Source organism: Hypomesus transpacificus, chromosome 6, assembly GCF_021917145.1.
Source record: "Hypomesus transpacificus isolate Combined female chromosome 6, fHypTra1, whole genome shotgun sequence".
Taxonomy (NCBI): Eukaryota; Metazoa; Chordata; class Actinopteri; order Osmeriformes; family Osmeridae; genus Hypomesus; species Hypomesus transpacificus.
In genome coordinates this window covers 10,951-151,590 of record NC_061065.1, presented here as the reverse complement: position 1 = coordinate 151,590, position 140,640 = coordinate 10,951, and the positions used below count along the sequence as shown (strand labels likewise).

The 140,640-nt window shown below is 46.1% G+C and overlaps 8 protein-coding genes across 13 annotated transcripts in view; 3 read left to right on the top strand and 5 right to left on the bottom strand.

Annotated features, from left to right (window-relative positions):
* Positions 1–7,189, bottom strand: part of mep1a.2 (meprin A, alpha (PABA peptide hydrolase), tandem duplicate 2) — a 7,763-nt gene extending 574 nt beyond the window's left edge. Inside the window, exons 1-13 of the mRNA XM_047021432.1 lie at positions 7,069–7,189; positions 6,945–6,969; positions 6,764–6,802; positions 6,557–6,597; positions 6,396–6,471; positions 6,155–6,272; positions 5,625–5,800; positions 5,178–5,399; positions 4,476–4,622; positions 3,618–3,833; positions 2,882–3,328; positions 2,029–2,202; positions 127–352 (exon numbers count right to left, since the gene is read on the bottom strand). Coding sequence (XP_046877388.1) covers positions 127–352; positions 2,029–2,202; positions 2,882–3,328; positions 3,618–3,833; positions 4,476–4,622; positions 5,178–5,399; positions 5,625–5,800; positions 6,155–6,272; positions 6,396–6,471; positions 6,557–6,597; positions 6,764–6,802; positions 6,945–6,969; positions 7,069–7,122 — 1,961 coding nt within the window. The 5' untranslated portion in view covers positions 7,123–7,189. The remainder of the gene's footprint in view (positions 1–126; positions 353–2,028; positions 2,203–2,881; positions 3,329–3,617; positions 3,834–4,475; positions 4,623–5,177; positions 5,400–5,624; positions 5,801–6,154; positions 6,273–6,395; positions 6,472–6,556; positions 6,598–6,763; positions 6,803–6,944; positions 6,970–7,068) is intronic.
* A 770-nt stretch (positions 7,190–7,959) lies between these two features.
* mep1a.1 (meprin A, alpha (PABA peptide hydrolase), tandem duplicate 1) lies at positions 7,960–14,160 on the bottom strand. 2 transcript variants are annotated; one of them, XM_047021804.1, is made up of 13 exons: positions 14,088–14,160; positions 13,914–13,944; positions 13,757–13,801; positions 13,587–13,633; positions 13,403–13,478; positions 13,192–13,309; positions 12,728–12,903; positions 12,321–12,542; positions 11,794–11,940; positions 11,433–11,648; positions 10,807–11,271; positions 10,522–10,695; positions 7,960–8,370 (listed from the first exon to the last, which is right to left on the bottom strand). In XM_047021804.1, the coding sequence occupies exons 1-13, from the start codon at positions 14,148–14,150 to the stop codon at positions 8,333–8,335; spliced, it is 1,818 nt and encodes a 605-aa protein (XP_046877760.1). In that variant the 5' UTR covers positions 14,151–14,160; the 3' UTR covers positions 7,960–8,332. The 2 variants fall into 2 exon arrangements, with proteins under 2 accessions (XP_046877760.1, XP_046877761.1); XM_047021805.1 differs by having other exon boundaries at positions 13,587–13,627; positions 14,088–14,150.
* A 38,422-nt stretch (positions 14,161–52,582) lies between these two features.
* LOC124468910 (POU domain, class 3, transcription factor 2-like) lies at positions 52,583–55,454 on the top strand. The gene has a single exon (XM_047021947.1). The coding sequence runs from the start codon at positions 52,583–52,585 to the stop codon at positions 53,924–53,926; it is 1,344 nt and encodes a 447-aa protein (XP_046877903.1). The 3' UTR covers positions 53,927–55,454.
* An 8,478-nt stretch (positions 55,455–63,932) lies between these two features.
* Positions 63,933–70,133, bottom strand: faxca (failed axon connections homolog, metaxin like GST domain containing a). The gene is made up of 6 exons (XM_047022329.1): positions 68,434–70,133; positions 66,556–66,691; positions 65,936–66,132; positions 65,325–65,542; positions 64,742–64,858; positions 63,933–64,488 (listed from the first exon to the last, which is right to left on the bottom strand). The coding sequence occupies exons 1-6, from the start codon at positions 68,691–68,693 to the stop codon at positions 64,172–64,174; spliced, it is 1,245 nt and encodes a 414-aa protein (XP_046878285.1). The 5' UTR covers positions 68,694–70,133; the 3' UTR covers positions 63,933–64,171.
* A 170-nt stretch (positions 70,134–70,303) lies between these two features.
* On the bottom strand, positions 70,304–75,523 carry ccnc (cyclin C). Of its 3 annotated transcripts, none has more exons than XM_047021464.1 (12): positions 75,353–75,523; positions 74,774–74,880; positions 74,400–74,484; positions 74,235–74,304; positions 74,033–74,084; positions 73,426–73,481; positions 72,820–72,855; positions 72,572–72,663; positions 72,342–72,409; positions 71,995–72,074; positions 70,858–70,976; positions 70,304–70,545 (listed from the first exon to the last, which is right to left on the bottom strand). In XM_047021464.1, exons 1-12 carry the CDS (start codon positions 75,382–75,384, stop codon positions 70,491–70,493), a joined length of 852 nt encoding a protein of 283 aa, XP_046877420.1. In that variant the 5' UTR covers positions 75,385–75,523; the 3' UTR covers positions 70,304–70,490. The 3 variants fall into 3 exon arrangements, with proteins under 3 accessions (XP_046877420.1, XP_046877419.1, XP_046877421.1); XM_047021463.1 differs by lacking the exon at positions 70,304–70,545 and adding an exon at positions 71,270–71,775 and having other exon boundaries at positions 70,871–70,976; XM_047021465.1 differs by lacking the exons at positions 70,304–70,545; positions 70,858–70,976 and adding an exon at positions 71,646–71,756.
* A 792-nt stretch (positions 75,524–76,315) lies between these two features.
* ngs (notochord granular surface) lies at positions 76,316–80,666 on the top strand. Its single transcript, XM_047021393.1, has 11 exons — positions 76,316–76,518; positions 76,689–76,842; positions 77,542–77,691; positions 77,858–77,977; positions 78,079–78,174; positions 78,317–78,451; positions 78,602–78,712; positions 78,798–78,908; positions 79,035–79,159; positions 79,676–79,966; positions 80,270–80,666. The coding sequence occupies exons 1-11, from the start codon at positions 76,316–76,318 to the stop codon at positions 80,358–80,360; spliced, it is 1,587 nt and encodes a 528-aa protein (XP_046877349.1). The 3' UTR covers positions 80,361–80,666.
* On the bottom strand, positions 79,849–95,134 carry pgm3 (phosphoglucomutase 3). 3 transcript variants are annotated; one of them, XM_047021391.1, is made up of 14 exons: positions 93,375–93,409; positions 89,062–89,270; positions 87,491–87,675; positions 87,074–87,141; positions 86,852–86,985; positions 86,569–86,764; positions 85,926–86,083; positions 85,267–85,350; positions 84,951–85,049; positions 84,714–84,833; positions 83,110–83,232; positions 82,836–83,009; positions 81,114–81,239; positions 79,849–79,937 (listed from the first exon to the last, which is right to left on the bottom strand). In XM_047021391.1, exons 1-13 carry the CDS (start codon positions 93,397–93,399, stop codon positions 81,150–81,152), a joined length of 1,665 nt encoding a protein of 554 aa, XP_046877347.1. In that variant the 5' UTR covers positions 93,400–93,409; the 3' UTR covers positions 79,849–79,937; positions 81,114–81,149. The 3 variants fall into 3 exon arrangements, with proteins under 3 accessions (XP_046877347.1, XP_046877348.1, XP_046877346.1); XM_047021392.1 differs by lacking the exons at positions 79,849–79,937; positions 93,375–93,409 and adding an exon at positions 95,053–95,134 and having other exon boundaries at positions 80,678–81,239; XM_047021390.1 differs by lacking the exon at positions 79,849–79,937 and having other exon boundaries at positions 80,678–81,239; positions 93,375–93,413.
* A 709-nt stretch (positions 95,135–95,843) lies between these two features.
* Positions 95,844–132,364, top strand: LOC124468580 (clathrin coat assembly protein AP180-like). The gene is made up of 26 exons (XM_047021389.1): positions 95,844–96,558; positions 96,660–96,942; positions 99,730–99,872; positions 101,317–101,392; positions 102,844–102,946; positions 105,046–105,139; positions 107,741–107,852; positions 108,536–108,642; positions 108,740–108,781; positions 111,100–111,173; positions 112,533–112,545; positions 112,648–112,736; positions 113,544–113,620; positions 113,880–113,894; positions 114,235–114,375; positions 115,578–115,676; positions 116,551–116,760; positions 117,015–117,089; positions 120,786–120,995; positions 122,549–122,602; positions 127,426–127,551; positions 128,233–128,264; positions 129,352–129,411; positions 129,674–129,754; positions 130,011–130,108; positions 131,100–132,364. The coding sequence occupies exons 2-25, from the start codon at positions 96,813–96,815 to the stop codon at positions 130,095–130,097; spliced, it is 2,250 nt and encodes a 749-aa protein (XP_046877345.1). The 5' UTR covers positions 95,844–96,558; positions 96,660–96,812; the 3' UTR covers positions 130,098–130,108; positions 131,100–132,364.
* Positions 132,365–140,640: the final 8,276 nt, after the last annotated feature.

The window sequence follows — 140,640 nt, the reverse complement described above, 5'->3', positions numbered from 1 at the left end:
TGTAGGTGTTTTACAGAAGGATACTGAAGATGCAAGGAAAGGGAAACACAGATTTGTTTTCAAACTGGTGTCACAATCTAGACTAATTCAGCATTGTGTGAGTGTTACAGAGTGTACTGCATGTACCTGCAGGAAGTTTTCCCTTCATTCACCACACACACTCCACCGTTGAGGCAGTGGTTGGGAAGACATGGGCTGCTAGATCTCACAGCTCTTTGATTGGTCAGTTCAGAACTGGGCGCAGATCTCACAGCTCTATGATTGGTCAGTTCTGAACTCTGCTTCTCTAGAGTGTCATCACTGGGCACCACAGGCTTCACAGGAACCTCCGTCTTTATGAGGTGGGTCAAGTCTAACAACAGACATTTATTTTATTCATAATTGATATGTAATTATTCACGCTGAGGACACGTAGCCATGTGGGAAGTCATGATTATATTTTCACTAGGGCTGTCCCCGACTAAGGTTTTCTTTGGTTGACCAAGACTCGACTAAAACGTCTGAAAATCGACTAATCGAACGTTTTTTTTAAAACGTACAAACATTTTCGCGATCTGACTCAATGGCTGCTGGACATTGGAGATTCAGCCGCTAATAGCCTACTAATAATAAGACTCATATCACCAGTCCTGTTGTAACCAAATGCCGATGGTATTTAGTATCTTTTACAATGTACTACAAATAAAAAATATTGTTTGTTGAAAATCATGCAAATCATCAGAGCGCACTTATCACTGCCTGAATACTTGCAGCAGGTGAACTTACATTTACATTTAGTCATTTAGCAGACGCGCTTATCCACAGCGACTTACAGTACAGGGACATTCCCCCCGAGGCAAGTAGGGCGAAGTGCCTTGCCCAAGGACACAACATCATGTGGCACGGCGGGGAATCGATCCGGCAAACCTTCTGATTACTAGCCCGACTCCCTCATCGCTCAGCCATCTGATGAACTTACGATCCTCCAGGATCACAATGACTCTTATTGAGTGACTTGTTGCTCTTGTAGGTTGGTTACAACGAAGTAAAGTCTTGTACTCACTGTGAAATATTTTACTGTTGATTGTTCTTCTACAGGTACAGTCCTGCACTTTTTGTGGTTCATGTTGTTTTAATTTGTAACTTGTATAACTGCATAACTATTATGGGTCTTCCCTTTTGCCACTTGTTTTTTTTAGTTTGACAATGTAGCCTATGCTTCATGTTTTGGCTGCTTGCAATGTTTGGGACTACCACGTTGTTCTGATCCGTGACATATGCTCTTTTGTAAAGCTCTGTCTTGGAAGTCGATTTGGATAAAATCGTCTGCTAAATGCATAAATGTAAATGTACGTAGAAGTTAAGTGGGGAACGTTGCAACAGAGAAAGATTTTGTTGTCTTGGCCGGAGAAGATAATGTCATTCGATTTGGATGTGATTCTTATAATAGGCATATTCATTTTCCAACCCAGCGCGTTAGCATTAGCGAAGTAGGGCTAGACCAACTTAAGTTTTTCAGGTGGTAGGCTACATCACATTTGACGTTGAATTATGAAGAAAAAAACGTTGTTGGCAGAGTTTGCATTCAACGTTTTTCGAGTCACCCGGTACTTTGTAAATGTACTTTAATGAAATGCTGCCATACCACAGATTTCTTTGACTAATAACAGCGACAAAGTAGGCTATGGCAGAGTTTGTAGTTCTGCAGCCAATTGTGCTCGTGCTGTGTGCAAAATACCAAAACAAAACAAAGCACAGATTAACAATAGGGAAAACAGTGACACCTTTTCTTTTAAATTATATATTTTTAGAGTTGGTTTATTTGTGTTAAATAATATAATCTACAATTTCTGTTGAACATTTCGTTAATTCAGCAATGATGACACAAGCGGGAATCAGATCTCACATTGCCATATGGCAGCTCGACCAAAAAAGTCTTAGTCAACCAAAAGCATATCGACCAGAAAATCGAGTCGACTAAGTGGAGACAGCCCTAATTTTCACACTGAGGACACCTAGCCATGTGGGAAGTCATGATTATATACTCACCAACAAAGTCAGCCAAGATGATGAGGTCCTGGTTCTTTAGGAAGCTTCTTGTATTCAGCTGCTTGTGAGAGATGAAGGTTCCCCAGCCCAGCTCAGGCCCTCTGTAGCACCGGCAGCTCTCATCCCACTCTGATCCCGAGGAGGCTGTGGGCCTGTTCCAACTGGAGCTGGTATCTGGACCCAAAACAGAGTCAGTCATGTATGTTCCAACTGGAGCTGGTATCTGGACCCAAAACAGAGTCAGTCATGTATGTTCCAACTGGAGCTGGTATCTGGACCCAAAACAGAGTCAGTCATGTATGTTCCAACTGGGGCTGGTATCTTGACCCAAAACAGAGTCAGTCATGTATGTTCCAACTGGAGCTGGTATCTTGACCCAAAACAGAGTCAGTCATGTATGTTCCAACTGGGGCTGGTATCTTGACCCAAAACAGAGTCAGTCATGTATGTTCCAACTGGGGCTGGTATCTGGACCCAAAACAGAGTCAGTCATGTATGTTGACACACTTTCTACTGCTCCGGTATTGTAGGGCGTTGTGATGGTGTTTACACTGAGGAGGGTCAGGGTTAGGGCTATTAACATTTCAATTTGATTACGTCAGCAGCCGTTCTGTCCAAATCTAGGGGTCTGTCTACATTTCAGTTAAAATAAATGGTGTATTCTATGGAAGACAAAGAGCTCTACTGAAACATATGTTCCTTTTGTGCTTTTGACCAAATATGCAGGTGGTGGGGGGGTACTTGACCTGCAGTTAAAGGGTTAGGGTTACACTATCATACCCTGCGACTACTTGACCTGCAGTTAAAGGCTCTAAAGTAAAAGACTTCAGATCAATCTGGAGTCTCGACCCACCAGTGGTGAAGCTCCTGGAGGACGACATCCTCAGCTTGACGTCTGGGTCTTGATCCATGATCGTGACGGTCATCTGGCGGCTCGCCACAGGCCACTCCAAGACAGCGTCGTTTTCCCCACTGAAGAGGTGAAAGGTCACGCCCACATAGTCAGGACTGGAGCCATTCCTCCCGTTAGCATAAAGGTCAACACCATAACCATAACCCTCTGCATTGTAGAACCGGGGACTCCGGACACGTCCACCGAACGGCTCACTGGAGAGCAGGTGGGTAAAGTTCTGGATGGTCCAGGCGGCCCTGGGACAGGCGGTCTCTGTCAGGGTTATGTCGTCCAGGAGGATGGCGCCCGAAGAGACGGTGGAACCCCTGGAGCCGTGGAAGAAGTAGCGGAACTTCGTTGTGACCGTCAGGGTCACATGGGCAATGTTCCAGACGCCAACACCGTCTCCTGCAAGGGACAAAGGAGACGCTGGACACGACTGTTGCTGACCGGATGACAGACAGACAGACTGATCACATGTTTTCAGCATTGACAACTATACAGAAAGCTAGTCAAATGTAGAAGGGGAGTTGATGGGAAGTGGAAAAGCTCATTCACGTGTGCAAAATCCCAAATACATCTGGATCAGACAAACATGTGCACCGTTTGCAAACACAGTGCTTGGAAATGATGATGTATGCATTCAACACAGTTCCCTTTGTCTGGCCCCTGGTGTTCATCCCCATCCAGATACTACCTGTGATGGTGTGCAGCTTCCTGATACGTTGGACGTTGCCTGTCCCATCATCAGTTCTGAGCCAGACAGCTAGCTTATCCCCAGCATGTCCTGTCATCCTGTAGAAGAACTGTAGACACTGCTGGCTCCTGCGAGGATACAGGATCCTGGACTCCAGAATGGCACTGTTCCCAACCTCTCCCACCGACGTGTCAAACTTCATGAAATAGCCGACATCTACAGAGAGGGTCAAACAGAAAAAGAAGAGAGATTCTGCACCAACTTCTAGCATTGATACAGAATTGACACATCTTGGAAATTTAACATACCAAGAAAAAGAACCACTGGTGACAAAGGGCTGTTAATATTGTGTATGCTGTTATGATGTATATTATGTGTACATGTATACAGGGGGTCAGAGGGGGTCAGATGGCTGAGCGGTTAGGGAATCGGGCTATTAATCAGAAGGTTGCTGGTTTGATTCCCAGCTCTGACAAATGACATTGTGTTCTTGGGCAAGGCACTTCACCCTGCTTGCCTCGGGAGGAATGTCCCTGTACTTACTTGCTCTGGATAAGTCGCTCTGGATAAAAAATAACCTTAAATGTAAAATGTAAATGTATGTGATGTGTACATGTATAGAGGTGATGTATATGATGTGTACATGTATACAGGTGATGTATATGGATCCATAGCCTCATATTTTTTTAACTCCAATGTCACATTGTGAGTCTCTCTATTTGTCTTTGCATGGTGCTAGTTTGTCCTTATTTCTAGTGCTGCAACCTCTAAATGAACATGACGTGTACAAACCTAAACAATAAGGACACATGCATCCTGTTTCAGGTGTGCTGTATGGAATGTCTCCCAAGGCAGTACCTCTGCACCGTCCAGCCAGCGTGTGGTCTGTCTCCATCCCACTCCTCAGGGTCTGGACCCAGTCTGCGCTGTCCTCATTGTTCTGGATCATTCCACAAATATTGATCTGCTCAAAGGAGCACTGGTCCAGGAGAGTGTGTGTGGAAGCTGCAACACGGAGGCTTGTTGTTCCAATATGCTCATCATTACACTGATCACTGATTCTCAACATCACCATCTAACATTTATCTACAGATCCTAATGTTTAAGTAACCATTTTATGCAATGTATATATTAAGCAGTCATATGCTCTTCCACTGAGTTCTACCCAGTCCTAACCTGGAGCTAATTCCCATATATGTTGTTTCTCCCTTTACTTTCAGACTGGGCTGCGATTCCCCATGACGATGGATTGTAGCAACGATCAAACAAAAAACTAAACCAGCTATATTTATTAAGTGCGTTTCCCAAACATGCTCGTAAGGAGTAGGCTAATCTATGTACTTACAAGAACACATTTTCAAGAGACACTTTAGCCACGATGTCTTTGAGAACGGCCTGTAAAACTTTGATTCGTCGTAGGATGGATTCTACGATCAACTTAGGCTTACAACGCTTTCGGGAAACGTAGCCCTCGCCGTTTTGATCATAATATTATCAACAAATAAAGTATTACAGTCTATTCCCAACCCTAACAACCCAAAGGACTCTGGAGCTACGCACCGCAGTCATACAGTCGGTTCAGCCTGGTCAGGTCCACCGCACTGAAGTCCAGTCTCTGACCGATGATCTCATTGAAAGCTGGGATGGTAGTGGTGATGGTGGGGATGCTTTCATTCTTGTTAAAGGACAGCGGCCTGTAGTGCATGATGGATTCATAGTCATATGGTGTGTTCAGGTCGGTAATGGTGTTATCCTCGTACTTGTTGAAGTTGTGCTCCATTCCTGTTTTGAATAACCAGACACAGACATTTCATCCGACTGACAGATACACAGGACCTTACCTCAAGGACACAAAAAAAAGGTGGGTCAGCATTTCACACACAGGTCCTTCTGTGAGATCAGTAAGATAGCTGCCATAGTCAGTTCATGCATACAGCAAAACTGCCCCTGGTTCAGATTAGTCCGATATCTAACAATACTATCTAACAATATCTAACAAGATCCCACCTTCCTGTATCTGGTCCCACCAGATCTTGACGTAGTCGTCCCGGTCAGAGCGAGACTGCTCATGGTAGAAGCCAAGCGCGTGGAGGAGCTCATGCTCCACGATGGCCTTGGTGTCGCACCGTGCCCCGATGGACAGGTTCTGTCCGGTCCGGAAGTCTCCCACGAACGACCAACACCTGTCAGAAAACAGAGCATGCTAATGTTAGAAGGAGCGTCATTACCTTACATAGAGCATGCTAATGTTCTGGTTTCAAATAGGTTATGAGTCAGTTTGCTGATGAATAAAAATATTCTTGTATGAGTGTAAGATCCAACACTAATGAATTACATAACATTCCTGAAGCCTGGAGACACACTGCTTGAGATCTGTTTGGCCTGGACGGGAACACTGTGCCTGCAGAACTGTTTCTTAATGTATTGTTTCACACCAGAACTTAGATTTTATGTTTCGTCTGCATGTTTCCTAAAATTCAGCAATAGTTGAAGTGCAGTAATATGGTTTACCCTGACGGTGCAGTAATATAGTTTACCCTGACAGCTTGGTGAATGAAATGTAAGTGCTCTCTCCCTCATAGGGCTTAAAGTCCACGCAGGATTTCAGTCTGTAGGCCTCAAATGCCTGATGGATAACGCCTTTAGCATTCAGGTCTGGAAAGTGAGGAAGCAAGATTTAGGCAGTTTTGAAGAACAATATAGTTCTAATAGGAATAGTGTAGTTGAGAAGTGTAGCTTTGAATCCTGTGTGCTTGGTGTGAAAAGGCTGTTACACACCAAGAGAATCGGTAAGGATGTAGGGAATGGGAAACTTCCATCTCATGTTTTCATCCAGGATTGCATTTCTCCTCGACTGCAGAGACAAGAACAGGTCAGGTACTGCCTCACATACAGGTGCTGCTCTGTTACTCACCTGGGAAACAAATGTGTTCACTTACATCTCCAGCAATATCTCCTTCAAAAAGGTCCAAGTTTAATTCTGAAATAAGAGAATCAATACTTTTTAGACAATATTGTACATCTTCAGTTAATTATGAGTGATAATGTATGTGTACTTGCAGCATGCAAAGTATGTATTGTAAACATGTCATTGTGTAAATTAAGTGTAGGTAAAAGATGCATTGTAGACAGAAGAAACAACTTACTAGAGTTGATGTCAGGTATGTCTTCATCTACTTCACCAACTAACATCAGACAGAAGAACGCCGCCAGTGGAAACATACGATATTAGAACAAAATGCTGGATGTTCAAGCACACATAAAGTCAAATGTGAATGTATTCCTGTGACTTGCATGAGCCGAGCCCATTCAGGTATCAAAACTTACCGTGAGCTGGTGGAAAAGCATGCACCTGAAGAAGAAAAAAGATACAATTCACAGTAGCTCAAAAGCTAAGTGAAACATCTTTACAATGAACAAACTTGAATTCCTTTCGTATTCACCATCTCACCTTTAATATCACCACCACTGCTGTGAGAGCAGCGACTCTCCACTGAGCCAGCATGTTGGTTCTGACTAGTTCTACCTACCTCCACTCTACCTGTGTTCACACTGTGATCAGTGCCAAGTTAAGATAATGAAGACGCTTTCTGGAAGGAACTTTGATCTGTTAATCTGTTTGATCAGCAACTTGCCCCTCACACATGGCCTTGTTTCTCAATGTGAGATGGAACTGATTAGTCCATAAACCTGTTTATCTGATTCTGCACATGCCCTTTGTAAACAGTCTGACCTCTTAAGCTCTGTATGGTATCTGCTTTACAATCTTTTTTATATAATATATGACACCGACAGCAACAAAAATTGAAGAATTATGTCAAATGTATTCTTACTAGGGCTGGGCAATATATATAAACATTTGATATCTCGATATTGTCAAAATGTTTCGATATTTGATATATATTTCGATATGTGAAGTAATATTGGACGTCTGTCGCTTTCTTTGGGAAAGTATGCTTGAATTTTCAAAACAATTAATGTCTGTACTCTCTATAATGTCTTTGTATGATTTGTGCTTTGCTGTACCCCCTCTCTTTCTTGTGTGTGTTTGTATACTCAATAATTGATAAAAAGAAACAAGTATGCTTGGATTTGAAATATTTGCTATTCAGGACATTTTAAAAAGTTGTCAAAAATATTGTAATATTATATCTAATATTGGATATATCGCCCAGCCCTTATTCTTAAAATGTTTTATTGTGTATTTTCTTCTGTTATTGTCTGTCACAGTAGTCTAGGGTTGAGGGTTATTGGATTATTAGGGTTCTTTGATTTTCATAGTAAATTCTGTATTTGCAGTTGGGATAATAATAATAATACTGACTAAATTAAACACTCAAGCTCAAAAACATTTTTTTATTTTAAATGGGAAAATATTCAATCAGTCAAAAGCAGGGGCGTAGCCAGAAAAAAAAATATTTTCGGGTAGGCCTAGAAAAATATGGATAGGTACCTTTAATTTTTTTGTAGTTATTTACTCTGCAATGTGCACCCGGTGCATAATTTTTGGGAGATATTTTCGTTTTTGGGTAGGCCTTAGAACAAATTGGGTAAGCCTTTGCCTACCCAGGCCTACCCGTGGCTACGCCCCTGGTTAAAAGAGACCCGGGAAATTCTCCCTCCCAGCAGATCCAGCATGATGCTCCTGCGTTCTGGCCTCCTGCGTGCTGGCCTCCTGCGTGCTGGCCTCCTGCGTTCTGGCTTCACTCCACTGGTCAGACAGGAACCTCCGTCTTGATGAGGGATGTAATATCTGTAGACACATCAGCGTGACTATTAATAACTAGAGAGGGTACAATTTCTGGGGAAATTGTAGGGTGTGCTTGCTTGCATTGGTTGCAGGTGGGTCAGTTTTCTCTTCTAGTGATATGTTCAAGCATTTATAAATGCGATTGTCCAAGGGACCAAAAAATAACGTAACCAGCCGACCAAGGTACGACGTCACGGCAACGTTGTCCACGGGACCAACTGACAACATTCTCTTTATAACGTTGCTACGACGTTGCCACAACGTCATGTTAGCTGGGTAGCCTATTCATATAGCAAAATTCATTAAGAACACGCTTTAAAAAAAGCGAACCCCCTTGAGAACAAGCTACTGTAACAACGTTGTCACTGGCAGTATTTCAGATGGAATTGCGATTCAAATAGTACCGTCTATTAACTGAAAATATGCCCCCCAAAACGTAAATACGTTTGACATTAATTTAGGGGGACATGGCTAATATAAAAGAAGTTTAGTAGAGTGAAGCTAGTTGCTAGCCACACTTCACTGATTGTTTGAAAGCGCCCAAAATTAGAATGTTTCTTTTGACACACTGCCAGAGGGCAAGCCGAGTCTGTGACTCTGAGGCTAACGTCAAAACAAGACACTGTCTCACTCAAATTCCAAGTTTTAAACAAATCACAAAAATATGCTGACGTGTTGGCTGTCTTCACAATCGCCATATCTTTAAAACACTGCTCTCCATTTTGATGTCAAATTGACCCTGGTACGAAATTAAGAAAATACTCATCACATTTACATTTATTCATTTAGCAGACGCTTTTATCCAAAGCGACTTCCAAGAGAGAGCTTTACAAAGTGCATAGGTCACTGATAATAACAACAAGATAGCCCCAAAGCATTGCAGGTAGCCAAAAACAGAAGTACACATTGTGAACAACCAAAAATAAGTGCTACAGGGAAGAAACCATAAGAGCATGAAGTTAAGCAAATTACAATTACACAACATGAATCTCTAAGTGCAAGTGTACCTGTAGGAAAGCAATAAAAATAGGATTAAATATAATACAACAGTTTAAATCAGCTACCACTAACCAACAAGAGCTACAGTCTAAGCACGAGTCATTGTGATCCTTGAGGAAACTAGCGTTGGGTTCAACAAACCATTCCTAAGTACCGTTCTCTCCGTACTCCCGGAACAAGTGCGTCTTGAGCCTTCTCTTGAAGGTGGAGAGACAGTCTGTGTCTCTGATGGAGGTGGGGAGGTGATTCCACCACTGGGGGGCCAGGCAGGAGACGCAGATCATCAGACGCAGATCGACAACACTGTTGTCAACGAGTGACAACACTGTTGTTGCTGCCGCAATCGTCAATGGAGGCTGACGGGGCTCTCACGAGGCAAACAAATCAAAGTTTTTACAGCAACCTACATTAAAATCTCACCACCTGGCTGTCTTCACAATAGTCATATCGTCATAACATTTCCCTCTTTCTGTTTTTTAGTGTAAAATTGAACTATAAAATTACAAATATACTACTGTGACGCTTTCAAGCATGGCTGCCGCCTAAAAGACTAGGCGGTCTCACGGGCGACCCGCACTCGAAGACTTTCACGACCTAAATAAAAAATCTGAGATGGCAGTTCCTCTCGAAATCGCTTTCTCAACAAAGTCCAATTGTTGGAAATTTTGGGGGGTGGCATTCACTCATAATCCAAGCTCCAATTTGCGTGCTAGAACGTCTTTATCATGTTAAATCCATGCGTCGTTGCTAACGTGTGTTGACGTGGTGACGTAGCTAGCACAGAGTACCCTTCGTCGACTAAAGACACTTTTCGCCACAAAAACGTTGTAACCTCCTAAACTGTGCAACGGAACAATACAAGCAACTCAATCTCTACCAAGACCTTTGACACCGACGTTGTGTATATAGTACAAATATTGACTGAGGCTTAGGGGGGCAAAAATAAATCAAAATAATAATAAATAAATATATATGAGAGAGAACAATGGTTTGTGCTCGCCGAAGGCAGGCACACCCCAATTACTCTATAAAACTTGGTTGTTTACACACTGTAGATTATGTATCAATAACATATAATCAGTTGGGATCGTAACTTGCACTGTACTTGGTCAATGCAGACCACTCCACCAGAAGTGACATTCAGGTTTTGCTCACCCTCAAAGTCGACAAAGATGATGAGGTCGTCGTTCTTGAGGTAGCTGCGTCGCTGCAGGTCGAAGTGCTTGATGAAGTTACGCCAGCCCCAGGATTCTCCACGGTAGCAGCCACAGCTGGGGTCAAACGTACCCACCTTGGTGGGGTTGTCCCAGAAAAGGGTTCCCTCGGGGGCTGGGGGCACACACACGATGACACACACGATGACACACACACACACAATGACACCATTAAAGGGTTAGTTCACTGATTATAGAAACAAAAGATCCTTCACGGCCCACGTACTGGTCCTCATGTCTGTGGTCAGGCTACGTGCTGACGACATCCTGAGCAGGACGTCGGGGTCCTGGTCCATGACCACCAGCGTGGCCTGCCTATTGACGGCCGGCCACTGCAGCACACCGTCGTTCTCTCCGCTGGCCAGGTGGAAGTACAGGCCGGCGTAGCGGCCCGTGTAGTCGCTGTAGCCGGAGTCGGGCTTCAAGCGCAGGCCGTACCCGTAGCCCTCGGGGCTGTAGAAGCGAGGGCTGTCCATCGCCATGCTGCTGTTAGCCTCCACCAGGATCCTGGAGAAGTTGTGGATCGTCCACACGGCGTTGGGGCAGTGTGTCTCTGACAGGGTGATGTCGTCGAGGGAGATCCCCCCCGTGGAAGAGGTGGGGTCCCCTCGCACGCCCTGGAATGCGTAGCGGAACTTCTCTCCCACCTCCATGGGAACGTGGGCGATCTTCCAGGTGTGGTCAGAATCCCCTGAGAGGCACAGCAAGAAACACACACTGCAAGACACTTCATTCATACAGCAAGTCCAAAACAAGTGTCTGCTTACACCAGGCTCACACACACATTCACCAGGTGCACACTCACCAGCTCCACACACACACATCCACCAGGCCCACACACATACTCAATACCATTGAAGGTGTGTATCTTCTTCATCTTGCGGACGGTCCCCGTGCCATCGTCCATCCTGACCCAGACCACAAGCCTGTCCTGTGGGCTGCCCGTCATCCTGTAGAAAAGCTGCAGACACTGCTGCTGCCTGTGGGGGAACAGGATCCTGGACTCCAGCAGAGCTGACTCCTGAGCGCCGCCCCTCTGGCTGCTGAAGTGCATGAAATAGCCAGCATCTAAAATGTAGCACCCAGAGACAGGCTGCTCAGCTAACATGGATGATATTGAAGACGTGTGAACAGACCTTAACCCTAAATGTTCTTTCATAATTGATCATGTTAGCAGTAAGAGCAGCAGCCAGGTCTGAAGGTGACCTCTGACCTCTGCAGCGTCCCAGCAGGGTGTGGTCCTCTGAGCCCGCAGCGCCCAGCAGGTGTTCCCAGTCAGCCTCATCCGTCTGACTCTGGATCATCCCACAGATATTGATGTTCTCAAACGCACACTGGTCCAGCATAGTGAGAGGGCCAGCTAGTGGGGGGGAGGGGGAGAGAGGGCAAGGGGGGGAGGGAGAGAAAGGGCAAGAGGGGGAGGTAGAGAGAGGGCAAGAGGGGGAGGTAGAGAGAGGCAGAGAGAGGGAAAAAAAGATAAATACTTTATTTACGTAGGGGAAATTGCAGCGTTACAGCAGCATATCACAAACAGTTCTACACAAATTACTTGTAAAAGACAAGCTTAGTTTAAAAACATGACCAGGTACTGTTAATCATACTGTATTAGTTCTGTAATCATACCACGTTGCAGTATTGGAATACTGTACTGCAAGTACATTATAACACAAATTACATAATGTAATTTTATGCTGGTCCCTAAAAGTCTCTCAAACAAATATAGTGTTTCTCTGTTCTCACAGCAGTTGTACATCCTGTTGAGTCTGAGGGTGTCCAGTGTGCTGAGATCCAGGTACTGTCCGATGATGTTGTTGAAGGCGGGGATGTTGGTGGTGATGGTGGGCACGCTGTCATTCTTGTTGAAGGAGTACGGGCGGTAGTGCATCACCGACTCATAATCATACGGGGTGTTCTGGTCGGTGATGAAGTCGTCGTTGTATTTATTGAAATTATGTTCCAGCCCTGTCAAAACACAGTAAAACATAAACATTTGTAGGTCCAAAACATCTAATCTCATTTGATTAAAATAGTTTATCTGTTGAATTTGTTCAATAGTTAACCTATGGCAAACAGTTTACATGCTCATCCAATCACATATCAAAACCAGTCTCAGGTGAGTGCTGAAGGCTGTTAGCCCGCGGTCTGACCTGGAGTGACCTGGTCTAGCCAGATCTTGACGTAGTCGTCCCGGTCGGCGCGAGACTGCTCGTGGTAGAAGCCCAGCGCGTGGAGGAGCTCGTGCTCGATCACAGCCTTGTGGTCACAGCCGGTTCCCAGAGACAGGACCTGGCCAGCCTGCTGGTCGCCCACGCTGGAGAAACACCTGCAGAGAGAGACATGATCATCACAATGTATTTCATTATAAAAAAACAGCATGCAGGAGGGAGTTTGAACCTGTGAACTCTTGGTATGCAGTCAAATGCTCTGCCCCTGAGCTACACCCATCCCAATTTAGATGGATTGTAACATCCATCGACTTAATATTAGGTTATGAGAAGAGTCAAGGCTGTAATACAGGGCTTTCTTACTGTAATACAGTGCTGTCAAGTGGTTTGCTCCTGCTTGCAATTTGATTAAAAAAAAAACATATTTTAAAAGTTTTGTGTCTTACCCTCCCCGCTTCTCAAACTTGATGTAGGTCTTCTCTCCAGCGTAGGGCTTGAAGTCTACGCAGGACTTCAGGCGATACATCTCAAAAGCCTGGTGGACACAGCCTTTAGCGTTCAGATCTGGGGAGGGAGAGGGCATGTTTCAAACCCTGCTACTGTGGTGTTTCCCCAAAATAGAGCAAACACAGGGGCTCTTTATGGCAACACACTCACCCAAGTCATCAGACAGAATGTAGGGAATGGGAAATTTCCATCTGTACTTTGTGTCAATCAGAGCATTGCGTCCTTTCTGTTAAGGATGAACGGCATAAAAAAAGTTGTAGAAGTTCACAGTATAAATTCTGATTGAGAAGCTCTGATTAAAAACGGAACATTCACTCAATGTTATAAAACTCACTGGAACAAGGATGTCCCCTTCAATCAGGTCAGAGTCCCCCTCTGCATCTTGAAGCAGGGAAAAAGCTTTTAGTTTGCAGGAAATATATTAGACAAAGTACAAACGTGACATTGAATATTGCAAGTATAAGTTTTAAATGCACAAAAGCGTATTTGATTGTTTCAACTCACCCAAATTAAGCAGTGGATTTTCATCCTCACCATTTTCATAAACGTCTACATTGAAATAGAATAACATCATTGCTCAAATGAAGGACATTGCAGACACTTGTATTTAACAAGTGGTAAGATATAGTATGCTGATGTTGTATATATATGTTTAACCTACCATGCACCAGAGACTGTGGTGAGAGAGGTATCTGCACACAAATATACTTTCAGGATTTAGGACATCTCAACAATTCACACATAGCATAGTCATTATTCAATAAATACCATATGAAACAGCACACACATATACAATAACCCTCCTGATCATAAGACATGTATCCACCACACTTACATAGTACGAGCTGACCAGAGAGGCCAGTACCAACACGATCACCTGTTTCTGCAGCATGGACATATTTCAGAATGGTTCAGAACAGTTTTCTATCTCAGTTTAAACTATGCCATATGGAAACTAGCAACCTTTAGTCTCAGTAATAAAGTTTATGTCTGCTTTGTGGTAAACAGTAACTGAACAGGGCCTTGACAGGTAGGCTCTTGGCAGGTGTGCTTATGACTAGGCAGAGTGCGCATGCTGTTTGGGTGTTATCCTTAGTGTTAGGATGCAGAAATTTACCTATTTTACTATTAACGCAATTTAAAATGTCTCGGTTTTGTAACCGTAAAAGGCTCAGCTACACCAAATGTTTCTGTTCTCACTCAAAAAAGGAGAAATAATGAAGTTTTCTCCTGTTGCTGTCTTGAGCTGATAGTAAGTAACTACTTTCATATGGTATTGGATAAGGTACATAAATTATTGATTATTATTTATTTTGCAAATACAGGCTTTAAAGATCCCATGCCATGCTGTTTTTGGATGCTTTTATATTGGCCTTAGTGGTCCAGTACTACTGTACTGAAGTCTCTTTCCGGAAATTCAGCCTTAGTGCAGAATTACAGCCACTATGAGCAGTGCCACAGTAAGCTTTCCTCAGGATGTGCCATCTCTGTGTCTGTAGTTTTAAATGCTATGAGGAAGAAAGAGGCAGGACTAACTGCCATGCTTTGGTCGTTTGCAAGCCATGATGTCTCGAGGAAAAAACAATATCGCGCTTGCATGGTCGTAGCTCATTTTCTCATTGGTGGGCCAAGTCCTCTGTGAGGACAAAGCAGAGAAAGGGGAGGTAACCTTTCTCCTTATGATGACATAAGGAGAAGAATTTCTAAACCGAACGTTTGAGCTTTCATTTTCTCAAAGGCGGAGAAGAATACCCAGGGCTTGGTTTACGCCTTTCGAAATTTCTAGCCACTGGGGGACCAAAGGCAGGCTAGGGGTACTCATATTAATGTTAAATAACCTCCTAAAGTGAAATTTTCATGTAATGGGACCTTTAAAGTATAGAACGTATTAGTATTTCAGAGAGTTTATTGCTCAATCGTTAGTCAAATCTAAATGCTAATTCTAGCTTTCGCCCTGTTTTCAGAGTCCCTGTGTAACAGCTAAGGCGTCTAATGTAATAACGTATCCCAATTGGCCAGTTACATTTACTTTACATTTAGTCATTTAGCAGACGCTCTTATCCAGAGCGACTTACAGTGAGTACAGGGACATTCCTCCCGAGGCAAGTAGAGTGAACAACGGCATTTGGCACCCCCGGGAATCGAACCAACAACCTTCTGATTAATAGTCCGACTCCCTAACAGCTCAGCCATCTGATCCCCATCTGATTAATAACCAGAACAGGCTGTTAACCTGAAGCTATTGCTCTCTTCACCCCAATTATTTTTCATCGACCGATAACAGGTCGCCCTCACAGAGATCTCTCCTGTTTCCAGATCGTTGTTAAAAACTGAGAAAGATGTGTAACATTATCCATAGGGAACAGACCAATGATTTTTCTGGTAACATCAACAACAAGCAAGCACGCCGACAATCAGATAATTAAGTTCATTATAATGTAGCTCAGAGATTTAACTAGCTAGCCTAGCTAATGTTATTGCTCAAATCTGTTAGCTAGCTAGCTACTTAGTGATTGCTAGCTACTTTTACTGTGTGAGTTAGATAAACTTTACCTTTGTAATTGTTGATGTAGCTCGAAATGTTCAATTTGAACCTCTTTTCCCTCTTGCTTGAAGGGTAGCAACATACAATGCCATGTTGTTGGCATTTGGCGTTGCTGTTCTGTGTCTGTGTTTCTGACCCCTGCTGCACACTAATTTCAAGGATAAATAAGTGAAATCCTATGTACATCGGTGATTGAACAGTGAACGGGACTGCACCCGACTACATCAAGTCTCTCCTGCAACCTTACACCCGTCACCTACGGTCTTCCTCAGACAACCGCCTGGTGGTCCCACCGCTCAAGACTGCCCGGTCCCAACACAAGCTCTTCTCCTGCCTGGCCCCCCAATGGTGGAACCCAGCTCCCCACCTCCATCAGGGACACTGACTGTCTCCCCACCTTCAAGAAAAGGCTCAAGACGCACTTGTTCCGGTAGTACAACGGACCTGTTGTTAGTTTCCTCCAGGATCACAATGACTCCTATTGAGTGACTTGTTGCTCTTGTAGGTTAGTTATAACGAAGTTAAGTCTTGTACCCGCTGTGAAATATTTTACTATTGATTGTTCTTCTACAGGTACAGTCCCGCACTTTTTTTGTGGTTCATGTTGTTTTAATTTGTAACGTATAATTGCATGCTCTTATGGGTTTAATTTGTAACTTGTATAACTGCATGCTCTTATGGGTCTTCCCTTTTGGCACTTGTTTAGTTTTTTCACAATGTATGCTTCATGTTTTGGCTGCTTGCAATGTTTGGGACTACCTCGTTGTTATGAACAGTGACCTATGCTCTTTTGTAAAGCTCTCTCTTGGAAGTCGCTTTGGATAAAAGTGTCTGCTAAATGCATAAATGTAAATGTAAATGTGATTGTCATTTTGGGAAGACATTTTGTGTGGGAACTTGAGCAACTGCCAGCTACCGGAAGTTGTTGACCAGGCTTATGCAATATGTGGAAGTGATGCGTACATATAGTGAATTAGAACTGAAAATACCTAGTTCTTCAGGAGTATTCTCTTGTTCGGATGGTGGTTTATATTTTAGTTTATTGTTATTAATATTATTATTGTGTAGGGTAAATTCGGGTAATCTGTGATATTTTTTGCATGCGGTGTATATTTCGAAGTGGCTTATGGAACGTTTTTATAACAAAACAACAGTAGGAACACTTTTTTTGTGAATGCTATTCACTCTCACTATGGAACTGGCAGGAATCAAGCGCCTCTCCCCTGGAGTTCTTGGTCGAGCCTGCCACTTATCAGCCAATCAAAAAAAGAAAATGGTCTACTCTACACAATAGCCTATCAGAAAATAGCACCATTGTATCTGGGTAAAGGCCAATTTATACTTCTGCGTTTTTGCGGACACGCACACAGGGAACGCCCTCTCCGTCAAGGAACTCCCTCTCCGTGCCCTCTACGAGCCCCTCGCAGAGCTCTGCGTGCACCTCCTGATTTTCCTGACTATTCGTCCGTCCGTCATTTTACGGATACCCCTTGCCTGTGATTGGTCGGTATTAAGAACTGCTTGAGTCAGGGGTGCCGTGACCACAACAAGAAACAACAAGAAAACAGAATCCTTTGACCACCATTGTTGTAGGTTATTACAATTAATTTTTCAGCTAAACAGTACATGTAAATCAGCATCTGAATTAAAATATGACGAGAAATGGGCAGTGTAGTTGCTGATAATGTGCTTATTTTATAGATGAAACGGCTCATTTGTAAATTTGCTCCGACTTTTCGATAACCTAGCTAGCATCGCAGTGCAGCGCTGTCTACTGTTCTGGCGGTGAATTGCTTTCAGCACGCAGAGCCGTTGGAGTAGTATAAATTCAACCAATCCGTCCGACTCCGTGTGTGCGTGCGTCTGTCCGTAACGGAGTCGGAGAAGTATAAATCGGCCCTAAGATTTAATGCAACAACAAATGGAAAAAAAACATATCCTGTAATGTTTCGTGATTCTGCTACAACGTCTTCCGAAAGTTTTGTTCACCTACAAAGCAAACCACTGGAGCTCGAGCATCACTTTGAGCACAGTCATGATCTCCTGTTTTAATGTTACAACAAATTCACTTGTTTGACACAAACAATGACAACTTGACTGCTGTTAGAAAATGTTTCCCAGATAATTAGCATCAGTTTTTCATGTGTGTCTTAACCAACAGTTTTACAGCTTGTTCACTGACAACACCTGCTCAGAACAAGAGTTCATACATGTAGCCGGTGTGTGTAGGTGAAACTCACTCCTCATGTATGTAAGAGGCCACCCACATTGACAAATTGCTAGCTTTTCGTTGGCGTAGTTGGTAGCAATGGCGCTTGGGATGTCAGGGGTGGCCAGTTCGAAACCAGTGCGGGACTAACACAGGCCCGATACCTCCAACAGAGCTTGCAATACTTTATCTGTTACATATAATAGGCCTAGTCATATTATTTTTGTTATCACACGATGACCGACATATTGTCACATTATAAACATCTCTTTCCAAATAGGCGTCATCATTTTATTAGCACTAAATACATTTAAGTGTTTTTCATAGTCAATCTTATAGGTCACCTTTAAAATAATGTCATATTTTATCATTATATCCTCGCCATGGATGCATTAATCATTGCTGCCTTTCAAAGATGTCAGGTAAAAGGAATTTATTTATTTATTTTGACCCCCTGGGTGGGGTGGGTGGGGGGGGGGGGGGAGAGAGTTAATGTCACTCTTGCCTGTCTTCAAAACTTGAGAGCCCTGCATGTGTGATCGTTCGAACTCGGGTCTCAAAGCGTAACATCAGAGCCTGTTTAAGGAGAGCCTGCCCACTCCCTATTACAGTTTTTTACAATCGCTATGACAGTTTATTCAATACCTTTAACAAGTTTCCGAAACTCTTAATACAATTAGCACAACATCTGTCTGTGTTGGCTATACAATTAACACATTTCTTGTTGCTTTGACACAAAATGCATCGATTTTTACGGACCATTTTACCAATGCTTTAACACTGTATGTCAGAACAGATAACACTATGTTCAAAACCTAATTTATTGGCTAAAGTCAAAGTGAACAGCTGTTCATATTGTGAATTGAAAAACAAATATATCCCCTGTATTTTATTCCATTGCTACTGAGAAAAGCTGGTTGAAGTTATGCAAATACTATAAATCACAGTTGATTCCCAACTAGGAAACACTATGGTGTTGAGGTTCTTTCAATCGCATGACTATATGGTATATATACTGCAAAACTCTTTGTGCTGATCTTGTGTGAAGAAAGTAAGAATACAGTAATACCTGCACGAAGGAGAGGAAGACAAGTACCAGGATAAGGTAGAGGAGTGGGACAAGGGCAAGGGAGAGGGAGAGGAGTTAGAATGTGTGGTGGCGCTCAGAAAAGAGCCAGAGCTAGGGTAAAACTGTAAATGGCAGCTGTATTGCATATTTCTTTCAGTAATGTCCTGTTGCAAATGAAGCCTTTACTGCAGCAATTATGTTTCCGTCTTCTTTTTTTCAACACAGTAACCGTACATTCTATAAAGCTATTCTGACATCGGTCATGCATTTTGTTCAGAATTTCTGCAGCAAAAGAAACTAAATGCATGCACGGGTTTAGTTTACAATGTGTGATTTTGAGCATTAAATTAACTGTTTTGCCAATTGTGTGTGGTAGGTGTGTTGGTGCGTTAAGAGTTTAGAAAACTTGTTTAAGGTATTGAAAAAACTGTCATAGCGATTGTAAAAAACTGTAATTGTATCTTGTTTAACTACATGCTCTTATTTACATTTACATTTAGTCATTTGGCAGATGCTCTTATCCAGAGCGATTTACAGTAAGTACAGGGACATTCCCCAAGGACACAACGTCATTTGGCACGGCTGGTAATCGAACCAACAACCTTCTGATTAACAGTCCGACTAACCGCTCAGCCATCTGATCCCCTGACCGTCTTGTGGTTTTTCCCTTTAGGACTTATTTAGTTGTCACAATGTATGCTTCATGTTTTGGTTACCCGCAATGCAGGGGCGGTTCTACATTGGGGCCTACAGGGGCCAGTGCCCCTGTAAAAATGTCCCTTTTTTTTCTTCTTCTAGTAGTCATCATGAAACCACGAAGGGACATTGCAGCCTTTTTGGCCCCAGTAAATAAAAAAGTGAGAGAAACATATCAAGGTATTGAGAGAGCTGAGGAGCTGGAAGGGGGATAGCCAGAGCCGTTTGTATGATTTTGTTGTAAAGCAAATTAAAGTGTTTAATGTCAGATGGCTGAGCGGTGAGGGAGTCAGGCTAGTAATCAGAAGGTTGCCGGATTGATTCCCCGCCCTGCCAAATGACGTTGTGTCCTTGGGCAAGGCACTTCACTCTACTTGCCTTGGGGGGAATGTCCCGGTTCTTACTGTAAGTTGCTCTGGATAAGAGCATCTGCTAAATGTAAATGTAATGTTTAAATATCATCTGTTTCCGTTTGTTTATGTGCCCCTCTGATTAAACACTGGCCCCCCTCTTGGCCCCCCCAGTAAAATGTATCTAGAACCGCCACTGCCGCAATGTTTGGGGCTATCTTGTTGTTTATGATCAGTGACCTATGCACTTTTGTAAATCTCTCTTTTGGAAGTCACTTTGGATAAAAGCGTCTGCTAAATGCAGTAATGTAATGTTATTATTTTAAACTACTCATCTTAGTTACGCATTAGGATTTACTCTTGAGAAGCACACCTACAAAAGTAGTTTAATTCATTAATAATAATAATAATCAGACTTTATTTATATAGCACAGTTCATACAAGAATTGCAGCTCAAGTGCTTTACATGAAATCAATAAAACAATATTATAGGTAATAAAAGTTATAAAACCCTTCTGAAATCAGGCCGCAGTCTATGCGGTAATCCAGAACACACAAGCCACAGTCTTATAAATGAAAAAGTCTAAATATAATGTAACTAATTCATTAATTTATGGTTACCATTAAGTTTTATTTATTTGGTATTGTATTATTAGGTAACTCTAATTTCTGTTTTGAGTTAGCAGAGTGTCAGGGGGGATTAGCAGGACTAGCAGAGTTAGCAGAGTTAGCTGGGTTAGCAGGACTAGCAGAGTTAGCTGGGTTAGCAGGACTAGCAGAGTTAGCTGGGTTAGCAGTGTTAGCAGAGTTGGAGGGGGGATTAGCAGGACTAGCAGGGTTAGCAGAGTTAGCTGGGCTAGCAGGACTAGCAGAGTTGGAGGGGGGATTAGCAGGACTAGCAGGGTTAGCAGAGTTTGGGAGGCTAGCAGGGTTTTGTCTGTTAGCAGGGTTAGTGTTTGTATTCCTCTGTCTGCAGGATCTCTTGTTAATCTAGTCTGACTGTTCATTTCCACATATCCATGCTGTGCTATGTGGGTGAGTGTGTGTGTTGTCTGTGTGTGTGTGTGGTTTGTGTGTGTAAGCTGTATGTGTGTGTGCGTGTTCATGCCTTGCAGTGTGCTGCGTTGATTAGTCTTCCCTCTGTGTCCCAGCTCCCAGCTGTCCTTGTGGCCCGCCGTTGATTGAAACCAATCAGGCAGCCGATGGCCCCATGGCGATGACCCCTCACCCCTCCCACCCCCGCCCTAATCACCTGCTGATTGGCCCATGCCAGGCCCCCCTCCCCGCGGCACGGAAGGTTAATTTAGCCATCGGATGGAGACGTCTGAGGGGAATAGGAACGTGCGCTGGGCTGTATTGCATGGATGAGGCCCTCCTGTCAATCACCCTCCGACAGCAAGGAGGGGAGAGAGAGAGAGAGAGAGAGAGAGAGAGAGAGAGAGAGAGAGAGAGAGAGACCCAGCAAGGAGAGAGAGAGCAGAACCTCTGCTGCAACACTGTTCTGGCCCTAACCCTATGGACAGCTGTTTATATCACCCCTTGTTTTGCAGGATTTCTTGTCTTGGCCCAGCTGGTTTCAGTGTTGCTGGTGTAGGAGGGCTCAGATCCCTGGATGTGACGGGACTACACATGCCCTCTTTTTCCTCTTAGGGGAAATCTGTTTGTTGTTCTGATGATAAGATCTTCTCTCCCCTGCAGTAGCACACTATGACCACAGGGTTGCAGTGTTGTTCTGACTGGAGTACTTCTGACTCCTTGACAACAGTAATAGTAGCTGATATTGGAGTTCCACAGGTGAACCTTCCCAGGCCAATAGTCTGGGTTAAGTTCAGTGTTCTGGTGGTTTTGTTAACCTGAATGCAGGTTTTGGGTTGGGCCCTGTCATTTTATGATCTTTGTTTGGCATCTGTGCTACAGAAAAGTTAGTCTGTGAGCAGCGTTAGTCTGTTTGACTGTAGTATCTGTAAACATCTGGCCAGTGTGTCTGTCTGCATTCTCAACTTTACAGTTGTTGTACATGCAGTGCAGAGTGAGAGCTCAGGGGATGGGGGGGTGGGAGAGGGGTGGGAGAGGGGTGGGGGTGTGTACAATGTGGCAGTTCCTCTCCCTCTTCGTCTCTAGTGAGTAGAATAACGCTGCAAGATTACCATATCATTACCATATCATTACAATGTCATTACCATACTGCTGCCTGCAAAGCTGTGTGTGGACTCCATATCAGATCGTCAACTCTCTCTCGCCCCCTCTCTTTCACTCCCGTTCACTCCCTCTCTCTCTCTACCTCTCTCTTTGTCCCTCCCTCTCTCTCTCTCCTTCTCTCCTCTCCTCTCCCTCGATTAGACACACACACACTCATCCCTGACACACACTCTCCTTCCCGTTTCCCCCAATCTCTCCATCTCTGTCATTCCTATATTCACGTGAGCTTATCATAACAACTAATGCTCTGACACTGATAGTACCAGAATGCTAATTGAAATAACACCAATTAATTTTACCCTATTTGTGCAACAGCTTTCATAATGAGCCCCTGGTTTTGATTGACCGGTGGACATAGGGAGCTTGTGTTGTTCAGCAGGTGTGTATTCGGATTTAGATTTATTACACTTCTTTTCCAGATTCAGATCTCCATGCCGACCACTATCATGACACCTTCTTGTGCTTCCCTGCAGCCGTTCATTAGGATCTCAACAGCACTGCGTCCACACAATCGCTCCATTTCTAAATATACCCTGGCAGTTATTTTGGATCCATTACATGATCGAAACTATACTATAAAGCCATCCATTTTGGCTCTAGAACAGCTTGAGACTAGCCCATTTAGTGAGGGGACGTGTTTGGGGTCGTGCCCTTGTTTATATGAGGATCTGAAGCTGATGGTTTTAAAATGGCGTCCAGATGGTGACAGAGGCAAGAGTCCCGCCCACTCCTGCTGTCTGAGTCTTCTCCCTGCTCCCTCCATCCTCCCTCTGCTCTCTCTGCTCCCTCTATCCTCCCTCTCTTTATCTCCCTCTCTTCTAGGCGATGTCCTGCACCTTTGTACTCTTACAACCACTGTCTTTATGTGACCAATCGATGTTCTTTCTCTCCCTCTCTCTTCTTATCGCTTTCTCTCTTTATCGCTGTCTCTCCTTCCCTCTCCTCCCTCTCTCTCCTTCTCCCTCTCTCTCTCATTATCTGTGACTCTCTTTCTCCCTCTCTTTCTCCCTCTCTCTTTATCCATGTCTCTCCTCCCGTCTCCTCCCTCTCTTTCTCTCTGTCTTTCTTATTTATGTGCATACGCATTCCTAATTTCTTCATCCCTCCATCTCTCTCTACCTCTCTCGTTCTCTCTCTCCCCTTACTCTCTCTCTTCTACTCTTGCTTTCTTTCGGACTCACTCACTCTCTGTATTTTCCTCACACACAAACCAGCAGACACACACACAGACACGAGCAGACACACACACATGAGCAGATACACACAGACGAACACTCTCCTGTAGACTGAGGTGATGCCTGGTGGAGGAGTGTGTGTGTATGAGTGTGTGTGTATGAGTGTGTGTGTATGAGTGTGTGTGTATGAGTGTGTGTGTATGAGTGTGTACGTTGTCTCTGTGATGGATTGGACTACCCCACGGGTAAATTACAGTGTTGCCGCCACCCTCAAGCACAAGCTTAAATAAACACTTTATTGAGATGGAAAGAGAGAGAAAGAGGAAGAGAGAGGAGAGAAAGAAGGTTAGAAAGAAGGAGAGACAGGGGAGAGAAAGAGAGGGGCGAGCTACACATAAGCAAGGGAAAGAGCAGGACAGCCAGAGGGAGATGAGGTGGAGAGAAGGTGGTAAAGAGAGAGGGAGGGAGAACTAGAGAAATAAAGAGAGGATAGGGAGGGAGGCCTCAGAAAGATGGTGAGGGAGAGGGGATGGTGAGGGGGGAGGTGTATCCAGTAGTTAGTTTGTTGGATGTTCAGATTTGAGCTTCTCCCACAGTTCATCATCTCATCATGATGGTCTTATTAGTGGTGGAGACTGAGATAGAGATGGAGGGATCAATAGATTAAGAATGTGTATGCTTAAAATAAGGAGGAAGGGAGGAGGGAAGGATGAATGAAAGGTGGAAAACAAGGGAGAGGGGGTAAGGATAGAAGATGGGAGGGAAATAGGGGGAGAGGGAGGGAAGGAGAGAGGGGGGTAGAGGAAGGCAGGGAGGAAGAGAGGGGGTAGAGAAATAGAGGGAGGGAGAGGGGGGAGGGATAGAGGAAGGGAGGGAAGGAAAGAGAGAAGATGGGAGGGAGAGAGAGAAGGCGAGAGGGAGGGAGGGAGGGAGGGAGGGAGCGAGGGGGGGGCAGCAGATACAGATGTTGTGAAATTTGATCAGAGTTCCTTCTCATTAGAGAGCTGATCAGACTTGTGCCTGCCCCCCCTTACACACACAAACTGTCTATATCTCTAGTCTGGTGTGTGTATCTTATATCTGCTCTTGTGTGTGTGTGAGTGTGCACGCATGCACACATAAATGATCTGCATATAGAGAAAGAGAGCATCTGCTTGTGTGTCTGGCTGTGTGTTATGTGAGTGTGACCATGCGTGTGTGTGTGTCTCCATCTCTATGGAATGGCTGGTAAGTGATTCCACAGGCTGTTGGAGGAAAGCCAACTGAACACAGAGGAGAGAAGTGAAGGGACAGGAGAGCAAGAAGGAGAAGAGAGAAGAAGAGAGGAGAGGAGAAGAGACAGGTGAAAGGAGAGAGGAGAAGAGAGGAAGGAGAGGAGAAGGAGAAGGGAGGAAGGAAGGAGAGGAGAAAAGAGGAAGGAGAGGAGAGAAGGAGGGAGGAAGGAGAGGAGAGGAGAGGAAAAAGAGGAAGGAGGGGAGAGGAGAAGGGAGAGAGTCACAGACTGTTATTAGCAGATTTATGCTTCTCTTTACACGTAACATATTTTTGGTTAAAAAAATCAAATGCAACCCTTTCACCTGAACCTTTTATCCTGTTTGTGTTTGGAAGGTGTGTGCGTGTGAGTATGTGTGTGAGTAGCTGCTGTCCAGTGATTCAGGCATTCCAGACAAAAACCTTGATATATATAAAGAATGACAGGGTTTGGGTCAGGCTGCTCTCTGCTCTCTCTCATTCTTGCTCTCCAATTGTCAGTTTCTCTTTGTCCATCCCCTGCTGTTGTTCCCTCTCTCCCACACACACACACCTCGGTTTCCCAGCGGCTCCGCTGTGATGGTGGTCGACCCTGTCACTCAACCCTCGCCTGATCACCCTCCTCTCCTCCTCCTCTCTCTTCTTTCTCGTTCCTCCTCTTCTCTCTTCCTTCTGCTCCTCTCTCTCACTCCTCTCTTTCTCCTCTCTCTATCTTGAGAGACATGAACATGTGTGCGAGGGCAGACATTTGCAGAGAGAGGAAAGATAGAGGAGAGAGAAGAAGAGAGAGATGGAAGGAGGAGAGAGAAACAGTGAGGTGTGTGGTAGTCAAATGAGTGAGTGGGAGAACAGGAGAGAGATAAGGTAGACAGCTGAAGAGTTAGCATGAGAGGCGAAACTAACCCTAACCCTAACAGGCACTAGGGAAGAAAGACGCTGATACCCTTTCCCTCTCCTTGCCCTCCTCCCTCCTGCCCTCCTCCTTCCTGCGCTCCTCCCTACTGCCCTCCTGCCCTCCTCTCTACTGCCCTCCTGCCCTACTCCCTGCTGCCCTCCTCCCTGTGTAACCCTTCCTCCCTCTCTAACCCCTCCTCCCTCTCTAACCCCTCCTCCCCTCCTCCCTCTCTAACCCCTCCTCCCTCTCTAACCCCTCCTCCCTCTCTAACCCCTCCTACCTCTCTAACCTTTCCTCCCTCTCTAACCCCTCCTCCCTCTCTAACCCCTCCTCCCCTCCTCCCTTTCTAACCCCTCCTCCCTCTCTAACCCCTCCTCCCTCTCTAACCTCTCCTCCCTCTCCAACCCGTCCTCCCTCTCTAACCTCTCCTCCCTCTCTAACCCCTCCTCCCTCTCTAACCCCTCCTCCCTCTCTAACCCCTCCTCCCCTCCTCCCTCTCTAACCCTCCTCCCTCTCTAACCCCTCCTCCCCTCCTCCCTCTCTAACCCTTCCTCCCTCTCTAACCCCTCCTCCCTCTCTAACCCCTCCTCCCTCTCTAACCCCTCCTCCCCTCCTCCCTCTCTAACTTCTCCTCCCTCTCTAACCCCTCCTCCCTCTCTAACCCCTCCTCCCTCTCTAACCCCTCCTCCCCTCCTCCCTCTCTAACCCTTCCTCCCTCTCTAACCCCTCCTCCCCTCCTCCCTCTCTAACCCCTCCTCCTTCTCTAACCCCTCCTCCTTCTATAACCCCTCCTCCCTCTCTAACCCCTCCTCCCCTCCTCCCTCTCTAACCTCTCCTCCCTCTCTAACCCCTCCTCCCTCTCTAACCCCTCCTTCCTTTATAACCCCTCCTCCCTTCCTCCTCTCCTGCCCTCCTTCTCCGTGCCGGGTCTCTGGGTGTGTTTGTGTGTGAGGGTGAGTGGCAGGTCGTCACAGATCAGCTAGCAGCTAAAGCAGCCCTGGGCTGGGATCAGGACATCTAAGTGGGTTTATCGGAATGCTGTAGAGGCCTGCACACACACACACTCCCACACACTCACACACACACAGGGTACAACCCACATTCATAATTTGAAGTATTTTGCATACACACATGCAAACACAATCATAAAGACACACACACAATCACACGATCACACAGACTTCCTCTCAGCAGAACCTGAGAGTGTGAAAGCAGCTTCCTGCCTGCGAGCTGAGCTGAGATGTGACTGGATTCTCAAGCAGCTAGACAGAGAGACACTCCTGTACACACACACACACACACACTCTCATGAATACACACACTCATACACACACACACGCTCATACACATACATTCATAAACACACTCATACACACACTAACAGGCTCAGAGTTACAGGTGCAGGTGAAAGGTTTGTGTTTGATCTGCAGGCTGCATGGGTGTCTGTGAACCATCATACATTTCAACTGCTGTGTTAAATCCTTCCTTGAAGTGCTTGAGAATGATTACCATGTATATGATTTCAATATTAATGTGTGTATAGCTGTGTGTGTGTGTTAATGTTCTCAGGTGACAGTGCCTCTCTGAGAAGTGAAGGATGTGTCGATGTGTTGTCCTGGTACAGCCACAGCTAATTACATCATTACAGCAGTAATTAGCCGTGTGTGTAATTGGTGGTTTACACACGCGGCACACTGAAGGGTTGAAAACACTCGCTATGTCGAACACGCTGGCTAACACAGCCGTTCACACCCGCACACTCTGTGCTTTATCACACACCCAAATGCACAAACATACACACAAACACACACAAACGCACGTACACACACATTCGTGGAAAGATGACAGGATCCACAGGAAGTGTATGTATGTGTGACCTGACAGAGAACAGGGTTTCATTACTGTAAACTCATCACACTCAGATGCATAGACACACAGATACACACATAAACATAACTAATGAACGAACACACAGACACAAACAATTCTTATGCTATAATTAAATTGGCCATGACACACACACACACATACGAACAGACACAAGCACACACACACACTCAACCTACTGTGGTCAATGAAACCATGACAGTCAAGACCAGATATGACAGGATCAATTGCCCTTGCAATGAGGTGGTGTGTGTGGACTGAGGTGGTGTGTGTGTGTACGTGTAAATGACACACAGAACAAGACGAGGAGGAAAGAAAAGGGGAAAAGAGGAGGAGAGGAGGAGGAAAGAAAGGGAGAAAGGAGGAGGAGGAGAGGGTTTACAGAGTAGTCATCCAGGTTGTTTGTTGTTTGTTGAGAGGAAATGACACATGTGCTGGGGAGGAAATGATGTTGTTGGTCTGGCAGGGGGAGCAGAGGGAGAGCATAGCTCTCAGCTTCTTTCTCCTCTTTTCTGTCTCTCCTTCATCTTCTCTCTGCTCCATCCATCGTTCGTCTGTCACGCCGAGGGTGCAGCCAATCCATCACGGGTTGGGCCGGGCGTCAATGTGTTTGTGTGTGTGTGTGTGTGTGGGGGGGGCGGGGGAGGGGAAAGGGGGGTGGAGTGTGTGTGGGGTGTGAGACTGTGTGGGTGTGTTTGCATTTGTGTGTGTGTGTGTGTGTGTGTGTAAAACTGTGTATGTGTGCGCAAGTTTGTATGTGTGTTTACATTTCTGTGTGTTTGTATAAAAATGTGTTTATGAGCACCTGTGTGTGTATGAGCATATGCCTGTGTATGTAGGTACTGTGTGTGTGTATGTGTATTGTGAGTGTGTATGTGTTTTCCCACCTGTCTTGGGGGAGCAGTAATAACAGCTTTGACCATGTGACTCTCAGGAAGTAGATGCAGTAAAGATGAGCTCCATCCTGGTGGAGCAGAAAACAGAGGTGTGTGTGTGTGTGAGGAGGTGTGTGTGTGTGTGTGTGTGAGGAGGTGTGTGTGTGTGTGTGAGGAGGTGTGTGTGTGTGTGTGTGTGAGGAGGTGTGTGTGTGTGTGGGTGTGTGAGGAGGTGTGTGTGCAGACAGCAGTTCTGCCCTCTTCTTGACAAGCCAACATCCAGCCCTTCTCTCTTCATGCAGCATTCTGCAGTGTCAGGACATCTCAGCCTGCTCTCTAGCTTGATATTTCTTGTGTGAAATATTGAAGCTGAAGATTATCGGGAATCAGGTGGCTGAGCGGTTAGGGAACCGGACTAGTAATCTGAAGGTTGCCAGTTCGATTCCCGGCCGAGCCAAATAAATCTTTGGGCAAGGCACTTCACCCTACTTGCCTCTGGGGAATGTCCCTGTACTTACTGTAAATCGCTCTGGATAAGAGCGTCTGCTAAATGTAAATGATCTGTTCAACAACAATCAACTGTGTTTTAGCTTCTTACACATACACACACTCAAATACCAGACCAGAGATATATACGTGCACATGTGCTAACACACAAATGTTAGCACACACACAGTATCACAATCAAAACCTACAGGTCTCAAATATCCCCCGTCTCTTGTATTGAGTGTTGACAGAGCCCATCTACACAGAGCCTGTCCACTCCCTATTAAGCCCCATTGTACTAAATTTGGTTGCAGTTCCCCCAGAGTTCCATTGGGGGTGATCGCCGGCATGAGGCAATGAGTGCAAAATGAATGGAAGTCTATGGAGCTAGACGGCTAAATTTGTCTCTTTTGCCGGATTGTCGTTGAGAAATCTCAGATTTGATTGTAGTTTTTGTAAATTCAACATGGATTATAGGTCGACAGTTGAATTAACAAGTACTTATGTCCTTCCGATTTCTTACAGGGTGAGTCGTTGTTGCCCATAACACGCTAGCATTCTGCTAATGAATGCTGATTGTATGATGTCATTGATATCGGAAGAGGCTTTTAGAACAAAAAAGCACCTGTAACACCCAGCAGTGTGTATTTTCTTTGCCTCCTCTTTCGAATGCAACATTCAAATTACTAGACAAAAAGTTATATCCTGGGATAAGTGGATTTTGAGGGGTATAGCTCCATAGACCTCTATTCATTCTGCACTCACTGATGAACACCCTCATATGAAACCAGAGTGGAACTGCAACCAGTTGAGAACCCGGAAGTTTCCAGAGAGTGGCATTTCTCCCCATATTAGACATTCTCTGGTGTTGAGACCCACCCTGCATATGATAACTCTCTGATGGACGTTTATTTACATGATAACTCTCTGATGGACGATTTAATTACATGTAGTTATATGTGTGTGTGTTAGTGTGTATTATAGTGTGTGTATTATAGTGTGTGTGTGTGTGTACGTGTGTGTGTGCATAACTGCATCTTGAATGTGTTTTCTATGCATCATCTGTACAACTGACATGATTCCCATCCCAGATTCTATGAAATGTTAAATAATGCAGTGTGTATGTGTGTTCAGTACATCTATGTTTTTATAGACCCAATAGCAGGTGGTCAAATCATCTACACTGCCCCCCTCCCCATCTACATTCACCCCCTCCACCTCCTCCCTCCTTCTCTCTCGTTCAATCTCTCTCTCTACCCCCCTCCCCATATACATTCACCACCTCCCCTCTCCTTCCCATCTCTCGTTCAATCTCTCTCTCTCTCCCCCTCTCTGTCTCTGTCACCTCTCTCACTCTCTTTCTTGGATATTGAATTGAAGGATTTAGTTGGGATGACCCTGCCTGACATATACAAGCATCATTGATTTATATCGAAACAAGAAATCAATCCAGGAGTTAAATGTGAGTCTCTGTGTGTGATCATACCTCTCCTCTTTTTGTGTTTCTATGTCTACAATAAAAGATGTCTTAAATTTGGTTAATTACTCGTATCAACTCAGGGCCTCATGTACTAACGCTTTTGCGCCTATTTCAGGCGTATTTGTTTTGCAACGTGCGCGTAAAAGCATGGCGAGGTATGTACAAACATGCCGCACTGAGGTAAAAGCGCAGACTGCCTGTCGCGGGAACTGAAAATGGCAAATTGCACTTTTCCGTGTCTTGCGTATGAATTCACAGGAGGATCAAGGGGAAAGTGGGAGTTTCCCATAAAGAGATGGGAGGTCATGCGTAAAGTGCGTCTAATTATGTATTCCGGGGAATGTACAAATAACGCCGGTGAAAGCGTGGCTCTATTTTGCGGTGAAAATTCTGCAGCTCTTAAAAGCAGGTGTAAACCAGGATGCGGGTTTTCTCGCATATGTCTCCTGGTGAAATGGCAGCAGTAATCCGAGCAACGTTGCGAAACAAATACGCCTGAAATGGGAAGTACATGAGGCCGCTAGTCTCTTCCGTCAGCTTCTGCTTTTGAACTCAAAGACATCATATTATAGATATAGACCATATAGATATAGACCATGTACACCATATAGACCATATAGATAGGACCTTCCTGGCCATCCTGACTAGACCTTGATTTGTGGAAAGAGGTGATACACTGATTTATGGGTACAGAAAATACGTTTAACTCTTTTAAATGAATTTCAGATGTTTTGATTTATTCTGACCCCAAATATAGACCATGTAGATTTCTACATCAAAACCATCTAGTCACCCCACATGCTTCAGACATGACCCTGATTAGGGTTTGTCACTCCAGCAGCCAAACCTTGACCAGTACTATGACCACACACTGTTTGTCTTTAATGAGCCTTGCACGCTCACACACACACCCACACACACAAATGGACTGGGGCGCGTGCCATAAACACACAGCACTGATGAGGTCCAGAGGAGCAGGGGGATGGTGGTGCATACTGTTGCCCAGGAGGAGCCTCCCTGTTGGGCTGGAGAATGTGCCGGCTCACCCTGACTGTCTTGGGCGCTTTATTCTCTCGTTAACATCACACACCCCACACACACATGCTCACCTAGCCAGACATGTCCGAGTGTGTGTGCGTGTCATAGTAATGGTAGGGTTAGGGTGACACATGTACAGTGGAACACGTACAGTGTAAGAATTAAGATATTTAATCATTAGTGTGTGAGAGTGACAGAAAGAACGTGGAAAAAGAGAAAGAACAAGAGAAAGAAAGGGCGAGAGAAAGGGTGAGAGAGGGAGAGAGAGTTAGGGAGAAAGAGAGAGAGAAAGAGAGAGAGAGATACAAAGAGACAGAGAGAAAGGGGGGGTGAGAAAGACAGAGAGAGATGTGTGTGTGAATTAGATCACAGCAACAATCTATGTACAGCACAATATGTTAGTCCTAAAGAGCTTTATTTTTTATGATCTATACTGTCGTTTAGATTAATTGTTCACTTATGGACAAATATATTTGTTTTGTATATCAAACAGCTCTGAAGAAAATGTAGTTAAGTGAAAGTTATTCCAGCAAACACACTTCAGCTGGCCTGGTCTGTATATCAGCTGGCCTGGTCTGTATATCAGCTGGCCTGGTCTGTATATCAGCTGGCCTGGTCTGTAAATCAGCTGGACTGGTCTGTATATCAGCTGGCCTGGTCTGTATGTCAGCTGGCCTGGTCTGTATATCAGCTGGCCTGGTCTGTATATCAGCTGGCCTGGTCATGTGGAACCCACACACTACTATGAGAGAGTGAAATGAGATGAAAATGAGCTTCTCTCTGATCCTGGTAACAGCTCTGTCTTCAGCTCAACACATCTCCTCCCTCCCTCTCATACTTCCTCTCCCTCCATCCATCCCTCCCTCCCCTCTTCCATCCCCCACCAGCCCCTGGGTAATCAGTGTGCTCTCTCATTCCATGGCACACGGAGACACATTGATCCGGCTTGCTCAAACACGTTTACTCTTACACACACACGCTCACACTCACGCACACACTCAAACACACACACACACGCTCACCGACACTCACACACACACACCCATTGATCTGGCCCCCAGGTCAAATCTGGAGACAGAGGAGACAGCCTGCTATCTGGAGACAGCCTGCTATCTGGAGACAGCCTGCTATCTAGAGACAGCCTGCTATCTGGAGACAGAGACAGCCTGCTATCTGGAAACAGCCTGCCATCTAGAGACAGCCTGCTATCTGGAGACAGAGACAGCCTGCTATCTGGAGACAGCCTGCTATCTAGAGACAGCCTGCTATCTACAGACAGCCTGCTATCTAGAGACAGCCTGCTATCTAGAGACAGCCTGCTATCTAGAGACAGACTCCCCTATCTCTCTCTTTGCTATCTGGAGACACACTCCCCCCCTGCTATCTGGAGACACACTCCCCCCCCTGCTATCTGGAGACACACTCCCCCCTTGCTATCTGGAGACAGCCTGCTATCTAGAGACAGACTACCCTCTCTCTCTCTTTGCTATCTGGAGACAGCCTGCTATCTGGAGACAGCCTGCTATCTAGAGACAGCCTGCTATCTAGAGACAGACTCCCCTCTACCTCTCTCTCCCTCTCTGCCTCTCTACCTCTACCCCTCTACCTCTCTACCCCTATACCTCTCTCCCCCTCTAATTCTCCCCCTCTACCTCCCTCTCTTTCTTTCTCGCCCTCCACCTGTACCTCTCTCCCCCCTTTCCCCCCTCTAACTCTGTCTCTCTCTAACTCTCGTTCTCCTTTTATATACCTCTGCCTCTCTCCCTTCACACACAAACATGTGTGCCCAGCATTTGCCTCTGATCCCTCACACTCCAGATCAGATCAGCAGTTTTGTCTGCACTCTGAGACATGTAGCATCAACAATAGCTTTATTGTAACTAAATCTCAGTTTCAATACCATCCACAATGGTTCTGTAGTGTTTGTGTTCTTATTACGTAAATGTGTGTATTTGTCTCTGTTGTGTGTGTGTGTGTGTGTGTGTGTGTGTGTGTGTGTGTGTGTGTGTGTGTGTGTGTGTGTGTGTGTGTGTGTGTGTGTGTGTGTGTATTTGTGTTGGTAGGATGTGTATTGGGAGGGTGATCTGACAAGAAGTCTCATGTTTCCCTCCCTGTAATTTTACTGCGTTATGAATCTGGAGTAATTTATCCCACAGAGAGAGACAAAGCGAGAGAGAGAGAGAGAGAGAGAGAGAGAGAGAGAGAGAGAGAGAGAGAGAGAGAGAGAGAGAGAGAGAGAGAGAGAGAGAGAAATATAGAACGTTTGGGGTGGGGGGCAGAAATCTAGAATCTAGAGCCAAAGTGAATTTAATTTTGTTTGTTTTATGCAGCAAAGCAGCGTCTGTGTGTATTCCACTGGAGGCGGATTAGCACTAATGGGAGCTAGCGCACGCATGCTACAGAGCCGGGGCACTAACAGAATTAGCCTCATGAATATATTTAATACAGACCTGGGATATGCTACATAAATTAGCCTAGCCAAGCACCTCTCCTCCAAGCCTTGGAGATCAGAGAGCCAAATTAATTGGCTAGCCTGCCGCTGAGAGGAACTGGGTTGTTTTTTATGTTTTCCCCATCATCTGAAACATACTTGATATGCATGGAGACCATGGTTCCTATTGTGCCTTGACAAAAGCAATTTACATTGGTTCCTTCTTTCATTTATTGACGCTCTGCTATTTGTGTGTTGAGGCAAGAGGTGTGAGTGACTGGGATGTACAAGCCTAACCCAGACATGCCTACAGTCTGAGCTCCAACAATGTCCCTGTGCCATGTACACACACACAAGCTTTAATAATCTGTATGCATGGTCTGACGCCAGAGGGACTGTATAGAATCTCACCATGGTTCTAGACGGAGAATACCAGTTTGTGTGGTTTGGAAAAGAACTCTCTTTGGGTCCAAACAGCCCACAAGACTGGAACCTTCCAGAACCCTCTGGGACCTCAGGCTATCTCGGCTCTATTGTGTTTGCAGTTAGACAACAAGATGTGTGTGAGTGTGTGTATGTGTGTCTGTGTGTGAGTGTCAGTGTGTGCGCTTGTGTGTAAGATAGAGAGGCACAGTGAGAGTGAAAGAACAAGACAGAGATTTGTTTTATCGCCGTATTGAGAGCAGGCATGATTGTTCCCCTAGGTCTTGCCTCCACCCATTCCACTTCGATTTACAGAATCCATCTTGGCTCAGTTTCAGGATGGGATCTTTAAATGCAGTGGTGGTTCAGGCAACCCCCCCCCCCCACAGGTCCATTAGACAACAGTCACCAGGGCAGACATTTAGGAGAGAGGCCTAGATGAATCACAGGTGAGCCAAACATGAAAAGGACAAATTGCCACCACAGGAAGTTAACTTTAGAAAAGGTTAAGGACAGATTCACCATCAATGCAAATTGGTAGAAGTGGCTGAAAGTCGTGGGAGGGGCTGAGAGAGGTGGGAGGGGCTGAGAGAGGTGGGAGGGGCTAGTAGTACTCCAGGGAAATAGAGAGGATGGGTGGGACAGAGAGACAGACAGACAGACATTAACTTCAACTTTCAACTTTATTTAGCCTTCAAAAGGAAATGAGTGTGCAGCAGGGGTCAGAAACACATACACAAACACAGAACAGCATCGCCAAATGCCAACAACATCACACAACACAGGACAGACTACAGATACACCTTCACCCAAACCCAAAGACAGGGTCCAATTGGGACAGTAGCCTATAAACAGCAAAGTCATCAAAGTCGTGCACACCCTGAATGATTTCATCTTCCTCAAAAAGAAAAGTTTCTGTTGGGACTTTACAGACAGCCTCAGTATTAATCTCAAAACATAATTTGTTGTCGATGATGGTTCCTAAATATTTATATTCAGCTACTGTGTCAACATTCTTGTTATGAATAACAGTTTGCGGAACATTGTGCTGTGACTTACGGAAATGAAAGATCATATCCCTGGTCTTGGAAACATTGATAGACAAACAAAGGTTGTCACACCAAGCAATGAAATCATGATCTACAGGACCATGCCCCTCCTCCTCATTGTTCAAAAGGCTCACTATAACTGAGGTATCTGCAAACTTCACACATTACCTATTCTCAGACAGTCATTAGTATATAAAACAAAAAGAAATGTGAAAGGGGAGTCAGGTGGCTGAGCGGTTAGGGAATGGGGCTAGTGATCTGAAGGTCGCCAGTTCGATTCCTGGCCGAGCCAAATGACGTTGTGTCCTTGGGCAAGGCACTTCACCCTACTTGCCTCGGGGAAATTTCCCTGTAATTACTGTAAGTCGCTCTGGATAAGATTGTCTGCTAAATGACTAAATGTAATGTAAATGTAAAGGACACAGCCCTGAGGAGAGCCTGTGGAACAAAGGACTTTTGAGGATAAGGCACCATTAACCCTCACACACTGTGACCCACCTGACAGAAAATCCAGTAACCAGCCAATTAGGGTAAAATTCAAGTTAAAAAGAGCCTGGAGTTTCTCAGCCAACAAGTATGGCTGAATACTGTCGATTGCTGATCAGAAGGAGCCAAGCATGAGTTTTTGGGGCCTCCAGATGTTGATAGAGAGAATTTAACAATGCAAGTTTTGCATTCTCAACACCTCTGCTAGCCCTATATAACTGTTTCTCCACCTGCTCCAATAACACCTGCTAACCAACTTCTCAAAGGTTTTCATCTCCAATGAGGTAAGGGCTACAGGTCGAAAGTCATTCAAGATTTTGGGGTTGTTACACTTAGCCACAGGAATGATGAAAGCATGTTACACTTAGCCACAGGAATGATGATACCATGTTACACTTAGCCACAGGAATGATGATAGCATGTTACACTTAGCCACAGGAATGATGATAGAATGTTTCCAAATTCTTGGCGCTGTTTGCGTCTGGAAGGATTGAGTGAAAATCTCACTTAACTGACCAGCACAGGACTTAAGCACTCGACCACTGATATTGTCAGGGTCAGGACTTTTCCTAACCTTACATTAACTTTTAGTCATTTAGCAGACGCTCTCATCCAGAGCAACTTACAGTAAGTACAGGGACATTCTCCCCGAGGCAAGTAGGGTGAAGTGCCTTGCCCAAGGACCCCGACGTCATTTTGCACAACCAGGAATCAAACCAACAACCTTCTGATTAATAGCCCAACTCCCTAACCGCTCAGCCATCTGACCCCCCCGTATAATGGGCTAGTGGAGGAGGGAGGTCACTGTACTAACTGATAGAATCCAGATGACAGCCCGGGCAATGGGGTAGAGGGAAAGGAGAGAGCGTGCGTAGCGGGGGGAGTGCGTGGTGAGACGCACTCCCCGAGCATGCAGAGTTTGGTCTTGCCTTATTGAACTTGCGCTAATGCTGGGGACACACTATACAATTTTTTTAATCTTCTAAGATTTTCAAACTGTGAAAGATCACAAACATGAGGACAAAAAATCCTAGATTTAGCCGTTTTGCTCCTACAGTGTGTGGTCACTCTTAACACACCTCACACCAAGGGAATATCTCATAAAATCTGTGGAACCATCAAGATAATCGGGATATGTTACCTAGGATTGTCGGAAGGGACGAAATTGGCCCGATTATCCTGTGGTGTGTCCCCAGCATAAGCTTCATTTGTTGAGAGTGAGAAGTTTGAGAGTAAGAAGTTTGTGAGCATAACGACTGAGGCTGCATGTTTCTACCTCTATGTGCTTACCAGAATACTCTTCCCCCATTGTAGCCGATACAGACTACGGCTAGCTAGTTTGACACTAACCCTAGCTCTAACCCTGACACACTAGTCTAGATGTAAATTGACACAAACCTGACACACACTAGATGTAAATTATGTTCTGTGTACTTATATGTTATGTTATGCCAGGTGTTTGCGTTGTCTTGTCATAAGAATTTCAGTGCCCAGTCTAACCTTGTGTTGTTCTGTGTACCTGACAAATAAAAGACTTGAACTTGAACTAGTCAACACGCATTGTATGTTGCACTTCAAATAAGTTACTGAATGATACACATGCACACAAAGTACTCACATCATCACCTCTTAATTTTAAACTATTTTAAAGTCAGGGTAGGTAACGTTATTCAGAAGTAATTTTATTATACAGTGCATCCGGAAGGTATTTTTCCCTTCCCCAGATCTGTGTGTCTTCATGGCTTGGTTGGTGCTCTGACATGCACTGTCAACTGTGGGACATTATAGAGACAGGTGTGTGCATTTACAAATCATGTCCAATCAACTGAATTTACCACAGGTGGACTCATGCTGCAGAAACATCTCATGGATGATCAGTGGAAACAGGATGCACCTGAGATCAATATTGAAGGTCTCATTTACTAACATTGCGACAGCAGCTTAGGCCCTGTTTACAAGGAGGAAAAATGCATATATTTTCATGCGGTTTGGCCTTTCATTTACACCAAAACTGAGGTTTTATCACGGAAAACGATCATTTCTAAAAACTCCGGCCAAGTAGAGATTTCTGAAACTCAGTTTTTGTGTTTACGTGTGCAGTAGGTTAAACTGAGTTTTAGGTTCTCAAACGTCACAGTATGCGACTAAAAATGCATTACGTCATGTAAGCGTCATGTGTGTAGTAATGTAATGGGGTCATTTATTTGTTAATTGCGTTACATTTGTGAATCACGAAATACATTTGTGCATCGCGTTACATTTATTTGTGAATCATTCAAACAAATTAACCTCGCGCCTGAGAGGCAAAGGAAGTCCGTCCGTCCGTCATCTGCCGCTTGTCCAGGGATCAGGTCGCGCGGGCAGTGATCTAAGCAGGGAGGCCCAGACTTCCCTCCCCCCGGCCACTTCCACCAGCTCTTCCTGGGGGACCCCGAGGCGTTCCCAGGCCAGCCGAGAGACATAGTCCCTCCAGCGTGTCCTGGGTCTTCCCCGGGGCCTCTTCCCAGTGGGACGTGCCCGGAACACCTCACCAGGGAGGCGTCCAGGAGGCATCCTAATCAGATGCCCGAGCCACCTCAGCTGGCTCCTCTCGACGCGGAGGAGCAGCGGTTCTACTCTGAGCCCCTCCCAGATGACCGAGCTTCTCACCCTATCTCTAAGGGAGAGCCCGGACACCCTGCGGAGAAAGCTCATTTCGGTCGCTTGTATTCGCAATCTCGTTCTTTCGGTCACTACCCATAGTTCGTGACCATAGGTGAGGGTAGGAACGTAGATCGACTGGTAAATAGAGAGCTTTGCCTTTCGACTCAGCTCCTTCTTCACCACGACGGACCGATGCAGAGCCCGCATCACTGCGGACGCCGCACCGATCCGCCTGTCGACTTCGCGCTTCATTCTTCCCTCACTCGTGAACAAGACCCCGAGATACTTGAACTCCTCCGCTTGGTTCAGGATCTCCTCCCCGACCCGGAGATGGCACTCCACCCTTTTCCGGTCGATTACCATTGCCTCAGATTTGGAGGTGCTGATTCGCATCCCAGCCGCTTCACATTCGGTTGCGAACTGCTCCAGTGAGAGCTGAAGGTCACGGCCCGATGAGGCCAACAGGACCACATCATCCGCAAAAAGCAGCGACCCGTTCCTGAGGTCACCAAACCGGACCCCCTCAACACCCTGGCTGCGCCTAGAAATTCTGTCCATATAGGTAATGAACAGAATCGGTAACATAGGGCATCCCTGGGGGAGTCCAACTCTCACCGGAAACAAGTTCGACTTACTACCGGCAATGCGGACCAAACTCTGACACCGGTCGTACAGGGACCGGACACCCCCGATCAGGGAATACGGTACCCCGTACTCTCGGAGCACCCCCCACATGAGCCCCCGAGGGACACGGTCGAACGCCTTTTCCAAATCCACAAAACATGTGTAGACTGGTTGGGCGAACTCCCATGTACCCTCCAGGACTCCGCGGAGGGTATAAAGCTGGTCCACTGTTCCACGGCCAGGATGAAAACCACATTGCTCCTCCTGAATCCGAGGTTCGACAATCCGACGGACGCTCCTCTCCAGGACCCCTGAATAGACTTTCCCAGGGAGGCTGAGGAGTGTGATCCCCTAAAGTTGGAGCACACCCTCCGGTCCCCCTTTTTAAAGAGGGGAACCTCCACCCCGGTCTGCCAGTCCAGAGGCACTGTCCCCGATGTCCACGCGATGTTGCAGAGTCGTGTCAACCAAGACAGCCCTACAACATCCAGAGCCTTAAGGAACTCTAGGCGGACCTTATCCACCCCAGGGGCCCTGCCACCGCGGAGCTTTTCAACCACCTCGGCGACCTCAGCCCCAGAGATAGGAGGGCCCCCCCCGATGTCCCCAGCCTCCACGTCGGAAAGCGTGTTGGTGGAATTAAGGAGGTCTTCAAAGTATTCCTTCCACCGATCCAGGACGTCCCCCGTCGAGGTCAGCAGCGCACCATCCCCACCGTATACAGTGTTGACAGAGCACTGCTTCCCCCTCCTGAGCCGCCGGATGGTGGTCCAGAACCTTTTTGAAGCCGTTCAGAAGTCATTCTCCATGGCCTCGCCGAACTCCTCCCTTGCCCGGGTTTTTGCCTCTGCGACCGCCAAAGCCGCGTTCCGCTTAGCCTGCCCTTACACATCAGCTGCCTCTGGAGTCCTACCAGCCAATAAAGTCCGATAGGCCTCCTTCTTCAGCTTGACGGCATCCCTCACCTCCGGAGTCCACCACCGGGTCCGAGGGTTACCGCCGCGCCATGCACCGACCGCCTTGCGGCCGCAGCTCCGGTCAGCCGCTTCAACAATGGAGGCCCGGAACATGGCCCATTCGGACTCAATGTCCCTGGCCCCCCCCGAGACATGATCGAAGCTCTCCCGGAGGTGGGAGTTGAAGCTCCTTCTGACAGAAGGTTCCGCCAGCCGTTCCCAGGAGACCCTCACATTACGTTTGGGCCTGCCAGGCCTGACCGGCGTCCTCCCCCACCAACGAAGCCAACTCACCACCAGGTGGTGATCAGTTGACAGCTCCGCCCCTCTCCTCACCCGAGTGTCCAAGACATGCGGCCCCAAGTCCGATGACACGACTACAAAGTCGATCATCGAACTGAGACCTCGGGTGTCCTGGTGCCAGGTGCACATATGGACACCCTTATGCTTGAACATGGTGTTCGTTATGGACAAGCCGTGTCTAGCACAGAAGTCCAACAACAAAACACCACTCGGGTTCAGATCGGGGGGGCCGTTCCTCCCAATCACGCCCCTCCAGGTCTCACTGTCATTGCCCACATGAGCATTGAAGTCCCCCAGGAGGACGAGGGAATCCCCGGAAGGAGCGCTTTCCAGCACCCCCCCCAAAGGGTGGGTACTCTGAGCTGCCGTTTGGTGCATAAGCACAAACGACAGTGAGGACCCGTCCCCCCACCCGAAGGCGGAGGGAGGCTACCCTCTCGTCCACCGGGGTGAACCCCAATGTACAGGCGCCGAACCGAGGGGAAACCAGTATTCCCACCCCAGCTCGACGCCTCTCACCAAGGGCAACTCCAGAGTGGAAGAGAGTCCAGCCCCTCTCAAGGAGACTGGTTCTGGAGCCTATGCTGTGCGTCGAGGCGAGGCCGACTATATCTAGCCGGAAACTCTCTACCTCGCGCACCAGCTCAGGCTCCTTTCCCGCCAGCGAGGTGACGTTCCAGGTCTCTAAAGACAGCTTCTGCAGCCGAGGATCGGACCGCCAAGGCCCCCGCCTTTGGCCGCCGCCCGTCTCACACTGCACCCGACCCCCATGACCCCTCCTGCGGATGGTGAGCCCACTGCACCATCCCCACCGTATACAGTGTTGACAGAGCACTGCTTCCCCCTCCTGAGCCGCCGGATGGTGGTCCAGAACCTTTTTGAAGCCGTTCAGAAGTCATTCTCCATGGCCTCGCCGAACTCCTCCCTTGCCCGGGTTTTTGCCTCTGCGACCGCCAAAGCCGCGTTCCGCTTAGCCTGCCCTTACACATCAGCTGCCTCTGGAGTCCTACCAGCCAATAAAGTCCGATAGGCCTCCTTCTTCAGCTTGACGGCATCCCTCACCTCTGGAGTCCACCACCGGGTCCGAGGGTTACCGCCGCGACATGCACCGACCGCCTTGCGGCCGCAGCTCCGGTCAGCCGCTTCAACAATGGAGGCCCGGAACATGGCCCATTCGGACTCAATGTCCCTGGCCCCCCCCGAGACATGATCGAAGCTCTCCCGGAGGTGGGAGTTGAAGCTCCTTCTGACAGAGGGTTCCGCCAGCCGTTCCCAGGAGACCCTCACATTACGTTTGGGCCTGCCAGGCCTGACCGGCGTCCTCCCCCACCAACGAAGCCAACTCACCACCAGGTGGTGATCAGTTGACAGCTCCGCCCCTCTCCTCACCCGAGTGTCCAAGACATGCGGCCCCAAGTCCGATGACACGACTACAAAGTCGATCATCGAACTGAGACCTCGGGTGTCCTGGTGCCAGGTGCACATATGGACACCCTTATGCTTGAACATGGTGTTCGTTATGGACAAGCCGTGTCTAGCACAGAAGTCCAACAACAAAACACCACTCGGGTTCAGATCGGGGGGGCCGTTCCTCCCAATCACGCCCCTCCAGGTCTCACTGTCATTGCCCACATGAGCATTGAAGTCCCCCAGGAGGACGAGGGAATCCCCGGAAGGAGCGCTTTCCAGCACCCCCCCCAAAGGGTGGGTACTCTGAGCTGCCGTTTGGTGCATAAGCACAAACGACAGTGAGGACCCGTCCCCCCACCCGAAGGCGGAGGGAGGCTACCCTCTCGTCCACCGGGGTGAACCCCAATGTACAGGCGCCGAACCGAGGGGAAACCAGTATTCCCACCCCAGCTCGACGCCTCTCACCAAGGGCAACTCCAGAGTGGAAGAGAGTCCAGCCCCTCTCAAGGAGACTGGTTCTGGAGCCTATGCTGTGCGTCGAGGCGAGGCCGACTATATCTAGCCGGAAACTCTCTACCTCGCGCACCAGCTCAGGCTCCTTTCCCGCCAGCGAGGTGACGTTCCAGGTCTCTAAAGATAGCTTCTGCAGCCGAGGATCGGACCGCCAAGGCCCCCGCCTTCGGCCGCCGCCCGTCTCACACTGCACCCGACCCCCATGACCCCTCCTGCGGATGGTGAGCCCACTGCACCATCCCCACCGTATACAGTGTTGACAGAGCACTGCTTCCCCCTCCTGAGCCGCCGAATGGTGGTCCAGAACCTTTTTGAAGCCGTTCAGAAGTCATTCTCCATGGCCTCGCCGAACTCCTCCCTTGCCCGGGTTTTTGCCTCTGCGACCGCCAAAGCCGCGTTCCGCTTAGCCTGCCCTTACACATCAGCTGCCTCTGGAGTCCTACCAGCCAATAAAGTCCGATAGGCCTCCTTCTTCAGCTTGACGGCATCCCTCACCTCCGGAGTCCACCACCGGGTCCGAGGGTTACCGTCGCGACATGCACCGACCGCCTTGCGGCCGCAGCTCCGGTCAGCCGCTTCAACAATGGAGGCCCGGAACATGGCCCATTCGGACTCAATGTCCCTGGCCCCCCCCGAGACATGATCGAAGCGCTCCCGGAGGTGGGAGTTGAAGCTCCTTCTGACAGAGGGTTCCGCCAGCCGTTCCCAGGAGACCCTCACATTACGTTTGGGCCTGCCAGGCCTGACCGGCGTCCTCCCCCACCAACGAAGCCAACTCACCACCAGGTGGTGATCAGTTGACAGCTCCGCCCCTCTCCTCACCCGAGTGTCCAAGACATGCGGCCCCAAGTCCAATGACACGACTACAAAGTCGATCATCGAACTGAGACCTCGGGTGTCCTGGTGCCAGGTGCACATATGGACACCCTTATGCTTGAACATGGTGTTCGTTATGGACAAGCCGTGTCTAGCACAGAAGTCCAACAACAACGGTGACGTTCCAGGTCTCTAAAGATAGCTTCTGCAGCCGAGGATCGGACCGCCAAGGCCCCCGCCTTCGGCCGCCGCCCGTCTCACACTGCACCCGACCCCCATGACCCCTCCTGCGGATGGTGAGCCCACTGGAAGAGGGTCTCACGTTGTCTCTTCGGGCTGTGCCCGACCGGGCCCCATGGGAAAAGGCCTGGCCACCAGGCGCTCGCCATCGAGCCCCACCCCCGGGCCTGGCTCCAGGGGGGGGCCCCGGTGACCCGCTTCCGGGCAGGGGCAACTGAGAACCATTGTTGTGTTTCTTCATGGTTGTTTTTTTGAGCCACGCTTTGTCTGGTCTTTCACCTGGAAGCTGTTTGCCTTTGGTGACCCTACCAGGGGCATGAAGCCCCCGACAACATAGCTTCCAGGATCACTAGGACACGCAAACCCCTCCACCGCGGTAAGGTGGTGACTCAAGGAGGGGGGCAAAGGAAGTCGATCGTGTTGTTCGTAGTTGTTGTTGATTTTGAGAATTCTGATTGGTGTGCATGGATTTATCCTTCACATTACACTGCCGCCCACATGTTTGGCATAGTTATGATGGCGCTGGGGGCGTATTTATGCGGGTTCATGTAAACAGAAAAAGAAAAAAAAAACGATCTTGTGTGTACAACGTAATTTTTGAAAACGGAGGGGTAGAAATATTAGTTTCTGTAAATACCTGGTTTGTGTAAACATGGCCTTAATCTGCGCCTTTGTCCAACCGCTAATAGCGCACGGTAAATTTCCGCATTTTGCGTGGTATTTATGAAACCAGATCCTCGTGGGCAATCAACCTTGGGGTTACCATGGATGACGAGCTCTCTCTCACAGCCCACATTGCTGCAGTCTCCATGTTGTGTAGATTCACCCTCTACAACATCCGGAAGATCAGGAGATACCTGTCTGAGCACTCCACCCAGCTGCTAGTCCAAGCACTTGTCCTCTCCAAGTTGAACTACTGCAACTCGCTGCTCGCTCTACCCAGACGCTCCCACGTTACCCGCTCCGCTCCTCATCTCCCTCCACTGGCTACCCATCACGGACCGCATCAGATTCAAGACCCGGGTACGACCCTCCGAGCAGTGAATGGGAATGTATCCGACTACATCAACTCTCTCCTGCAGCCTTACACCCCCACCCGCCACCTACGGTCTTCTTCAGACAACCGCCTGGTGGTCACACTGCTCAAGACCTGCCCGGTCCCAACACAAGCTCTTCTCCTGTCTGGCCCCCCAGTGGTGGAATCAACTCCCCACCTCCATCAGAGACACTGGGCCCTATCTTGCACCAAGCGCAATTGACTTAGTCAACGACGCAAGTGTCATTCCTAGTTTGCTCTCGACGCAAAGCCGACTTTTCCCTCCACAGACGCACGTCGAAATGACTTTGCGCTCCCGTGGGCGGTTTAGCGAAAAAGGCGTGTTCTGGCGCAAACGTTCCCTGGTGCTATCTTGCAGTTTCCGAAAAACAATTCCGCTGACCAGGAAAAACGTAGTCTAAAGTCAATGGTGCGTTATTGAGATGCTATTTTAAGGGCGCAAGCTTGGTCCACGAGGCCAGGGTCTTCTATCTGCGAAGCTACGTTACATTGTTTTGATTTATGGCGTGTTACATTTCTTCAATGATTATGAAAAGATTTTCATAAGATTCATTCATTCTATGTATGTGAACTTGATTTGTAACAACTGTGGCAATTTCCTCCCATGACTGTTTAACTGAAGCTAATTTGGTTAGGTTTCTTCTCCCATGCCCATCAGAATCAGAATTTGGTTTATTCGCCATGTAGCCTATGTTACAAAAATACACAATTTACTGTGGCAGGAAGGTGCAAACAATAAACATATACGGTATAAATTAAGTACAAAAGTACATTAATTAAACAAATTCTAAGAACTAAACAGTTAAAAAATATAACAATCAAAAAAGATTAAAAGAATAATAGGCCTAATTTGAATGAGCAGCATGAGTGGGCAACTTAGTGCAATGAGAAAACTGCTCTGCCTTTCCCATATAATGTCACTTCTCTATCTTTTACGGCCCTGACGAGAATGTCGGTCTCCTCGGCTGTGAACCGCTGGCGTGCGCCTGGCATTTCCGCCATTATAATAGCAATTCGCTATGGAATAAGCGCTGCTCTTAAAGGGAATGTGAGATGACGCTCTGATTGGTTTATTGCACGTTACGCCCAAACCACACCCATTAGTAATGTAGCTACTTCAGACCAACCCTTTTTAGATTTGCGCCAGGCGCAAAGTCATTTATCCCGCCGGTATAATAGCAACAGCGGCGGAGTCACGCCCACAAAGTTACTTGCGCTTTGCGTTTTGATACTTGCGTTTCAGATCGTCAAAAAAGGGGGACTGACTGTGTCCCCACCTTCAAGAAAAGGCTAAAGACGCACTTGTTCCGGGAGTACAACAGTACTTAGGAATGGTTTGCTGGTCCCAATGTTAGTTTCCTCTGGGATCACTTGCTTAGAGACTTGTTGCTCTTGTTGGTTAGTGGTAACTGATTTAAATTGTTGTATTCGCTGTGAAACATTTTCTACTGTTGCTTGCTTTTCTACAGGTACACTTGCACTTATGGCGATTCATGTTGTTTAATTGTAACTTGTTTAACTACATGCTCTTATGGTTCTTCCCTTTGGCACTTATTTTGGTTGTTCACAATATGTGCTTCATGTTTTGGCTACCCGCAATGTTTTTGGGGCTATCTTCTTGTTATTATCAGTGACCTATGCACTTTGTAAAGCTCTCTCTTGGAAGTCTTTTTGGATAAAAGCATCTGCTAAATGAATACATGTAATGTAAATGTAAATCAGTGCCTTACTCCGCCCTTTAGTGTTAATTAGCGCAGTTAAATGACGGGAGAAATCGCATGTTACTGCCACCATGGGGGATTCGAGGAAAAGAAAAAGAAGGTTCAGCGAACAGGACATAGGAATTTTGGTTAAGTTACATTGGTTAAGTTACAGCTACATTTACATTTAGTCATTTAGCAGACGCTCTTATCCAGAGCAACTTACAGTAAGTACAGGGACATTCCCCCCGAGGCAAGTAGGGTGAAGTGCCTTGCCCAAGGACACAACGTCATTTGACACGGCGGGAAATCGATCCGGCAACCTTCTGATTCCTAGCCCGACTCCCTCACCGCTCAGCCATCTGACTCTCTTTACAGCTAACATTAACATGTTACAAGAAAGAAATACACCTCTCCTCCCATCTCTTTGCGGCACACGCCCACTTTCCCTTATACCCTCCCAGCAGCAGTTTTTACTCAAGTGCGCTGCCTTTGTAAATATGGTGTTATGTCTTTGCCCGCTATTTTATGCCTGAAATGGGTGCAATCCTGTCAGTAAATGAGGCCCTGATTGTCATAGGAAAGGCTGACCTATGTACTTGTGATGTCGTTTTTAATTTTTTATTATAAAAAAAACAGATTTTACAAAACAACGTTATCATTGGGTTATTGTGTGTTGTCAATTTTGGAATATGGCTGTACCATAACAACATGTGTAAAAAGTGAGTGTTGTGGTGGAGGCCCGGGGGGTGGGAGCCCCAGGGTGGTGGGGGGCCCAGGGGTGGGGGGCCCAGGGGTGGGGGGCCCGGGGGTGGGGGGTGGGGGTGTGTGTGTGCATGGTTGTGTTGGGTTCTGTGTCTGTGTTTGAGTAAGGGAAGTAGAGGGTTGAGGTATGTGTGTGTGAAGGGGGTAGAGGGCAGAGGGGGGGGCATGAATCAAAAGAGATGCAAGTAAGTGGTTCTCTGAATGAAACAAACCCTCATCCCTCCCCCACATTGAGAGAGAGTGGAGGGGAGGGGAGAAAGAGGGAGGGGAGAGAGCGAAGGGAGGGGTCAAAGGGAAGAGAGATGTTGGATAAACAAGGTTATCATAATAAAATATCTGCAAAATAATATTGACCCTTTATTTATAACAACACATTAAACAATGTTGAACCTCATTCCAATGTCCAATCAAAACACACTGAATGTTTTTTAGTTTTAATGCTCCTCAGAGTTGGAGATCGGTGGTGTTAGGGTTAGCTCCCTCTACCAGGACTGGTCACTGATAGCTGGACATGTGTGAGGCTAGCTGAAGGTGTATCTGTGACAGGGGCCCTAGTGTTACTAGCTGTATGGATCTGCCAAGATTTACTCCTGTTCTTAACCCAGGGCTGGGCCATCAGTATTGATTGGACTAGATTTAGCCCTGGTTTAATCCTGCTCTTGGCCCCCAACTATCGATCAGGGCAGGTGGGGGAGGGGGCCGGCTTTCAAGTAGGTTTAACGGCTCTCACACACACACATGCACACACACACACACATAAACACATGCACACACGCACACACTTACACATACATGCACAAACACACACACATACACACTCACCTCTGTTTCAAAGCTCCTCTATCCTAAAGTTGCTGCATGCAGGAGAGCATGAGTGGGTTTCAAGTGATTTACAAACGTGAGCAGAGGCAGATGGGGTGACAGTCCTGTCCACTCACGTAAACACACACATAGACACACACACATGAAAACACTCACTCAAACACATAAACACACACACATACACACACACATACACACACTCAAACCTCCAAGGGGGACAGCAGGATAGCAGGATAGTCTCCCTCCAGGGGGGTTCTGGACATGAAGACAAGGTAAAGACATGCTGACATGTGGAGGTGAGTTCTCCTGGTGTGTCACTAGTCTCCTGGTGTGTCACTAGTCTCCTGGTGTCACTAGAGTCTCCTGGTGTCACTAGTCTCCTGGTGTCACTAGTCTCCTGGTGTGTCACTAGTCTCCTGGTGTCACTAGTCTCCTGGTGTCACTAGTTTCCTGGTGTCACTAGAGTCTCCTGGTGTCACTAGTCTCCTGGTGTCACTAGTCTCCTGGTGTCACTAGTTTCCTGGTGTCACTAGAGTCTCCTGGTGTCACTAGAGTCTCCTGGTGTCACTAGTCTCCTGGTGTCACTAGTTTCCTGGTGTCACTAGTCTCCTGGTGTCACTAGACTAGAGTCTCCTGGTGTCACTAGAGTCTCCTGGTGTCACTACTCTCCTGGTGTGTCACTAGAGTCTCCTGGTGTCACTACTCTCCTGGTGTGTCACTAGAGTCTCCTGGTGTCACTACTCTCCTGGTGTGTCACTAGAGTCTCCTGGTGTCACTACTCTCCTGGTGTGTCACTAGAGTCTCCTGGTGTCACTAGTCTCCTGGTGTCTCTAGAGTCTCCTGGTGTGTCACTCGTCTCCTGGATTCACTAGTCTCCTGGTGTGTCACTAGAGTCTCCTGGTGTCACTACTCTCCTGGTGTGTCACTAGAGTCTCCTGGTGTCACTACTCTCCTGGTGTGTCACTAGAGTCTCCTGGTGTCACTAGTCTCCTGGTGTCTCTAGAGTCTCCTGGTGTGTCACTCGTCTCCTGGATTCACTAGTCTCCTGGTGTGTCACTAGTGTCCTGGTGTCACTAGAATCTCCTGGTGTCACTAGTCTTCTGGTGCGTCACAAGTCTCCTGGTGTTTATGTAAACAGTTTGTAATCTAATAGTGTTGCTTTAGTGTATACTGCAGGTGTGTATATAGGTGTAAGCTAACAGCCTCAGTATGTAGGTGTGTATGCTGCACCATGCCTGTGAAAATGTACAGGATGTATGTTTGATTGACAGAAAACTGGTTCTAGGAGTGAGTGTGTGTTTCTGTAATTTTATGTCTGGGTATTTAGAGAGATAGATAGAGAGAGAGGTGAGGGGGGAGAGGGGGAGAGAGAGGCGAGGGGAGAGGGGGAGAGAGGGTGGAATACAGGGGGGGAGAGAGAGGCGAGGGGAGAGGGGGGAAGAGAGGGGGGGAGAAAGAGAGGCTGGGAGAGAGAGAGAGAGAGAGAGAGAGAGAGAGAGAGAGAGAGAGAGAGAGAGAGAGAGAGAGAGGGAGGGGAGATAGGAGAGAGGGGAGATAGGAGAGAGGGAAGGGAGAGGGAGAGAGAGGGGCTAGGAAGGAGAGAGAGAGAGTGGGGGGAGAGAGGGAGAGGGGGGGTGGATACTGGGGTTGGCGTTTCTCCTCCAGTCGTCCTCCCAGAGGCAGATCAGGCGGAGGGAAATAAATTGGAGAAAGAGAATAAATCAATGCTAAACTGAGCGCCAAGCGAGACCTCCTAACCCTGACTCACACTCACACACTCACACACACACATACACACATACGCAAAACCCTCACACATACTCAAGCACACACACACACACAGATATACACATACAAGGTTCAGGGAAGAAACACTTGCTGACAAGCATGTGTGCATATATGAATGCACACACACGCGTGTAGAGAATGTGAGAGAGGAAGGAGAAAGAGGAAGGCTCAAACACATGAAGAACTATACAGCTGGGATCCAGTCTGTTTACCATGGACTCAACCTCTCTCTTTTTTGTCCATCACAATATCCAGAGGAGATGACATGAGAACAAAAGAGATTGCATTTGATAACCCGTCGTGGTTTTACACAACACCAGATTTACGTTGTAGTGCTGGGGTCTCCAAATGGGAACAGTCCCCTGACAGGAAAGGGGAGCAAATAGGCTAGGGAGGGAGGTTACATTGGTTGGGGAACCCACCTCTCATCACCTGTAGCCCTCCTCTCTTCTTTCTTCCTCTCCTCCTCTCCCTTTCCCTCTCTCCTCCGCCTCTCTTCGTCTCCCCTCCCCTCTTCCCCCCCTCTTCTCCTCTTCTGCTACTAGTCTCTCCTCCTCTCCCCTCCCCTCTTCCCCCCCTCTTCTCCTCCTCTGCTACTAGTCTCTCCTCCTCCCCCTCCCTCTTCTCCTCCTCTCTTCTCTGTAGTGCTGCTCCCTGAGATCTGATCTAATGCTGAGAGCCACATGTGAGTGAGACGGGGCGCTTTGAAGAGATTCCCACTGGTGTGTGTGTGTGTGTGAGTGAGTGTGTGTGTCTGTGAGTGTGTGTGTGTGTGTGTGTATGTGTGTGTGTGTGTGTGTGCGTGTGTGTGTGTGTGTGTGTGTGTGTGTGTGTGTGTGTGTGTGTGTGCGTGTGTGTGTGTGTGCGTGTGTGTGTGTGTGCGTGTGTGAGAGACAGTGTTGGTCTCCTTCTCTAAAAAGTTGTTTGGGGTATTCTCTTCAGGTTGAGTTTGGGGGGAGGTGAGTTCTTGGGGTCCTGCATTCAGATGTAATTAGTCCACACAATGGCCTGGTTAAAGCTGGAATCCTCCGAGCCCCTCTCTCTTTGATTGTGTGGGCCAGCTGTGGAGGGAAGGCCATTATCTCCCTGTGTCCGGCAGCATAAAGGAGCCCCCAGCCCCACTCATCCTGCAGGACGGTTCCCACAGGGGAGGGCTGGGTGCTGGTCACCCTGTCGGAGGGGACAACCGGAAAAAAACTTCCACACACAACATGTGCATGGCCGCACACACACACATGAATATGCATTTAAACACACACACTCCTGGTCGGGAGGGCTGGCTGCTTGCTGGTTGGAAGGGCTGGCTGCTTGCTGGTTGGAAGGGTTGGCTGCTTGCTGGTTGGAAGGGCTGGCTGCTTGCTGGTTGGAAGGGTTGGCTGCTTCCTGGTTCGAAAGTGAATCTTTACAGTTCAAGAGACATATAATTACTTTTAATCTAATGCTCAGATTCTCCACCATTAACTCTCAATCCTCTGAAGTAAGAGCCAAAGACACCAGGCTTGGGGTGCAACAGTGACCTATGTTGATGGCAGACTGGTCTTCTGACTGAATTAGCTGCAACCCTTTCATCTAGTGAGGACAGGACTTGCATGGTGGATGGGTTATTAAGCCTGGTAATTGTCCAGCCCGTAGTTTGCATATTAGTCCATTAGGGTAATATGTTTTGCCTCTCTCCACACACGACTAGTCAGAGCCCCTGGCGACACGTTGGCGACCCTAATCATCGCAAATGTTCTTTCAATCTGCATGATTCAGTAAACGGGTCAATTTATGCCCACAATCCTACTTGATCTAATTCTTTGCTCTTCGATTTATTTATTATTGTGAAAACATATTGAGCTAAATATACTAAGTTATATATATATATATAAATACATATGTTACTTACGTAATGTATTTAAGATTGATCAATCAATGTTATTTATTGTGCATTTCTCAGTTTCAGTGAGCTGTGATTAGTGGCTGATGGAAGTTCTCATGTTAACATGATCTTCTTCTCTGGTTATTTGAAGGGTCACGTGTTCATCTTATAGGCCACTTATGATTAACTAGTGAGCTTTCTTCACACTTTCTCACACTGGCTTAATAGCCAAGGTTGGGGTTATTTATCACAGGGGTACTACAGAACATTTAAAAATATGTTAATGTATTTAACTGAAGACCTTTAGTAATAGGCACTCTGCTTTTACTTCAGAGAAACAGCGTTTACATGTATTAAGAAGAAAAAAATCCATCTTTCTATGAACATTGTTTTGCCATATTTTTTATTTACATGATAATCACATTTTAAATTAAATGTATTTAGCCTGCTCTCGTGGGGTTGTGGGATATGAGAATATGAGATTACTTTGAAAATAGATTCCCACCACAAAACCTCTGCGTGCCAGTATCCCAAAGTTTACCCAACATGCAAGTTGCACTGGGCACCGTGGGCGCACGAGTAGGCAAGAAAGACTATTCTTTCTCCGTTTTCTCCTTTAGCCCCGAGGTGCCCTCTCCGCTCGCCTCCCTTTATTCGTCCCGTCGGCCGAGCGAACTGCACGAATAGGTTCTTTGGGGAAGATCGAAAAGGAGAGGCGAATGCAGCTGTGACGTGGGCGTTGTTGTTCCATTCACTGCGCTCGCTATGGCAACGGGGCACGAGGCCGGGAAAATGCAGCTCCTCTCTTTGGACAGCGTCACGATGGGAGAGAGGCAGCTGGAGGGTCCATGACACCATATATCTGCCCGAGATCAAGCCAATGCCCACCGAGAAATAGTGCAATATAACTAAAGTTATGCTGCTGTCATTCATTAACACCCTGGATAGTGCCAACTAAACGTTCTTTTTCCAGTGATGACAGTTTTGTCAGATCATGGATGTGGTTTTAAAAAGAAAGGCGCAGTTGACAGACTTATGCCAGGGTATTTACTTTACGCATCAACCATCCTCTAAAAAGACGTCCCCTGTAGGTAATTAACCACTGCTTCGAACCATATGTATAAAACTTTGGCAAGACTGTATTTCTGGGACCCCTATTTCTGCACAGAGGCAAGTGTCTGTCCACAGATCCTTGTCCAGCCCCACGTTCCTCCCTGCTCTGTAGTGTGCGGCGGGACTGTACTGTTGGGGAGAGTGATAGGGGGTTCTATAGAATCTCCCGTGACCAATGAGCGGGGTGCTGTCAGGGGTAACCACATCTGTCAACCGTTCTTGGCCAATAAAGAGCGGAGCGAGGCGGACCTCAGGTGCGCGCCTCTGCGTCCCCTTGGCCCAGCGCCCGGGAGATAGAGAGAGACGCCTAGTTGCCCCGTGGCGGAGGAGAGTTACTGTCAAAGGCTGCTCGTTTTTAACTGGAGCCATCACTCCGGTTCCAAGAGTTATGGCGACCGCAGCATCCAACCACTATAGCGTCCTGTCTAGCCCCAGCAGCGCGCCTCCGCCGCACTCGGAGTCCGGGAGCATGCAGCAAGCGGCAGTGTACAGGGACGCGCACACCCTGCTCCAGAACGACTACACGTTATCGGGCGGCGGTCATCCGCTCAGCCACGCGCACCAGTGGATAACTGCTCTGTCGCACGGGGACGGGGTGCCCTGGCCGTCGAGTCCCCTCGGAGAACAGGACGTGAAGCCCGTGCTGCAAAACAGTGACCGCGAGGAGCTGCAGAATTCCGCTAGTCTGCAGCAGCAACAGCGACACCCTCACCTCGCGCACCAGACACACCACGACGCCAGGGCATGGCGAACGAGCACGGCCACCACGCATATTCCCGGTATGGCGACGTCTGACGGACAGAGCCTGGTGTATTCCCAGTCGGGGTTCGGTCTGGTCGGGGGCGAGCAGGGGATGCATCATCACGGCCTGCGGGACGAGGAGCACCACAGCCACAGTCCGCACCTGAGCGAGCACGGCGGCAGCCACCAGCAGTCCCTCGCGCACCACCAGCACGGGGGACACGCGGACCATTCGGACGAGGACACGCCGACCTCGGACGACCTGGAGCAGTTCGCCAAGCAGTTTAAGCAGCGGCGCATCAAGCTGGGCTTCACGCAGGCGGATGTGGGGTTGGCTCTCGGGACTCTGTATGGAAACGTGTTTTCCCAGACCACTATCTGTCGATTTGAAGCACTGCAACTAAGCTTCAAAAACATGTGCAAACTCAAGCCCTTACTGAACAAGTGGCTCGAGGAAGCAGACTCCACGTCGGGGAGCCCCACAAGCCTGGATAAAATCGCGGCGCAGGGGAGAAAGAGGAAAAAGCGGACCTCCATTGAGGTGGGCGTGAAGGGGGCTCTGGAAAGCCATTTCCTCAAATGCCCCAAACCGGGCGCGGCGGAGATCACCTCCATAGCGGACAGCCTGCAGCTGGAGAAGGAGGTTGTGAGGGTTTGGTTCTGTAACAGGCGACAGAAGGAGAAGCGAATGACACCTGCCGGAGGACAGTTACAGGGAGGAGAGGACATGTATGGAGACACTCCCCCGCATCACGGCGGCCAGACTCCGGTGCAATGACCCGAACCCATTATCTTAAACACATGGACCCTAAAGATCGTTGAATGTCCCCCATTTGTGTCTCTGTGCCGGACCAGTTACCATTGGACGTTAGCCAGTGCTAATGTAGAACCTACAAACACAGTGGAAATAGTTGGAACGCGAGCAGTCAGCACCCGAGGCCGCGGCTGCATGGGGTTTTTAACGCCCTCTAAAGCGCAATAGGCTATTCTACCGTGGCTGGACATCGTTGACATGAGGTGAAGTCAGAATTTGTTTTAAATCAAAGACAGTATAGGCTAGTGTGTGCACGACCTATACCCAAGGGGGAAAAGCAGGCATGAAAAGTCGCAGTCGTCGTTGGGTAAATAAACGCCATCTTTCAGTCATAACAAAAGCAACAGGGGTCTGACACCAGAAGCTGGATACGCCGCAACCGCTGCACCTGTTACCGACTAAAAGACATTTCAACCACCAGCATATATTATTATCATCATCATTATTGATGTTATTATTATCAAGCCTGTAACATTCGTTCAGCTGTATTGTCACCATTTAAATGTGAAAGGATATTAGGCCTATAGGCCTATAGAAATATATAGCCTAGCCTACTTGCAAATGAATTGTCATCCAACATTTGACATTCATTTACTGAACTTTAGGCGCTCAATATAGCTGGCACTCTTCACTAGTGTTAAACATTCAAATAAGAATCTGGTTGCACTGCTGTGCGAGTGCATCCAAGTAGCCTAATACATCATGTAACAAATTATCAGGAATCTACAAATATTAGAATGCATCCCGTTCAGAGGAAACATAGGCCATACAATTGTTAGTAGCCTAGCAATAATAATATCAGGCCTATGATAAGAATTTTTAAAAATGAGGATTAGGCTAGGCCTATTAATGATAATAACAAAATAATAATAAGAATAATCAAATTAAAGTAGCTTTGGGGTGAAACTTCTAAAACTAACATTTTTAAAGCTTCCTTTAGTGCCCATGTGTACATTTGACAGAATATCCGCGCGCCTGTTTACAGTTTGTTTGTATTTGTATATTTATAAATGCTGTGATCTGAAAGAGGATGGTAGACTAGGTTACGCCAAGCCTTGGCCTTTCTGCCTTCATTTCCTAAGAAGAAAATAACGGAATATAACGCTACCACCTCTGACACAAATGAATCTATTGACGAATTCATTCACTGAGAACAATATTCGTGGGATGTAACTTTATTCGTTTTTGTATCGCTTTGTATGTTTGTTGTTTGTTTTTTTTTGTTGAATTCCTTCTGTCAGTCAGTGCCAAAGCACAAACGTGTTCGAACACTATAGAGCCAGTCAAACCCAACAGATCAAGGTTCCATCGTAGGCCTGAATGGACCTCTGCAAGATCCTGTTTGTTGCAGTTAAGAATCATGGGACTCGGTTGGGTGGATTCCGAAGTGAATTGAAAAAAGAAAGAATAAGGACAATTAGTAACTAAAATCCAAATGAAGGATTTTAAGATTGAAAATGGAATGAAAAGATTGACAATTGAACTGGCAGGCTCACGAATTACAGGTGATCACATTTAGTCTGAGATCATAATTTCTTAACACGTAGTCTAGGCCTATCTAGTAGCCTACAGATATGATCTTATTTTATTTCAAAATCCATATTTTATAGTCGTTCAAAAATCCACATCCCTCATCGTTTGCAAATTTGAAGATTACATACTCTTATTGCAGTTTAAATCTCTGGGTACACATGCACATAAAAAATAGTCTGAAGAGTGATTTTAAATGAAACACGAAAAATACATTAGGCTATCTTTGTAGTCCTCCTGGTATTTTAGTATTTCATAATTTGAAGTGAAATTTTGCATGTCCCGGAACAATGCTCTTAATCCCAAACTGAATTAGGATTTTACAAAATAGCCTAATCTGTATTGACCTCAACTGTGACTCAGATTAGGAAAAAGAAAACAATTGCACAATTTATATATGCTTTTTGTCATTAAAACTATTTGTTTTGCTATATAATACTTTTGTATTCTTCTCACATTATTTATTGAGCTGGCTTGACGAATGGGTCGTGACTATCACGCGTTATGTTGTGTGGCAACAGGCTTGGGCGCGCCTGCCTGCATTATAATTATGGATTTTATCAATCTGTCCCGGTTGAAAAAAATGTCCTTCAGCGGTTTCCGATAAGTGTGTATTACCACTGATTTGCAACAATATTGTCTTGGGAAATACACTGTGTCTTTACACAATCTGCCTGCCAAAAATATTTATGCAAAAATGAACATTGTTTATATGGCTATTTGAACGTAATTTCTTTGTTCACAATTCATTATACATTATATTGAAAAGGCAGATCCAACTATTTCAAGTACAATTGAATACTTGTTGAATTAGGTAAAATAGGAAAGCAAAAGTCTGTATGGATTCTAAATTCACTGCAGAACTAAAATGTAAAAAAATTTGCAGGATTTGTAGACCAACCTTCGTGTTGGTATGCAGCTGTCACGCTTAAGGTGTTTAACTTGCCCAGTTTGCATTTACCCCAAAAGAGGAATATTGTTTTTAATCTGAAATTCTCTCTCAACATTAGGCCTACAGCTCTGAAATTCCACCTGTTTGTGTTCCCCAGAACATAATTAAATTAAGCAGGAATTGCTATAGACTGAACAACAAAATTTTCAGTGCTTAGTCCAATGATATTTACATTTATGCATTTAGCAGATGATATGTAGTAGATGAATTATTTAGCATAAATGTATATGTATAATAAATGTACATGTAAACATGTTAGCACAATGTCTAAATATCCTAACAATGTCATAGACATTCTTGGAAGTTTTGTTAATTGTATACAGACATATATATATACATTTATATTTTGATCTTGCATCATTTGGGTTGATTTTTTTCTGCATTGTTGCGACCAGACCCAGGCCCTTGTTCTACTGTATCATCTGTCAGAAGGATCTGACTGCTGGCTGCCTGAGAGCCGACAGTCCTGTATTGCCACCTGCTGGACGACCATACACCTGCAGCTCCTGAAGTCTGGGAGGACCAGGTGTGTCTCTGCTCTAACCAGACTCTCTACCCTAGACTAGGGGTGTCTCTGCTCTAACCAGATTCTCTACCATAGACCAGGTGTGTCTCTGCTCTAACCAGAGTCTCTACCATAGACCAGGTGTGTCTCTGCTCTAACCAGACTCTCTACCATAGACCAGGTGTGTCTCTGCTCTAACCAGACTCTCTTCTGCAGACAGTCTGCTACTCATCACTCTTGCTGTATTGGGCTTCAGCGGTCATCTACCTTGGGAGCGGACAACATGAAGGAGCAAAAACATCAGGTTGTATATTTCTACAGGCATCTGCCCTCACTCTCCTACTGGCTCTGCCCTCACTCTCCTACAGGCTCTGCCCTCACTCTCCTACAGGCTCTGCCCTCACCCTCGTACAGGCTCTGCCCTCACTCTGCTACAGGCTCTGCCCTCACTCTGCTACAGGCTCTGCCCTCACTCTGCTACAGGCTCTGCCCTCACTCTCCTAAAGGCTCTGCCTTCACTCTCCTACAGGCTCTGCCCTCACTCTCCTACAGGCTCTGCCCTCACCCTCCTACAGGCTCTGTCCTCACCCTCCTACAGGCTCTGCCCTCACCCTCCTACAGGCTCTGCCCTCACTCTCCTACAGGCTCTGCCCTCACCCTCCTACAGGCTCTGCCCTCACTCTCCTAAAGGCTCTGCCCTCACCCTCCTACAGGCTCTACCCTCACTCTGCTACAGGCTCTACCCTCACTCTCCTAAAGGCTCTACCCTCACTCTCCTACAGGCTCTACCCTCACTCTGCTACAGGCTCTGCCCTCACTCTCCTAAAGGCTCTACCCTCACTCTGCTACAGGCTCTGCCCTCACTTTGCTACAGGCTCTGCCCTCACTCTGCTACAGGCTCTAGCCTCACCCTCCTACAGGCTCTGCCCTCACTTTGCTACAGGCTCTGCCCTCACTCTGCTACAGGCTCTAGCCTCACCCTCCTACAGGCTCTGCCCTCACTCTGCTACAGGCTCTGCCCTCACTTTGCTACAGGCTCTGCCCTCACTCTGCTACAGGCTCTAGCCTCACCCTCCTACAGGCTCTGCCCTCACTCTGCTACAGGCTCTAGCCTCACCCTCCTACAGGCTCTGCCCTCACTCTCCTACAGGCTCTGCCCTCACTCTCCTAAAGGATCTGCCCTCACTCTGCTACAGGCTCTACCCTCATTCTCCTACAGGCTCTGCATTATTCATATAATCACACACACTTACACGCACACACACACACAGTCATAGTCTTTCCCACACTTACACACAGAGGCACAGAGTTGAGTCTGTTATCATATAATAACAATATAACACATTATAGTGTGGTTATAATAGTAGTCTAATATAATATAACATGGTTTACTGTGGTTATAACAGTAGAGTTTCTCATAATATAATGGTTATAATAGTACAATCTCATATTCAAATACATTATACTGTGGTATAACAGTTGAGTCTATTATATTGAAACACATTATAGTGCGATTATAATAGTAGAGTATCTTATAAAACGATAAAAGGGTACTTGTATATTCATTGTTATAATATACAGTACTCTACAGCAGGGGTTTTCAAAGTGTAAGACAGTGAGCTTCCCTTCAGAGAACATCACCTGGGCCTCCCCCATTTTAGTCTAGAGGCTAGAGTCCGAACCGGTTACTATAGTATTGTGGCTCAAATTTGAATACAGCTATATCAGCTATATTTAATATCATGAGTGATTCTTCATTAGCCTCTCATTTCTAGTTACATTCATAGGAAGGTTAATTTATACGACAATGTTTTGTATTTTAGCTCCTGGGCAAATTTTTTCAATGCTCTTATTTTTTTCTTCCTTCTGGCTGACCTATATACAGATCCTGGTGCAACAGCAAGGGATTGAGCCCAACAGACAGACAATGCAATATGGGTTTTAGCACAGATCTTCACAAGGAAGGGACATAGTGGGGCTGAACTCTGACCCCTAACCTGCTCTGTGTTATGGACCTGGGTGAACTCTGACCCCTGACCTGCTCTGTGTTATGGACCTGGGTGCAGGTACAATAGTTTTTCTCCACAGTTTATAACCGGTAAGCTGAGCGCCTGGGCTGGGCTACATTCAGCAGTGGAAAGTGTTGCTGGATGTTTATAATAAAGAGACCCATAAGTCTGCCATGCTGCCCTGCCATGCAGAGTGGAACCACCGTCGGTTTGGAACACGGAACACAGAACGCTCAGAACTCATTCTTGAATACAATGGTTCTACTTGCACAGAAATGGAAGCTTTGGTTTTTAAACATAACTTTACTACAGTTTTTTTTCGCACTCTGCTACAGGCTCTGCCCTCACTTTGCTACAGGCTCTGCCCTCACTCTGCTACAGGCTCTAGCCTCACCCTCCTACAGGCTCTGCCCTCACTTTGCTACAGGCTCTGCCCTCACTCTGCTACAGGCTCTAGCCTCACCCTCCTACAGGCTCTGCCCTCACTCTGCTACAGGCTCTGCCCTCACTTTGCTACAGGCTCTGCCCTCACTCTGCTACAGGCTCTAGCCTCACCCTCCTACAGGCTCTGCCCTCACTCTGCTACAGGCTCTAGCCTCACCCTCCTACAGGCTCTGCCCTCACTCTCCTACAGGCTCTGCCCTCACTCTCCTAAAGGATCTGCCCTCACTCTGCTACAGGCTCTACCCTCATTCTCCTACAGGCTCTGCATTATTCATATAATCACACACACTTACACGCACACACACACACAGTCATAGTCTTTCCCACACTTACACACAGAGGCACAGAGTTGAGTCTGTTATCATATAATAACAATATAACACATTATAGTGTGGTTATAATAGTAGTCTAATATAATATAACATGGTTTACTGTGGTTATAACAGTAGAGTTTCTCATAATATAATGGTTATAATAGTACAATCTCATATTCAAATACATTATACTGTGGTATAACAGTTGAGTCTATTATATTGAAACACATTATAGTGCGATTATAATAGTAGAGTATCTTATAAAACGATAAAAGGGTACTTGTATATTCATTGTTATAATATACAGTACTCTACAGCAGGGGTTTTCAAAGTGTAAGACAGTGAGCTTCCCTTCAGAGAACATCACCTGGGCCTCCCCCATTTTAGTCTAGAGGCTAGAGTCCGAACCGGTTACTATAGTATTGTGGCTCAAATTTTTCTGAGACAACAGCAGTCAGATTGAGGAAGAGAAAGGATTAGGAATGGTGAGGGTTAGTGAGGGTGAGGGTAAGTGAGGGTGAGGGTTAGTGAGGGTTAGGGTTAGGGAGGGTGAGGGTTAGGGTTAGTGAGGGTTAGGGTTAGGGAGGGTTTGGGTTAGGGAGGGTTAGGGTTAGTGAGGGTGAGGGTTAGGGTTAAGGAGGGTTAGGGTTAGTGAGGGTGAGGGTTAGTGAGGGTGAGGGTTAGGGAGGGTAAGGGTTAGTGAGGGTGAGGGTTAGGGTTAGTGAGGGTTAGGATTAGGGAGGGTAAGGGTTAGATAGGATGAGCTTATTCAACAGGTCAAACATAAAAGACGAGTACCACCCAGTAAAATGACCACACCTATATTTAATACAGGTATATTTAATACAGCTATATCAGCTATATTTAATATCATGAGTGATTCTTCATTAGCCTCTCATTTCTAGTTACATTCATAGGAAGGTTAATTTATACGACAATGTTTTGTATTTTAGCTCCTGGGCAAATTTTTTCAATGCTCTTATTTTTTTCTTCCTTCTGGCTGACCTATATACAGATCCTGGTGCAACAGCAAGGGATTGAGCCCAACAGACAGACAATGCAATATGGGTTTTAGCACAGATCTTCACAAGGAAGGGACATAGTGGGGCTGAACTCTGACCCCTAACCTGCTCTGTGTTATGGACCTGGGTGAACTCTGACCCCTGACCTGCTCTGTGTTATGGACCTGGGTGCAGGTACAATAGTTTTTCTCCACAGTTTATAACCGGTAAGCTGAGCGCCTGGGCTGGGCTACATTCAGCAGTGGAAAGTGTTGCTGGATGTTTATAATAAAGAGACCCATAAATCTGCCATGCTGCCCTGCCATGCAGAGTGGAACCACCGTCGGTTTGGAACACGGAACACAGAACGCTCAGAACTCATTCTTGAATACAATGGTTCTACTTGCACAGAAATGGAAGCTTTGGTTTTTAAACATAACTTTACTACAGTTTTTTTTTTATGAAACGGTTTGCTTTACCACAAAGGGAACTTTAAAATATTATGTCATGATTTCAGTTTAAAACTAAACATATATTGTAGTAACGTGAGTTCAGTGTTTACCCGATGTTACATCATGAACAGGTTGAAGTCCACAAGGTCAAAGTGATGTTCCTTCATCTGGGAGCACTTACAGGAGGTTTGCTTCAATTGCAGATATGGTTTATACTCTGAGGGTTAGGTTTATGGTTAGGGCCAGGTGCATAACGGAACTGCAGATGTTACACACACACACACGCACACACACACAGAAAAGCAAATAAATATGTAAACAAAATCATTAAGGTGCAAAAATAGCCCACATTAAACTCCCTTACAGTGAACTAACTAACATAATAAATACACATAATTAGAATAACATCCTTGCATAAGATACATGTAAGAAAAACATAAACAAGAATATAAATCAATAGTATACAACATTATGAGGAGATGGAGCCTATTCTGGCACTGTCATTAGTAATATCCAATGTGTTTAGGGCTGGTTCTTCTCCAGGGTTGATGAAGGTAACATGCAGGCAGGATGCAGCCCACACAGCAGACACACAGCAGCCCACCCTTATTATCCACAGCTAACAACCACTCAGTCTCACCGTCCAGCTGCTACCAGTCTGCTCTGGGTCCTGGTCCTGCTGGTCATAACCTGCTACTACACCACAAGAACCAACTCTTCCAGATCAGCTCCATCTTGTCAATGGCAGATTTTGAATAGACTTGAGTCTGCTACCTGAGTGTGTGTGTGTCAGTATTTCACACTCCATCAGGGTCTGCATCTGAAGAGCTTGGATGAGTCATCCATGCAGCCCCCGGGAAACACAGACACACAGGAACACACAAGGCCAAAGATGGGATGTAACAAAGTACAAATACTTTGTTTCTGTAATTAAAATGTTTTGGTATTAGTAATTTACTTCACCATTTATTTAGAATATGAACTTACTCACAAAAATCTGTACTTTATACTTCTGAATTTTTTAAGCCAGGCTTGTTACTAGTCTTAATCTATATTTGGTGGCATGATCAATATTATTCCTTGTCTTTTGGCCTTTTTTCATTTCCTGGCTATCACACACAACAAACAGAAGCTAGTCTACGAAGGTACCATGAAGCAGGGCAGAAGGCAACAATTTTTTGTTTTGTTTGTTTAGAAAACAAAGTTTGCATCATTGATGAGTACTTGATACTTGGAGTACTTGGACTCTTTGTCACTTTGTCTTTTTAGACATGAGTATCTGTACTTCTACTTGAGTGAATGATGTGAGAACTTTTTCAATTTCTGTACACGGCCAAACATACGTCTGTTGAATGGCAAACTACAAGTAAACACACACACACAATTTGCACTCTTACCCATGAAGCAGTGCAACTGAAAAAGAATAGAATGAAGTAGTGAAACTGAAGAAGTATAGAATGAAGCAGTGAAACTGTGACCACAAGGTCCATCCCATCAAGTCAAGGAACTATTTTAACTCTCCAAGATTATCTAAGAGCAGTTTTCTAGCAGGTTGCACCAGGCATCCGTATCGAGAACAGAGAAGTTCTGCCAAAGGCCAGAGTGTTGCCTCCGATCTATCTCATCTGTAAATGCTAGCTCTGGCCTGGTGAGGGAAGCCAAACACACCTAAAGACAGCCCTGCTTAGTAACGTGGATAACAGATAACTGGAGGGAAAGTTTCACTGGCACGTAAAGCAGCTTTGTACCTCCACCTCTAATCTATATCCGAGTGATTGTTCCATCTGCACTTGATGGCTGATTGCACAGACATACAGTCTATCAGATCTATATCTGGATTCCTATATTTATGTCTGCAGAACACTCTTTGTGCCAAAGGTTATACAACACCAATGTGCTACCTATTGATGGCTAACCCTAACCGTATCGACAGTTAACCCTATCAATAGCTAACCTTATCAATAGCTAACCCTACCAGACCCATCTGAGCTCACATGCCACCATGGATAAATATTGATGACACCTTCAAAGGGTTCTGGAGGTCTCTGCAATTCAAAATATAAATGGTCAGTTGAAAACTGTCTCATGAGATGACATGTTGGAATGTGGTCCTGTACCAGCAATAATACACCATGAGGGTGGGCCTCCATGCGTGCTGCAGCTAGAAGGGACACACCAGTGCAGTTAGGGATTAAGGTTGCCATGGAGACTGCAGGGGTCAAAGGGCAGCTCCAGACCACCCACAAGGTAAAACGAGCATGGAGGAATCCTACAGGACAACCACTTATTTACAATATACGACATTGGAAATCATATACATTATATTTATGTATTTATTATTTATCTGCAAGCTAGCTATACTATTTATAGTCATCATATTAAATCAAATATTCTGTTTTAGATTCAAGATCTGATGTATTTATGTTGAACTGTTCTTCTGTTCGTTTATTATACAGTTCCCTAAGTATCAACATACTTTATAATATACTAGCGATGCAATTTAAGAAGGGCACAGATTAAGGGGTTGTTAGTCAAACACACACAAACACACTTGGGGAGAGTGGCTGAATTGGGGGACACAGGTACTACACATACATGGTTGCCGCAGTGACGGCAGGAAGCAGGGATGGCCAGGGGAGGAGTTTCTCGGCTATGGCGTCATAGAATCCTGGTATTTCCATCTATCATTCTCTCCTCTCTTTCCTCCTCTCTTTTCCTAGGATCTCTCTCTATCTCCACCCCTGTCTTCACTCTCCTGATCTCTCCTTCATCTCTCCATCCTTCCATCTCTCCTTAATCCCTCCTCTCACTCTATCCCTCCTTCTCTTGAGCTATCTCTTACTTCCTCTACTTTATTGTGCAAAATCTCCAGTCAACGTCTCGAGTCACACAGGCAGCAAAGAGTTCCTGGTGCTGAAACTCCCCAGTCCTCCCCAAGGGTAGGGGGCGGTGTCCTCCCCAGGGGCATCTACAGAGAAAGATGTGTGTGTTGCCGAGCAACATCAACACTTGAACTGTTCTATCTCAGAACACTCCGTGTCCATGTCAGAGTCGTAGAGCGACTGGCCTGTCCGGTCACTGTCCGGGGAGAGGGGCTCAACCGGAGTGTGTTTGTGTGTGTGTGGGGACAAGGGCTCAGCCGGAGTGTGTGTGTGTGGGGTCTCCTGGAAGGTGTCTGTGTGAGAGTAGAGTCCCAGGTCTGGCTGCCCGCTGTCCTCGCTGCTGTCGCCGTAGCAGAAGTCCTCCAGGTCCACAAACCACTCAGGCCAGAAGCGCCGGCGAATCCTCTCACAGTACATGGCCAGGTTGATCAGCTCACCTTGGGAGCAGAGGTTACTCAGTGAAAGAGCCATACAGCCATGCGTCTGTTCTGAGTGTGTTCTCACCACTAAGAGAAAAAAGCTAGTATTTACCACAAAATAATCATAAATAACACTTTTGAAAATATTATTTTTTTGCAATCTAAGTGCAAGACTAAGATTGATGAGTTTAGTCAAGCATTATAGAAACGTCCTCATGTTGTGTACTGATGACCTCACACGTCCCTCTGTGTTGCATGCTGATGACCTCACCTTTGATGAGCTGCTCTGGTCGTGAGCCGGGCAGCGTCCACATAGCAGGGGCCAGATGGCTGAACACTGCAGCATCGACCGTGGTCAGCTGGGAGCCCATCAGGTACCTCTTGTCACCTGCATAGAGAACCACTGGTACTGTCACTGCTTCATTACCACAAACATTTGTATTATTGGTATGCCTACTTGTATTAACACTCTGCAGACTTGTATTTTTACTGTCTTATCACTGTGTAGACTTGTATTGTTACTGTAGATTGTAATGTTACTGTATACTTGTATCATCACTGTATGCGTTTTATTTTTATATTGATCCTTTGATTTACATTTGATTACACTTACATATCAGGTGCTCCCATAATGCACCAGGGTAAACAGAGCAGTAACACACCTAGCGGGGCCAGAGTGTTTCCTGTGTCACACCTAGCGGGGCCAGAGTGTTTCCTGTGTCACACCTAGCGGGGCCAGAGTGTTTCCTGTGTCACACCTAGCGGGGCCAGTGTGTTTCCTGTGGCACACCTAGCGGGGCCAGAGTGTTTCCTGTGTCACACCTAGCGGGGCCAGAGTGTTTCCTGTGTCATACCTAGCAGGGTCGCCAGCGTACGCATGTCCTTTTCCATCAGAGCGTACACTTCCTCTTTGGAGAAGCGACCAATCCCGTGTCCGTACATCTCTCTCCTGACGATACCGCTGGTCAGGTGAGCGAAGATCCAGCGAAGGGAGTCGCTCAGTGGGCCGCTCAGCGCTAGCAGCCTCTGGGTGTCTTCCAGACGGTCCACCCACTGGCAGTAAGCCATGGTCCTGCTCACACACACACACGTATGGGGAGTCAGGTGGCTGAGCGGTTAGGGAATCGGGCTCCAATGAAGGTCGCCAGTTCGATTCCTGGCGGTGCCAAAATGATGTTGTGTCCTTGGGTAAGGCACTTCACCCTACTTGTCTCGGGGGGAATGTCCCTGTACTTACTGTAAGTCGCTCTGGATAAGAGCGTCTGCTAAATGACTAAATGTAAATGTATGCACACCATACACACACACCATACACACAAACACCATGCACACTCGTATGCACACCATACACACACACACACACCATACACACCCACACATGCCCCCCTCACACACATGTTAGTGTTGAACAGTAGTGTTTCTACAGGTGTGTTAGCCAGGTGTTCTGTGGTTCCTGCTCTCCTACCAGTAGAAGTGCTCCTCAACCATCTTGATGATGGCACGCGACAGCGCCCTCTCCTGGGGGCTCAGCCTGCTGTTAAGGCTCACACCCAGCTTGGCCTCCAGGAAGTCGATGATGAACTCTGTCCCACAAACCTGCTGCCTGTTGTACTCTATCCAGGGCATTTTACCCTGTGGGGACAGCTTCCCATCAAAGTAGTTCTAAGAGGAAGGAGGAGGAGGTGGGGGAGATGTAGAATCCGGGAGAGGTAGAAGGAGGAGAGGGAGAGAAGGGAGCAGAGGTAGAAGGAGGGGGTAGAAGGAGGAGAGAGGTTGAGAGGTAGAAGGAGTAAAAGACGGGCGGAGAAGTAGAAGGAGGAGAGGGGGAGGAAGAAGAGGTTAGGCTTGGCTCTCACTAGAAACCTCTACCCCTCTTTTTTTCTCACACACATAGACACCATATATATATATTTTTTCTCTATGTCACACATACACACTTGGTAGAGCAGGTCTCTATCTGTCACACACACACACACCTGGTAGGGCAGGTCTCTATCTGTCACACACACACACCTGGTAGTGTAGGTCTCTGTCTGTCACACACACCTGGTAGGTCAGGTCTCTGTCTGTCTCACACACACACACCTGATAGGGCAGGTCGACTATGCGCAGGTAGGTCTCCATCTTGAGGCAGGCGGGCGAGAGAGAGGGGGCGCCAGTCTGGGGCCGGGAGAACTGGTGCAGGATGATGGCATCCTTAGAGTCCAGCTCCTGCTCCTTCCTGTCCACCAATCACACGGTAGGAGTTTAACAAGCATAGAGAATGACTAATCATACCAAAGGATCTTAACAAGCATGAAGAATAACCAATCACACAATAGGAGTAAGACAAGCATAGAGAATGACCAATCAGCAGATGTGTTTTATGTATGTTTATAGTGATGCTGTTATTGTAGTATGAAACTGTGTCACCAAACTGTTTTCCTCAGTGCTGGATCAAAACAATGAATCCAAGGTTTGATATTAGTTCTTTTTTTTTATTTATCAATTCGGATAACCACCTGATTCCCTAAAGATCTTTAGAAGCAGGACTTGGAAAGGAAGACTCACCCTATGGTATCATCGAGCAGGGGACGAGATTGAGAGCGGCCTTAGTGAATCTTAAGATATGCATGTTTCCTTTAACTTTGTACACACAAAAACTTAACACAGCAATATACTTCATAAATAAAATGATAAAATAAAGTGTGCTAGCACTGGGTACTTCCATGTAACTCTGAGTAGCTAATGTGCGCTGAGCTTTGCATCAAGCCTGAGCCCTGAGCAATGTCAAAGCAATTAGGACATGGCTAAGAAACACAGCACATCCTAACCCTAACATAGCCATTGCACTAGATAACATTACCAACTAATACGTCACAAGCACGGCCACCAAAGGGTTCTGCACTCACGTGTAAATAAGATCAGGAATGGAGCTGTTCACTTTGAGAAGTGCTGAAACATGATGATAGCATGAGTGGGTTCTGAATTACTGATGCGATCCACTTCCCCTTCTCCACAAATGCATCTTTCATCTCAATGACAAAATGAATACTATCCTTTTAGATAAATACAAAAATCCAGGGTAGACTATATAAACAATGTGATATAGCCTGTGATTGTAGACCGAAACAAAACAAGCAACGTCTGCACAACCACACAAAATCTATTTGGACAAAATAGGATTGTACCTGTTAATGGAAAACAGTGAATCATCTAACGCTAACCCTAAGTCCAGCATCGATCTAAGACGGCGTGTAGTTTATCTAAACGTCCTTGGCGAGTAGGCCTCGGGGCCACTGCAGCAGGTAACCAGAAATTGTGTTGAGTAAACAACAGCGACCAAACACAGTAGGCTATAGACTATAGTTTACTCAGCAAAGGACAATACATCGGGGTTTAAATTGATTAATTGGTGTATTTTAAACTGGTTTACGACCGAATCGATCCCATCTGTCTATCTCACGTGAGCCATTTGTAACCTAAAGGTCATACTACAAACGAGAGCGCGAGAAAACTAGTCACCGGGGATGCTTGCCATACAGCCCTCAAGTCACAGTAGCCTATGTCCTTGAGAAATTGTTAATTGTAAGCCTTTGCAAACAATAGCCTATCTCTAGGGTATTTTTGAATCTCTCAAATAGGCCTATATTGGATTGTAATTAAATTGTTAGAATCCCATAATGCTTCTGAACATGGAATCTCCTTTACCGGGCACGGGCCGTTGCATTACAGCCTCACGAGTCCTGATTCTCAAACGATTCCGCTTGTGCTGCCCTCACCCCGCCCAACCCGTGGAGATTATATCATATTTTACCATTCTAATGAAACACACACTTCAGCGAGCATTTGCTTAGAGTATATTATGGTCAGCCACCGCAACAAACCATTAAACTAAACTAATATCAACGCTGATACCAAACCATGCAAACATCGGTGTATTTTACTGTTATTTGCCGCCTCTACGGTTTTACATCAGCCTACCTGATGGCTAGCAGCTCGTGCAGTAGATAGGCAGCAGCAGCGAGCAGAGCGCCCCCAGTTATATACAGCGTTTTCCGCCACCACGAGTCCGAGCCCAAAGCTGACATGATCCCGCCGTAGTCCTGCAATGGATAGGCGACGATGTACCCGTAGAACGAGACGTTCTCATCGGAGCCGCAAAGACCGAATGAGAAACTCTGGTTCTGGCCGAGATCAACCACACACGGCCGCGTCCAGGCAAACCCGACGCGCCAGAACATCCTCTCTGTCCTTGGCCTCTTTCCGCCTTTCTTTGGCCCGTTTTGGCTTCATCAACGGGGGCTTCATGAGTTCTGGGGTGTTGTGGAGGTAGACACGGCGTGGAAACAGCAAAGGGGGACCATCTCGCCTGGCGGTTGTCCCCGCGGCGGGGTCGGCATCCTTCGCAGCCGCTCACCGCTGCTGCGCTTGTGTTCTCGTTCTCTGCCGCGGATGAGTGACGTCACGGAGACCGTACCTATGAGTACCAGCCTCTGGTGGCTGCAGGCGGTATGTGGATAACTTCTATCCAAAGGACACATTTGCATAGTGAATTAAACACAAGATAGAAATGTAATGTTAAGGCCCGCATTTACATTTTTCTTCATAAATGAATTGCTTTGGTAATGTCCACGTGTCAGCAGGTTGTGTTCCTTTTACAGGTTCATACCACTAGGGGTAACCCTACAGCAACAGTTCACTGTTGACTTACCAAGAATGTGCTTGACTTGAAAGGAGTCTAGTATTATTAAATAACTATTTTATCTATTTGAAAGAAATCAATTAGATTGTCCACACATCAGGCAGAACGCCATAATGTCAGTCTAGTGAGGTGAAGAGTTCAGCCCCAGTTCAGCTTGCATAAACAGAAAAGTGATGTCCTGTACATTTGAATCCAGCAGCTTTATTCTGTAAGGCATTCAAACACAGGAACACACATACAAACTCTCAAAGTATCACCAAACTAAAATATATCAACAGGTAATATACACAAATGAGCTATAATTCATTTTGATTTAAAAGACAAATCCACAGAAAAGATTAATTGGACCCTTCCTGGCCAGTAAGGGTTAAAGCTTGTCAGATGTGAGGAAAATCCTTGAACTGAAAAACAACATTGAACCCTGCCGGCCCATAGAGGATGGACACCTGTGTGTTGGGTGAGGAGGGGTGCGTGTTGGGTGAGGAGGGGTGTGTGTTGGGTGAGGTGTGTGTTGGGTGAGGTGTGTGTTGAGTAAGGAAGGTAACCGTTTATGTAATCTTCACAGTAAACAAAACATTTCAGTATTACATAATTTTCATAGAGCAAATGTGCTTCAGAACAAGCAAACAAGGAATAAAATGAGTAAGGCCATTTACAGCCAGAGGATAGTAGGTGAGGAAGTATAAGTGAAGATGTCACCTGGACCTCCCAGCTCTACACCCACGTCACACAGCACACTGGACTTCATACCACAACTAAGGACTTCTTTTTCCCTGAGGAATAAAAACACCTACTTATATGGGAGTGTTGTGACACACACACAACTAATGATCAAGTTCTCTGGTCCCACAGAGCAAATAACAACCCCTGAAACATGTCAAGGTAGTCAGGATCATCATTGTAATTATAATCTCTCTCCCTCTCCCCCCTCCTCTACCTCCCTCCCTCCCACTCCCCCCTCCTCTACCGCCCTCTCTCCCTCTCCCCTCTCCTCTACCGCCCTCCCTCCCTCTCCCCCCTCCTCTACCTCCCTCTCTCCCTCTCCTCTACCGCCCTCTCTCCCTCTCCCCCCTCCTCTACCGCCCTCCCTCCCTCTCCCCCCTCCTCTACCGCCCTCCCTCCCTCTCCCCCCTCCTCTACCGCCCTCCCTCCCTCTCCCCCATCCTCTACCGCCCTCCCTCCCCCCTTAACCCCTGCTTCGATGAATCAGCACATGGGAGGAGATGGATGTTTCAGTCTGGGAAGGGAGGTTGCTTCAGTGCACTGCAATGTGTGAAATTCCCCCTGATGTCACAATGTGGATGTGTGACGTCAATAGTAGTCCCCCTTCATCTTACTATGACTGGCTGTAGGAGTTGTTTTGGTTTCCATTGGAGCTCTGGTCATTCTCACTAGGGCACAAACACACACAGGGAGATTACAAGTATATGATTAGACAAAATCAAGAATAAAAATCGAACAATTTGAACGTTTTAGTGCCTGTGTTGTGAGTGCTCCGGACTAGTGTAGAGGAACTTTAGGACGAGTAAAGGAAAGGTTTTGGAGAAGACTATGACAGGTTTAGTGGGGGGGGGGGGGGGGGGGGGGGGGGGGGGGGGGGGGGGGGGGGGGGGGGGGGGGGGGGTTGGCCTGACCTGTGGGGGGGGGGGGGGGGGGGGGAGGGGGGTGGCCTGACCTGTTGGGGGGGGGGGGGTTGGCCTGACCTGTTGGGGGGGGGTTTGGGTTTCGGCATCTTGCTGAGCACTGATGCCATCTCCTTCCTGTCATCAAAGTTCTTCCATTGGTCGTAAAGCTTAAGGATCACCCTGATAATCTCCAGGATCTGCCAATCAAAACGCAGTCAACAGGTCACACACAGGCCTAGTGAAGATCATTTTATACACAGTTTTGCTGAAAACAGTTCAGTGCCAGTTGTGTCCATGATACCTTTGCAGAAATCTAATTTTTTCTGCAAAGTCTTGTGGATTTTCAACAACAAAAAATGAAGGGGTTTGGATGATACAGAAATCCAGCTAAATTTTTTTAGTAATTTTTGTTAAATGTTAAAACTCATTGTCCCAAAATCCTTTTTCTGAGATGACTATTTCTTAGAAGGTTTATTAAATCGGTTTTAACCTTCTGTACTGCCTGGTTAGGACACCTAACCCTAGGTTAGGACACCTAACCAGGCATGCAGAGCTCCTGGGTGTTTCTAATCGGTAGGTCCTTAGGGGTGCTGATGCTACACTGGGCTGCCTGGAACCCCACTCCCTTGGGGTGGAGCTCAGCTGCCTGGAACCCCACTCCCCTGGGGTGGAGCTCAGCTGCCTGGAACCCCACTCCCCTGGGGTGGTGCTCAGCTGCCTGGAACCCCACTCCCCTGGGGTGGTGCTCAGCTGCCTGGAACCCCACTCCCCTGGGGTGCTCAGCTGCCTGGAACCCCACTCCCCTGGGGTGGTGCTCAGCTGCCTGGAACCCCACTCCCCTGGGGTGGTGCTCAGCTGCCTGGAACCCCACTCCCCTGGGGTGGTGCTCAGCTGCCTGGAACCCCACTCCCCTGGGGTGCTCAGCTGCCTGGAACCCCACTCCCCTGGGGTGCTCAGCTGCCAGGACGTCTGCAGGACTGAAGGACATCCCAAGTGCTACTGCTATGTTAAATGGCGGACAGCACATTGGCAGCATATCTTGCACTATCCTGTACTTTCTAGTACACTTTCTTATTCGCTTGCTTGCATTTGGTATGAATCTCCATTTTCCAGGGTTTTATGTTTTCATTTGTATTGTATTTTATGTGAACTCTGGCCGCTAAACAATCCCCTTAGTCGGAAAATAAAGACACTCTGAAACCTGTATCTTCTTACTTTGTCCATGTCGACTGACAGCTCAGCGAACCACTGCCTGGCATCCTTCTGCTGCACCACACAGGCCACGTGCAGACAGGCTGGTGAGAAGAGGGACGACTATTAACGTAACACCACAGCATTTCACTACTATATGTGGACTCATTGGCGTCTGAGGCTACTCAGAAAATGATGTACCTTGTGTTTTTATTATATGTTTGTATGTTGTTTTGTAATCTATGAACCTAGTAAGTGTTCGAAATAAAGTTTATATATATATATATATATATATATATATATATATATATATATATATATATATATATATGTATATATATATATATATAGTTACAGGATCCAAGTCTTACCAAGTGCGATCATGAATGGAGGATAAAGGAGGCAGAGATCTGTCCTGTATGTGTCGTTCACTATTCTCCTGAGGAGAAAACAGAGGCTGCCATTGACTCCTAGTGTAAACCCACACAGGGTCAGGGGTCAACCCACACAGGGTCAGGGGTCAACCCACACAGGGTCACATCCCCACATCCTGTTCATCATTCAGGTACAGAGGAACAGAGTACAGAGGCCCCCCCCTCACCAGGCCAGAGGCAGCAGCATGTCCTCCTGCCCCATGTCCTGCACGTACTGCAGCAGCGGCCGGTACGGGTGAAACACGATCAGGCAGCAGTCCTGGAACAGGGGCAGAGTTATTCCTGAACCTGTGTGTACATTTCAGGACTGTGTGAATAATGTGTGCATTTCAGGACTGTGTGGATAGAAGATATATCCATGGATGATCAAGCATCTGAAGTGATGACATCAGTCGGTTGGGTGGTCAGGACTCACCATCAGCTCCAGCAGGTAGAACTCACACTCTAGTATCTATGGTGACAAGGAGGAAACAGGACGCATTAAAAGACAGGGTCGATACGTTTTGCAAACCTAGCAATTTTGGCTTGAGTTTGAAAGCTCAAGCCAACAGCTTGACAGCTGTGCGATGATGCTGGAGAATCACAGCATCCCTCCAACTTAATCTGAACAGTGTGAATCATCTGTCCCCATCCCTCCTCACCGGGAGACGCTCTGGGACAGGCGAGATGTTCGGAAGGCCCCAGAGGGTTCCTAGAGACTCAGTGGAGACTAAATTACTTTGTGCTGCCTTCACAAACACTTAGCAAGGCCTTGAGAGGCGCGGACACACACACTCACGATCGAGATGGTCACCATCTCTCGAGGCAACGGGAGCTTTTCCACAGCCGTGAGAACAGCAGCTGTGGAATGTGGCGTCTGGGCAACATTGAGGTAGCTATTCTGCAGCTCAACACAGACGCTCAGCCATACCAGCCTAAAGTACCACACTATATCTCTATGGAGACAGGGAGGATGTACTCTATCATTATGGAGGCACGAAGTGAGGCAGGGTCAGCACACCAACACTACACTAGTACTCACATGGTTCATTCTGTAGGGAAACTCCTTTGGGAATGCGTAAGAGAACCTGGTTTTCACTATAAGGAAAAGAAAGAAGAAAAAACATCACTCAGACCATCATGCTTCCAGAAAACTCATCCTATTGGCTCCTAGAGTGCGCAGCAGGTCTCACTCTCACTCAGCAGGTCTCACTCACACCCAGCAGGTCTCACTCTCACCCAGCAGGTCTCACTCTCACTCAGCAGGTCTCACTCTCACCCAGGAGGTCTCACTCTCACCCAGCAGGTCTCACTCTCATCCAGCAGGTCTCATTCTCACCCAGCAGGTCTCACTCTCACCCAGCAGGTCTCACTCACTCAGGAGGTCTCACTCTCACTCAGCAGGTCTCGCTCTCACCCAGCAGGTCTCGCTCTCACCCAGCAGGTCTCACTCTCACTCAGCAGGTCTCGCTCTCACCCAGCAGGTCTCACTCTCACTCAGCAGCTCTCACTCAGCAGGTCTCACTCTCACTCAGCAGGTCTCACTCTCACCCAGCAGGTCTCACTCTCACCCAGCAGGTCTCACTCTCACCCAGCAGGTCTCACTCTCACCCAGCAGGTCTCACTCTCACCCAGCAGGTCTCACTTACACACAGAAGTAGCAGCAGAGATCAGTCTGGTGTTGGAGACCACACCAAACTCCTGCAGGGAATAACACATACCCAGACAGAGGAACATATAATTAAAGCAAGCATCCTTCCACAACACATTACACTTCCCCACACTCACTAACCCTATATACAGTAAACAAAGCCTTACAAAGTCTTTTTAAACCCTGTAGGGAGGTTTTACCTCCACTTTGGATGCCAGGAACACGCAGGTGGGAGCCATAAGCACAGGGTCTATACTTTTCAGTGAGTATCTGAGAACAGAGAGAGATGCAGACACTGAGATATTACACATCAACAGTAAGCTAACTGGTATAGTAGCTCAGTGTTACTGCAGCCACCAGCTCACCTGGCATAGAAGCGTTTGAAATAGACAGTTGCCGTGGCAATGACTTGCTGCCTCAGCTTCAGGTGTTCCCCCAGGGCCTGGATGACTGCGACAGGACAACAAGTCAAACCCAAATACACAGGATGACGAGTCAAACCCAGAGCCCTATTACCTCAGATCCATTAGCTTCCCTGCCAAGTGGATGGGTATAGCTGTGGTAGAGCATTTGACCCCAGATCCCATAATCAGTTCAACCCCACCCCTGGTACATCACTTTGGATAAAGGCGTCTGTTAAACAAATCCATTCTTATTTTATTTAATATCTTTGGAACCCAAACATTATGGGTGCATGTCCGTGACATGCCTGTCTGTCACGCAGTGTTGTTATGGTTACCATTGGCAAAGAAGATCTGCAATTTCCAGTATTCCTCCTCTGTGAGGAATTTCATATCTTTCTGCCGTTCCTTTATTAGGTCCTGCTTGTCCAGAACCCACTGCAGGCTGGAGAAGGGGGACATTACTTAATAATGAACACGTTAGATAGATGGACAGACTCATTCTTGTACAACTGTATTAAACGTACACTGTGACTGAGTAAACACGTCTTGAAAGAAACACGACTCTGGGTGCATGTCCGTGGCATGCCTGTCTGTCACGCAGTGTTGCTATGACCAAATTACACATTATTAAGGATTCAGACTTGCTAGCTACAGTAGCTAGTACGTATACCGCTAACACAGTAACCACTCAAAAACCATTAGCTAGCACTAGTTAGTTGGCTTACGAAATACTTACGCGTTTTCATTTATTTGTATTGTTAAAATAACAATTTATATGCGTACGATATTATTAAACAGGGACGGGTGTTGTTGTAATCGATGAAAACCAACAAACACAGCCAAGTTCGCTAGGCTAACTAGCTATCATGCTAACACAATGTATGGGGATGGGCATGTTTGAGTTGGATACTTACTAATGCGAACTCTGCCAGAAGTTCCCAGCCATAGTTCAGGAGTTGGGAAAAAACAACTTCGAATATTTTATAACAAAGAAGTAAACCGCGAGAAGAAAGTAGTGTACAAATCAACTTATGTAGCAGCTAAAAACGGTATCTGGGCCACCGTGTTGGTATACTTGGTTCCGGAAGTTTGGTTCCGGTTAGAAGTTCAGTATGGTGATTTGAAAGCAAAAATGCTAATGAAACAGCCCCTTGACTCCGTCTACCACATTGTTAATAATTGCATACATTTTGTAGTTCTGTAGACCTAGATTGTCTGACTTTAAGAAGATATGAGATACCTTCCTACACATAGACTTTTTAGAAGATTTTTCTTTTATATCCTGCCGCGTATTGATAGCAATAATGATTTATGTATTGTTTTCAAAGACCCAAACAACAGCAGGGATGTGTTCTCTATGTTCAAACTCGTGGTTTCTCTTCACATCTTCAGTAGAATGCGACCCTGTGCACCTGCCATTTCCATGCAACCCCCTCCCCTCAGTATGAACAAGCAGACTATCAATTTCCCATGAGTAATGAGATTAAAGGTGAGTTGGGCTAGAGCGTTTTTCAAACAACACAAAATAGTCTTACTGAAATGACCAGGCCATAAACTATGGAGTAAGGCGTGAGGATAGGCCTACCCTAAATGTATCACAGAAAGGGGAATTAATTACCTCCGTTTATGGATTCAATTATTAAGACTCATTCAACCCTCTAAATATACTACTCTAATTTCCTTACGGAGCCCCGATAGATATTTTAGTTGTCAGTCAGCCATGGGATGGGAAGGCTCGACATTCTTCGCCGGTGGTGCGTCTTGCTTTAGTGGGAAGGGCTCTAACTTTGGTATAAAAACACTTTCACCACTCACAGTTGATGTGAGTGATCTGTTTCCCCCTGTTCAGTAAAGTTGCGGATAAACAAGCAGTCAAAATGAGTCGTAGCCCAGAAAGGATGTCGTCTTACCGCCGTCATTTCGAAGGCGCGATGGCCGCCTCCTCTTCCCTCCAGGTGAGAGTCTCCAGCCCCTCTCCCACCCGCAAGGCCGTGCGCCCGCGCTCCGCCAGCTACAGCCGCAGTGGGGGATCCCTCGGGCGGAGGACGCTTTCCAACTCTCGCAAATCCCGCATGACCAGGTAACCCAAGAAACCTTTAGATCAAGTGTGTGAAGCCTAGCTTTAGGGCTTATGCTATACTGTCATATGACCAATTAACCTGATAATACACAATCCACATGTTGAAAATAACAGTATAGGCACATTTGATGATACAAAAAGTAGTGAAAGGTAGTGATCTGTCCCAACAGCAGTGTGAGCATGAGGGCCTTGTGCTTTGGCATGGGGCCAAGCCTGGACCTGGACGCGGCTGCTGCAGAGAGCCAGGCCTTCCTTAGCACGCGCTCCACCGAGAGGCAGGAGATGATGGCCCTCAATGACCGCCTGGCCTCCTACATTGAGAAGGTGAGACATCACCCCAGGGACTTGAACCTTGGTCCTCAAAATGTTTTTGTTGGCTTGTCTTCCTTTTTATCTTTACTGTCTTAGTGGCTCAATATCTTTTCACAAACTCATTAAATCAGTGCAACCCGTGCCCACTTTCCCCACCATCCACGTTCTCTAAAACACTCCCCACATGGTTCCTCCTCCTAAGGTTCTAAGGGTTCTGTGTGATTAGAAGTGGTGGGACTGGTCCTTGTTGAAGAAAAAAATCATACTGTTGTAATTATGAAGATGGGTAATGATTATGGATATAATGAAACTTGTAATCACTTTTTAGTACATGCTATATTATTGGAACCCATATTAGTATAAGTTATATAATTGGAAACCAGATGCAAAGCTGTTGACTGATTATTGTTATCGCTAGACAATGGTAGAAGAAATAAAGCCCAAAATATTAACATCTGGATAATTAGGGTCCGAGTGGGGGAGAAAAATACATGTGAGCTTTTATAAAGAACTTCAGTCTGATCCCCGGGATCTTTCTCACGTTTGTTGGAATCTCTGTCATTCTGAATTCCAATAAACACTTTGCGTCAAACTTTGCTAAGTTCCAGTGCTGTTTTTAAATGTTTATATTGATTGAAGACGTAGAAGATTATTCACAACATCCTGACCCTGGTCCTGACCCCTGACCTAGTCTCTGTGTTCCTGTTTCAGGTGCGCACGCTGGAACAGCAGAACATGCTGCTGGAGGCAGAGATTGATGCCCTGAAGAGCCGCTTCGTGAAGCCGTCGGGCTTGAGGCAGCTGTACGAGGGCCAGCTCAGGGAGCTCAACAGGATTGCTGAGCAGATGAGAGTCCAGAGGGTCAGTGAACACCAGCTCAGAGTAATGCTCAATCTAACAGTTAATGTTGGTGATAGTTTGTGTGGTTGTTCCTGTCTACTTTGACTAAACTATTCTGAGCAGTAGGTCGGAGCTGTGTGCAGTCTGAGGTGTGTGTTGTCTGAGGTGTGTGTTGTCTGACATGCAGGCCCTGGCTCTGGCAGCGAAGGAGGCCATGTCCGGCCAGTTGGAGATGCTGAAGGTGAAATATGAAGAAGCTCTGGAAGCCAGGAAGAAGGCTGAGATGGAGATCGAAGCGTTCCGCCCGGTGAGACGGAGCGACAGAGCTACACTGGCAGAGCTCCTCCCTTTCACTGCTTTGCCTTTTCTACCAGTTAATCATGAACGTGGTGCCTCTTGTTGTTCTAGGATGTGGACAGAGCGACCTCTGCCCGCATTACTCTGGAGAAGCAGCTGGAGAACCTGGAGGTGGAACTGGAGTTCCTGCAGAGAGTTCATAAGGAGGTACAATGTGGACCCCAGATACAATAAAACCAGTTGTAGTATGTACAGAAGCATTGTTCTCTAACCTGGTCTAATGTGACTGTATCCTATACGAAGCAGCAGGAAGTCTGAGTAGTTTCACGCTTTACTCCCCCCTCAACAGGAAATTGAGGAGTTGATGGCCAGAATCTTCTCCTCTGTGGCCAAGGTGGACATGAGCTTTGCTCTTCCTGACCTCTCATCCGCACTCAAGCAGATTCAGTCCCAGTACAACAGCATCGCCGCCAAGAATCTACAGGTACACCCTTCCTGTGCATGATTATTACATTATTAAACTGTTTTGTGGTTGTTACACATTACACGTAACCAACGAATTATCTTTTGCGTCAATGTGAGTAGATATTTAATGTCCTTAATTATCAGTATGTTTCTGTTTCTCGTGTCCCAGGAAATGGATGCCTGGTACAAGTCAAAGTTTCAGGACCTCACGGACGCGTCTACTAAACACGCACAGAGCGTTCGAAGTGTGAGACAGGAAATTGCTGGTCACAAGAAAGACGTAAGCTTGATCCTTTTTGATCTTCCATCATCAAAACACTCTAACTCTGATCCTAAACAGAAATAATCGTACTGTATGTGTGTAGATCCTAAACAGGGAGAGAGATTTGGAGTCGTTGAGGACAAGGAACGAGTCTCTAGAGTCTCAGATCCGGGATGCAGTTGAGAGGTTCAAGAGGGAGGAGGAGACACTGCAGGTGAGGAATGACGCTTCACAGATCTGTGAGTGTGTGTGTGTGTGTGTATGTGTGCGTGCATATGTGTGTGTGTGTGTGTGCATATGTCTCAAGTTCATGTCAACATTGTGAAATATTTTCCCACAGGAGCGTATTGAGGCGGTGAAGATGGAGCTGAAGGTGACCAAGGAGAAGATCGCTCTGCTCCTGAGAGAGTATCAGGAGCTGCTCAACATCAAAATGGCGCTGGAGATTGAGATCACCACCTACAGGTGACCCACATACACCTGGTGATGGGCCTGGCCTGGTCTATAGGATTTATTTATTGTTTCAAAGTCAAATGAAGAAATTACTTTTCTTCTTTGACTCTACATGTGACCTCTTTCACCTCTGCAAAATATAGTAGTTGATATATTGATAATTTTAAGAATACAATAAAATACAGTAGAGATCATGTGACATTATTTACATTTGCATTACATTTAGTCATTTAGCAGACACTCTTATCCAGAGCGACTTAAGGTAAGTACAGGGACATTCTCCCCGAGACAAGTAGGGTGAAGTACCTTGCCCAAGGACACGTCATTTGAAACGGCCAGGGAATCGAACCAGAAACCTTCTGATTAATAGCCCAATTCCCTAAACCGCTCAGCCGTCTGACACCCCTTCTGCCCCCCTTCTCCAGAAATATTTACACCATTGTGTATTAGTATTTGGCAGGAAGATTTTGAGATTGTTGGGCCACCAGTGTGATTGTCCTGTGTTCCCTGCATCTCTGTATTCGGCAGGAAGCTGATCGAGGGTGAGGACAGCCGTCTAAGCAGCATGGTCCAGAGCCTGACCCTGGACGCCGGTGGTGAAGGAGCCTTGACCGTCAGTGCTAGCTCCGCCTCCCTTGCTGTTGGCTCCACCCCTGATGTCGCTAGCCCCACTATGCTCGCCATGGGGCCCAGGGGCAGAGCTGATCTGGGCGGGGCTCCCGGTAACGCTTCGGATGTGACGGTGGAGGTGATGTCATCAGAGAGCCAGACAGAGAGCTATGCGGAAGAGCTGACAGAGAGAAAGACAGTGCTCATCAGGTACGAACCCTGATATCCGGTACCAATCCTGACCCTAACACTGATGGGTTCACACCCATTGTCATGACGAAAACGCAGGTTTTGGGGGGGGGGGGGGGGGGGGGGGGGCAGGGGTAAACATCGCCCTGGGGGGGGGGGGGGGGGGGGCGCCACATGTGCTAGGACCGCCACTGCATCAGGTAAAGATCAGCTGCTCAGCACAAACCACAGGACGCAGTGACAATTAAGTGGATGATTGCCATTTTTAAAAGCTCTTGCTGTTTATAATCGTATTATCCACACATACGTGCTCTTTCCTCCCAGAACAGTTAAAACAGATAAGGACACACTGGAAAGGGACACACAGGAGCGCACTATCACCATCTCTGGAGCTGCCGCTGAAGATGAAGACTAAATCAGCACCTCTGGGGTTAAGGTTAGGAGACCAGCCCAGCCTGCATGGCCCAATACCCCGGCTATTTCCTAGTACCATCCAGATCACTGGACAAGTCCATTTGCTTACATAATATGCTAGAAGTATAATCATGCACAAATAGTCAATAAACTTGCCTACTTGTGGCAAATTGGAGATAAATCAACATTAGGCTTCATTTGAAAGAGTGAGGTTAAAAGTGTTGGTGAACTCCCTGCTAGCATTAACTCTGCTGTGTGTCCATCTCCTCTGGATTATCTGCAAACAATAAAAATGAATGCCAAGCAATAATAGCATCATTCACGTGTCCTTAGTTCAGACTTGTAGGTTTATTTTCTACAGTTTGCATTCATATAATGTAATGATGAAAAATCAAGCAAATTCTCCATGATATACTGTTGACCATAGCAGCACAATCGGCCCTTTTTTTCTATTTTCTTTTATTATGAAACACAATCAGTAAGGTTTATATTGTAATTTCATAACAACAAAATAGGAATTGATATCAGAAAGTGTAAAATAAGCTCAATTGAGTAGATTATTCCAGTCTGTAAGAAAAGCCTATTGAAAACATTAAATACGCTTACATTGACAAGTCAAAGCTGTTGTGAGACCCCTGAAGTGATAGATGTCTAAAAGATTGGCACGGCATGTGCTAGCATTAGCATAGCTATCATTAACATAGCTATCATGAATTTAGCTTGCATTACAATAGCTAGCATTAGCATAGCTTACACTCCATTGTGTCCTCATGTGGTGTGGGTGATCTCTCTACTGAGGAGGTATGGGCTCCTCTCCCAGTCCCCCAGCCAGGCGGTGTACTGCTAGACTAACTTCATAAGCCAGGGCGTCTGCACTCTCCTGCAACACACACACACAAACACGATCAGATCTCCTGCAACACACCCACCATCAGATCTGCATCACACACACGCACCAGTGTTTCCCACAGATTAGATTCTATTTGTGGTGGACAGGGTTACCCATGACTCCACCCCTCCCCCAGGGGCGGAGTCAGACGTTGTCAACATTAGGGGCTTATCCCAAACCTATGTCCTAGTATCGTTTTGATGTTAGTGTAAATAAAGACAGAAAAAAGTTTTTTGAAACCATTAATTTGAGCGCAACAATTTTTTGAATATACCCATTATGTTGGATTTATATCGTTAGATTTGATGAATGTATTTAACTATGAATATTATTATATATAACTTGAATATCACTTTTGGACACCTTGTGCAGAGAATGATGATACACAGGCCTAATCCCAATGTCCCCCCTAAACCCTGACAGACTTACTTGACGTCACCTAGTAAGTGCATAGTCGAGGGAACATATTTTATCAGGGGGGGGGGGGGGGGGGGGGGGGGGGGCTTTATGTTGCGGGGCGGCAGGGACGGACTGGGCGCAAAATAGTTGAGCATTAAGTAAGATAAACATAGCCGTTTTTCAATTGGTAAAACCTTGTCTAGTGAAGGTGATGTCTTTTTGTCTCTTAATTGTTCAGCCCCACCCTTACATTTCTTAGTCTGGTTTTCCATCGTTATTCTTCTCCCGGTGCTCTCGATGGGCCAGTCCACTACTGCGGGGCTGTGCCGCGCAGCCGCGGTGGTGGATTTTCAAGTCATAGGATTTTTTTCAAGCCCTAGTTCCTGCGGCCATGAGTAAGGGATTGAGTTCAAGAGGCTGCAAGGGCTCAAAATGCTATAAATTGGAATGGGACAGCACTTTGGTGCATTATTGGCAACATAGTATGTTGTTGGATAAAATCTGATGAAAGCATATTTCGAATTTATCATCAAAACACAACCTACACACAGTTCTAGCTATATTACCATCAGTGAGCTTTGTGTTTAAACTTACAAGTTAACTTTTATTTCTAACTATGTTTATGTCAGGGTTGTTTTGTTTTTCCGTTATTCTTCTTCTTGTCATATGAGGCGGGTTTGGGTTAGTTCTCTCTTCTGGGCTTCCCCTGGTAAGGGTTAGGGTTAGCTCTACCTTCTGGGCTAGGGTTAGTGTGAACAGCCTTGCGCCATTTGGAGCCGTTCAGGGCGCTTCTCAGCCAGTCCCAGGTGTCAAAGTCCTGAGTCTGTGACGGTGGACATTGGGATTGGGCCTAACCATTCTTAAACTCTGGATTTATTTTCCGGCCCTCTTTTCTGAAGGAAAAAGCTGTTCGTCCTGCGCATTGATTCAGAGCGTGCACGGAGGGGGGCTATTCATAGACGGGTCCGTTGTAGTGAGAGAGAGAGAACGCAAGCAGGGCAAGAAGGGGCTGAGAATCAATGCGCCGCACGCAAATCTACAATGAAATCAAGTAAACAGTAAAAACGTTATTATATTATTATAACTTAATTCAATTTGTGCCAGTCAATTTTTTATTGTGGCGGGCCACCACAAATAAATCAATGTATGAGAAACACACACACACACAAGCCAGCTCTCCTGTCTCACCTGATTGGTTGCTTCTGCGTACACCCTGACGATGTCCTCCGTCCCAGACGGCCGTACAAAGGCGCGTCCCTGCCCGTACTTCCTGGCCAGGGAGTCAATGGCTTCCTGTAGTCCTGCGGGGCTCAGCGTCCTCCTCTCAGCGTCCGTGGTGACGATCACCCCCCGCTCTGCCACCTGCAGGCCAAACATGCCTGCTGTCAAACACCATGTGTGTTTGTCCTACCGCCGTGTTCATGCTAGCAGCAGCCTCTACAGGTCCAGAAGACACACACACCTTGACTTTGAGCTGCCTGTTGGGCAGGTCTGTGTAGATCGAGTCCCACTGTTGAACAGTCATGCCCCTGATGGCCAGCACAGCCTCTATCAACAACATGTCTGAGATGGCATCACCCACTGTCTAGAGAAGGAGGGAGAGGGAGTGGGAGTGAGAGTGGGAGAGAGGTAGGTGGAGAGAGAGGGAGAGAGGTAGGTGGAGAGAGAGGGAGAGAGGTAGGTGGAGAGAGGGGGAGAGGAGGTAGGTGGACAGAGAGGGAGAGAGGTAGGTGGAGAGAGAGGGAGAGAGGTAGGTGGAGAGAGAGGGAGAGAGGTAGGTGGAGAGAGAGGGAGAGAGGTAGGTGGAGAGAGAGGGAGAGAGGTAGGTGGGAGAGAGGTAGGTGGAGAGAGAGGGAGAGAGGTAGGTGGAGAGAGAGGGAGAGAGGTAGGTGGAGAGAGAGGGAAGAAGAGAAAGAAAGAGGTAGAAGTAGACAGAAGTGGGGGGAGATGGTAAAAAAGCATAATAAAACCGAAATAAGTCATAAAAAAGTAAAAAAAAATCATCTCTTGGAATATATTAGTCCAGAGGCCTGTTCCATAAAGCTAGTTTACCGATTAAGCCAGACTTGTGTCAGTTAGTCAGACTCATTTCTTGTTCATTCGGTTCCATAAAGCTAGCTCAACGTAGTTCGAACTTGGTTACTATGGCAACTTAGGCTGCAAAACTAGTCTGGTCAGGGTCAGACTAACTGTCAGGCTTAGCGTGACTTGGTGCTTAACCAGACGTTCCTGTAACACTGACCCAACGGGAAGACGATGATTTACCACGTATATTCTCATCAGTTCAATATGTTCAACATGGATAGAAAATCAACGTAAATAGCCTACATAGGCTACAACATTTAGCCTAATGCATTAAACAATGATGAACAATGCTTTGATAGGCTACGCACCATAGCCGTTAAATGTATGGATGTTAGTTTGTGATTTCAAATGTTTAGGCATCAGGCATAGGCCTATATCTCAATCTAAATTATCCGAGTACAATTATCATAGCAATATAATTGTTAACAGTAGCCTACAATTGCAAAACAAACCTAAATCCGCCCTCCATTTCCCCAACACAAAACCCATGTTAAAAAGTTAGGCTACTGGATAATGTTTTAATTAATAGTAGGCTATTTAGATTCGTTTAGAGGGTGTTTTTTAATCAACGAAGGTCTAAAAAGGTCCTCAACCTACGTAGCCTATCGTTCACGACGTCAATCATGGCGTGTCATTTTACTTTAATTGAAGGGGTGGATGAGGGAGTGTCATTGTACACGATTTAAAGGGGACGTTCTTTCTGGAAGAAGTCATGTGGCCGTGTGCATTGCTTTTGCCGTGGTGGATTGTATGATCCATGTTTTACCTCTCGGGCTGTTAAAAAATAGGGTGCACGAGCAATTAGCTTGACTACGTAAATCTGACTTGAATTAGTAGGACTGCGTGAGCTGAAATTGGCCTTTATGGAACCGCTTAAGCCCCACTTGACTAATTAAACTTATTCAAGTCTGGTTTAGGACTTTAAGTCTAGCTTTTTTGAGCGGCCTTTATGGAACAGACCCCAGGATGGTGAGGTCCTACCTGGTTGATGAGGTCGACCGTGTTCTGGAGCAGGAACGCTGCTCTCTTCCTCTCGTCGTTGATGTTGGGGTCCTGAGACAGCTGCAGGATCCTGTCTTCTGCTGCTGCACTGAACAGCACCTGAAACACAACCAAAACATGAACACATTACCTGAAACACAACCACAACATGACCACAGCATTAGTAGTGTGTACCAGACAGTGTGTGTGTGTGTGTGTGTGTGTGTGTGGACTCACCGTTCCATGGCCGTTAGCCTCAAAGTAGACCCCGATGTGGAACTCCTGGGCTGCGTGGTGGAGGTGCTTCACTCCTGTCTTGGTGCACTTCACCTTCACCTGGGAAGAAAACAAGCACACTTTCATACAACAGCAAAAGAGGAACCCAGGGTCTGCCATCCTGCCATTAGATGCATCTATTCCTTAAGTACAAATTTGCTACATAAGTAGGTATGTTTGTGTGTGTGTATGTGCATGTTGGTGCGTGTGTATGTGGTTGTGTATATGCCTGTGTGATTGTGTGTATACTGTATGTGTGTTTGTGTGTGTTTCTCACCTTCATGGTATTTTCTAAGTAGTGTGTGGAGCTCCCATTAGCGTATGCTGTTTGCACCACAGCTATCTGCAGGTCCAGCCCAGCCTGCAGGATCACAGAAGCACAGCCAGATCAAAGGGCTGACCTATCAAGCAGGATTTGGGGTAAACAAGGTATCTTCAGGTTTAACCCGGTCTTCAGTGTCACAATGGTGGGTCACTTGTTACCGGGATACACTGCCATGGTAAGTTGTGTTTAGGAGCAGGTTATGTTCGAGATCACAGATCAACACGTATAAAAGCACCGCCTACCGACCAATTCATTCTTGGAAAATAGAACCATCATTCCTAGAAGCATGAATGGTTAGAGTATTTAGGAAGGCAATAGTTAGACCTAACACTAACTTGAGTTATGTTCTGCTAAAAAAAAGTATTTTTATTTGGTTCCTAGACTGTTTAACTATCAAGGTTGCAGCTGAAAGAATAAGGCAAAAATGGTCTTACATGACATAAGAATGCATCAAAGCAACACATTGTGTGAGTGTGTGTGCACCTGAGTGTGTGTGCACCTGTGTGTGTGTGTGTGTGTGTGTGTGCACCTGTGTGTGTGTACGTGCACCTGTGTGTGTGTGTGCACCTGTGTGTGTGTGTGTGTACACGCGCGTGTGTTTGTGTGTGTACCTGTGTGAGCAAGTCCTTCAGGTAGGAGCTGATGAGTGTGGCGATCTTGTCTCCATCCAGCAGATGGAAGCTCCCTGCTGAGTCTCTGTAGTAGTAGACGATACGGTCTCCATCCCCGTCAAACGAGCAGGAGCGCTCCCCTGCCCTCATCTCCACACCTGCGGGGAAAAACACATACCTATAGCCTATAGCCTCATCTAGACCTGGATGGGCAAACACACACCTATACACTATATACAGGCCCACCTCCTCCCACTTCTCCACCCTGTTTTCACCCCCCTCCTCCCCCTCCTGCTCTCAGCCCCCACCTCCCCTCTCCTACTCTGCCCTCCTCCCAGTCCCCACCTCCCTCCTCCTTCCCAGCCCTCCTCCCAGTCCCCACCTCCTACTCCGCCCTCCTCCCAGTCCCACCTCCTCCCTCCTTTCCCGCCCTCCCCCTCCTCCCAGTCCCCACCTCCCCCCTCCTTCCCCACCCTCCTCCCAGTCCCCACCTCCTCCTCCGCCCTCCTCCCAGTCCCCACCTCCCCCCTCCTTCCCCGCCCTCCCCCTCCTCCCAGTCCCCACCTCCCCCCTCCTTCCCTACCCTCCTCCCAGTCCCCACCTCCCCCCTCCTTCCCCGCCCTCCCCCTCCTCCCAGCACTACCTGCAGGTGCTTTCTGCTGCATCTTGACATAGTCTGCTCCACACAGGTGGTTGAGTTTCCCGCTGCTGCCGTCGTTGACTAGGGAGAGCTTGAGCTCCCGCTGAAGGTATCTCTCCAGCTCACATACTTTCAGAGCCCCAATCCCGTTAGCCCCATCCACCAGGAGGTGTTTCTGGTCGTCTGTACGGTTAGACACCTGGAGGAGGAGGAGTTATGGAGGTTAGACACCTGGAAAAAGAGGGATTTGTGGATACTTTTCAAGAAGGCAGGTTAGGGTTCTTACATTCTTGGTGAGTTGGATGAAGGCCTGAGACAGCTTCTGGTAGTAGCCCTCGACTGTAGCGTCTCCATAGCGACCCTGTGTGTTCTGACAGCACACCATGTAGTGAAGCTGGGGCGTTGTCACCTTGCCATAATCTAGTAGGACACAAGCATGGACCAATCAAACATAGTCTAGTAGGACACAAGCATGGACCAATCAGTGAGAGTTGAGGTGAACACTCACCTCTGCTCTGACCTCCAAGGGCGGAGACTCCATCCAACACTGCCTGTGATAGGCTATCGCTGCTGCTTCTGGAGAAACAGGACAACGTTTTAAAAATTAACCCAAGACATCTCCAGCCTGCTTGCATGGTGAAGAACATCCTACTGTATCAGTTCATCTGACCGCGCTGTGTCTCTCTAACCCTCAAGTATAGCTCAGGGGTAGAGCATTAGACTGCAGATCAATAGGTTGCTGGTTTAAATTTCACTGTAGGTCACTTTGGAAGAGAGCAACAGCTAATTGAATACATTTTTTATTGGATATAATATTAATCACTGGACTAGCAATCTGTACAGTATGCTGTGTACAGCCTGGGCTACCCATGTGTAGTATGCTGTGTACAGGCTGCGCTAACATGCTGTAAACAGGAACGTATACCTAGTGTCTCTGCCCAGGAACACACTGGCCTGCTGGTTCATGCTGATGGCTTCTCTCTCAATGACGTCCTCCAAAGCAGCAACGAGTGTGTCTTGCTCAGCGTTGGCCAGCGCGGTGGCGTAGCCTTCCCATGCCGGGGCCACCATCTCCCCCATAGGGTCCACCAGCTTAACCCCATTATCCTCCTGGACAGATGGAGGGAGGGGATAAAAGAGAAAGGTTTTCAGAGAGAAAGTGAATAAAACTAAATATAGCTCCAAGCAGCGATGCGGGTTCCTACGCAAAATGGGGAATATTATAAAAATGTACATTGTAGAAGGTCAAGAGTTGGACAACCAGAGAGAAAAATGACTTCATGTTTGGCAAACAACAACAGGCTGAATGAAAAGTCAGCCTCTCTATCCTCTCTGCTACACATCAACTGTTTGAGTTGAGTTTATATGAACAGAAAAGGCAGAGTAATAACTTTGGTCAGCTTTGGGACAAAGTTTAAGCAGCTGTAATTCAGTCATCTTTTGACATATCAAGGTGAAATTGCATATGGTACTTCAGAATGATGTCATCCTGTTCAACCAAACAGAAAATCTGAATTATGACAGGCCCAAAAGCTGTGAACGGACTTGAACCAATGACCTACACTTTACAGTACCCTGTCTTAGCCCATTGAGCTATTCTCAGTGTTGTATATTGTTGTGGTCAGTTACTGTATAAAAAAGTAATCTGTTTCTGCTGTGGTAAGTGTTGTTAGATTCGGCCAAAGTTTAAACAACTCTAATTCAATCATATTTTGACATACCATGTGAAATTGTTTATAGTTTTCATGACACACTGTCATGTGTGACTGATGTCATCTTGAACCTTATTAGGTTTGAAAAATAATAAGTCAAAATTATATTTGATTTATTGACACAAAGATATTGAGGTAATGTGGACATTTACATAAATACACCCCTTTCAGCCATTTTGAAAAAAGTTCAAGTCGATTAGATCTATGGTTCATGAGGAGAATGGTTTTGAAGGTTGTGCCAAATTTGGACAGTACAGAAAAATCATGGCAGACCTTATGGGTCCTTGAGGCTTTTTGGTTCCCCATGAGAAATAAGGCATGTATACCAATTTTCAGGCATTTGGAGCAATGGGGCGCTGGGGAAATCACATAGATTTTGGGCGTGGCTTATAGTGCCACCTATGGGCGTACGTGGGCCATTAGCGATCTGGGAGTAGTGAGTGAACTGGTGTATCATTGGGCCAAATTTGAAAAGATCGGGCGAAGGACTTTTTGAACTATTGAGCCATTTCACAGAAAAGAACAAAAACAATAAGAATACTACCTACCGGAGAAACCCTACAAATAGAAGGATGGAGTAGTAGAAACAGAACAGTTCACCGGAAACCAAATCAATAGTTGACAAACTTCCTTTAAAAATACCAAGACACCCTTCTTAGCATACCAACTCAGCCCAGGGACAGATAGAATGCTCTGCACTACAGTAGGCCTACTTTGGGGTCATATTATTATTACTATATTATTCTCAAGATCCACTAGTTATAGAGGAAGGGTTGCAGCAGACCTCAGGGTTGTGTGACGCGGTGACCATGACTCCTATGGTGGCTCGAGTCTTCCTGGAGCGCAGCGTGGCCAGCAGGCCCATGCGGAACATGACGTGGTCCAGGAGTCTGGCGCTGGTCCTGAACCCTGCCGTGCCGTACTGCAGCACTAGGGCTTCTGGCTTCGTGTGGAGAGCGGACTTCCGGGATACTTCCTCGAACTGCGCCATTCCTGACAGACGGCAAAGGAGTGACGATGACTGGTTGAGACCTAGGCTTACCATACTCTTTATCATCTCTTTCAGACCTTGGTGTAATCTTATTAATAAAGGTTTGCATTTCTATTACCGACACCACCGTTCATTGGGTGTGCTTGCCTTTCAGGGCACACTCTCACGCATTGGTCGTAAGACTCGCATTTCAACCATTTCTCACGCAACACCTTGTATTTCTTGATGAGAAGTAAGGGATAACTTAACCTGCTATGTACAACTAATGTACGAGGCGAAGGCATACGGAGGGAAGCTTTCTGCCGAGTTGATAGTTGTCTCAAGTTATACTGAGATAAATGCCACACCCAGCCATCAGTTCAGTAGCTTGTTAGCTTCTGGGAGATAGCTATCTAAAACTGCAAACAGACAGCTGCAGAAACGCTTCAGGCACTGGGTGATAACATATGTAGCTAGCAGCGGCGTAACAAGGACTTGGCAGGCCCGAGTGCAGATCTCACCAACGGGCCCCTTACCGACCTATCGTCAGGCGAAATTATTGAGTTTTCAGTTTAGCAATGCGCAAGGAAATTTAAGCTACTCATGATGTACAATTAAGGGTAACGACTGCTCCTTCTATGTGAAGATAGATTACGGTTTTCAAAAGTGAACGGCTCTGACTCGCGAGTCTCTGGCTCTAGATCAGGGGTCACCAACCTTTTTGAACCTGAGGGCTACTTCATGGGTACTGAGTCATACGAAGGGCACCCAGTTTGATACACTCTTCTGAAATAAAAAATGTGCTCAGTTTGCCTTTAGTTATGTATTGTTATTAATGATTAATGATATTCATCTATGTGAAGACACTGATCATGTTAATGATTTCTCACAATAATTATCAACAATGACTTAAAGCAATGACTCAGCAATTGATTACATTTGCTTACAGGATCACTATAACATTTCATAGGAAAAATCTTGCCAGTGACAAACCCTTTTGACAAATCTTAACTATGTAGCACCTTGTTTGAAAAATAAATCAATTATGTAATGTTTAAGAAAAATCAATTTACATATTTTCAAATAAATCGAATCACATTTTGACTAATGACCAAGTCTGCTGCATTTTTACAAAATAATCTTTTACATTTCATGAATACTCTTTTGAATGGAACACAATTTTTCCTATTTTAAATTCACAACATTTCATAGGAAAAATCTCAAATGTTCACTAGCCAGTGACAAACTCTTTTAATAAATCATTAACTATGTATTGCACCTTGTATGAAAAAGTAATCAATTATGTAATGTTTAAGAAAAATCAATCAATTATGTAATGTTTAAGAAAAATCAACTTACATATTTTCAAATAAATCTAATCACATTTTGAACTAATGACCAAGTGTGCTGCATTTTTACAAAATTATATCTGTTACATTTCATGAACACTATTACATTGAACACAATGTATCCTATTTTTGATTCAGCTTTGCAACTGACACTTTGTTAGTGGGAAGACTGGCATTGCATGCTGTTCACCAGTGTGTTGTAGTCTGGTGTGTAACTTGACACTGCAACTCTGAGTGAGTCTTGCAGATGTGCATCAGTGAGGCGGGTTCTGTGTTTGTTCTTGATGAAGTTCATGTCAGAAAATGCTGATTCACAGAGATAGGTTGAACCAAACAGGCTGGCAACCTTCATAGCTGCTGTGCTTACACCACTGTACTTTTCTGTGTCAACAAGGCTCCAAAAGTTTGGTGCAGCTTGGTGAGCTTTGAGGTGCAGGTCATTCTGCAATGTTACAATTTCAATCTCCACCTGTCCAGCATCCAAGTTGAACGTTGCACTTAGTTGCTCAGCAATGTCAGTTATGTCCTTGTTCATGAAAGGATTGGAGATGAATGAAACACATGGCTCAAGCTGATCAAGGTCACAAAACCTATCCTCAAACTCTTGTCCAAGTCTGTTTATGACTTGACAGTACTTTTCTGCATTTTTGTCCAATGCCTCAGATGCAGAAGCATTGTCTTTCAGCACCGACTGCACAGAGGGAAAGTGCAGCATTTTTTTTCTCTGTAAATGCACAGAGAAAATGTTCATCTTGGCTTTAAATGCATTTAAAGCACTTATCATGTCAACAACAGTCTTACCTTTGCCTTGCAGCTCGCAGTTCAAGTGGTTTAGTTTCCCAGTAATGTCCGTTAGAAATGCGAGGTCAAGTGTCCACTCTGTGCCCTCTAGCAGCGAGACATCTTCCCCTTTGGACTGCATGAACTCCTTGATTTCACCCAAAAGTGACAAAAAACGAAGCAAAACTCGTCCTCTGCTCAGCCATCGGATTTCTGTGTGTAGCAGCAGGTCGCCATATTCTGCTGACATCTCCTGCAATAGCACCTTGAAGATCCTGTGCTGTTTCGCTTTGGAGCGGATGCTGTTGATGATTTTCACAACGGGAGTCATCACGTGCTCAAAGCCGATCACTTTTGCACATAACGCCTGCTGGTGAATGATGCAGTGGTAATGCAGAAGTTTTGGGAAGTCTGGGTCACCTTTACAGTGCGCGATGAAACCTGCATGTCGGCCGATCATAGCAGGAGCCCCGTCTGTAGTCACCGCTACTAGCTTTTCCAGTGGCACCTTTTTCTGTACGAAAAACTCCTTCACCGCGTTGTAAACGTCAACTCCCCTCGTAGTTGTCTTTAAGGGCAGTAGTGTCAGGAGTTCTTCTTTTGTGGATAAATCTGCAAACACCATCCGGATAAAGACTGACAGCTGCGCTGTACTGCTGTTGTCCACGGACTCGTCGCACTGGATGCTAAACCACCTGCACCGCGCCAGATCCCGGTCCAGCTGCTCTGCCAGGTTAGTGGACATAGCTGACACCCGTCTAGTCATCGTCGATGACCCCAGTTGGACATCGGAGAGAGTGGAGATTAGATTGGCTCCATTTTTCTCGTCTTTAAGTACAGTGTTGGCAATAATCATCATTGCTTCTTTGAACACTTCTCCGTCTGAAAAGGCCTTCTTCTTCTTTATCAGAAAATGTGCAGCTCTAAACGAGGCTTCGGTTGCTTTTATGGAGTTCTTTGCCGGCTTCGTGAAAAAAGACTGCTGCTTTCCCAAAGCTGCCTTTAGCTCACGGGCTTTTTCTGCCCGTAGCGCGCTTCCCGCGGGGTAGTTAGCCTGGTAGCTGTTGTGTGTAGCAAAGTGTCTCTCCACATTGTGCCGCTTTGCCGTCGCCACAGTCGCGCCGCAAATGAGACAAACGCAGTTTTCTTTCACACTTGTAAAAAAGAATTCTTCCTCCCATTCACTGTGAAAATTATAGGTTCTCTTCCTTTTTTCTGCCATGTTTTTGGGGTAAGAATGTGCATTCAGCTCATGGATTCAGCTCCCCATCATCGCTGTTCCCGCTAAACGCTCAGCCCCGCGAACACTGAATCTTCCTTTGTCATGCGCACTCATCTTTGAACTAGAATAGGTCAGAAATCGACTGAATTATCAAAACTTCCATGAATTGTACAAATATTTTTTTATTTTTTATTTTAAAGATCTTGTCATATTCATATAGCCTACATATAAATGCAAGTGTGATTTTTTTTAGACGCAGCTCACTGGAGAGTTGTGCTATTTTTAGAACAGGCCTGCGGGCGCCTCAAATGGTCCTTGCGGGCGCACTGGTGCCCGCGGGCACTGTGTTGGTGACCCCTGCTCTAGATTATGCTTGCTACAACACGGAATGAGCATAATGGAACAGTCAGTCATGAGCCGACGTATCTGCGACGTTTGAAATAGAGCACGGAGATGAGAAGAAAATCTGATCATTTACCGAGGCTTATCCGACGTTATGAATGACGTTTCGATCTGTCATGTGTGCTATCTGGGTATTAGTAAAAAAAAACAGTCACTTCGATGGTGAATATTTGATTTTATGTTCGTTAGATATGCTAGTTTACATTTAGTCTATCTAGCTTTACCTATTTTCCGACTACATCCTGCACATAGTTTACTATATCTAACCTGGCCGCTGCCTGGTAGCCTAGGCCTATATGTGCATTTTTATGACGTTTAATAGCCATGTCAACTGCATACACCAGACCGTAAACGTTATATAATTATTAGCCTACCCTGGTGGCTGAGTTTCACACTCATTGCTGTTGCCGGGCTGGGGGTCAGACGTAGCGTCCTCTTCAACACGCTTCGCCACAATCCAAATGAGCATAGTTTTGACAGCTTTGCCACCCTTACATCTTGCTCTTTTCGTTCCTGCCGCTTTCTGGAGCCACTATTATGTTAAAGGGCATGGCATGGGGTAGCCTAATTCGCTTCAAAACACTAATGCAACACAACTGTAGTATCCCAACAACAACTGTCTGTGGTATTCCAACAACTGGATGGGAACAATCGTGTGTGGGTGGGCGGGAATCTTTGACAACAATATTACCCAGACATCCTTGCTATTCTTCGAGGGCAATATTACTTAATAAAAACGACATTTGTTTCATTCAGCAAAAGGCAAATTAGGAAAAATTAATTATTTGCTGTTGTTAACACTGACTGTTTTTAAAATGTTTATTGGGCAGGTGATAGCTCATAATTCTGAATAACTGACACCATAATTGAGAAATGTTTGCGAATTGATAACACTGGATCATATGTGATCCTCGACTTGCGGTATTACAGCGGTGCAAGGGCCCCGGTCAGATTGCCTTAAGGGGCCCGGTCAGGTTGTCTCACTTTTACGATGAGATCGAGGACGGGCCCCCTTTCGCCACGGGCCCTAGTGCAGCTGCACTCCTTGCACTCCCTATAGTTACGCCACTGGTAGCTAGCCATTAGAGCCCGACCGATTTATCGGTGGCCAATATTAGGCATTTTCCAAACTATTGGTATCGGCATTGATAATGGCCAATATTTTTATTATTATGCCTTCACAATACAAACAAACAACCTACAAAATCAAGGCTCGTAATGGCCGATGAATGATTGTAAAAAATATTTTTAAAACGGACGAAACACCCTTCAACCATGTTTTGAGTGTTGGCGTTGCATAGTTTGTCCACCAGAGGGCACTCTACAACATCACTGTTCGTAACACTTGTGTTTGGAACGCCACACAAACCCTACAACCAGCTGATCCAGCCAGTCGGGCAGAGCTTTACGTTATACCTGCCAGGATTTGCTATTCTGTAACTGATATGCGGTTATCCAAAGCACCGGATACGCCAGCTGGTAGCCAGCTACAGTACTACCAACCAGTTAGCTAGCCTAGGTTGTCAACTTTCTTCCCTGCTGTGTTGAGCTATTGTAGTGGGACTGATTATTGATTAATCTCGGGTATTGCATGGAAGGGATTTCTTTATTTTTGCTGGTAAACCTTGAATGCATCTTTCAGGCTGTTTGAAAGGTGAGACATCCCATCAAACATTTGGAGAAAGAAAATATTTTTCATGGGTGGTAGACTACGTTGAAAGGATTTGTTGAGACCAAATCCATTGATTTAATATGCGATCGATAAACAATACGTTTGAAGGTGATACAGTAAAATATATTTGTCAGCTGGGGCTGCATCGGACGCAATACCTCACCCTCTCTAGTTTCTCATAAAAGTGCATACATCAGGGTATGCGTCTGCGATAAAACTGACAGCATTGAGTGAATGGTCAAAGTAGCTGCCGGAATGTCTATTAAATGTATGCACACTCAGCTTGTGAATGATTTAATCTGAAAGAGTATCAATGAAACAGTTTCTCTCAACTAAAATAAATCGTATTTTGTTTTCAATATTATATTGTTGTAACTTACTTAATGCCAATTGTGTGAGCAAAACTGTTGAGGGACGAAAAATCTTCCGGGTAACTCTGCGACGTGGCTGAAGTTCCTGATACGTCACATAACTCCGCCCTGAACAAGGCATAACCCTGTGATGCGCAAAAACTGACAAATTGAATCTGTTTTAGGTGATCATCTTTTAGGTGACCTACAAAGGCGCTTGTACTGAAACAGCCATGAAGACTTTTTGTCTTAGACTTTCAAAAGGTCCAGCAGCATTAACCTATTAGCAAGCAATATCCAACCTACTTGTCTTGCAAGCTTCAAAGAACCCAGTCCGTTTCAGTTGCCCGGGTGGGTTAGGGTTAGTAGTTACTGTCCACTTCACACACAGTCGATACTAAGGTTTTGTAGTCTGCAACATGCATTCTGGACAATGTCTATAATGATTGATGTAGGCTTATTTTATATTAACGTCATTTCATAGACACTCCGACCATTTGGGTACACATTGTGTACTATACAGGCAACAGTTGTGAATTTGGAAACAAACTAAATTAACTGTTGGTGCATAATGATATTCGTGCTTCTGGTAAGCGCAGTGTAGGCTACCTACACACTGGAGGAAGTAGCCTACGTTGTAGGCGAAGCTAGGACTCTTTTTTTCCTAGCCACTTTTAATCGCCGTTGATTTAAAACCTGCACAAAAGCAAATGATCATGTCAGAATACATCCGTTTCTTTAGTCACGGCTAGTCTACACACCTCCCAGCCATCCTGGATAGTCCCCTTTAAGAACGCACCTCGCGGCCACTAACAGGATAGGATACCGTAAGTGTTTGTTAACGAAGTCATCTGACTCTGTCTGTGTATATACTGACACTGGGATAGGAGAATGTATATATAATATAGGCACTTACATTAATAAATAAATAATCAAATGAGTCAGTGGAATTGAACAATATATTTTCTCGAGCATCTCTCCAATAGCTACTCCTTTAGGTTGCTCGCGCCAGCGTCAGAGTTGGTGACCGCCAGAGGGGGAAAGGCGCGCAGCTACTGTCGACAGAGGAGAAGGGCAAAGCATCTCATTTGGACTTCTCATCCTGAAAAAAGGTCCGGAGTGTAGATTATAGCGTAGTTCACGAGCAGCCGGGCTCACGTCGCGTTATTACTGAAAAACCGTTATTTAGATAGCACTGCATTCCACCCGTGCTTGTCCATTCTCGTGTATTCCGTTGACTAAGGTGAGGAAGCAATTGGCCGTCTATCCAATGCGAGGCTACTGCTAGAAGGAATAGCCTAGATTTGAATTGAGGTTGAAGACTTTACCCAAACCATTCTGACGTGCTATAAAGCGCCACACTGTCGTAAGAATCTGATCTAGTTCTCTCTCTAGATCTTTGTTTTTGCTGTGGGGTGATCATATAGATTTCACGGCTAGCGTAGTGTTACGTAAGAGTCGCTAGCTTTATCCAAGGTGCTGAACTGAACGGAAGCCTAGCTTACTAAGGGACGCGACGAATATTGACCATTTTGCGTAAGTCTGTTCATGTGAACGCACACATATTTAATGTAATGATGTGAAACAAAACAGTTACTCTTTATTTGTATTATTCAAATTGTGCTATTTGTCGCCAGTCCAGAAGGTCACAGGCCTACCCGTGAGGGATTTGGAGAGGACTGCACCGGAATTTGGTGATACACATTTTCCGTGTCGAAAGCGGTTTAGGATATTTTTTTAATCAACCTGGTGAACGTAATTCCTGAAGTGGTCTACTATACGGGGAGAAAATGTCGGGGCAGACGCTCACAGATCGCATTGCCGCTGCGCAATACCAGCTGACGGGATCAGACATGGCTCGTGCCGTCTGCAAAGCCACCACTCACGAGGTGATGGCGCCGAAGAAGAAGCACCTTGAGTGTGAGTAGCCTGAGCATGAGCCCATTACTTTGGTTCTAAACATAATGGCAACACACCCAGTTTAAATTGAGCATTACATGCACACATGCACGTGAGGGAACATACACAATTGGTCACAAATTGAGTATTAACTATGAAAGTATCACCATCCACAAAATTCATGGCCTGCAGATATAACTGGCCAGTGCTGATGTTTATTCACCTTGCTGTTCCTACACACTGTGAGGGAAGGTGTGCCAGCATTGATGTTTCCTTGGCGATGACCCCAGTGCTGACCTTTCTTCCTCACAGTGATTCAAGCAGTTGTCATGAATCAAGACAGACTCACAGATACATGAGACCTGTTCCAACACATTTTACACCAAACACACTTTTCACTTTTTGTTTTACCTTGGCCGGGTTTCGCTCTTAGAACGTTCTTAAGAAGATCTTGGCGTTAAGAGCTTCTTAACAAATCTGGGAAACCTGGCCCTTACCTGTGCCTTGCAGGACATTCAACCAGTGTAAATACCTTCCTCTATGTTTTGCATTTTATTATCCCAAGAGAATCTTCCCTAGATTAGTTTAGTGATTGTGGTAAGGGCTAGGGCTAGGGGACTTACTCATTACCTATAATAATCTGTCTAACATCAAGTCAGGGTAGTTTAAGACCACAGAGACCTGCATACTTAGTTTGCAACTTCAGGTCTGTATTATTCAGGAGTGTGTTATTGAAATGTTAGACATCACGGTGCCATGCTGGCATGTATGAAGACAGGAGCAGCCGCATAAAGTTGTTAATCACTATCACCCAGGCATCCATTAGACTAAAGCAGGCGATGGCCGAGTCAGGGTATGGATGAGCCTGTGTGTGTCTGCAGAGCCAGGACTTAGTCAGAGTGATCTACTCCCCTGATGAATAATGCAGTTATCAGCCCAATGACTTGCATGCATTATTTACACAGCCAAAGGTGACAATGCTGAGGCTAGTAGAAGGACTGCAGTGGGTTGTGTCCATGCAGGGTTAGGGTTAGCCCTAACAGGACTGAGTCTACTGTACACTGTTAGGAGCCTCTCCATGGGACATCATGTTAAGCCTAACCCTAACCCTGAAACATACTGTTCTACTTCAGGGACATCATGTTAGCCCTGAAACATACTGGTCTACTTCAGGTACATGACAGCACAGTCATGTGCGCCCCAGCATGTTTGTCGTGTGGACACTGGACACGGCTACTAACCCCAGCATGTTTGTCTTGTGGACACGGCTGCTAATCTTAACCCTGTATGGCTGCAGGTTCATTCTAGGAGCTCTCCTGACTACTGAGGATTACTGTAAGACTCTTTATTTAGACCTGTCAATCCTTGTTACACACACATGTACAAACAAAAGGCATTTACATTTAGTCATTTAGCAGACGCTCTTATCCAGAGCGACTTACAGTAAGTACAGGGACATTCCCCTCGAGGCAAGTAGGGTGAAGTACCTTGCCCAAGGACACAATGTAATTTGGCATGGCGGGGAAGCGATCCGGCAACCTTCTGATTACTAGCCCGACTCCCTCACCGCTCAGCCATCTGACTCCCTTAATCAATCTAAATGTTTGTATGACAAGTGCGTCAGTTTATAGCTCTTTGGGTACTGTACTACGTGTGTACTGTGTAGGTGTGAGTCAGGGGCGTAGGCTGAATTTTTGGGGGGGGTAGGCCTAGAATCATTTTTTGGGGTAGGCCTAGAAAAATACAGATAGGCATCTTTTCAGTTTTATTTTACTTATTTACTTTGCGATGTGCACCCTGTGCATAATTTTTCGGAAATACTTTAGTTTTTGGGTAGGCCTTATAACAAATTGGGTAGGCCTACCCTGGCCACGCCCCTGGTGTGAGTGTGTGTGTGTGTATAAAATGGGAAGGATTCTGAAGACCTGGAAATTAAGAGAGGGAGTGTGTGTGGACTTCACTGCTGCATAGATGCATATATGTGCATAGATGTTGAGTTCAACTCCTACCAATTGGTGGCAGAGGTTATGTAACAGCCTTTTAGTCATTTTTTGTGGCGCAAGTATGTGGTTGTAAGTGTGGTTCTATGGTTGTCAGTATGGGTGTATGTTTGTGTATGGTTGTGTGCAGATATCTGTAGTGTGTATGTGTAGCATGCTAACTGCAGCTAGCTGTAGTGTGTCTGTGTAGCATGCTAACTGCAGCTAGCTGTAGTGTGTCTGTGTAGCATGCTAACTGCAGCTAGCTGTAGTGTGTCTGTGTAGCATGCTAACTGCAGCTAGCTGTAGTGTGTCTGTGTGTGCACTCTGTGTGTTTAATTTCGTACTTGTCCACCGCACCACACTAGACCCCTCAACAGTGATTTGCATTAATCTGTTGACTTTTTGTGTCAGGTCTGGGAGATGAGGATGACATGGCATTATTTGTGTGTTTGTGTGGCCTTGAATCTTCTGTGTGTGTGTGTGTGTGTGTGTGGGAGGGAGGATGTGTGAGGAATCTGTCTCATTAGACTTGCTTCAGGACTAAGTGTTTGGGGAGGGGGGCTGGGTTGGTGTACGTCTGTGCAGAATGGTGTTTCTGTGGGTGTGTTTGCAGAATGGTGTTTGTGTGGTTGTGTATGCGAAGGTAAGTGTGGGATGATGTGTGATCCCAGAGGTTCCCACCCTAAACCTAACCCTAACCTAAGCTAACCGCTGCAGTATGTTGGGGTTCAGCCCGTTCCTGTCATTGCCATGGATCTTCTCTGGAACACGTACTGACCTGCGCTAGCGATGAGCAGCAACATAACAGCTCCTTCTCCTGATGCAGATCTGATCTCCGCCACCAACGCCACAAACGTCAACATCCCTCAGATGGCCGACACGCTGTTTGAAAGGGCCACCAACGCCAGCTGGGTCGTGGTCTTCAAGGCCCTCGTCACTACTCACCACATGTGTGTCCATGGCAACGAGGTCAGTAGGCCCAGAGGGTGGTTCAGGAGGGCAGAATATGTTAAGGGACTAGGCAGAGGAAGGGTTCATGTTAAGGGGACTAGGCAGAGGAAGGGTTCATGTTAAGGGGACTAGGCAGAGGAAGGGTTCATGTTAAGGGGACTAGGCAGAGGAAGGGTTCATGTTAATGGGACTAGGCAGAGGAAGGGTTCATGTTAGGGGGACTAGGCAGAGGAAGGGATCATGTTAAGGGGACTAGGCAGAGGAAGGGATCATGTTAATGGGACTAGGCAGAGGAAGGGTTCATGTTAATGGGACTAGGCAGAGGAAGGGTTCATGTTAAGGGGACTAGGCAGAGGAAGGGTTCATGTTAAGGGGACTAGGCAGAGGAAGGGTTCATGTTAAGGGGACTAGGCAGAGGAAGGGTTCATGTTAAGGGGACTAGGCAGAGGAAGGGTTCATGTTAAGGGGACTAGGCAGAGGAAGGGTTCATGTTAAGGGGACTAGGCAGAGGAAGGGTTCACGTTAATGGGACTAGGCAGAGGAAGGGTTCATGTTAAGGGGACTAGGCAGAGGAAGGGATCATGTTAAGGGGACTAGGCAGAGGAAGGGATCATGTTAATGGGACTAAGCAGAGGAAGGGTTCATGTTAAGGGGACTAGGAAGAGGAAGGGTTCATGTTAAGGGGACTAGGCAGAGGAAGGGTTCATGTTAAGGGGACTAGGCAGAGGAAGGGTTCCTGTTAATGGGACTAGGCAGAGGAAGGGTTCATGTTAAGGGGACTAGGCAGAGGAAGGGGTTATGTTAGTCTCTCTTAGCCACTTGAGTTCGAGTAACCAGAGTACGTTTCATGCATGTGGCACTTTCCTAGTCAGAGTTAGCAGGGGGTGCTTTTCTTGGGTGAGAGAGAACAAAAGATGGGAAGTTATGAAGTACAAATACTCCGTTACTGTACTTGTACTGTAATTTTCTGGTATCAGTACTTAATTTAATTTATTTACTTAATTTAGCACAGCCATGCTAGGTAAAATGGTTTATGGATACTTTGATAAAAGTAGTAGCTTGAGGTGTTTCTTAGGTGTATTTCCTGTATCCTGTAACAGAGAATCCTGTGCTTCCATCTTGAGGTCTTGACGTCATTTGTAGAATCAGATGTTATTTGAAATGGAGTAAATGTGTAAGTTTGTCTGTCTCCATGATTATCATCAGAGTATTCTTAGAATTTTGGGGGGTAAAAGGAGCTTGCATGGTAGGCTTTGCTTTTAACTAGACCTACTTTTCAATTTGACAGAAAAGGTTGTAGAGTTGTCATTAGTCCCATGAGTGCTCTGGTTAGGGAAAGAGTGAGGCTGCTCTGTCCATGGTGCTGAAAGCTGCTTCCCTGACACAATTTGAGGACCTCCCTCCCTCGCCTCCCTCCTCACTCTCCCTCCCTTATTCTAAAGTGTGTTTGTGTGTTCCTCAGAGGTTTATCCAGTACCTGGCATCCAGAACAGCACTGTTCAACCTCAGCAACTTTATCGACAAAACTGGCTCTCATGGTAAGAATGGGACTGAGGTGCTCTTTTTCTCCCTTCTCTCTTTCTCTCTCCTCTCTCTCTTTGGGTGTTACATTTACATTACATTTAGCAGACGCTCTTATCCAGAGCGACTTACAGTAAGTACAGGGACATTCCCCCCGAGGCAAGTAGGGTGAAGTGCCTTGCCCAAGGACACAATGTCAAATGGCACGGTCGGGGAATCAATCCGGCAACCTTCTGATTACTAGCCCGACTCCCTCACCGCTCAGCCATCTGACTCCCTCGTGTTACCTCATAACTGTACAAGCAGAGAAGATGGAAGAAAGAGTAGGGCTATCTGGGAGGAGAGAGAAAATCACTGATCTGATAATCATATGAAGGATCGTGCCAAATATCCAGCAGTTACCATGTAGACATGGGCTCTGTTCGAAAACTTCGACAGCTGTCTTAATCCTTGATGTCTTACTAGACAGGTGTCTAACGAGACAGCTCGGGTAAGGTATCTTAAAAACAGTTGTTTTCGAACAGCCTTTAAAGACAGGATGTACGTCATCGCGCTGCGTGTACTTATGTGCTGGCACTAGCGCGCTTTGTCAGACGGCAGTCAATTGCATTGAGTTTATTGTCACACTAAGTCAAGTTAAGCTGTATTTAAACTTGTGTTAGATATAGGCTCAATAGCTCATAACATTTGTGTTTGTATTTCACTCATTTGATAGGATTATGATAAAACTGCGATGCTAGCTACATTTTCAGCAACTACACTGCCCACTTCTCGATACATTTTTATTCAGATGCTGATTTACAAGTACCGTTTAGCTGAAATATGAATTGTAAAAACTTAGAGCAATGGCGGTCAAAGGATTCTGTTTAACTAGTTGCTCATGGTAATCCCGCGCACAGAGTTATGGGTAATACGTGCCGCCATTAAGACAGCAAGGCAGCTCAGATGCTCTCTTAAAAAATGACTGTTATGTGACGTATTTCAAGGTATCTTATTAGACAGGAAGAGAAGATTTAAGACATTTCGAACAGACCTCGCTGTCTTAAAAGGAAGGACTCATTTTAAGACATTTCGAAAAGAGCCATGGAATACACAGGTGTCTCCCCTTCTACCCCCTCTCTGTTCCCCTTCCCCTCTGCATTTATCAGGCAAGGCTGCATGTCTCAATATTGGAATACCCTGGACCAGTAGTACCAGGCTAGCACAGCTAGCTATGATGGACCAGTAGTACCAGGCTAGCACAGCTAGCTCTCCCAAGGAGCACCAGCCTCAGATGATTCAATAAAATCAATAACCAACAGATCAGTCTTTAGATAAAAGATTTATTTTAGCACTTGTACTGAGACAATTTGTGTCCTGATGAAATTATGTTTTTACCAAAAGGTCACAGAGAGGAGAGAATGCAGTTATCTCACAAGTACAGTTGTAGACTTTGACTGTGTGGATGGCATTTTGTCCCCAATTGTAGGATATGATATGTCTACCTTCATCAGACGATACGGCCGCTACCTGAATGAGAAAGCCTTCGCCTATCGCCAGATGGCTTTCGACTTCACCAAGGTCAAGAAAGGGTATGTCAGTCACCCCATAGTAGCCACACTGTAAAAAAATAAATAAATGAAATTACCGCACTTTTTCTTTAAATTATACGTGTTTTTTTTCTGTATTTCTGAATTACAGGAAATACAGATAGAAAAACAATGGCAAACTGTACATTTATAATTTTACATAAGAATTACAGCCAAATGTTGTTACTTAAAAATACACTAAAATGTCAGGTTTTTTTTACAAATACTAATAAAATGTTCACGAAAATGTTCTGTTAAAACACATAACTTAACTTTATCAATAGCTATTTTAACAGTTATTTTGCAGATATTTACTTTCATCCCATGGACAAATAACTTAATAACATAATTTTTGGTTTAGACATAGGAATCTTGTGAACTGAGCTCGGGTAGTTGCTTTGGCAGACTGACGACCAGGCAGGTGCTGACAGCTCAAACCCCCCTCACCACAGGGGATGTGTGGAGGGGGGACAGAGCGAGGAGAGCAGGGTTTAGAGAATGCCAGGAGCAAAAAGGAGGTCAAGTGTGTACTAGTGCAGCAATTTAGCAGAGCACTAAGATAGTGCCAGCCCCCCCTCGGTTGGAACATGAAATCTGTTCCAGGGGAAAGAACTCTAAAATAAGTTATACTTATATGAATAAGGATGAAAATCACCCGTCCCCCGTTGTCTCCAACTAGTAACAGAAACTATACCAGTAACAATATACAGCAACAGAAACTATACCAGTAACAATATACAGCAACGGTACTATAACAGGAACAATATACAGTAACAGGTTTACTTTATTTGTAACATCTAGATAGGGCAATGTGAACATATAAGCTATAGTTACAAGTTAGTTAGTTACCAGATAATACATCTGAGGCCTCTTCCATAAAGCGAGTTTACCGAATAAGCCAGACTTATGTCAGTCAGTCTGACTCATTTCTCGTTCATTCGGTTCCATAAAGCTATATCAACGTAGTTCAAACTCGGTTACTTGAGAACTACAGCTCTGAATGAATCTGTCTAACACGCCCCCGAGCGTGGTGCACTGTGGGAAGGCCGGCGGTGCAGAGCGGTAAAAAAGGCTGCAGTGTGAACGCACCTTAAGGGGGTTCTTGAGTAGGCTAAATGCTTGAAAACATCACTAGATGGGGGAAAAACTTAAGGGGACGCAACTGACGCAAGCGAGCACACCCTATAATTTCCCCAGAAATTGTACCCTCTCTAGTTCAAGTCTGGTTTGGGAATTTAAGTCCAACTCATTTGAGTGGCCTTTATGGAACAGGCCCCTGTAGTATCTGGATACTGATTACAGCATCTGAATGTACATGTTAAATCATTATAACTTATTTTGGCTTTATTGAATATTTGTATTTATTGAAAATGCTGGTGTTTTACAGAGAAGTTCAATTAATAAAAGCCATATTTACCGGCAAAGAACCGCCTGTAATGTAATATTACAGATATATCTCGTACATTTGGTACTGGAAAATTACAATTATTTTACGGTTAATAAATGTTAATGAAAATTTTTTTTTTTTACTGTAATGTAATGGGTGTAATCTGGCGTCCCAGCTGCCAGATTGTTCCTGTTTTTGTACAGTATTTTTTTTACAGTGCAGTAAAAGAGCATCATATGAGGTTGTCTCCACAGCCCTAACTGTGGTTGGGGGTTAGAGGTCACCAGGATCTACATAACCTTGATCCTCTACCTAACTCTGACCCTTTACCTAACTGATTTGTGTACGTAATGTTCTGTCTACCTCTGCCCAAAAACTTTCCAGTCCCTGGAAAAAATCTTCCTAGTATATTGCTGCTTCCTTCCCAGCTGTAATATTGCACATCCCTTAATTGGCCTAAGCTATTTTTTTTTTTCATCTCTCTTAAAAAAATTAAATAAAACAGAATTACAAAAAATAACACGTTTTATTATAATGAAAGAAAAAGAGTTATTAATGGCCTACAGTGGAAGTCATAAATTAAACATAATTTAGGAATAGGTCTACCTTCTATTTTGTACCAGTGCACTCTTATATGTCGTAATTGTCTATAGTCTGTTGTTAGTATAACCCAGCCTAGTCCTAATCTGTGAGTGAGAACCTGCTGTGTCCTCAGCGCTGACGGGGTGATGAGGACCATGACTCCTGAGAAACTCCTGAAGGGCATGCCCATTCTGCAGGCCCAGATCGACACGCTGCTGGAGTTTGATGTGAGTTTCATCTGCACTGGCTCAACGTGGAACTCACCTGGACACTTGGATGTACACAATACAGACCTTTGCTGAGAACACTCTCTCTTCACTCTATAAACATAGTTCTCTCTCCTTTCCTCTATAAACTGCTCCTCGACAGGTCTGCAAACGCCTTTGTAAGCAGAGATTTGTTAAAACGTTTGTTATCCGAGACCATAGGTCGAGGTTTATAAACAAATCGTATAAACAAATCAAAGCGAAGAGTAAACATTTGGTTTCTTATATATTACAACAATACGTGGGAAAATCCCAAATCAAACACGGCGAATCTGGAGCAGACGCCTTGTTGTCAGAGCAATCAGCTGCACTTGCACTGGTGACTTCACTACATCTCCTAGGCAACATATCTACAACTCTGTGGAGTTTCAGTGCTAGGTCCGTAAAAAAAAATTGTTTACCTCTGCGAACTTTCAGGAGGTATACAAACGGATATGTTAACTTTTGAGAATGTCTCTGAATCAATATGAACAGCGTGTTGGTCCAATTATTATACTAGTATATAAGAAACATAGTTCTCTCTTCCTCTATAAACATAATTCTCTCTTTCTATAAACATAATCATGGCCATAAGGTTTGGCAATGACAAATTTTGTGTTTTGCTAAGTTTGCTGGTTCAGTATTTGAGGAAAATGTTTTCACATGTTTCTTTAGAATAATGGAATACAATAAAGCACATTTCATATTTTTTTTAGCTTTTTGGGGGCGAAAATCTTCAATATATGCAAATAGTCCCCTCTTTTACAGCAGTCAATCTGCTCTCAAAATCCAATCAGAATGATATTGATTTTACCTGGTTAGAACTAGTTCACACTTTCCCCTGTGCTGATGATATGACTTACTGAAATGATTTTAGTAGTCATTTTATGCCAAGGCCCAGCAACCTTTGCAAACACAAAATGTTTGTCGCTCCCAATACTTTTGGCCATGGCTGTAGTTCTTTCTATTCCTCTATAAACAGTTCTCTCTCTTCCTCTATAAACAGTTCTCTCTCTCTCTCTCTTCCTCTATAAACATAGTTCTCTCTCTCTCTCTTCCTCTATAAACATAGTTCTCTCTTTTCCTCTATTAACATAGTCAGTGTTTCCCACAGAATGTGATTATATTTGTGGCGGTAGACATGGGCGGAGCCAGATGTTTTATAAATGTGTGGCTCAGTCCAAAACTACAGTATGTTATAACTGCTCCTAAACTTTTTAATTTGGTACAGATAAAGCTATGATCCAACTGATGTTTGATCAACATTTATTTTCTTTGCATGTTCTTTTCTTTATCAGCAAACAACGTCAAACACTGAAAAACTGAATTCAAAAACAACAACAAAATACAACATATCCGTCTGTCACCAAAACAATTAATCCACATAAACATCCATACAAAATAAAACAAACATACCGTGTGCGCATGACCACACATTTAGGAGTTGTTAGTCTATTTTCAGTCTATTTTCTTGTTATTTTCGGTGAGCGTGTTCCTCCGTGCCTATGCGTTCTTTTCAGCATCCGGAAGCACTTGAGTCGTCTTACCAATTAAGCATGTGATCTACATTCACTGCAATACTCCAATACTTCACGCAATACTTTAACCAATAGGCGTTAGAAGCGCAACACAGAACTTAAAATCATTATTCAGTGACATTACAAAGTCATAATAACACGAGACTATGAAGGAAAAACATTGTTGCGTCAGCTACATATGTTTGAGTATCGGTTTGATGTGAGTGTAGATGGGGACAAGTAATGCAACAAGTAATGAGAGTGTGGGAGGAGTCAGGTGGCTGAGCGGTTAGGGAATCGGGCTAGTAATCAGAAGGTCGCTGGTTCGATTCCTGGCCGTTCAAAAATGACATGTCCTTGGGCAAGATACTTCACCCTATTTGCCTCGGGGGAATGTCCCTGTACTTACTGTAAGTCGCACTGGATAAGAACAAATGACTTTAATGTCAAATGTAAATGTGCAAAAAATATTTGCATTCATTTTGCATAAAAGGTTTTTGGAGCTTTAGCCTACGTAATATAAACATTACGTTGGACTCATATTGTTATATGCAGAATGTGTTTAGCTATGAATATTATTGTATTTAACTTGAATGTATTAGTTTTGGACACATTTGTGCAGAAAATAGACCTACTAACATTAGATAAACTCTGGATTGATTCTCCTGCCGTCTTCTCTGAGGGAAAAGGCTGTTTGTCCCGCACTTTGACTCAGAGCGTGCACGGAGAGAGAGACACAGAGACACACAGAGACAAACAGAGACACACAGAGACACACAGAGACACACAGAGACACACAGAGACACACAGAGACACACAGAGACACACAGAGACACACAGAGAGACAGAAAACGCAAGTGGGGCAAGAAGGGGCTGAGCTCATCAATGCGTTTTAATGAAAAACGTATTTTGCCATGTTAAACAGTAAAAAAAATAAGTAAACACATTTGTGGAGGTACATTTTTAATTGTGGCGGGCTGCGATTAAAATATATATATATATATTTATATTATATATAATAAATGGATGTCTGGGAAACACGGCTCTCTCTCTGTTGTGCCCTCAGGTCCATCCCAAGGAGCTTAACAACGGCATCATCAACGCAGCGTTCCTGCTGCTCTTCAAGGACCTTGTGAAGCTCTTTGCCTCCTACAACGACGGTGTCATCAATCTGCTGGGTGAGCTACCCTTCCACTGTTGGCCCTTCAGGGCTCTCCTCAACAGTGGGAGCAGATGCAGTTATCCTAAGCCACGTTCAAATCCTGCATGCAGAAAGTACAGCAAAACATCAAGGAGCAGAAGTGCACAGTTCTAACAGTATTTCTGTGGTCATAGTCACGGAAGGGTCTATTGACCAAGCATAGTGAACAATTTTGAACCGTGAACACTGTACACTAACCCAACAATGATGTGGGTGCAGTCTCTTACAAGACAGTACAGCAGGATCTCAAACACGGCATGCAGAGAGGACAACTTTGTTGGCATCACATGCAGTAACGTAGTACAGCAGGTACAAACAGCTGCTTAGACCTACACCAGGTACAAACAGCTGCTAAGGCCTACACCAGGTACAAACAGCTGCTTAGGCCTACACCAGGTACAAACAGCTGCTTAGGCCTACACCAGGTACAAACAGCCCAGCTCCTAAACAGCATGTTCAAGCTGAGGATGGATTTGATGGTCCAGTTTGATGTGTGGTGTGATTATAGCTATAGATCATAGTTATTGATAATATTTATAGATATGAGTACTGTGATTATAGATAGAGTGGTGTTAGTATAGTTGCATATTATAGGTATAGTGGTGTGTAGCTATGCAGTAGTTACAGACTAACACCTTAACCAAACCTAAACCTTTACAGAGAAGTACTTCAAAATGAAGAAGAGTGACTGCAAGGAGGCTCTGGAGATCTACAAGAGGTTCCTGACCAGAGTGACCAAGATCGGAGAGTTCCTGAAGCTCGCTGAGGTAACGTTTAATATCAAGCTGGGCCTGAGTTGAAACAATTGTAAGATATTTGTATTTTTGTTGTATTAATTCTCCCCTTTGATTTTTGCTCTTGCAGACTGTTGGAGTTGAGAAAAATGACATTCCTGACATCAACTATGTGAGTGGACATGCTGCTGTAGGGTCAAGTGACCTGTCTGTTTCCTCGGTGATAGAAAATGACTTGTTTTAACCAAGTTTTTAGATAATAAGTCATATGTTGAGAATGGATAAAGGCAACCCGAACACACACAGATAGGTTTGATCCATCCTAACCTTCCATACCCACCAGTGTCTCCACCCTGGTGTGGTGGTGGATCTAGCGGACTCTGATGATGAGGACTGTCCCTTTAAGCCTCTTGAGGACCCGGTAACCATAGAGATGTGTGGTGGCCTGGTAGAGTGCCTGTTTGGAGGATGAGTCTTTGGCATGCTCAATTATGTTACTAGTTTGCTGTAACAGGTTGATATTTTACTGTGTGACTGTGTGTGTGATCCTTAATTAATTCAACCCTTTGCTGGCCTGTGGTTTGCGGTGGTGCTGTGTTATGAAATTGTGTCAACATGCAGTGGTTAGGGTGTCATACCCAAGACCAGGGGAAGGCAATCCTGGGCCTCGAGAGCCGCTGTCCTGAATGTTTTAGATCAGTGGTTCTCAACCCTGTCCTCAGGGACCCCCTGTCCTGCTTGTTTTAGATGGTTCCCTGCTCCAGCACACCTGATTCAAATGAATGGTCATTACCTGGCTTCCACAGAGCTTGATAACAACCCATTCATTTGGAACAGGTGTGCTGGAGCAGGAAACCATCTAAAACTTGCAGGACAGGACTAACCCTAACCCAGCTCTCATGACTCTAACCCTGTGCTGCTCTCTCATGACTCTAACCCTGTGCTGTCTCATGACTCCAACCCTGTGCTGCTCTCTCATGATTCTAACCCTGTGCTGCTCTCTCTCATGACTAACCCTGTGCTGCTCTCTCATGACTCTAACCCTGTGCTGCTCTCTCATGACTCTAACCCTGTGCTGCTCTTTCATGACTCTAACCCTGTGCTGCTCTCTCATGACTCTAACCCTGTGTTGCTCTCTCATGACTCTAACCCTGTGCTGCTCTCTCATGACTCTAACCCTGTGTTGCTCTCTCATGACTCTAACCCTGTGCTGCTCTCTCATGACTCTAACCCTGTGTTGCTCTCTCTTGACTCTAACCCTGTGCTGCTCTCTCATGACTCTAACCCTGTGTTGCTCTCTCATGACTCTAACCCTGTGCTGTCTCATGACTCCAACCCTGTGCTGCTCTCTCATGATTCTAACCCTGTGCTGCTCTCTCTCATGACTAACCCTGTGCTGCTCTCTCATGACTCTAACCCTGTGCTGTCTCATGACTCCAACCCTGTGCTGCTCTCTCATGATTCTAACCCTGTGCTGCTCTCTCTCATGACTAACCCTGTGCTGCTCTCTCATGACTCTAACCCTGTGCTGCTCTCTCATGACTCTAACCCTGTGCTGCTCTCTCATGACTCTAACCCTGTGCTGCTCTCTCATGACTCTAACCCTGTGTTGCTCTCTCATGACTCTAACCCTGTGCTGCTCTCTCATGACTCTAACCCTGTGTTGCTCTCTCATGACTCTAACCCTGTGCTGCTCTCTCATGACTCTAACCCTGTGTTGCTCTCTCTTGACTCTAACCCTGTGCTGCTCTCTCATGACTCTAACCCTGTGTTGCTCTCTCATGACTCTAACCCTGTGCTGTCTCATGACTCCAACCCTGTGCTGCTCTCTCATGATTCTAACCCTGTGCTGCTCTCTCTCATGACTAACCCTGTGCTGCTCTCTCATGACTCTAACCCTGTGCTGCTCTCTCATGACTCTAACCCTGTGCTGCTCTCTCATGACTCTAACCCTGTGTTGCTCTCTCATGACTCTAACCCTGTGCTGCTCTCTCATGACTCTAACCCTGTGTTGCTCTCTCATGACTCTAACCCTGTGCTGCTCTCTCATGACTCTAACCCTGTGTTGCTCTCTCTTGACTCTAACCCTGTGCTGCTCTCTCATGACTCTAACCCTGTGTTGCTCTCTCATGACTCTAACCCTGTGCTGCTATCTCATGACTCTAACCCTGTGCTGCTCTCTCATGACTCTAACCCTGTGCTGCTCTCTGTCATGACTCTAACCCTATGCTGCTCTCTCTCATGACTCTAAGCTTTTGCTGCTCTCTCATGACTCTAACCCTGTGCTGCTCTCTGTCATGACTCTAACCCTGTGTTGCTCTCTCATGACTCTAACCCTGTGTTGCTCTCTCATGACTCTCACCCTGTGTTGCTCTCTCATGACTCCAACCCTGTGCTGCTCACTCATGACTCTAACCCTGTGTTGCTCTCTCATGACTCTAACCCTGTGTTGCTCTCTCATGACTCTAACCCTGTGCTGCTCTCTCTCAGGCTCCCAGCAGCATCCTGGACTCTCTGGAGACACATATGAACAGCCTGGAGGACCAGAAGGGAGGAAAGAAGGGGTAAGAAGACCAGGCCTGATTAGACACATCTAGATTAGACCACACCAGGCCTGATTAGACACATCTAGATTAGACCACACCAGGCCTGATTAGACACATCTAGATTAGACCACACCAGGCCTGATTAGACACATCTACATTAGACCACACCACCCCAGATTAGACACATCCAGTTTAGATCACACCAGGCGAGATTAGACACATCCAGATTAGACCACACCACGCAAGATTAGGCACATCAAAATCAAAATTAGACCATGTCAGACTAGAATTTACCAGATTAGGTCAGACCAAATCAAACCAGACTGCACCATTTTAGGCCAGACCAGAGTTACATGGATTATAGCAGGCAATTTTAGACTTCACACCATTTTGTCTGATTTAAAACATATTATTTCATAAAGAATTACTGTGTTAACTGAGACATAAATCAGAGATGCTGAAATGTCTTTAGTGAAGCTGTGATCATGGTATGCTGATCTGAGATCTGCATTTTAACCTTTTGCCTGCTACACCCTAGTCATTACTAGTAATGAACACATTCACACACTCCCCATACAACCAGAACTACTCGTAGTAGACACACCCTCTCTGCTGTTGTCCCAGGCAGACCCAGCACTACCAAACATACACACTTGTTTTGTTTCTCAATTTGACTTTAACCCTCCCTCTTTATTCCTTTGTGGTTGTCATTTGGGATCCCAGTGATGGGTGAGCATAAATGGTTTACCTCAGGTGCAGTGGTAGATGTAGCAGGTTTCCATGACCCTGGATGGGAAGTCACATGCCAACCATGTGAAAAGTTGTGTGTGATTGAAGCTGTGACAACAGACATACAGACACATAACACTGGTTCATGTTTATATGGACATGTAGCCTCGCCAGACCAATTAGCATATGCGTATTAGTCTGGAACTTCTCAGTTAATATTTGATTTCCAATTGGTGCTATCAACAGGAGCAGAACTGGATCACAACCAATCAGAGCAATGAAACATGTGATGTAGCGCTGACCGACAGAAAAATGCTAACAGATTACAGCGGCAAACATATTTTCTTACCAACAAAAGATCCAATTGTTTGTTTTTCTTTTAGAGAAAATATACCCTCCGGTCATTTACTGGGTTAGAATTATTTGCTGGATCAGACCTGTTCGCTACAATAAATTATAATACTGACATGATGCTGCTCACATCTGCATTACATGTATGTGGTAAACATGTAAATGTGTGATATAAATGTGACAACATGTAAAACACATTTTATGTTTGTTATGTGTCATCACACAAAACTTGATGTTAAGGGGTTAGGGTTGGGGTTAGAGAACTTCAGATGCTAAACTACTTTCTCTGTGTTTCAGGTCTCCTACAAAGGTGAGCCTTCTTTTTCAGCACCATGTACATGGAATAGTCTTCTGTTTAATTTCTCCCATGGGAACAGGGCAACTAACTGGGGTTTCCCTGCCTGTGATTCAGGGATCTCCCACCAACAATGTGTCCCCCACCTCCACGCCCGCCAAGTCAGCCGCTGTCCCGACTCTCGAGCCCCCGCCCACTGAGTCGGAGTGAGTGTCCAACATTTCTAGGGTTAGGCTTAGTCATCTAGGGTTAGGGTTAGTCATCTAGGGTTAGGGTTAGTCATCTAGGGTTAGGGTTAGTCATTTAGGGTTAGCCAACATTTCCAGCTTTCACACAGTTTCAAGATGGTGGAGAACCTTAGCATCTGTATGGCTACCCATCCAGTCCTTGCTAGCTAGCTATCATAAATACTAACTCTTACAATAAATTAATAAATACATCCTACATCCATACAGCCTAAACCCTTAACTGACCAAAGTGTGCACACTTGGCCATGGCTCCAATACGAACTACAAAAGTGTTTGAAACTACAGCTCTGCACTCACTTGTCTGACATGCCCCCAGAGTAAAGAACCATTGATGGCTCTAGAAAACTAAAGCTATTTGCTTTGCTGTAGTGGACATACAGTGTAATCCTCTGCTATCTCATACTGCTGTCACTGTGCTATCTCTCATACTGGTGTCACTGTGCTATCTCTCTCATATGTCACTGTGCTATCTCATACTGGTGTCACTGTGCTATCTCTCTCATACTGGTGTTGCTGTGCTATCTCTCTCATATGTCACTGTGCTATCTCATACTGGTGTCACTGTGCTATCTCTCTCATACTGGTGTTGCTGTCTTGTCTCTTGGGGATTTGCGGGATGTAAACATTTTTTGCTGTGAATGTGACATGTTTGTGACACGTATCAATCTTTGTGTCCCCTCCCTGTCCCTCCCTGCCTCTCCATCTCCCCCTCCCTGTCTCTCCATCTTCCTCGCTCTCCCTTTCCCCCTCCCTCCATCTCTGTAGTTCCCTGTTGGACTTGGATCCTCTCTCCTCCTCAGGACCGTGTGTCGGGGCATCAGCAGCCCCCACATCCTGGGGAGGTAACATCTCCATCTACCATATGGAACAACTACAACACATACTACAGAACTCATATATGATCTATTAAACATTACCAGCAATGTATCTATTTTATAATGCATATTAAATACAGTATAAAAGAATGAAGACATTTGTATTTTTATTCTAATAATATAACTGCCAATAAAGCTCATAAAGTAAATGATTGTTGTCACTCACATTGCAGTTATTAAAAGCTGATTTTTTTTGTCCCATTCCTCCTTGGCGCTGCCTCTTCAGACCTCCTTGGGTCAGGTGAGCTATCCCATAATGCACCAGTTTTTAGCACTGTAAAGCTCCAGTTAGACCAGTATGTGTCCTAGTGGGGGTCTCTCTCTCACTGGTCTCAGTAGTGTCTCTCTCTCTGTTTTCCCCCCCTCCTCCGTCTTGTTTCTGTTGGTTCACATTGGGGCCATTCGCTTTGGTTCCTATTTGGGTTTTTTGTTTGTTTTTGTTTGTTTTCTATCTTGATGCTTTTGGTGGCAAATTTTCATTTCTTCCATTTTCTTATTTTTTTATTATTATTGTTTTGGGATCTTTATTTGGTTGCTTTGGGAACATTCTTGGTTGTTTGGGGTTTTTGGTGCTCTGGCAGAGATGGCCGAGTCCCTGCTTCCAGCCCCAACCCTTGCTGTAGACTCCACCCCCTCTCCCGCTGCGGTAACTCCCTCTGCTGCCGTGGAGACAGCTCTGGCTCCTCCCCCTAGCGTCGTCGCCAGTATGGACCTGCTGGGAGGTCAGTGGTGGGTCAGGGGTCACCCTGGCTTCCAGGGTTTCTGGAGCACTCTGGACAGCTCAGCCCCACCCCACACACAGTCACACACACTCACAAACTCACACAGTCACACACACTAACCCAAAAACAGGAGTTTCACATCAATGACAATATATACCCTAACCCTAAGGAGTTTATTTATTATTTCAGGTTGTTTTAAAATCACTACTCAGAAAGAATATTAGCATATGCAGTGTAATGTCTGACTATAAAGGTGTGTGCCCCCTCGATACACAAAGGAACAAATACATGTGTTTACTTACACACACAAACACACCCCCTGTACATCTCCACATTTCCACTGACACAAACACACACTTCTCATTACTGACACAAACACACACTTCTCATTTCCACTGACACAAACACACACTTCACTGACACAAACACACACTTCACTGACACAAACACACACTTCTCATTAATTTTCACATGCTTCGGTTAGATAGCCAACAAGCTTTTCCTCCACCTTAGTGAAAAGCAAATCTATCAAACAGCATCATGATCTGATCCATGCAAAACACATGCTGCTTTGTCCAGTTCTCCTTCATAAAGGAACCTCACCTGTACAGGGAGAGTGACTGCTTCATAGAGGAACCTCACCTGTACAGGGAGAGTGACTGCTTCATAGAGGAACCTCACCTGTACAGACCCTGCCTGTGTGTGTGCTCATCCACTCATCCATTCATACATCCTGTGTGTGTGCTCATCCACTCATCCTTCTGGCATCAATCATGCCACAAACCACTGTTCTAATTGCAAACTTTTCTAAACTCCATTTATTATGTTGTAACAGTCATTTTAACCATCTTGTGGTTAAATGACTGTGTCCATCTTAGTAAGATTGAGAAATACAACACAGATGAACACAAACGTATAAAGGTGGTATGTTTCTGTTAAACTTGCTATACTGTATCTTCTAACTTTCATATTCTCCCAACTCCACTTTTATTTGTCTCTCTTCATCCCTCCATCTCTTGTACTTCTTTGTATACCAATCCTACACACTTCCTATATGTCTTCTTTTTTTCTCTCTCTGTCTTCTTTTTTTCTCTCTCCCTCTCTCTGTCATTTCTTTGTGTGCATGAGTGTGTGTGTGTGCATGTATGTGTGTGTGCGCGTATGTGTGTGTGTGTGCGCGTGTATGTGTGTGTGGACCCCAGATGCATTTGCTACCCCTGCTGCTCCTAGCGATGCCCCTGCTGCAGCCGAGGGCGGGGCTACGGAAGCCACACCCACCCCAGCAGCAGACACTGGAGCCGGTGGGTTACAGGTTGTGTGTGTGTGGATGGTGTGTGCATGGTGTGCGTGTGGATGATGTGTGGATGGTGTGTGTGTGGATGCTGGGTGTGGATGGTGTGTGTGTGGATGCCGGGTATGTGTGTGTCTGTGTGTGTGGATGGTGTGTGTATGTGGATACTGGGTGTGTTTGTGGATGGTGTGTGTGTGCATGGTGTGCGTGTGGATGATGTGTGGATGGTGTGTGTGTGGATACTGGGTGTGGATGGTGTGTGTGTGGATACTGGGTGTGTGTATATATGTGAGCATGCTTGGGATCCTTTTGTTGTACCTGTGCACAATGTCAGGATGATGGGTGTGTACATGTACAGTTTCTGCATACAGTAGCTTGTGTGTGTGTGTGTGTGTGTGTGTGTGTGTGTGTGTGTGTGTGTGTGTGTGTGTGTGTGTGTGTGTGTGTGTGTGTGTGTGTGTGTGTGTAAGAGTGTGGAACCAAACACAGACACTGATCCCATAGCTGTCAAGTGAGGGTAGTTGGTGTCCATTGCTTCTGGTACCTTCTGGGTAGAGTAATTGCTGTGGTCATGGTGATTAATTCTGCTGGTGTTGCTATGGGAATGGTCTTTGACCTTTGGGAATTCCTTCTGACTGGGTTTAGGGACTACCGGGGCTACCAGGAGTTACTATAAATTATTTTATTGTTTTCTTTCTTGTTCCGAATCCTGTTGGCTTATCCCCATGACCAGGCTCCTTCGGTTCACCTGTTGTCTTTCTGTCCAAACTGTCAAAAGGTTTTTCCTTAATCCAGAATTTTGTTTCAGTGTCATTAAACAAGAACATGGCTCAATGTCTGCTGATCATTGTATACAATTACCCTCCTCTCCACCCCATCCATAGACCCCTTTGGCTCTGGTGATGCTAGCTCAAACTCAGGCACCTCGTCTGGGATGGACTTGTTTGCGATGATGCCTACGGAGAACAATGTTGGAGGAGCGGGTTTCAAGCCCTGCTTCACCTCAGCTGCCGGCCCTCCTGTTCCACCTCCACCTCTCATTAACTCCACCCCTAGCATCCGCATCCCCACCCCATCGAAAAACCTCTTCAGTGGTAAAACTCCTCTCCTCCCCTATCCTCTCTATTCCTAACTCCCCTCCTGTCCTCTCCTTGACTTATAATAGTCTGTTCTCTCCTCATCTCCTCTCCATAAATTACCATTTACCAATCACCAAACTTTTCTCCTTAGATTTTTCAGTCTTGACTGACAACAATGTGTTCAAATGTGTTTTGTATGCCACAGTGGTGCACCTGCATTTCCGTGTGTGTGTTTGTATTTCTGCGTGTGTGTGTGTGTGCGTTTGTAGATTTCTTTGATTCCATGCAAGAACCAAGTTTCTCCAAAGTTGATCCCACTCCCAGTGTTGATTTGTTTGCAGCAGGTACCCAACTCCCTTCTCTCCCCCTCCTCTCTTATTCTCTCTCTCTCCCTCTTTTCTTATTTCCTCTCCCTCTTCTCTTTTTTCCCCTCTTTCCCTCTTCTCTTATTCCCCTCTCTCCCTCCTCTCTTCCCCCTCTCTCCATCTTCTTTTATTCCCCCTCTCTCCCTCTTCTCTTATTCCCCCTCTCCCTCCACTCTTCCCCCTCTCTCCGTCTTCTCTTATTCCCCCTCTCTCCCTCTTCTCTTATTCCCCCTCTCTCCCTATTCTCTTATTCCCCTCTCTTCCCCCTCTCTCCCTCTTCTCTTCCCCCTCTCTCCCTCTTCTCTTATTCCCCCTCTCTCCCTATTCTCTTATTCCCCTCTCTCCCTCCTCTCTTCCCCCTCTCTCCCTCTTCTCTTCCCCCTCTCTCCCTCTTCTCTTATTCCCCCTCTCTCCCTCTTCTCTTATTCCCCCTCTCTCCCTATTCTCTTATTCCCCTCTCTTCCCCCTCTCTCCCTCTTCTCTTATTCCCCCTCTCTCCCTCTTCTCTTATTCCCCCTCTCTCCCTATTATCTTATTCCCCTCTCTCCCTCCTCTCTTCCCCCTCTCTCCCTCTTCTCTTCCCCCTCTCTCCCTCTTCTCTTATTCCCCCTCTCTCCCTCTTCTCTTATTCCCCCTCTCTCCCTATTCTCTTATTCCCCTCTCTCCCTCCTCTCTTCCCCCTCTCTCCCTCTTCTCTTCCCCCTCTCTCTCTATTCTCTTATTCCCCCTATCTCCCTATTCTCTTATTCCCCCTCTCCCTCCTCTCTTCCCCCTCTCTCCCTATTCTCTTATTCCCCTCCTCTCTTCCCCCTCTCTCCCTCTTCTCTTATTCCCCCTCTCTCCCTCCTCTCTTCCCCCTCTCTCCCTCTTCTCTTATTCCCCCTCTCTCCCTCCTCTCATCCCCCCCCCCCCCCCTTCTCCCTCTTCTTTTACTTCCACCCTCTCCCTCCTCTCTTATCTTCTGCTGGCTGTCTAAAGCCTGTTTTTCATTGCCCAGTGTGTTTGTCTGTGTTTTTCAGTGTATTATTCATGTTTATGTATTAGATTACGTTGTATACCATGGGTTGTTCTCAAAAACTGAAATGTTATGGATTCGTTCCATTACAAGTTTAGTTACAAATATATGTTAACTGCATGTCATTACTTGCTTACCAGAAATTATGATCTTCATTTGATAATGCCTAGCAACCATATAACAATTAATGAGACTAGTTGACCACCAAGCTAAACTGATAACCTTTTTTGTTGGTGAAGATAAACAAAAATCCATGACATCGATAAGAATCAAAAACACACTGAAATGTGAATCACTTCTTAAGAAAAGGATATACATATCCCGGTGGTTGACGGTGGTTTGTGTGGTGAACAAATTGTTCAACAGACAAACCACGGCTCGTTTTTTACATGTAAGCCGCAGTTTTTCGGACCTACGAGAAAAGCCAACCTAACACCCTTTGTCCTTCCCCTTTCCTGTACCCGTTTTTGGAGAGTACTAAGAGACTAAAGTATTTAGAAATATGATCTGTTATGTAATGTTATTTTATTGTTAACATTTGAGAGTTATTTTTGCAATTAACCTTTAGATGCGCAAGTTTTAAATATTTCCGACGGTCCCCACAGCGCAAGTTATTTTCCCGAAACGGTAGCTAGCTAGCTTTAGTCAGCTTCCGGGCTAAATGACCTAGCATAATACTCGTAGCAATGCTACCGTGCTAGTGTTAGTTCTTAGCCTTCTCAGTAGTACATTTTGAAGCCATACTAAAGCATTTGTCGCATAGTACTCCACAGGGAGTCAGATGGCTGAGCGGTGAGGGAGTCGGGCTAGTAATCAGAAGCTTGCCGGATCGATTCCCCGCCGTGCCACATGATGTTGTGTCCTTGGGCAAGGCACTTCACCCTACTTGCCTCGGGGGGAATGTCCCTGTAATTACTGTAAGTCGCTCTGGATAAGAGCGTCTGCTAGATGACTAAATGTAAATGTAAATAGTTTGTCTGTCGGAAAATATTCACATATTCGAAATAGCATATTTACATTTATGCACTTAACAGACGCTTTTATCCAAAGCGACTTCCAAGAGAGAGCTTTACAAAAGAGCATAGGTCAAAACATGAATATAATGCGACGTTACGCTGTGAGACCCGCATTCGAACAATCACATATGTGCGACGCTACTCATTAATGGAAGGTAAAACGGAGATTGAAAATGTGTTATCTCTCTGTACACCACCTCACTTGGACCAATCATCACCTCCCATGGCTTCTACCACTGGTACGCTGACGACACACAGCTGTACCTGACGTTCCCCCCGACTGATCCAGGAATCTCAGCTAGGATTGAGGCCTGCCTCACATACATCACCTGGATGAACGAGGACCACCTCCAGCTGAACCTCGCCAAAACAGAACTTCTCATCATCCCAGCCAAACCCTCCATCTCCCACGATCTGTCAATCACCCTGGGATCTACGACGGTGAGCCCTTCATCCTCTGCCAGGAACCTTGGGGTTACCATGGATGACGAGCTCTCCCTCACAGCCCACATTGCTGCAGTCTCCCGGTCGTGTAGATTCACCCACATCCAGAAGATCAGGAGATACCTGTCTGAGCACTCCACCCAGCTGCTAGTCCAAGCACTGGTACTCTCCAAGTTGGACTACTGCAACTCGCTGCTCGCTGGTCTCCAAGCATGTGCAACCCGCCCTCTTCAGAGGATTCAGAACGCAGCGGCCCACCTGGTCTACAATCTACCCAGACAGTCCCATGTTACCCCGCTCCTCATCTCTCTCCACTGGCTACCCATCAACGCCCGTATCAGATTCAAGACCCTGGTACTGGCCTTCCGAGCAGTGAATGGGACTTCACCCGACTACATCAAGTCTCTCTTGCAGCTTTACACCCCCACGCGTCACCAACGGTCTTCTTCAGACAACCGCCTGGTGGTCCCACAGCTCAAGACCGCCCGGTCCCAACACAAGCTCTTCTCCTGCCTGGCCCCCCAATGGTGGAATCACCTCCCCACCTCCATCAGGGACACTGACTGTCTCCCCACCTTCAAGAAAAGGCTCAAGACGCACTTGTTCCGGGAGTACAACGGCACTTAAGAATGCTTGACTGGACCTGATGTTAGTTTCCTCCAGGATCACAATGACTCTTATTGACTTGTTGCTCTTGTAGGTTAGTTATAACGAAGTTAACTCTTGAACTCTTATACTCGCTGTGAAATATTTTACTGTTGATTGTTCTTATACAGGTTCAGTCTTGCACATTTTGGGGTTCATGTTGTTTTAATTTGTAACTTGTATAACTGCTTGCTCTTATGGGTCTTCCCTTGGCACTTGTTTATTTTTTCACAATGTATGCTTCATGTTTTGGCTGCTTGCAATGTTTGGGACTACCTCGTTGTTATGCTCAGTGACCTATGCTCTTTTGTAAAGCTCTTAGAACTCGCTTTGGATAAAAGCGTCTGCTAAATGCATAAATGTAAATGCAAACCGAAACCCATAAAGCCCCATACAAACCGAACCGTAGGCTTGTTGAGTTGTTGCACCCCTAGTGTGTAGTGCAGCGTGTCTGTTGGTATGGTATATACTGTATATATTGTGTGTGTAATGTACAGTGTCTATGTTAGTATATACTTTATATGTATTCTAACCCCCTTCTCTCCTTCAAATCAGCAGATGGCTTCTCCTCCACCCCCCTCCTCTCATCCGCCCCCCTCCTCTCATCCGCCCCCCTCCTCTCATCCGCCCCCCTCCTGTCATCTGCCCCTCCACCCAAACCGGACTCTTCAAACATCATGGACCTGTTTGGGGGTCCCTCGCCCCCCCCCTCGCTCTTCCCTGAGGAGGGGGTGGGAGGGTTCTCATTAGATGGGGTCATTTTTGGTATTTCATTATTAACATGGTTCAAATGCAGCCATATGTCACAATATTACCATGATTCCAATTGTGTTGACATTTAACCTGATTATACACAAATTACTGAGTGTGGTTCATAGTGTTCCTTCATCAGGTTGGATCCACTAGTTCTGTAGTTTTAATTTGTATTGTGGATCAGGGCCAGATATGTGTCAGAACTTGGATGGAGGCTTGTAGTTTGATGTCGGCCAATTGACTTAAGAGTCACTTGTGATTGGTAAAAGCTTTCAGATTGATGCATTATTTTGGGATAAGATTAGTGTGGTGTGCTTGAGACTAGTGTTGTCAGGTACCAACATTTCAGTAGTCTGTACCAATACCATTGAAATTTCACAATACCATTTTCGATTTCCCAAAAAATTGAAATAAGTTACTGAACAACCCTCATTGGTTGACAGTAACAGTCACCTACAATACCTAAGGCTGTAGCCTACTTATGACAACAACAGAAGATCAATAGAATCACAATGCATGTAGGCCTAAAGGTAGAACATGTGTGGAGACTGTAGGCCTGAAGGCAGAACATGTGTGGACTGAGTGTAGACATGAAGCTAACTCAGCAGAGGACTTAAAGATCATTTAAAAAGCTGAAATATACAAATATGGACTTGAACATCATTTATAAGAAATAGAAATAGTGGATTCATCACGCTTCATGGGGCTCTTTAGATTTTCCGCACAACAAGCACAAAGTAAATATACATCCCAAACTCCAAAACACAAATTTTGGCAAACAGTCATCTAAAAGCCTCTGTAAAAATGTGTTAACCCTGTTGTGCCCCCTCCTTTAATATGCCTCATTGTTAGGTATTACATTTGCAGTATGCTGCAAACCATAAAGGACATGAGCGGTGATGTTTGCAAATTGGTTTCTGGGGCTCAACAATGTTCTCATTGTCTTCTGATATCCCACCTTAAGTATTTCCATAAGTGGCTCTTCCACTTTTCTTGTCAACAACCTTCAGTGGAGCCCCTGCAGTGTCGCTAGATTTAGCAACTTTTTGTCTTCCCTTGTGACAAAAAAATCTAATCTAGTGACAAATCTAGTGACTTTTAGTGACTTATTTTAAGAGAGCCACTAGCAACCTCTGGTGAGATTTCTTTTGGCAACACTGTGCTTGTCATGGTCCGCCTCTGCAACCCGGTACTTCAGTAATTCTGGTATCTTACGTTTTTTTTATATATATTTTTTTTTTACCGTCTTGGTACCAGAGTACCTGTCTTTGTGACAACACTACTTGAGACCACAGTTTTATGCACGTGTATGTGTGAATGTAGTTCTGTGTGTGTTTCTGTGTGCTTATGTATGTGAGTTCACCTAGTAGGAGAATGTTCCTGTTAGTCATGTGAATGATATCTACTGTGTGTATCTCTACTCTGTCTGGATAGGGCTTCCCAGTGTGGAGCTGAAGGCTGACTCTTAACCCTTCTCTGCCCTCATGCTGCACTTGGAACGGCCTCCTTTGGCCTGGCTTGGCCCACGTTGGCCTTGTATGGAATGGTTTGGTTTCATGTGGTAGAGTCCACTGGAGGCGAGCCCCAGCCAGCAGCCCCTGGAGCAGAGCTAATGTCAGGTAAGACAGACGTACCAGATGTAGACACACCTCTCCCCATGACACACCCACACAGACACGCCCACATTGTGGTCTATGTTGTACCTGTTCTTGCTGATATCCCTGGTACTGTATATCTCTGGAACTGTAGATATCTCTTGTCCTGTAGATATTTGTAGTGCTGTAGATATCAGTAGTACTGTAGATATCAGTAGCACCTGTAGATATCTGTAGTGCTGTATATATCAGTAATACTATAGATATCAGTAGTATCTGTAGATATTTCTGGTCCTGTAGATATCAGTACTTCCTGTAGATATCAGTAGTACCTGTAGATATTCCAGACGTGTTGCATGTACAGAGCAGTAGAAGCCGAGTGAAAAGAGAAAGGTTTCATAAATTTCACAACAGGCACAAAAATGGCAGGCAGGCTCTAAATGTAAGGACAGGCAGGAGTTCAAAAACCAAACACAGAATAGACACAGAAATACTGTCACGATCTGGCAGGGAACAAAGGAACAGCCTTTAGACAGGCTCTGCCAGACCAATCACTGCGACCAGAGATCCCGCTTGATGGCATCCAAAACAGAATCAGAATGTCAGAGCATTAGCAACATTAGCAATAACATTAGCAAGCCAAAACTTTCTAGCATGTGTATTGACAGGGAGAGCCTAACCTGTCAGCTGTGTTGTCGATGCCTCGACAAAAAAAGGAAGTGACCAAAGTTTGCCGTAAAGCAGCATCTCTGGTCATACGATGTGTATGACGTCATTGACATTTTAAAAGGCTTTTTAGAAGAGTAAGGGGGGAAAAAATCTAACACTCAGCAGTATGTTTTTTTTAACTTCCCTTTCGAATTCAGAATTCAAATTACTAGACAAAAATGTAATCCTGATAAAAGTGGATTTTGAGGGGTATAGCTCCATAGACCTCCATTTATTCTGCACTCGCTTATTAGTGCCCTCATATGGAACTAGAGTGGAACTGCAACCATTCCAGATCCCGGAAGTTTCACAAGAGTGGCAGTTCTCCCCATTTTAGACATTCTCTGGGCTCTGCTTTGTGTTTGGAACTTCCGCGCTAGCGTTGCTGGAAAAGATGAGACGTTTACAATGACGTGGCTCTGGGGTGGCTCTCTAGCCCGTGGAAAAGCAAACCGGTTCTTAGAACGCTCCATTCTTGAACCAGCTACGAACTGGCTCTAGCACCAGCTCCGAACTAGCTCCCGGTTCACTTTGGTGGAAAGTGGGTAAGGGTGTATCACGATCGCGGCCATACCCTGGTTTCATGTTCAGTGTGTCCCCTGCCCTGGTGTCCCCTGCCCTAGTGTCCCCTGCCATAGTGTTTCCTGCCCTAGTGTCCCCTGCCCTGGTGTCCCCTGCCCTAGTGTTCAGTGTAGTCCCTAGTGTCCCCTGCCCTAGTGTCCCCTGCCCTGGTGTTTCCTGCCCTAGTGTTCAGTGTAGTCCCTAGTGTCCCCTGCCCTAGTGTCCCCTGCCCTGGTGTCCCCTGCCCTAGTGTTCAGTGTAGTCCCTAGTGTCCCCTGCCCTAGTGTCCCCTGCCCTAGTGTTCAGTGTAGTCCCTAGTGTCCCCTGCCCTAATGTCCCCTGCCCTGGTGTCCCCTGCCCTAGTGTTCAGTGTAGTCCCTAGTGTCCGTTGCCCTACTGTCCCCTGCCCTAGTTTTCAGTGTAGTACCTAGTGTCCCCTGCCCTAGTGTCCCCTGCCCAGTAGCCCCTGCCCTGGTGTTTCCTGCCCTAGTGTCCCCTGCCCTGGTGTTTTCTGCCCTAGTGTTCTGTGTAGTCCGTAGTGTCCCCTGCCCTGGTATTTCCTGCCCTAGTGTTCAGTGTAGTCCCTAGTGTCCCCTTTCCCCTGCCCTAGTGTCCCCTGCCCTAGTGTTCAGTGTAGTCCCTAGTGTCCCCTTTCCCCTGCCCTGGTGTCCCCTGCCCTAGTGTTCAGTGTAGTCCCTAGTGTCCCCTTTCCCCTGCCCTGGTGTCCCCTGCCCTAGTGTTCAGTGTAGTCCCTAGTGTCCCCTGCCCTAGTGTCCCCTGCCCTAGTGTCCCCTGCCCTGGTGTCCCCTGCCCTAGTGTCCCCTGCCCTGGTATTTCCTGCCCTAATGTTCAGTGTAGTCCCTAGTGTCCCCTGTCCTAGTGTTCAGTGTAGTCCCTAGTGTCCCCTGCCCTGGTGTCCCCTGCCCTAGTGTTCAGTGTAGTCCCTAGTGTCCCCTGTCCTAGTGTTCAGTGTAGTCCCTAGTGTCCCCTGCCCTGGTATTTCCTGCCCTAGTGTTCAGTGTAGTCCCTAATGTCCCCTGCCCTGGTATTTCCTGCCATAGTGTTCAGTGTAGTCCGTAGTGTCCCCTGCCCTAATGTCCCCTGCCCTGGTGTCCCCTGCCCTAGTGTTCAGTGTAGTCCCTAGTGTTCCTCTGATCTGTGTCTCATTCAGTGGTTTCAGTTCTTATTAGTGTTACTGGTTGTGTCTTGTTCTGTACTTGAGTCCATGTTATGTGTCCAGTCCTGCTCAGTCATTGTTTCTCAGTTTTGCTGTATTTGAGTATCCCCACCATGTTCTTGTTTTGTCTGAATTACAGTTCCGTGTTGTTATCCTTCCTCCTATCTCTTTCGCATCTGGGTCCTCCCCACACCACACCTTACAATTGCACAGAGCACCTGGGAGAACACCAGAGCATCGTTTAAATGAAACAGCTTACCTGAGTGTTGTTGCTGACCATGTCCATCCCTTTATGACCACAGTGTACCCATCTTCTGATGGCTACTTCCAGCAGAATAATGCACCATGTCACAAAGCTCAAATCATCAACTGGTTTCTTGATCATGACAATGACTTCACTGTACTCCAATAGCCTCCACAGTCACCAGATCTCAATCCAATAGAGCACCTTTGGGATGTGGTGGAACGGGAGATTCACATCATGGATGTGCAGCCGACACATCTGCAGCAACTGCGTGATGCTATCATGTCTATATGGACCAAAATCTCTGAGGAAAGTTTCCAACACCTTGTTGAAAGTATGAGACGGAGAATTAAGGCAGTTCTGAAGGCAAAAGGGGGTTCAACCCGGTACTAGCGAGGTGTACCTAATAAAGTGGCCAGTGAGTGTAGGTTTGTTTCTGCAATTGTACATGGTTTATGTGCTATGATCTTTCTGAGACATTTTATGTAGCATCTGCCTAAACGTTTCTCAAACTACCATAAGTAAAACATAGGTTAGTATTATTCTGAAATCATTGTTCATCAGTGTTTAATGCATTAGCCTAAATGTTTTATTTATTGAAGTCGATTTTTTCATGAAATTAAATTTTTCACTGATAGGTTAAAATAAAAATTATAATATGGCACCACGCCAGAAAGTCTGTGGTGAATCATCGTTTTCCCGTCAGGTCAGTGTTACAGGAACGTCTGGTTAATAACACGCACTAAGCCTGACAGCCTGCGCCGGACCAGGCTAGTTTTGCAGCAGAAGTTGCCATAGTAACTGAGTTCGAACTACATAAAACTGGCTTTATTGAACCAAATCAACTGGAAATGAGCCCGACTAACTGACACAAGCCTGGCTTATTCGGTCAACTCGCTTTATGGAACAGGCCTCTTAAGTGTCTCACAACATGTTTCAGAACTGACAGTCTGCAAAAGCTACTGCTGACGGCTTAACTCTCTTCTCCTTCCAATCTCTCCCTCCCTCTGTCTCCCTCCCTCCCTTTTTCTCTACTTTTTGCTCCCTGTTTCTCTCCCTCCTCCGTGTTCTTTATCCCTCCTTTCTTTCTCACTCTTTTCCCCGGCTTCATCAACACCCCGCTTCTGTGGCCTACGGACATCCCTGCCTGTTCTGTCTTTCTTCCCTTTCTGTTCACATTTCCATCATGTTATTTTCTTTTTTTCTTTCCCTCTTTTCCCTCCATTTGCCACCTCTCCATCTGGCTTTTGGGCTCATTGCTTGTTTCCTGCTTCTGACTGGGTGAGTGTTTTGGCCCCTTTGTGTGTGCAGTGTTGTTTCCTCCCAGAGTGCATTGCAGTAGTAGTAGAGCTCAACTGGTCCCAGATGTCTCAGACAACCTCCAGCATCTACTACAAAAGCCTGATCTGTAGCACTGCCATTCCTGCACGTGTCTGACCCTGACTAACCCTAATCATGTTACTGTAGTTTGTAGATGGATACGTGCTTCGCTTACCTGCCCTGTGTAATTTTTATGAGAAGAAAATGAGTTATAATCCTTATTGTGCTTATTACATTGTGTCTCATTGATATCTAAAAGAAAACAGCATCACCATGGTGATTCAATAATTATGTAAATATATGATAAAATACTGTTACAGCTTAAGGTTATATTACTGTAAATTGGACTGTATTATGTGGAATCATGGGGATCACTGTTACATGTGTTTGTGCATGTGTGTGACAGTCTGTATCCATTCGTATGTGTGCATGACAGTGAGTGTACCGGTGTGTGTGTGTGAGACACACACAGTGTGTGTGAGAAGTGTGGATCCTTTTGTGTACACATGCTTGTGGATGTGTTTGTTGAGGCTGGTTAGTAACACTTTAAAGTGTTCAGGAAAGGGTTCCAGAGCCTGCTTCTTGACAACGTTCCCTTGCTCCTCTCTGATCACTGTTGTCATGGAAACCCTCTGATTTGGTTGTCATGGTAATGCCCCCTGTAGTAGAGAATTTGAGCTGCTTGATTCTAAACTGTCCCTCTTATTTTCCATCCACCTCTCACTATTACCCCCCTTTCTCTGCCCATGACCCCATCTCTCTCTCCCTCCTGTCACCCTCTCCCTCCATCCCGCTCTTCTCCCCTCCTGTCCATCCCCCCTCCCCTGCTGTCTGCAGTGTTTGATGGGCTAGGTGATGTGATGAAGCCTGCTGTGACGCCACAGGGCTCCTCCACCATGGGAGCCTCTTCTCCCAGCAAGCCCATGGGAGACCTGGACTCCACCATGGCTAACCTGGCTGGCAGTAAGTAGAACACTCCGGCATACAGTCTACCCCACACAGGACTAGTGGCTAACCTGGCTGGCAGTAAGTAGAACACTCCGGCATACAGTCTACCCCACACAGGACTAGTGGCTAACCTGGCTGGCAGTAAGTAGAACACTCCGGCATACAGTCTACCCCACACAGGACTAGTGGCTAACCTGGCTGGCAGTAGGCACCAAACACCCCATAGTAGAACATTCCACCATGGCCAAACCTGCCTGGCAGTAGGCACTAAACACCCCATAGTAGAACACTCCACCATGGCTAAACCTGCCTTGGCAGTAAGCACTAAACACCCCATAGTAGAACACTCCACCATGGCTAAACCTGCCTTGGCAGTAAGCACTAAACACCCCATAGTAGAACACTCCACCATGGCTAAACCTGCCTTGGCAGTAGGCACCAAACACCCCATAGTAGAACACTCCAGTAGTCTACAGTGTACCCCACACAGAACTAGTGGATGAACACAGTATTTAAGTTACTTTATAATCACATAGCGCTTAATAGGGTGATATTGTGACAGAATGTATGAGGTATTCTGGCATACTTTCAATCTGTTTTTCCATTTGTCTCTCTTCCTCCTTCTCTATATCCCTCTCTTCTCTCCTTCCCCCTCCCTCTCCATCCTTTTCTCCCCCTCTTCCTCTCCCTCCATAGATCTGGGAATGGGCCCTGCAGCCCCCCCTCAGGTAGCTCCACCTAGCTGGGGTGCCCCCATGGTAAATGTTGTGTGTGTCAGTCAGCATGGAGCAGCATGGTAAAGGCATGGCCTCATCTGCCTTTCCAGGGTGGTCCAATCTCAGGGCCAGGAAGTTTGATAGAGGAAGCATCACCCAGAGACAGTTGTCCAACTTTAACCCCCACCCCAAGTTCACCATAATTCCCTCACAGCTATATAAGTAGACATAAATAAGGTTGTATTAGTGTAAGCTAGAGCTGTCAATATCTTACTTGTAACTAGTAAATATCATCCCATCCATTAACAGTTCATGTGCAGGAATGAGAACTTGTGGTTCAGAATGAGAGAAGCGGCTTCAGCTTTCTCTGGTCAGGGTATTCAACTGCGGTGGCAGTGCTTTTTACAACAGCACAGATACAATCAGAATTAAGGAGTAGAACACCACTGAACAGGCAAACATATCTATTCTCCTTTTTAGGTTTTACATTCAAGGAATGCATTATAGCCGGTCGCTTTTTGACTTGTATTGCATAGATGAGCACAGATAGTAATGGCCTCAGGTATTCTTGTAGTGAATGAATCACTACTGCCGCCAGACGGTTATAACTAAACTGTCCTGCCTGCTAATTTGGCTGCTTCCTCTCGGCTCCTCAACCCTTACCCTAACCCAGGGGTGGCCAATCCTGGTCCTCGAGTGCCACTGTCCTGCATGTTTAGGATATTTCCCTGCTCCAGCACACCTGTTTCAAATGAATGGGTCATTATCAAGCTCTGTGGAAGCCGGGTAATGACCATTCATTTGAATCAGGTGTGTTGGAGCAGGGAAACATCTAAAACATGCAGGACAGTGGCCCTCGAGGACCAGGATTGGCCACCCCTGCCCTAACCCTACACAGGTGCATGAGATGATAGTTCTGGTGTTGTGTGCTGCATTATGTCTCAGTACATTTAAAAGTGTTGTTGTTTGTCTCCACAATGTCTCACAGTTTTGTTTGTGTCTGTAAATCTTGTTGAGTCGTGTTAAATGTTGTTGACGTGTGTGATGTCTTATGTAGTAATGTCCTCCCTCCTGTCCCCCCCCCCCTCCACACCCCTAGAACGTCCCCATGGGAATGCCTCCTTATATGGGCTCTTTCCCTAACCCTGGACTCTGCATGGTAAGACACTCCCCCCCCCCCCCCCCGGTCTCTTGACCTTACAACCTTTAGGTCTCTGACCTCAGTCAACCTCATGACCTTTGACCTGTAGGAGCACCTAAGATGGCCATTGACCCCTGTAGGCTGCCCATCAGCTCTCAACAGGTCCACTGTGGTATCTCACTACTCTCATTTCCTTCCACCCCCTGTCTCGGTCTCATCTCCATCTCTCTCTTTCCTCTCTCTCTTCTGTCTCTTTTCCCTCTCTCTCTGGCTCTCCCAGTCTGGGGCCCCCGGGGTTGGAGCGCCCATGATGCCGATCGTCAGGCCAGGCTTCCCTCCAGCCGGGGCCTCCGGAGCCCCGGTATGGACACACACTCACAGACACATCCCATACACACTAAAACACACATCATCAGTCATGCTGCCATCCGAGCCCTATCATACTGTCCTGTTATGCTGCCCTGAGGAGGAACTACGTTCAGATTTCTCTTTAGTGGTTAGGCTACTCAGAGCTGCAGCTGTACAGGGTACTGACATGGTGGCTTCATCTGGCCAGCATACACGCTCAAGCCAACATACAGACCTGTACCTGTAACTATCCCCTATCTCATCCCTAGATGTCTCCAGGCATGACTCAGAGCCCCCGCAGGCCTCCACCCCCGAAGAATGCCCTGGATGATCTCAACATCAAAGACTTCATGTAGACCTCCCCCAGGTACACCTCCTCCCCTAGTCTTAACACTCCTAGGAACACCTCCTCCTCCAGCCCAAACCCGCCCTGGTACAATTCTTCTCACACAACCCTGCTGGCTGAAACTGGATTCAGAAATGTTCAGATAATTACAATGTAAAAAAAATTAGTTTAAAGATCCCATGGCATGAATATTTCACTTTGATGTTATTTAACATTAATATGAGTTCCCCCAACCTGCCTTTGGCCCCCCAGTGGCTAGAAATGTTGATAGGCGTAAACCAAGCCCTGGGTATTCTTCTCCGCCTTTGAGAAAATTAAAGCTCAAATGCTCCGATATGAAAATCTTCCCCTTATGTCATCATAAGGGGAAAGTTTACCTCCCCATTCTCTGCTTTCCCCACACAGAATTTGGCCTACCAATGAAAAAATGAGTTACGACTGTGCGAGCGCGATATTGGTTTTTCCTCAAGACATCATGGCTTGTAAACGACTGACGCTTGGTAGTTAGCCCCTCCTCTCTCCTCTTCATAGCATTGAACCCTTGTGTTACCTTAGGGTCATTGGGACCCTTCAGTCATTGCGACCCACCGTTGTGTTCCGAGCACTTTACCCAATACAAAAACAAAGTGCAGCATTTTCTTTTAACTGTCGGGCTGTCTCAGACCCCCCACAGCGCGAAGGTTAAAAGAAAATGTTTTTCATTTGTTTTTGTGTTGGGTAAAGTTGTCGCAGCACAACGATGGGTCGTTGTGAACCTTCGGGAACTCAAGGTTAAAGCTACAGACACAGAAATGGCACGTCTTAAGGAAAGCTCATTGTGGGACTGCACGTAGTGGCTGTTATTCTTCACCAAGGCTGAATTTCGGGAAAAATACTTCAGATACAGTATTAGGGGAACAATAACCCCTATGTATAAAAACATCCAAAAACAGCATGCCATGGGACCTTTAAAGATCAACCAAGATTGTTGACAGTTTAACAGGTCGTGCCGTCTCTCTCTCCCCTCTTCCAGCAGTTGTCGTTGTGGATGTGGATGTGCGCCCTCGTTACCCCACCTCCCTCGTCATATCCCAGCCAATCAGCCATCAGCACTACTCGGCTCCTCCCTTCTTAAACTCTGCCCTTTCCGTCTAATGTTGTAGCACAAATTGTGATTGTGAACTCATAGATACAGAAATCAAAAACAGTGTATGTGCGTGAGTGTGTTCTTCAATGTTATCCTTGACTTAAACTAAGAGAAAAAAGAACCATAAAAAACAAGTGTATTTAGATTTATTCTGGATTTTCTGCTCATCAGCTGACTTGGAATGGTGGATATGTGTTTTCCCAGGCGAGGACTGTGTTGTTTATTGTGGACTGTTTTTGATGTGTGGCCAATCCCTGCCCTTTCACTCCCTGTTGTCCAGTCAATACTGAGCTGTGTTTATTACATCCCTCCATGCTTGGTTCTCTCCCTCCATCCTACCAGCCAGACTCTCTGACAACAGTTACAGGCCTATATAGGCCTGCAATTTTCACCACAAACTTTGTTTTTCGTAGAGACAAATCATGTCAACTCATGCTTTCTGTTGATCTTATTTTTGTTTTATATTTTGTCCCTTTGAAGGATTGTGATTTACATGCAAAACTTTTTGACTATGTTCGAATTGACATATACATTTCAGATCATTTTAAAGATAGATTTCACCTATATTTATTTAATATTTATTTTGAAAGAAATTGTATCATATATTTTTGTCATGTTTATGAATCCCATGGTGGAAAAAAAAGCAAAAAGTCCCTTTCCCTCTTGTACATAATCTCATCTGTATTCAGAGGCAAGTTTGAAGGCAAACTCAGCCCCAAGTATTCCCTATTGCTCTCCTTGGTGGTGTGGAGTGGTACTGCATCTTAGCATGTCAATCCAGGTTGACCTGGGCTGTGTTCCAATACTCCACCTTTCTTTGTCTCCTTTTCTTGTCTCCTCTCCAATTCGAACAACAAATTAGGTACCTACAAAAAAGTCAGCTAGCATAAACCTCCACATCTTGCTTGCTGATCAGGGGTTGCAGAGAGAAGGGTACAAGGAGAGGTGGTGTGTTAAGAGATGGGCCCCCTGGCCCATGTGTTTGTGGAGCAGATCAGTGTGGTTGTACAGTCTCCAATGGTGGTGCTAAAGAAGTCTTTCACTGTAAAGCACTCAGATATACACTGGATGTTTGTGTTTTTTTCTCCAAAAGTGATTACTGTATCTTAATCTGTTGTGAAAAAAAGACTAATAAAACGAGAATGTGATGAAATGTTTATCTGGGTGAAGACTAGAGTTGACTCTTACAACACATGGTGTGAGGATGGCATGACCTCCGAATAAAGCAGTGACCTAGATCCCCCTGTGGAATGCTAATCACAACAGCATTCTGCCATGCCCTGCTCATGACACTGGATGACACATGAGCTTTATGATTTTACACACAAGACAAAATGTAACAATTACTTTCAGGCAGGTGAAGGTGTACTGACTTTTGACACACACACACAGATGTGTGCAGAAATCTATCTTGTATTGCAAAGGAGGCTAAGTTTGAGCCATGAGGGTCACTCACATCTGTACCCTTGCCACGAAATGCACCCCCTGGCTAACTAACTAGGAAAGTGGCACGTGCATGAAACTCACTCTGTCGACACATACTATGCTTTTGAAAGGTTGGAAATGAATTGATAAATGGTTATTTGAAGGGTGAACAAATATTTTACTTGCCATGGCTCAGTGGCTAAGAACGGTCATTTCCAAATCTTAAGGTTGTTGTCCCCGGCAGGACAAGTGATAAAGATTCTTCCATGATGATCTGCCTTCTTTGTTACCTTTCTTATTTTTTAGTTTTCCTCCAAAAACCGTAATTCCTTTGCCCACTTGTAACTTTTATCAAATTGGGCATGCTGAAAGTAGCTTTCCAGAGCCCCTTGGCCAACGTGGCCTCATGGTGGCCCTACAGAGTAGATGTACTCCCAATTACAGTTTTTCTCAGTTGTTTACACACAAATACTATTACTTGAGACACAATGACCACAACATGTAACTCATGCACCAACCCCCTGAACCAATTCTGCTTATCTACAAGCACAATTCTTGCTTTACACTCACATTACAGTTCTAAAGCACACTTTTTTCAAAACAATAAACACAATTCTTTACATTTGGCACAATTTTCATGAAGGAAATCTTTTGTTTTCACAAGGACCACACTGACTCGTCGCATGGGAAAACACCTGTCACACACTTTTACAATTAGCAATCAGAGCTTTAGCATAAAAGGGCTGTTTTGGAGTAATGGATTGGAAGCACAGGCAGAGGCAGAGCCAGAGGAGTGAGAGTAAGAGGAGGATGGGGAGGACGAGGATGAGGAAGGCCAAGGACCATAATCTCTGATGAGATCCGAGCCGCTGCAACCATGGTCTAACAATGAGGGAGCCTGGGCAAAGAGTACAGCCAAATTTGAGCAGGTACACTGTGGCATCCATCATCCGGACTCAAAAATTAGAATAGGTACGAAATATACTCTCACTACAAAATTGCATTAGGCCTACTATATAGCAACGGGAACAATGCTCGTAAGACTTTATAAAGGATGCATGTATTAAAGTTATGTATTGTGCTTATTACATTGATGTCTTATGAACTTAGAAGTGTGCTCAGGCTTAAACAGTGTGTCTCACACAGGGTGTGGGAAACAGGCTGTATTTTGTGTTGTTATCTCTCCATTTTAGAAGCAACCTTGAAACCGGGCTTAGACAGCACCCGAGCAGGTGGGACGCGTAGGCAAGAACAACTCCCTACTGCACAGGAGAACAAGCTCAACCCTCTTCTTGTGTTTTTTGTTTTACTGCACTGTATAATATATGCTGGGGGAGAGACAGATAGTCAGTTGGACTTCGTGAACCAGCCCAAACTCTGTTGCGGGTAGGGAAACGTAGACAACCCCAGAGCTCTATACTTGTTGATTTCCAACTGCTGCATTAAAGCTGATATTATCGGACCTCTGCGACTCCAGACCATTCTTTCTAGAACACATATTTGTGTCATTTAATACAATCATTACATATTGGATTAGACACAAAGATTTTGAATCCTACAGAGCCCGGTTTTTCAAAAGTAATCCACTTGGATTTTGGATAACAGATTGGATCAAATCTTGAAAATGAGTTTTTCAAAAGAAAAAACGGATTACATAATCGGATTAGATCCCGTAATCCAATCTTGGTTTTGATCCGGATCAAACCTTTAGTTTGGGTTTTTCAGAACTTTTTTGTAGGATTTGGATCACTTTGATCCAAAAAATCTGGATTAAACTGATCCCTTCAGAAGGGTGGATTCAGCATGGATTTCATGCCCAAAATGTAATGAAAACTTTCAAAATGTATCAAATAATACTATATTTGGATCATGCAGTATCTGACAAGATATCCTATTTATTCATAAGGTTTTAATTGTATTTGTACATCCGTCAAGGTACAGTGATTAGGTAGGCTTTAACGTATTCAGCCCTTCAAAAGGGATGGAACAATGGAAAACACAACCGTAGAGGGGACTCTGATGAACAGGCCAGGCCAACTTTGGGACCTCTAGGGCCTTCCTAGGCAGAGTTATGGGCCCTGCAAAAGGGCAAGGCGAATATGGTCCAAAAAAAATCCAAATCCAATGAAAAATATGACCGTAGAGGGGACTCTGATGAACAGGCCAGGCCAACTTTGGGACCTGTAGGGCCTTCCTAGGCAGAGTTATGGGCCTTGCAAAAGGGCAAGGTGAATATGGCTCAAAAAAAGTCCAAATCCAATGGAAAATATGACCGTAGGGGGGACCCTGATGAACAGGCCAGGCCAACTTTGGGGCCTCTAGGGCCTTCCTAGGCAGAGTTATGGGCCTTGCAAAAGGGCAAGGTGAATATGGCTCAAAAAAAGTCCAAATCCAATGGAAAATATGACCGTAGGGGGGACCCTGATGAACAGGCCAGGCCAACTTTGGGGCCTCTAGGGCCTTCCTAGGCAGAGTTATGGGCCTTGCAAAAGGGCAAGGTGAATATGGCTCAAAAAAAGTCCAAATCCAATGGAAAATATGACCGTAGGGGGGACCCTGATGAACAGGCCAGGCCAACTTTGGGGCCTCTAGGGCCTTCCTAGGCAGAGTTATGGGCCTTGCAAAAGGGCAAGGTGAATATGGCTCAAAAAAAGTCCAAATCCAATGGAAAATATGACCGTAGGGGGGACCCTGATGAACAGGCCAGGCCAACTTTGGGGCCTCTAGGGCCTTCCTAGGCAGAGTTATGGGCCTTGCAAAAGGGCAAGGTGAATATGGCTCAAAAAAAGTCCAAATCCAATGGAAAATATGACCGTAGGGGGGACCCTGATGAACAGGCCAGGCCAACTTTGGGGCCTCTAGGGCCTTCCTAGAAAGAGTTATGGGCTTTGCAAAAGGGCAAGGTGAATATGGCTCAAAAAAAGTCCAAATCCAATGGAAAATATGACCGTAGGGGGGACTCTGATGAACAGGCCAGGCCAACTTTGGGGCCTCTAGGGCCTTCCTAGGCAGAGTTATGGGCCTTGCAAAAGGGCAAGGTGAATATGGCTCAAAAAAAGTCCAAATCCAATGGAAAATATGACCGTAGGGGGGACCCTGATGAACAGGCCAGGCCAACTTTGGGGCCTCTAGGGCCTTCCTAGGCAGAGTTATGGGCCTTGCAAAAGGGCAAGGTGAATATGGCTCAAAAAAAGTCCAAATCCAATGGAAAATATGACCGTAGGGGGGACCCTGATGAACAGGCCAGGCCAACTTTGGGGCCTCTAGGGCCTTCCTAGGCAGAGTTATGGGCCTTGCAAAAGGGCAAGGTGAATATGGCTCAAAAAAAGTCCAAATCCAATGGAAAATATGACCGTAGGGGGGACCCTGATGAACAGGCCAGGCCAACTTTGGGGCCTCTAGGGCCTTCCTAGGCAGAGTTATGGGCCTTGCAAAAGGGCAAGGTGAATATGGCTCAAAAAAAGTCCAAATCCAATGGAAAATATGACCGTAGGGGGGACCCTGATGAACAGGCCAGGCCAACTTTGGGGCCTCTAGGGCCTTCCTAGGCAGAGTTATGGGCCTTGCAAAAGGGCAAGGTGAATATGGCTCAAAAAAAGTCCAAATCCAATGGAAAATATGACCGTAGGGGGGACCCTGATGAACAGGCCAGGCCAACTTTGGGGCCTCTAGGGCCTTCCTAGGCAGAGTTATGGGCCTTGCAAAAGGGCAAGGTGAATATGGCTCAAAAAAAGTCCAAATCCAATGGAAAATATGACCGTAGGGGGGACCCTGATGAACAGGCCAGGCCAACTTTGGGGCCTCTAGGGCCTTCCTAGGCAGAGTTATGGGCCTTGCAAAAGGGCAAGGCGAATATGGCTCAAAAAAAGTCCAAATCCAATGGAAAATATGACCGTAGGGGGGACCCTGATGAACAGGCCAGGCCAACTTTGGGGCCTCTAGGGCCTTCCTAGGCAGAGTTATGGGCCTTGCAAAAGGGCAAGGCGAATATGGCTCAAAAAAAGTCCAAATCCAATGGAAAATATGACCGTAGGGGGGACCCTGATGAACAGGCCAGGCCAACTTTGGGGCCTCTAGGGCCTTCCTAGGCAGAGTTATGGGCCTTGCAAAAGGGCAAGGCGAATATGGCTCAAAAAAAGTCCAAATCCAATGGAAAATATGACCGTAGGGGGGACCCTGATGAACAGGCCAGGCCAACTTTGGGGCCTCTAGGGCCTTCCTAGGCAGAGTTATGGGCCTTGCAAAAGGGCAAGGTGAATATGGCTCAAAAAAAGTCCAAATCCAATGGAAAATATGACCGTAGGGGGGACTCTGATGAACAGGCCAGGCCAACTTTGGGGCCTCTAGGGCCTTCCTAGGCAGAGTTATGGGCCTTGCAAAAGGGCAAGGTGAATATGGCTCAAAAAAAGTCCAAATCCAATGGAAAATATGACCGTAGGGGGGACCCTGATGAACAGGCCAGGCCAACTTTGGGGCCTCTAGGGCCTTCCTAGGCAGAGTTATGGGCCTTGCAAAAGGGCAAGGTGAATATGGCTCAAAAAAAGTCCAAATCCAATGGAAAATATGACCGTAGGGGGGACCCTGATGAACAGGCCAGGCCAACTTTGGGGCCTCTAGGGCCTTCCTAGGCAGAGTTATGGGCCTTGCAAAAGGGCAAGGTGAATATGGCTCAAAAAAAGTCCAAATCCAATGGAAAATATGACCGTAGGGGGGACCCTGATGAACAGGCCAGGCCAACTTTGGGGCCTCTAGGGCCTTCCTAGGCAGAGTTATGGGCCTTGCAAAAGGGCAAGGTGAATATGGCTCAAAAAAAGTCCAAATCCAATGGAAAATATGACCGTAGGGGGGACCCTGATGAACAGGCCAGGCCAACTTTGGGGCCTCTAGGGCCTTCCTAGGCAGAGTTATGGGCCTTGCAAAAGGGCAAGGTGAATATGGCTCAAAAAAAGTCCAAATCCAATGGAAAATATGACCGTAGGGGGGACCCTGATGAACAGGCCAGGCCAACTTTGGGGCCTCTAGGGCCTTCCTAGGCAGAGTTATGGGCCTTGCAAAAGGGCAAGGCGAATATGGCTCAAAAAAAGTCCAAATCCAATGGAAAATATGACCGTAGGGGGGACCCTGATGAACAGGCCAGGCCAACTTTGGGGCCTCTAGGGCCTTCCTAGGCAGAGTTATGGGCCTTGCAAAAGGGCAAGGTGAATATGGCTCAAAAAAAGTCCAAATCCAATGGAAAATATGACCGTAGGGGGGACCCTGATGAACAGGCCAGGCCAACTTTGGGGCCTCTAGGGCCTTCCTAGGCAGAGTTATGGGCCTTGCAAAAGGGCAAGGCGAATATGGCTCAAAAAAAGTCCAAATCCAATGGAAAATATGACCGTAGGGGGGACCCTGATGAACAGGCCAGGCCAACTTTGGGGCCTCTAGGGCCTTCCTAGGCAGAGTTATGGGCCTTGCAAAAGGGCAAGGCGAATATGGCTCAAAAAAAGTCCAAATCCAATGGAAAATATGACCGTAGGGGGGACCCTGATGAACAGGCCAGGCCAACTTTGGGGCCTCTAGGGCCTTCCTAGGCAGAGTTATGGGCCTTGCAAAAGGGCAAGGCGAATATGGCTCAAAAAAAGTCCAAATCCAATGGAAAATATGACCGTAGGGGGGACCCTGATGAACAGGCCAGGCCAACTTTGGGGCCTCTAGGGCCTTCCTAGGAAAGAGTTATGGGCCTTGCAAAAGGGCAAGGTGAATATGGCTCAAAAAAAGTCCAAATCCAATGGAAAATATGACCGTAGGGGGGACTCTGATGAACAGGCCAGGCCAACTTTGGGGCCTCTAGGGCCTTCCTAGGCAGAGTTATGGGCCTTGCAAAAGGGCAAGGTGAATATGGCTCAAAAAAAGTCCAAATCCAATGGAAAATATGACCGTAGGGGGGACCCTGATGAACAGGCCAGGCCAACTTTGGGGCCTCTAGGGCCTTCCTAGGCAGAGTTATGGGCCTTGCAAAAGGGCAAGGTGAATATGGCTCAAAAAAAGTCCAAATCCAATGGAAAATATGACCGTAGGGGGGACCCTGATGAACAGGCCAGGCCAACTTTGGGGCCTCTAGGGCCTTCCTAGGCAGAGTTATGGGCCTTGCAAAAGGGCAAGGTGAATATGGCTCAAAAAAAGTCCAAATCCAATGGAAAATATGACCGTAGGGGGGACCCTGATGAACAGGCCAGGCCAACTTTGGGGCCTCTAGGGCCTTCCTAGGCAGAGTTATGGGCCTTGCAAAAGGGCAAGGCGAATATGGCTCAAAAAAAGTCCAAATCCAATGGAAAATATGACCGTAGGGGGGACCCTGATGAACAGGCCAGGCCAACTTTGGGGCCTCTAGGGCCTTCCTAGGCAGAGTTATGGGCCTTGCAAAAGGGCAAGGCGAATATGGCTCAAAAAAAGTCCAAATCCAATGGAAAATATGACCGTAGGGGGGACCCTGATGAACAGGCCAGGCCAACTTTGGGGCCTCTAGGGCCTTCCTAGGCAGAGTTATGGGCCTTGCAAAAGGGCAAGGCGAATATGGCTCAAAAAAAGTCCAAATCCAATGGAAAATATGACCGTAGGGGGGACCCTGATGAACAGGCCAGGCCAACTTTGGGGCCTCTAGGGCCTTCCTAGGCAGAGTTATGGGCCTTGCAAAAGGGCAAGGCGAATATGGCTCAAAAAAAGTCCAAATCCAATGGAAAATATGACCGTAGGGGGGACCCTGATGAACAGGCCAGGCCAACTTTGGGGCCTCTAGGGCCTTCCTAGGCAGAGTTATGGGCCTTGCAAAAGGGCAAGGCGAATATGGCTCAAAAAAAGTCCAAATCCAATGGAAAATATGACCGTAGGGGGGACCCTGATGAACAGGCCAGGCCAACTTTGGGGCCTCTAGGGCCTTCCTAGGCAGAGTTATGGGCCTTGCAAAAGGGCAAGGTGAATATGGCTCAAAAAAAGTCCAAATCCAATGGAAAATATGACCGTAGGGGGGACTCTGATGAACAGGCCAGGCCAACTTTGGGGCCTCTAGGGCCTTCCTAGGCAGAGTTATGGGCCTTGCAAAAGGGCAAGGTGAATATGGCTCAAAAAAAGTCCAAATCCAATGGAAAATATGACCGTAGGGGGGACCCTGATGAACAGGCCAGGCCAACTTTGGGGCCTCTAGGGCCTTCCTAGGCAGAGTTATGGGCCTTGCAAAAGGGCAAGGCGAATATGGCTCAAAAAAAGTCCAAATCCAATGGAAAATATGACCGTAGGGGGGACCCTGATGAACAGGCCAGGCCAACTTTGGGGCCTCTAGGGCCTTCCTAGGCAGAGTTATGGGCCTTGCAAAAGGGCAAGGCGAATATGGCTCAAAAAAAGTCCAAATCCAATGGAAAATATGACCGTAGGGGGGACCCTGATGAACAGGCCAGGCCAACTTTGGGGCCTCTAGGGCCTTCCTAGGCAGAGTTATGGGCCTTGCAAAAGGGCAAGGCGAATATGGCTCAAAAAAAGTCCAAATCCAATGGAAAATATGACCGTAGGGGGGACCCTGATGAACAGGCCAGGCCAACTTTGGGGCCTCTAGGGCCTTCCTAGGCAGAGTTATGGGCCTTGCAAAAGGGCAAGGTGAATATGGCTCAAAAAAAGTCCAAATCCAATGGAAAATATGACCGTAGGGGGGACCCTGATGAACAGGCCAGGCCAACTTTGGGGCCTCTAGGGCCTTCCTAGGCAGAGTTATGGGCCTTGCAAAAGGGCAAGGTGAATATGGCTCAAAAAAAGTCCAAATCCAATGGAAAATATGACCGTAGGGGGGACCCTGATGAACAGGCCAGGCCAACTTTGGGGCCTCTAGGGCCTTCCTAGGCAGAGTTATGGGCCTTGCAAAAGGGCAAGGCGAATATGGCTCAAAAAAAGTCCAAATCCAATGGAAAATATGACCGTAGGGGGGACCCTGATGAACAGGCCAGGCCAACTTTGGGGCCTCTAGGGCCTTCCT

What these genes read in the sequence shown, in the direction of transcription:
- mep1a.1 (XM_047021804.1), bottom strand. Translation starts at nt 14,150, where the DNA reads ATGTCCATGCTGCAGAAACAGGTGATCGTGTTGGTACTGGCCTCTCTG. An exon ending in ACCACAGTCTCTGGTGCATG is followed by an intron (nt 13,802 to 13,913) that starts GTAGGTTAAACA and finishes ATTTCAATGTAG; the next exon opens with ACGTTTATGAAAATGGTGAG. An exon ending in GAAGATACACACCTTCAATG is followed by an intron (nt 11,272 to 11,432) that starts GTATTGAGTATG and finishes TGTGCCTCTCAG; the next exon opens with GGGATTCTGACCACACCTGG.
- LOC124468910 (XM_047021947.1), top strand. Translation starts at nt 52,583, where the DNA reads ATGAGCGGGGTGCTGTCAGGGGTAACCACATCTGTCAACCGTTCTTGG.
- faxca (XM_047022329.1), bottom strand. Translation starts at nt 68,693, where the DNA reads ATGTTCTGGCGCGTCGGGTTTGCCTGGACGCGGCCGTGTGTGGTTGAT. An exon ending in TAGTCGACCTGCCCTATCAG is followed by an intron (nt 66,133 to 66,555) that starts GTGTGTGTGTGT and finishes CCTTCCTCTTAG; the next exon opens with AACTACTTTGATGGGAAGCT. An exon ending in TACGCTGGCGACCCTGCTAG is followed by an intron (nt 64,859 to 65,324) that starts GTATGACACAGG and finishes TTCTCTATGCAG; the next exon opens with GTGACAAGAGGTACCTGATG.
- ccnc (XM_047021463.1), bottom strand. Translation starts at nt 75,384, where the DNA reads ATGGCTGGGAACTTCTGGCAGAGTTCGCATTA. An exon ending in TCTACCTGCTGGAGCTGATG is followed by an intron (nt 72,664 to 72,819) that starts GTGAGTCCTGAC and finishes CCCCTGTTCCAG; the next exon opens with GACTGCTGCCTGATCGTGTT. An exon ending in TCCATTCATGATCGCACTTG is followed by an intron (nt 72,075 to 72,341) that starts GTAAGACTTGGA and finishes TCTTCTCACCAG; the next exon opens with CCTGTCTGCACGTGGCCTGT.
- ngs (XM_047021393.1), top strand. Translation starts at nt 76,316, where the DNA reads ATGAGTCGTAGCCCAGAAAGGATGTCGTCTTACCGCCGTCATTTCGAA. An exon ending in CGCAAATCCCGCATGACCAG is followed by an intron (nt 76,519 to 76,688) that starts GTAACCCAAGAA and finishes CTGTCCCAACAG; the next exon opens with CAGTGTGAGCATGAGGGCCT. An exon ending in ATTGAGATCACCACCTACAG is followed by an intron (nt 79,160 to 79,675) that starts GTGACCCACATA and finishes TGTATTCGGCAG; the next exon opens with GAAGCTGATCGAGGGTGAGG.
- pgm3 (XM_047021390.1), bottom strand. Translation starts at nt 93,399, where the DNA reads ATGAGTGTGAAACTCAGCCACCAGG. An exon ending in TGTGAAACTCAGCCACCAGG is followed by an intron (nt 89,271 to 93,374) that starts GTAGGCTAATAA and finishes GCCGTCTGTCAG; the next exon opens with GAATGGCGCAGTTCGAGGAA. An exon ending in TGAAGGACTTGCTCACACAG is followed by an intron (nt 85,351 to 85,925) that starts GTACACACACAA and finishes GTGATCCTGCAG; the next exon opens with GCTGGGCTGGACCTGCAGAT.
- LOC124468580 (XM_047021389.1), top strand. Translation starts at nt 96,813, where the DNA reads ATGTCGGGGCAGACGCTCACAGATCGCATTGCCGCTGCGCAATACCAG. An exon ending in TGTTGATTTGTTTGCAGCAG is followed by an intron (nt 117,090 to 120,785) that starts GTACCCAACTCC and finishes CCTTCAAATCAG; the next exon opens with CAGATGGCTTCTCCTCCACC. An exon ending in TGGAGCAGAGCTAATGTCAG is followed by an intron (nt 122,603 to 127,425) that starts GTAAGACAGACG and finishes TGCTGTCTGCAG; the next exon opens with TGTTTGATGGGCTAGGTGAT.